General features: G+C 44.7%; 4 protein-coding genes, 24 non-coding genes and 1 pseudogene across 28 annotated transcripts; 27 read left to right on the top strand and 2 right to left on the bottom strand.

Moving 5' to 3' along the window:
• The first annotated feature begins 8,264 nt into the window (after nucleotides 1-8,264).
• On the top strand, nucleotides 8,265-9,606 carry LOC135256168 (polycystin-1-like protein 3). The gene is made up of 3 exons (XM_064338012.1): nucleotides 8,265-8,595; nucleotides 9,282-9,512; nucleotides 9,568-9,606. The coding sequence occupies exons 1-3, from the start codon at nucleotides 8,440-8,442 to the stop codon at nucleotides 9,604-9,606; spliced, it is 426 nt and encodes a 141-aa protein (XP_064194082.1). The 5' UTR covers nucleotides 8,265-8,439.
• Nucleotides 9,607-11,372: 1,766 nt separating this feature from the next.
• Nucleotides 11,373-17,722, top strand: LOC135256167 (polycystin-1-like protein 2). Its single transcript, XM_064338011.1, has 9 exons — nucleotides 11,373-11,398; nucleotides 11,877-12,023; nucleotides 12,720-12,922; nucleotides 13,500-13,681; nucleotides 13,948-14,083; nucleotides 14,503-14,704; nucleotides 15,108-15,324; nucleotides 15,680-15,764; nucleotides 15,883-17,722. Exons 1-9 carry the CDS (start codon nucleotides 11,373-11,375, stop codon nucleotides 15,927-15,929), a joined length of 1,245 nt encoding a protein of 414 aa, XP_064194081.1. The 3' UTR covers nucleotides 15,930-17,722.
• Nucleotides 17,723-22,560: 4,838 nt separating this feature from the next.
• On the bottom strand, nucleotides 22,561-31,238 carry LOC135255717 (IST1 homolog; annotated as a pseudogene).
• Nucleotides 31,239-33,716: 2,478 nt separating this feature from the next.
• trnam-cau (transfer RNA methionine (anticodon CAU)) lies at nucleotides 33,717-33,788 on the top strand. The gene has a single exon. It is a non-coding gene; the product is annotated as a tRNA-Met (tRNA).
• Nucleotides 33,789-34,420: 632 nt separating this feature from the next.
• On the top strand, nucleotides 34,421-34,492 carry trnam-cau (transfer RNA methionine (anticodon CAU)). Its single transcript has one exon. It is a non-coding gene; the product is annotated as a tRNA-Met (tRNA).
• Nucleotides 34,493-35,185: 693 nt separating this feature from the next.
• trnam-cau (transfer RNA methionine (anticodon CAU)) lies at nucleotides 35,186-35,257 on the top strand. The gene has a single exon. It is a non-coding gene; the product is annotated as a tRNA-Met (tRNA).
• A 2,335-nt stretch (nucleotides 35,258-37,592) lies between these two features.
• On the top strand, nucleotides 37,593-37,664 carry trnam-cau (transfer RNA methionine (anticodon CAU)). The gene has a single exon. It is a non-coding gene; the product is annotated as a tRNA-Met (tRNA).
• A 912-nt stretch (nucleotides 37,665-38,576) lies between these two features.
• trnam-cau (transfer RNA methionine (anticodon CAU)) lies at nucleotides 38,577-38,648 on the top strand. The gene has a single exon. It is a non-coding gene; the product is annotated as a tRNA-Met (tRNA).
• Nucleotides 38,649-39,320: 672 nt separating this feature from the next.
• On the top strand, nucleotides 39,321-39,392 carry trnam-cau (transfer RNA methionine (anticodon CAU)). Its single transcript has one exon. It is a non-coding gene; the product is annotated as a tRNA-Met (tRNA).
• A 2,389-nt stretch (nucleotides 39,393-41,781) lies between these two features.
• Nucleotides 41,782-41,853, top strand: trnam-cau (transfer RNA methionine (anticodon CAU)). The gene has a single exon. It is a non-coding gene; the product is annotated as a tRNA-Met (tRNA).
• Nucleotides 41,854-42,740: 887 nt separating this feature from the next.
• trnam-cau (transfer RNA methionine (anticodon CAU)) lies at nucleotides 42,741-42,812 on the top strand. The gene has a single exon. It is a non-coding gene; the product is annotated as a tRNA-Met (tRNA).
• A 1,791-nt stretch (nucleotides 42,813-44,603) lies between these two features.
• On the top strand, nucleotides 44,604-44,675 carry trnam-cau (transfer RNA methionine (anticodon CAU)). Its single transcript has one exon. It is a non-coding gene; the product is annotated as a tRNA-Met (tRNA).
• A 1,777-nt stretch (nucleotides 44,676-46,452) lies between these two features.
• Nucleotides 46,453-46,524, top strand: trnam-cau (transfer RNA methionine (anticodon CAU)). The gene has a single exon. It is a non-coding gene; the product is annotated as a tRNA-Met (tRNA).
• Nucleotides 46,525-46,729: 205 nt separating this feature from the next.
• trnam-cau (transfer RNA methionine (anticodon CAU)) lies at nucleotides 46,730-46,801 on the top strand. Its single transcript has one exon. It is a non-coding gene; the product is annotated as a tRNA-Met (tRNA).
• A 2,222-nt stretch (nucleotides 46,802-49,023) lies between these two features.
• On the top strand, nucleotides 49,024-49,095 carry trnam-cau (transfer RNA methionine (anticodon CAU)). Its single transcript has one exon. It is a non-coding gene; the product is annotated as a tRNA-Met (tRNA).
• A 2,362-nt stretch (nucleotides 49,096-51,457) lies between these two features.
• trnam-cau (transfer RNA methionine (anticodon CAU)) lies at nucleotides 51,458-51,529 on the top strand. The gene has a single exon. It is a non-coding gene; the product is annotated as a tRNA-Met (tRNA).
• Nucleotides 51,530-52,355: 826 nt separating this feature from the next.
• Nucleotides 52,356-52,427, top strand: trnam-cau (transfer RNA methionine (anticodon CAU)). Its single transcript has one exon. It is a non-coding gene; the product is annotated as a tRNA-Met (tRNA).
• A 210-nt stretch (nucleotides 52,428-52,637) lies between these two features.
• On the top strand, nucleotides 52,638-52,709 carry trnam-cau (transfer RNA methionine (anticodon CAU)). Its single transcript has one exon. It is a non-coding gene; the product is annotated as a tRNA-Met (tRNA).
• Nucleotides 52,710-53,336: 627 nt separating this feature from the next.
• On the top strand, nucleotides 53,337-53,408 carry trnam-cau (transfer RNA methionine (anticodon CAU)). The gene has a single exon. It is a non-coding gene; the product is annotated as a tRNA-Met (tRNA).
• An 874-nt stretch (nucleotides 53,409-54,282) lies between these two features.
• Nucleotides 54,283-54,354, top strand: trnam-cau (transfer RNA methionine (anticodon CAU)). Its single transcript has one exon. It is a non-coding gene; the product is annotated as a tRNA-Met (tRNA).
• Nucleotides 54,355-55,169: 815 nt separating this feature from the next.
• Nucleotides 55,170-55,241, top strand: trnam-cau (transfer RNA methionine (anticodon CAU)). Its single transcript has one exon. It is a non-coding gene; the product is annotated as a tRNA-Met (tRNA).
• A 208-nt stretch (nucleotides 55,242-55,449) lies between these two features.
• trnam-cau (transfer RNA methionine (anticodon CAU)) lies at nucleotides 55,450-55,521 on the top strand. The gene has a single exon. It is a non-coding gene; the product is annotated as a tRNA-Met (tRNA).
• Nucleotides 55,522-57,014: 1,493 nt separating this feature from the next.
• trnam-cau (transfer RNA methionine (anticodon CAU)) lies at nucleotides 57,015-57,086 on the top strand. The gene has a single exon. It is a non-coding gene; the product is annotated as a tRNA-Met (tRNA).
• Nucleotides 57,087-58,204: 1,118 nt separating this feature from the next.
• Nucleotides 58,205-58,276, top strand: trnam-cau (transfer RNA methionine (anticodon CAU)). Its single transcript has one exon. It is a non-coding gene; the product is annotated as a tRNA-Met (tRNA).
• Nucleotides 58,277-59,010: 734 nt separating this feature from the next.
• trnam-cau (transfer RNA methionine (anticodon CAU)) lies at nucleotides 59,011-59,082 on the top strand. The gene has a single exon. It is a non-coding gene; the product is annotated as a tRNA-Met (tRNA).
• Nucleotides 59,083-59,749: 667 nt separating this feature from the next.
• trnam-cau (transfer RNA methionine (anticodon CAU)) lies at nucleotides 59,750-59,821 on the top strand. The gene has a single exon. It is a non-coding gene; the product is annotated as a tRNA-Met (tRNA).
• Nucleotides 59,822-63,181: 3,360 nt separating this feature from the next.
• Nucleotides 63,182-66,702, top strand: LOC135255715 (GTP-binding protein RAD-like). The gene is made up of 5 exons (XM_064337246.1): nucleotides 63,182-63,347; nucleotides 63,720-64,089; nucleotides 64,598-64,671; nucleotides 64,902-65,106; nucleotides 65,565-66,702. The coding sequence occupies exons 2-5, from the start codon at nucleotides 63,732-63,734 to the stop codon at nucleotides 65,840-65,842; spliced, it is 915 nt and encodes a 304-aa protein (XP_064193316.1). The 5' UTR covers nucleotides 63,182-63,347; nucleotides 63,720-63,731; the 3' UTR covers nucleotides 65,843-66,702.
• A 1,166-nt stretch (nucleotides 66,703-67,868) lies between these two features.
• On the top strand, nucleotides 67,869-103,501 carry cdh16 (cadherin 16, KSP-cadherin). Its single transcript, XM_064337247.1, has 19 exons — nucleotides 67,869-67,907; nucleotides 69,069-69,119; nucleotides 69,576-69,674; nucleotides 73,506-73,640; nucleotides 75,217-75,346; nucleotides 78,982-79,140; nucleotides 80,701-80,897; nucleotides 84,290-84,415; nucleotides 86,677-86,827; nucleotides 87,057-87,269; nucleotides 87,724-87,812; nucleotides 88,926-88,947; nucleotides 89,684-89,841; nucleotides 93,663-93,904; nucleotides 95,331-95,461; nucleotides 95,952-96,191; nucleotides 98,683-98,799; nucleotides 101,337-101,453; nucleotides 102,716-103,501. The coding sequence occupies exons 1-19, from the start codon at nucleotides 67,884-67,886 to the stop codon at nucleotides 102,814-102,816; spliced, it is 2,502 nt and encodes an 833-aa protein (XP_064193317.1). The 5' UTR covers nucleotides 67,869-67,883; the 3' UTR covers nucleotides 102,817-103,501.
• On the bottom strand, nucleotides 79,525-79,596 carry trnae-cuc (transfer RNA glutamic acid (anticodon CUC)). The gene has a single exon. It is a non-coding gene; the product is annotated as a tRNA-Glu (tRNA).
• Nucleotides 103,502-106,241: the final 2,740 nt, after the last annotated feature.

The raw sequence follows: 106,241 nt of genomic DNA, 5'->3' as shown, positions 1-106,241 counted from the left end.
GGTCCAAGATGGTGAGTATGGTCAGTTGCCTGGGGTATAATGTGGTGGATGCTATAGTATTTTGTTATCTCCATGCAGTTGTCTTTACGGAGTTATTGCTCTGTTGAAAAGGGAACCTAAAATAGGTGGGGGTTGAGAAATAATATATTTCAGTTTTTGGTGCCTAGTGACCAGTTTCAGAGAATGTTTGGCATCCACATGCAGACTTTACTTTTACAGTATAACTTTAAAAGTTCAGTTTCAGAGATGCTGTTGATTATGACTTTGGGATTCTTGTTCGGTTTCAGTCCAGGCTTAAGCAACATTGTCTCCGAGAATGTTCGGAATATGGGCGAGCATCATTGTATATTCAAATAAACTCACTGCCATTATGAAATAAAAGTCAAAATAAGTGTCAGTCCAGTCCCTAACCTATGAAACAAATCTTCAATTACATTTTTCAAAAAACAGTGAAACAAAGAGGGTGTTTGCCTTTGTGTTTATTTTTTTATGTATTATGCTGTATGAATATTGAAATCACAAAAATCTTTTTTTTCATTCTTCTCTAAGCCAGTACATTCTACTACTGTGCAGCCTAACCTGGGCCACGCTATGGTCTACATTTTCCTTCAATTGAAATACAGTGGCCTCCAAATCTTCTCAGTTACGCCACTTCTTAAGAGAATGCGAATAGAATTGATTTACTGGAAGTGGATTGGGAAGCTTCATTTAGTTGATCTGCTAGGCAAAATAAATGTTGTTGTTTAGCTGAATATTAGCCCCAGTCATGGGAAACGTATTTTGTTAAACATGAGGCTAAAGCTGTCCTTGACGTGCCAGACTGTGGTTGATCTGCTGGCAGTACCATACGAGTTACCTATATTTTATTCATACAAGCTGCGGTTATTCAAAATTTTATGTTTGTTTCTTGATTTTTTTAACCACATGTGATTTATTTGATGAGGAATATAAAATTGTTGAGTGCAGAGCCAAAACAAGAGAAAAAAAGTGTCCCATACATTATCGAGCACACTGTGCATATGTATGAACACACCACATCTAATAAAAGATACTGCCATCAGGCTTCTCCTTAAAGCTTCAGTTAAACAGCAGTGGAATCAATTAAAGCACAGTCATTGCCTCAAGTGACTGATTTCTTGTTTCTGTGTAGCACGAAACAGATCCAAAATGGCTTTTCCTGTCCACTTGATTTTCTCCCATGCAGAAGCTCCATTTAGGACACAGTAGTTTTTGTAGTATTGGGGGCCTACATGCTACTGTTATTCTGAATTGCATGCAGTAAATGGAAGCTCATCTAACCTAAACCTCAACGTATGTGTTGTGCGACAAATGGATAGTATTGTAAAAAAAAAATAAAAAAGAAGACACCATGAAGAGAAGGGTCTGGAGCAGTAGGGCTGTGTTCATGCCACACTCAACGATAATACCGGGTACTTTGATATCATCGAGCCTAGTGGACAGGAAATTCCTCTATAGCAAACTTGTACGGTTGTGATAAAGTGATGATGATGTACTGTTGTGAGTTGTGTACACACATTTACCCACAAAATGACTGTTCCAATAAGGGAGAAACACTCTTTGTCTCATATTTGTGTCATTACAAAAAAAAAACATGAATTAACCATTACTGATAGCCACTCCCAAGGAAGACATTTGGGACGGGCTGGTGTATTTGTACCGTCAACAGGAGTTTGGGCAGACTGAGGCTGGAGAGCCTTCCATAGAGAAATTTTCATAGGATTTCCATGCTCAACCCTGTGTCTCCCTCCTGCAGCGGCCATTGAAATATCATTTGAATGAGGGTTTGCCTCTCCCAGCTTGTGTCTGCGCATCAAGCACTCGGAATAATAGAAACATTTGTGGTTGTGGGTTTGGTGGTGACTGTTGCAAATGGACACCAGAGCAAACTGTTGTGTGCTGCTAAATTGTAAACTTGTGGATTTGTTTGCATACCTCAGACACATGAAGCCTGAATTTAATAGTTGTAGATTATGTCTGTTGGCACACTATCAGAAAAAAAAGATCGTAAATGGTTCCCAGAAAGATTTTTTCCTGGATTATTATTATTAGTCTCTGTAGTTACTTTGTGCTGTGGTATAATAGTGTAATTTTGTACATCCACTAGTTAAAAAGCCTTTGCGAGGTTTGACAGTCTGAAACCATTCATAGTATTTTTAAGATAGATTGTGCAGATACCTTTGTAGTGCTATGACATCTTGTAGGTGGGTTTTTGCGCTCCTAGGTTGAGCAATTTTCAAGCAAATCAGTTATTCTGTCTAAATACAGGCTCCCAATCGAAGAGCTCAACTGACATGGAGAATCGGAGTCCAGGACACATCCTGCTGTGCACCTATGTCACCATGGATCCCGTCATTGAGCTGGTGTCCACTTCCGTCTGCAAGCTCGAACATAAGACCATCTGCACGCTTGGTAGAGTACCCACAATGCCTTTCTCTCAGGTTATAGGAAATGAAGATGAAGGCCCTGCCGGATACCCCTAGGTAGCAAGTTAAGTCCAGCTAGGGGTGCCAGGTTTTTCTATTTTCCATTGCTTTCATTGATTGTCACTGATTTAGCACTGGCCGGTGGACATGAAAATCCAGCAGAGATTTTAGTATTTTGGGAGAATATTGGATATTCACAGTTGACTACATCAGCTGAAACACTGTTCTGAAATGTAAATACAGTCCGATAAATAACCATAATTTCTTTGAATCTGCACTTATCCATGTGAGTCCTCTCCTGAATGCCGTCAGTTGTTTGTTGGCCAGGCTAGAACTCTCCATAACAACAAAGCCCCAGTTCTGTGATAGGGACACTGCTGTTGGAGTTTATGTGTGTGTGTGTGTGTGTGTGTGTGTGTGCGCGCGTGCTTTGTACTTCAAAACTGAGCTTGACACAGCGTTTAAAACATGCAGGTTTTGAAAAGTCAGTTGATGGGACAATGACCTCACAATCAGGGGTAAGTGATCCACGACAACTCAACAGAAATTTGCCTCTCAAACCATGTTTTTCTCCCAGTGCAGCCCCATGTACAGCCAGAGCTAATACATCAGATTCTCTAATATTCTCTAATAATTCTCTAGGCCAGGTGTCCCAAAACCATGGTCCTGGACTTCCATAGTGTGTGCAAATTTTTGTTTCTACTCAGAACATACATATATATATATATATGACTCACACTAAACCAGCAAACCCTGTGGCTCTCTAGGACCAGGGCTGCATAACTTTATAGTACACTGTAAAATGTCCATTGCCAATTCAACTCTAACAGTGTTAATTCAACTGAAACAGATAACATTTGTTCCCACTCAGGGTGAGACCAAATGTTACCTGTTTAATTTACACTGTTAGAGTTGCATTAACACTGGGCCATTTACTATGTAGTGGCTTTGCCATTACAATCACACTGCAATGACCCCATTGCCATATTGCAAAAAGGTTTTTAAGAACATTATAAATGAATTGCATTGAGTTTGGTGATTTGTCCAATACGATTTGTGTGGTCACTTTACCAGAAGCCACCAGTAGACCCTTCACACAAAATGTCAAAAAGATGGATAATCCCATACGTGCAAGGTAAGTTTTTTCCTGTATCCAGATTACATGAGTGCACACTAAAGTGTCCAGTGTTGATTCAACTCTAGCAGTGTTAATTCAACTCTTAACAGATGACATTTGGGCCTACATTCTGGAGTGGAGTTGACACTGTTAGAGTTGAATTAACACAGAATATTTTACTGTGTGCTCTCTACTAAATCCAGCCTGAACCTGAGTATACCACAAATGTTGTGATTACAAACCAAATGAGCAGTTCCTCTGTTGCCCCCTTTCGAAATATATGACTGACCATCTGGCTAGAGAATTAGGATAGAGAATCTGTGCCTGTCCCTTTCTCTGTCTCCCCCTTTCTCAGACTCCAATTCAGTCATGGGAAACCTGCTGACGGTGCTGAGAAGTGCCACCGCCACCCTTTCGGTATGCTTATACGAGGGTCCGCAGAAATGCCGTCCCACACCCCACTTCCGTGACTTCCCTGTTGTCTTTTTAACAAATTATTGTGCATGCGCCAAGCATCTTATCCTTCTTTCAGTGTCATTCTGTCAAGTTATACGCCAAGTCTTCCAAGATCTTAATTTTTTTTTTGTTGCAATAAGGTCAAATTTTGTATAAATGGAATGTGCATATTTTGATTGATATATGTGAATGCTATTTGTAATCATATGGCCTTGTACCATGAGCCAGTCTTATGAAGTCTAACAGATGTCTCTTTCACAGATGGCAGTTGATATATTAGAGATGGAGGAAAGGGCAGAAATCCATCTCACATTTGATAATAAGGTGAATCAAAATCATTTTTATTCTTATTTTCATGTACCATGTGTTCTTCAGTTGGGGCATAGCCCTTTTGGTTCTGGGTCAGTGTGACTCTGAATAAATGCAAACAACATTCAGTGAGAAAGTGTCATTTTTCAGAACACGGTGATCAATTTGGCACCTAGAAGCATTCTCTGAAAACATTTAATCATTTTTATCACTGTCAAAATTATATTTAGTTATTTTACTTCTGCTATTATTGACCAGTCGTAGCTAGTTAGAAATGAAATTAGGAAGCAAAGTCTATTCTCCTTTTAAAGCACTTGAATCGAATTTCAGTAGTGTTTTGCGGGACTGTTCCAAGTCATCGGCAATGGCAAGCGGAAAAGCAGTCTTCTTTGGGCGTTATTGTGTGAACATTTTCCCTTCACTAGTTACCATTGTTTTCTTTCTCCAGAGAACCATGCAAGATTTTTTTTGGGATTTACTGCATTAACCCTCCTGTTATGTTGCGGGTCAAATTGACCCTTTTTAAAGTTTGAAAATCTAGGAAAAATACTTAAAATTATTTTTTCAGTATGAAACTTCTTCTACTGGCCTTAATTAGCGTAATCAACATTTTAAATGAAAATGGTTCATTTAATGTATTTGCAACCCCCGAATGGGATGACCGGAACATTTTTGCTGTACCTAAAAATGACAGAACAGAGGTTAAAAAAAAAAGAGAAGAAGAAAAAAAAGAATCAAGTCTCACTTCCCTCCCCCAATCTCCCCCCTTCTTCACAGGTCGCATATCTCAGGGCTCTTATGAATGCCACCGTGAATATCGATCCGCAAGCGGTGAACAGCTCTCGCCAGTTTGAGCTCGTGTTCAAGTGTGCGGCCGCCATCTCGCTCATCTCCAAGTCCCAGTGCGAAGGCGAGAACGCGGAGCAGGTGCGTTTTGGGAAACGGCACCCAAAAACCCAAGCCACCTTATTGATGCACTGGGAGGTCAGGCGCACAGAAACGAGCCACCTTGCAGATACACTGGGAGGCCAGGCATCGAAAACAAGCCACCTTATAGATGCACTGGGAAGTCAGGCACCGGAAACAAGCCACCTTGTAGATGTACTGGGAGGTCAGGCATCGAAAACAAGCCGTCTTATACATACACTGGGAGGTCAGGCACGGGAAACAAGCCACCTTATAGCTACACTGGGAGGCCAGGCATCAGAAACAAGCCGTCTTATAGATATACTGGGAAGCCAGTTTAGTTTTGTAATTGCAGTTGGTTTAATACCAATTTACAACTCTGTGTCCGTTGATGGACAGACACAGATGTTGTCGCAACAGGAAGACGCATGTTCAAGGATGGCTGTTCTAGGATCAGAGCTGCTGGCATTTCTCACACCATCACACGGTAGAAATATACATCTTTTTTTGTCCTTACTTTTGTTGTTTTTTTTTTTTTGTTTTTTTTTTAATAGGTCAACATAATGACAGCTTTGATGTTAGAACTGTATGAACTCTTAAGTATGCAGCTCCTGGAGGCTGGAGGAGGACCTATCGTAATAAATCACCCAACGGCCAATATCTACTTAATCAGGTTTGTGTGTGAACTTCCAAATCTGCTATGTCTGCACCTCCCCCCATTTTATTTTTGCTCGTCAGTGTGCCATTAATCTGGAAGCCTTGGGCCTCTTTATAAATGTCATACTGAATCATATTTAGTCATATTTAGGTATGGTGAACTACAAATCAATAAGGTATTGTCAGTATGCTGAAGTATAATGCAGTAACGAATGCTTTATTAAGCTTGAATACCACATCTTCATCTGAAGGTGTTGTCTTAATTTTGTGCGTTTCAACTGGCGAAGCGGTTACTAAGGCAACTCCTCGTGACTTGCGTCTGTCTCTCCCCCACCCCCGCCACCGCCCCCGCCCCCACCCCCACCCCCACCCCAGGCTGGAGCCCAAGGAGCTTGACAATTTTGTCATCGGTGTCCCAGGAAATGACACGTACTGCCAGCTGCCTCCTTTCTCTGTGATTGAGCCCTTCGTGACGAAGCTGCCCAAGGTCAACGTGCAGGTCGGTTGTGGATTGCAAACGACATACTCCAGCTAGCCAATTGTTGCATGGCCTTGCGTGCATTTTCTTTTGGAGAACGACAGGTCCATGTCACGTTCAGCACTGTTTATACCGTATGCGATGGCAACACGGTGGAGTGTGGTGCAAGTTAATCAGGATAATGTGGTTGTTCGTTAAAACACTTTTTTGTTATAACATTAGTACTTGCGTGTGTGTGTGTTTGTGTGCGTGCGTATGTGTGCACGCGTATGGGCATTTGTGCGTTTTTTTCTCAGATGTACAGTTTTACGTTGAACCCACTGCGGGGAGAATCGAATGAGACCATCACCGACAAGGTCTGCAGTCTTTCCCTGAGGGGCGAGAAAAGACAGGAGATCAAGCTGCAAGGCCTGAACGAAATGGTTAAGGTATGATTTCCCCTGGCCTGAAAGAGCACCTAAACTCACTGTTAGGTATAATTTCCCCTGACCCAAAGGAGCACCTACACTCACTGTTAGGTATAATTTCCCCTGACCCAAAGGAGCACCTACACTCACTGTTAGGTATAATTTCCCCTGACCCGAAGGAGAACCTGCACTCACTGCTTCAGCCTGGCTCCGCTCACTGCGCTGTTCTGAACGATGCTTCCGTCGGGGCCTTCTCTATGCAAATGAGTTCGGACAGGCACAGCTGCTCTCGGCTCATGAAACTGGGATTAAACTCCCAAACTAGGCAATGCAGGCCAAATGTGAATCAAGATTCAGAAATTACATGGCCTATTTCACGCCTCAGTTGTTTTCAGAAATGTGTTTTTTGGTGGACCGTTTGGGTGGAATATTAAAAATATGAGAAAGTCTAACGGCTTCCGTGCCGGCAGTGTTATCTTGATTGACATTTATATGGCTTAGTAGTACCTCCAGAGAGGTACTCTGACATCATGGTTGGGGCAGGGCCAGAGTAGAATGCAGAAACCCATCGAGAGAGCAGCCAACCTCCTGGATGAGAGGCAAACAGAGGGGCGAAAAACAGTAAAAGAAAAGAAAAGGAAAAAAAAGTTTTTAGTCCATAACAGTTGGTACCCAGGTCTGCAAAACGTCTTTGTACTGGACATGAATTACAGGCTTTAAAAAAACAAATCACTCTGCTTTTTCACTCTCCTTTTGTCTCTGCAGATATTTATGCCACGCGAAGACGCCCTTGAGGTAGAATACCAGAACTTGACGATGGATGAAAGATCAGTGGTCACAGCCACCTTCAACGTCTCGGACCCATTGGCCGCGGTCATTTTCAAAATGGAGCCAAGCAAGAATGTGTCCATTCAGCTCCAACTGGCATACGACTACACGCCCAACGCCACCCATTTTGACTACAGCACAGTCTTGAGCAGCACAAGTAGGATACAAGCCTAGTATTTATACTGTATATTACAACAACAACAACAAAAAGTTTTAAATGAAAAACCATTTATGTTGTGTTCCTTCTGTGAATATTAGAGTGTCAGTTTGGTATTTGTTGTTTTGAGAAACCGCTAAAAAAAAAACAAATCTCAATATGCCAGCCATCCCAGCATCCCATTAGGTTCTTAAAGTAATGGTGTGCCTACAGTCCAGATGGAATCCTAACTGTGCCAGTGGCCCAGAGTCCTCAAGGGTGACATATGATTGGCTAAAGTGTTTCCAAGGAGGGAGGGCTTCGGTTGGTGTACTGAGGTCATTTCCCACCTCGCGTGGGTTGATCTGGCCCGTGCGATTTCCACCAGCTGCACCATGGCGAGTCCTCTAGCCAGGGCGGTGCCGGCATGGCAAGACTGCACGGCGAACAGAAGTGGGGGGGGCACGTCTGTGTCCTCTATGGAGGACGTGGTCGAGCGCTAGGGCGCACCCTCCTAAACTTACGGAAGAGTCTACGGCTGTGGGACGAGGCTTACAAATACGAGCAAAAAAAAAAAGTTGTTCAGGAAAAAAAAACTAAACGACAACAAAAGAAGAAGAAGAAGAAGAAGAAGTAAAAAAAAAAAAAACGTGCTGTTGGTTGTTTTTTCAGCGGGGTACCGCTGGCTGCTCACCCCGGAGATGCTGAGCTTGGGCACGGGGAACTGGACCGCCCAGCTCTTCCTCGTCAACTACACCGACGGGCGCAGGAGCATGGAGCTGAGATTCGTGTCTTTTGTCACCAAGTGCATGTTCTGGAACCAGGACAATCAAACATGGAGCACCAATGGCTGTGTGGTACGCCACCACCCATGTTACCCATACCAGAATTGGGCATTGCCCATCCTGTGATGCCTTTTTTTTTTGTTTGCTGGTTTTAGAGAGTGTATAGCTAGCTGTACCTTCTTACCCAAAGCAACAAAAAAATGTCACAATGCCATAATGTAGTCAAGAATAAATCGTATTAACATGACATTACATTCTCTTCAACAAATGGCATAAAAATGCCGATTTCTAGACATTTCAACAAGAAAGGTTATTTTTGTAACCCGTGTCTTGAAACTGTCACAGTTCTGTCATCTGCAGTTAACCAGCAGATATCCAGATTAGACATAGCCAGTGAGTTCTGTCACCTGCAGTTAATCACTAGAAATCCAGATTAAATTTAGCCTGTGAGCACACCTGAAGCACACCTCACCTCATACAGATGCTCATCAAACAAACCTTCACTGTGTAGGTGCAATTGATAATGAGTGGTAGTTCCACATGGAAAATGGAACAAAATTCAATGGGCCAAAACAAAATGGTCCAAGTAATTTTTTACTGGTTGATGATCATGACAGTTCCAACTTTTATTGTGAAACCTGTAATTTGTGAAAACGCGCGTGGGCTAGATCTTCACATAAGGCAAACAAGGTTTTCTGTTTTTTTTTTGTCTCTGTTTTAAAAGTCGCGCCCCCTTTTCCATGTTATCTTTTTCCCAGGTGGGCGTGGACTCAGAACCTCACATGACACAGTGCCTGTGTAATCACATGACCTTCTACGGGAGCTCCTTCTTCGTGATGCCCAACCAGGTGGACCTGTCCCAGACGGCCGCGCTCTTCGCCAAGGTGTCGGAGAATTACGTGGTGGTCGTCATGCTGTCGGCCTTCTTCGGCCTGTACCTGATCCTGCTCGCCTGGGCCATCTACGCAGACAAGCAGGCCTTCATAAAGGTGAGGCCCAGGCCCCTGCTCAGGATGACATCACATCCTGCTGTGATGACACGAGGAACCTGTCTTGGGCTGCACGGAAAGGGCTCCAGACTAGCATTTCTGATTGGTGGGTTATGCAGTGTTATGCACAATGTTATTGGTTTACATTCCAGCGGAGCTTGGACTGCATTACCTGCATACGCGTGCACTCACGCACATGCAGTATCTACACACACACATATATATGCACACACACACACACTCACACATACATAAGGACTCTCACAAACGCATACACACATGCACACATAATATACCTACACACATACACGTATGCTCAGACACACATGGCCACACATAAGCAAGCAGACACATACACACAAACATAAGCATGCCAACGTGCACACACACACACACACACACGCACACACATTAGCACACACACACACACACACACACACGCACACACATTAGCACACACACACACACATATGTGCACACACAATACGCATCTTGTTTCCTTTGGTCGTAGAAAAAAATGACCCTGCTGGCCGATAACCATCCCTGTGCTCAGTACTACTACCTGATCAACGTGCAGACTGGGCATCGAAGAGGAGCGGGCACCACCGCAGAGGTGACACCTTCACCCACCTGTAAAAGCACTTTCCCACCTGAGATGCACATTATACCAGAGATTACCTTCTCTAATTAATTGCGCTGTATGTGTGCCATGCTGTTACATTACATTACAGGCATTTAGCCGACCCTCTTGCCCAGTGCGACTTACACAACTTTTTCATGCCATTTGCGTTGCATCCATTTATACAGCTGGATATATACTGACACAATTAGGTTGGTTAGCTACATTGCCCAAGGATACAACGGCAGTGTCCTACACAGGTATCGAACCATGTGACCTTTAGGTTACAAGATTGGTTCCTTACTTTATTTAGAAAATATGGAAAATGTGAGCAATATTATGTCATATATGTTATCCCGATTAAGCATTTGCAAACGTTTTGTACAGATCAGTGGTGTTCCCAAAGTGTGGGGGGGGGGGGGGGGGGTTTGGGGCACATAGAGACAATGTGGTGGGGTTTGGTGTGAGGTGGGCTTAAAGGGAAAAAAGTCTGTTCGAATTCAAAAAGACCAAAACAGCAAACGATTGGGAAGCACTGGTAGAGAGCATTCTGACATCCTCAAGCCAGGCGTTGGGCAAGCATATGGTTTTCCCTGCAGGTTGAGCTAATCCTGGTGGGCTCGGACGGACAGAGCACACGTCGCCACCTCACTGACCCTCACAAGCCCGTATTTGAGAGGGGAGGAGTGGACATGTTCCTCCTGGCCACGCCCTTCCCCTTGGGGGACCTGGACAGCATCAAAGTTCGGCACGATAACACGGGGAAGAGCCCCGACTGGTGAGAGCCGGGAGTGGGAGGGAGGGGGGCTGCGCAGGCCGAAGGGTTTTGAGTCAGTTGAGATTTTGGAATTGATTCGATGATTTGGAATTGTGATTTTTGTTTTAAAACACCTCCAGAATGCTGGGTTTGCATTTGAGTTGAAATTACAGGAAGTAGAGTTTAACAGAATATGAAACACGAAATGTATACTCAGTTCATTTGGATAAATAGGCCACTCTCAGCTTTCAAAATCAACTGCCACTTATGACTCCAAAAATGCTCATACTTGAGTTCAATTCCAGCTATGGACTCATTATCCGTTATCAGTTGTTTTTCTGTATTTGTTTAAATATCTTCAACTGAACTTAACTTTACCAGTAATTCACAACTCAGTTTCGAATTGACCCCAGCCCAGAACCTCTGCAGCAGTGACTACCACTTTAATTATCATGGTGAAAACAACGGAATAGTAATTACGGAAATGTCTGCCCCTGTTAAGCTCCTGGAGTTGGCGTGTTTAAAAATGCTATTAAGTGAGCAGTGGTGCATTGTGGGGGTTTGTGCGCCAGGCTGGGGGCGATCAGCTTCCGAAACAGCGGGGTTGTGGGATTTGGGTTCACCTCCTGAAGGGGGTGTTCTGAGGTGCCCCGGTTCTCCCCACGTGAACTTTAGAGCAGGGCAGGGGCACTCTGAAAGGGTCCGGGAGGGGACCCATTGCTCGCTAGGTTTTCTTACTCTGAAGGCACTCTGAAAACAGCTTAATGAAGCACCTAGCTGGGAAGCATACAAGGTCTGTGACTTTTTAGATGCTTTCTGCTACTCTGATGTATCATACTTAGCATGCAGTATGAGGTTTTTTTTTTGTTTGTTTTGAGTTACACATTGGATGATATGTAGACCTGTGTGACCGTGGATTAGATCTTCTGCTAAGCACACAAACAGCCTGGCCGCCCTGATGTGGTGACGTTGCGTGACCTTCATCCAGGTACCTGAACAAGGTGACGGTGCTGGACATGCAGCTGAGGAAACCCTGGCACTTCCTGTGCTCCGCCTGGCTGAGCTCCACCAAGGGGGACGGCTTTATAAAGAAGACCTTCGACTCGGCCAAGAGGGAAGAGCTCACCAGCTTCAGGTGACCCCAGCCTCACAGCTCCATCTCCATTTGGCCGAACCCGCCACATTCTGGGCTCTCAGCCCTCCTGCCGCTGTTTCTTTGAACGTTAGCCAGTTTTAATTACCGTACTGGTGTTTTTTCAGACTTCTTTTTCTCTGAGAGTTCCTATTCAGTTCATTTTTTCTATTGACCTGTTTTAGTCTTCCCCTGTGTTTATTATGTTACTATGGCAATACAGCTTACAGTTCATTTTATTTTCACTTGGCATTTTCTGTATCTATACAACGCTCCTCTTTCAGTGGGTTGCCAGTGTACTAGCCTATAATTGTTAGCGCTGTGGGCTTGGAACTCAAAAGCTGCGAGTTCTACAACACCAGCTAAGGTGTTGTCCTCGTATCCGTGAGGTGCTTAACCTGAATTACTTCAGTAAATATCCAGCTGTATAAAAACACAGTGCATGAAAAGGATGCAGTCTTTGTAACTTGCTCTGGATAAGAGTATCTGCTAAATGGCCAAATATAATGTGCAATGTATAAGTATAATGTAATGCAATTAACCTTGAAGGTTCTGTATGGGACTGAATTGCTTAGATGGCTTCAGTCCTGTATGGCAGTTAGCAGGTCAGGTGGCTTATATTTTGTATGGGTGCTTAATACTTCAATCAAAGTTTGGGCTACTCCTCGCCAGCGCAGGTTTCTCTCTTTCCGCACACAGGAACCTGTTTCAGACCAGGACGTCCTCGGGTTTCCGGGACGAGCACATCTGGGTGTCTGTGGTGGACCCCCCTCGCCGAAGCCCCTTCTCCCGGGCCCAGCGCGTGTCCTGCTGCATGTGCCTCCTCCTCTGCACCATGGCCATCAACATCATGTTCTGGAACAAGCCGCAGGACCAGGAGTCTCCCGTCATCTTCAGCATCGGTGAGCGCTTCTGCTCTCGGGCCGCGTCTCAAAGCTGGGAAGCCATTTTACAGTAACCGGGGCGTTTTGGGCTTGGAAAATGGTTCAAAGTACACATGTGCAACCTGGGGTCACTCTGTTCCTTTTTTCGGGTGACCGCAAGCTGGGTCTTGAGGATTTCGCTCCAGCCGCACGTTTTTGTCTACCTGAGCCGGCTACATCCTGTATCCGTTTGACTAATTTAGCTCTCCCCCACTCCTGAGAGCGTTTGCGTCGGTATAGTAAATCAGGCAGGTCTTTCTCCATACTGATGATAACCAATGAAAAAAAAAGGGAAATTGTGATTTTTATTACACTGTTGCTCTGTGGTCTTCGGCCTTCGATGCCTTTGGTCTTTGCTTATCAGTCACGCAGTTCAAATGCGGTTTCAGCGGATGGATATCGATTCTGCTACGCATTACGGTGATCTAGCACATGAGCAGGTTTATCAGAATATGTAGGTACCAAGGAATTGGTGTAGGCTGCATTACCCCAGTAGACCCCCCCCCCCCGGGGTCTTCTTACCGCGTGCGGTAACGTTCCTTTTTCCTTGGCGCAGGCACCATGAACGTGACCTGGGAGGACATCATGATTGGGGTGGAGAGCGGCCTGCTCATGTTCCCCATCAACATCCTCATCATCAGCATCTTCCGCAGCATCAGGCCCCGCCCCCTCCCGTCAGAGAGACGCGACGACGCCCAGGACCGGCAGCGCGTCCCCACCGTAGAAACCTTCCTCAAGGTCACCGCCGTTTTTCGCTCCGGCTCTCCGTCTGGCCGAGCAGCTCCCTTAGGACTCCCCAAACCCCCGTGCGTGCGGTCTCCTGACTCCTCTCAGTCACCTTGACCCCTTTCAGCCAGGTCACTGTGTGCGCTTCCCAGGGGCTTCGCTCGATTGGCTCTCTGTTAGCGTCCCCCTTCCTCGATGGCCTAATGTGGGCTGCCCTACTCCCCCCGCATGCTGCCGCTCTGTGTGCGAAGGATGCGTCTTTGTGTCTCCTCCTCCAGGACACCGAGGCTCTGGTGACCATCCTGAGCGCCAACAGCAAGAACAGAGTGCCGCCTCTGGAGAAAAACGTGGAGACGTTCAACGACCTCTACGTCGCCCTGTCCTCGGTCCAGGGGGTCCTCCAAATCATGCAAGGTGCTGGCTGCAAAAGATCGATAAATAAGCAACAAAATGCCTCGCTGTTGTTCTGTTTTCTGGCCGTACCCATTAAAATTAATTTGACTATTCAGATGTAATATTAAATTGTTTTTCAACTTAGTTATACACACATAAAAATTAAGTTTTATAATTTAGTTGGTTTTGTGTTAAGTGGCACTTAGAAAATAAGTCATAAACAGCATATAATTTACCTATTTGGCTAGTACTGCAGGATGGGCTGGGATTGGTTATGGTTATGAACACGGCTATGACTTTTATAGCATTAAGCTCTGACCATATCTAGCTATGATCCTCTGGCATTCCTGTGACATTGGCACATTGTTTGTTGCACTTTTTGCATGGAGGTGAACCGGTGTAAGATCTGAGTCTCTTCTGACCTTCCTCTGTCCTCCAAGATCTGGGGCAGGACAACGAAGACGACCACTGGTGCCACTGCAGCCACTTCGTCCTGCACTATCTCTACCACCTGCAGAACCTCCTAAACGAGATCGGGGCCGGGGTCTTCTCCAGCCGAGAGGACTACCAGTGGCTGCAGAACACCCTGGCCCTGCTGCAGAAGAAGGCGGAGACCATGTACACCACCCTCGCGCCGCGGGGGTAAGGACCAATCACCCGCTTCCCAGAGCCTCGTCAAAGCAAGGCCACGCCAAAACACTGTGTCAACTGTTCGCTGTTGTCGCTGGAGATGTGTCCTGCCCCCCCTTTCTCTCTCTCTTTCTCTCTTTCTCTGTCTCACTCTCTCTCTCTCTCTGGCTACGGAGGAGTGTGGTTGAGGCTCTTGTGCCTCAAAATAATATACATGCAACTTACGTGAACATACAGAAATACAGTATATACACTTATATATACTAGCCTTTGGGCATACTAGTTAGCCTTTTAGCCACTAGAAGACAACATTTGCACACAGTAGTGTTTGGGTGCTGGAACAGAGGCCTCTTAGACAGACACACATTTTCAAATCAGAGGAGTGATCTCTCTGTCTCTACTGCCCCTTCCCCAGCCTCACAACAGCCCCAAAGGAAGAGAAGAAGTCCGGCTGCTGGCTGCCCTGGTGGTTTGTGTTCGTGGGCTGGCTTCTGCTGTTCTCCATCAGTGGCATCTCCACCTTCTTCACCCTGCTCTACGGCTTCGTCTACGGCAAGGAGGCCTCCACCCAGTGGGCCATCTCTCTGGCCCTGTCCCTCTTCCAGAGCATCTTCATCCTGCAGCCGCTAAAGGTGGGTGGGGGGTGCCGCCAAAAACAAAACAAAACAAAAAAGAAATCTCTATGTGCCGTAGAATAGTGGTTAAAAATAACTATGGGTTGTGGGTCGTGGCAAGACACGGAAAAGCACTTACAATCAATTTCCACATAACACAAGTAAGCGTAATTAAGGAATGGGCCTGTTTACTCATTTAGTAAGTGTTTGATTTGCTCCTTGAGTGGGTTGTTTGTTCAGTACACTTAGGATCCACTGTTCAAGCATGCAAATGCAAAAAAAATAAAATAAATAAAAATAGTCCCAGAGGTTGGTTGATTTGGCTTACCGTGTGGGCATGGTAACAATGGCATAATTCTGCTTTGCGTGGCAGGTGGTGGGCGTGGCAATCTTCTTCGCCCTGTTCCTGAAGACGGTGACGGTGGAGGAGAGCGACGAGGTCGAGGGCCTGCTGAAAGGTGGGAAGCGTTCTACCGACTGTGGATGATTCAGAGAGCTGAATCATTGTCTGATTCATTCAGTCCGGACGACTGAGATAATCCTGTAACACTGTCTTGTTCCTTGTTTTTTTTGTAGAACAACAGGAGAGGTGTAGATTGTTTTCCCAGAGGTCAAGGCCCTGAGAGACTTTATGGAAGAATGATGATGATGAAGACCCACCTACTGCCTACTAAGAGGAATTTGTAGGACTTCATGGGAATTTATGGAATTTATGCCCCCCCACCCCACCCCCCCAATCATTTTGTGATTTATAATGCCTTAATCAGCAGAGAATAGAACTACTCTGTCTGTGATTCACTGACACCAGGATGGTAAATGGTCACTACTTTTCCTCATAATATTCTGGTGAATGAGAAATAAACTAAACAAACCTGTTATAAGTTCTTTTAAAGTAGATAATGTAAAATATTAGAATTTCTTTTTTATCATAGAGATTTTTCACTCTGATATTCAGATCATGAGCTTTTTGAATAGTGTACATAATGCAATACGTGTAAATGCTGAAATGGAATACACTTTTGATATCTACTTATGTCTGCTGATGTCACGAATGTGGGAGGTTTAGTCCTCCAGCTCTACCAGATTTTCCATATCTATGGTATTCAACTTAAACATTAAAAAGCCTGCCATTTAAAAATGGCAGTTGCACAATATTTAGAATGAAGTGTGTAACATTTTAGTGAGCAGATAGGCAAAGCTAAAAACGTACTGTACGAAATTACTAGATGGGTTGGATTTGATGTTTCATGAGGGTGTGGTGGTTCATCGCTTGGTTTGAACATCGGAGAAAAAATTTGCTTAGGCAGGATTACTTCCCCACATTCCGTGTGCCATGACATTCTCTGGACTTTTAAAAATTAATGACTAACGCAGTCCGTAGGCCGCAAAAGCCTCACCATTCCCTGGGGATGCACTGAAGGCCAAATTAATTAAATGTTTGCGGGGATCCTTCGCACCCTCAGAAGTTCCACGGAGTATGCATTTTACCGTGATATTTACTGAGCGCCAGCGAAGATATTTGCATATATTAAACAAAGTGTGTTCCGAATGTGCCTCAGCCCTAATGCACGTACAATTGTGGATGCATTCAGAGAGAGATAGAGAGAGAGAGAGAGAGAGAGAGAGCACTAAATAAGGAAGTGGATTAATGCGATCGTAATGCAATGAGGCCTAATGAGGTGCGCTCACTGCTTGAGCTGTGACTGCAGGTCTTCTTACGGACATTTGACAGGAACAGGTGCAAGCTGCCACTAAGGCTGTGAGAGAGAGAGAGAGAGAGAGAGAGAGAGAGAGAGAGGCCGCTTGCAAAATAAATTGTGGCGACTGGTCGTGAGAGTGATTAGATCACTACCGTAGCTGAATGGCATTAGATTCATTAATTTCCCCTTCCTTTCACTGTGCTACCTCATCTGGTTCAAACTAGTCTCATCAATGAATGTTTGCCCATTAATTCATTCTCATGTCTTAGAATGAAACTGCTTGCTACTGTTATTGTAAAAATTAGGTGGTACAGCTGATCCTTTTTATTTAAAGTTTTAAATTGTCATTTGTTATAATTTTGTATCATTAATGTTATGATATGAATGCGTAACTATCCAGATAAAATGATTTTATTTATTTTATTTAATCATGATCGGAGCACTAGAAAAGCAACAGAAAAAAACCTGCTGTCATTCTTGTGGTGGATAAGGGGATAATAAAGTCATGAGCCATGTGAGAAAAATAATATAACCATTTCTGTGATTTAACCCTTTGCTGAACAAATAGTATGAGTATTGGCACCATATACCAAATATTTGCAGTGTTTTTTTAAGAGTCCATCACACCCTTTTTAAAACAAAATGTGGAGTAAAGACCTGCTCTTTCCTTAATGTACCACAGCGATTTATGGAAGACCTTTCAAATTACTATTGTTAAATGGACTAGATTAAATAAAATTTCATTGATTGACAGGTTATTGATTGATTTTTTTCATTCATTGTTTGGCTATGGGGGTAAAATATGTGCACCATACATACTAAACGTTTCTCAGTGACTTCCTTAGATGGCTTTTAATGAATTTATGCTTGAACCCTCGTTGAGTGTGCAAGTTTTTGTGAAAAAAAGACTTGCTGTAGTTATCAAAACAGAAGTCTGTTTTACCCCAAAATAATCATTTTCCTGCCATTTCCTTGTTCCCAAAAACCCACTCTAGTAATTGGATTATTGAAACCAGTCAACATGAACTCTGCTTGAACTTCCACAAAGAGTGGATTAAAATTGGTGCATGGTCAGTGATGGTCAGTCCCGGGCTCATTCTCAGTTTCCCGATGGCCATATCGCAGTAAAACGTCTCTTCGGCATTTGGTTACAGCGTTTGGTCACACCAAACAAATGCCGTTGCCATGACAAAACAATGTGCAGCAGTAAATCCTTACTCTCATGCAGTCAGAAGCTCGTCTAATGTTCCACAGCCCTTCCCACACTCATTTGCCTTGCCAGAGGAGGAAATTCATGAGTGTTTCTGTAGGAATGGACCAGGATGACCTTGTACTAAACATTGACTGTAATATTTAAGAGCTGCACTGTTGAATGGGGTCACTGAGCTTTCCCCTGAGGTGTATTGTCATCCTTTTTGGGAAACGCGGGTTCGAAAATAGAAAGGCGAGTAGTCACCCTCATCCCACCATCTGCGCCCCTGTCTGACCAGCGCGCCCAGAGCTACCTGGCCTTCGTCATCTTCCTCCTCGTCCCACTTGTAAACGTCAGGAACACCCTGGGGCGACTGTTTGGGTTGGCAAAGTGAGCCAAGGGTTGTGATCTCCAGGACAGCCCTGTGACGTGCTTAATCATCGTACCCACAGAACACTGTTTAATTTATTCACTCACATCCCCGTAAGCACTCTCCTCTGTGACCGTTGCTTTTACCAGTGACCGCAGAAAATAAAGTACAAAAAGTACCTAAAAAGGTACCGACGCTTGTGACTTTTGTGGTTCCCTATAGGTGCATAAAATTGTACTCTGGGCCAGCAATACATAAATCATGCATTCCTTTATTTTCATTTGTACCATAATTTATCTGTTCCTCTTAACGAACGCAAATGAACCCCCTCTGTACCTTTATTTCTGAGAGTGTAAAATTAATTTTAAAAACAGCAGGACAGCAATCATGAGCATTCAACTCTTTATATTATGTAAAATTTATATACACAGTTTATATACAATTTATATACACAGAAATAATAGTATGATGGTAATACAACGCTCGCCAATCTGCCATGTGTTCATTGGTAAATTGAACTGTCGTGTTGTGTGTCGTGAAGCACATTATCGTGGCATTCGGGATATGCAGGTTAACCCTCCTGTTCTGTTCATTTTTTAGGTACAACAAAAATGTTCCCGGGTGATATAAACATACAGGGGGTTGCAATACTGAATGAACCTTTTCATTAGATGTGGTTACACTAATAAGCCAGCAGAAGAATTTTCATACTAAAAATAATTTAGTATTTCCTGATTTTCAAACTTTCAAATGGTCAATTTGACCGCACATAACAGGAGGTTAAAGTGCACTTCCCTGGATATTGACAGTGGCTGTGGCATTGCCCGATACCCCCATGTCTCTCACTGCACCGCAGCTGTTTCCTGTCTCCTTGACGGTGCTTGATTCAGTGTGTGCGCTATCCCAGAATGCACTGGGCTTTGCGGCACTGGTGCATATCTTTGGCATCTGCCAGTGTGAGCCACGCATTGAACTTCAGCAACCTGTTTAACTACTTATTCTGACTTCCTGTGCACCTTAATGGGTTATGTCTCCATATAAAAAACACACAAGGAAAGGTCTGTCCTAACACGTGTTTCAGTCCTGTAATGAGATTTGACATCTTTTTTTTTTTTTTTTGCTCAAGTAGAAAAAACTAGCTTGTGTTAAATTACTTTTTGCTTGAGAAGTGAAATTGTCTTTTCCCCATTTTCAAATTTTGAAAGGAACCAAACTGTCTCACCTCTCTGATACCCTTTTTGGTCTAATTTAGCAAGGTATTTATTTAGTAAGGCAAAATAAATATTTCTTTTACCTTACTAAAAAACCTTACTTTTTTCTTATAAAAAATAAATATTTAAGGCTTTTTTTGTTACTGTTGTTTTGTTTTTTGTAGTGCACACCTTCATGGCTTTATCGCCAGAGACGAGTTCAGTACTGGGCAGAAAGAATTGCTTTCCAAATTGTAACTAACACACTGTCCCAAGAGCTTAATCAGTTGTGGAATCAGACGTTTCAGAGACCAGAGGTGGTGCTTGCTGGTAAAACGTGATTCTTTCTCCTCCATGACATTCCCCCAGTTGTCCTTGCCATTTTGATTGATTGATTATAGGGACAAGAGGGGCAATGATGATTCTACTCTCTCTCTCTCACATGCTTGGTTACCACATCCTATAACCATCTGTGCGCAGCCCATAAGAATACAAATAAGAATAGGAATAAGGAATTAAGTCTCGCATTGGTGGGACGTTCTACTCTTTTCACTCCTAACTCCTTTTTTGACTCTTATTTGAATTTTTCCGGTAGCATTGTTGACATTCAAATTGCTCTTGCTGTCTCTCTATGACTCACTCTTAGATGCTCCCTCTGATTCTCCCTTGCTCTCTCAGTGCTCTCTTTTTCTGATTCTCTTCCTCTGAAATGTAATATCTCTCACGCGCTCTCTCCCTTCTGTTTCTGGGAGGCCGTGAGATCTGGCTCTTTGTCCCCCCCAGCTCATCTGTTGAACTTCTGAAGGCCTGCTCAGCCCAAGGTTCCTGGGCTCTGTTTCACAAAGCAGGACTACTGAGTGAGCTGGATAACTGCGCCGACTAAAATCCAGAAGCCTCCAAAATCTGAAACGATGACAAAAGTAAAAAAAAGAGCTGTCCTGGGTTTTATTTAGTGTGGTTACTCAGCCAACTCAGTAATCCTGCTTTGTGATACAGGCCACTGGTGCTGCCAATCAGCTTATTCTCTTTCCCAATATCTCTACTTGTTCAACGCAATCATTTTTCTCAAACGTTTCATACTATCCTTGAATGCCCGCTGGATGGGGGTTTTTTTTAGGGCAGGTACTCACTCAAGTCACAGTTTTTACCAGTGTGAGTGGTAGTATTGGCCTTGTAAACCTCATGAGGCCTCATAAAATACATACACGCTGGCAGGCCACGGAGAATTAAAATTCATGAACACTTGAGAGATGTTCTTAAATGGCGATGAATAAGCAATGTGGAACCATTTTTGGAAACTGAAGGACAGAGACGAGGATGCGCTGTTGAAATGTACATCACTGCGATGCCCATTGTTTGCGTAAGGACCTGCAAACGTTGCTGATGCTTCTTACGGACCCAGTGACTCACCAAACTCCAGCCCTGTTCTCAAACCCCTGAATTTAATATCAACAATAAAAATGAATAAAATATTAACTTAATTTTATTATTAATGAAATTATCATTTTAGTTCTGGGTTTTTTTATCCTTTAATAACCCAGTCCTTTTGCACTCCTAATTGGCTCCCACAGCTGCTGCTGCAGGCAGAGGGGTCTGCTGATGTCCTGGCCGCAGCAGATCCTTCGCAGCTGCTACGGGTCGCGAAAGCGAAAAAAGCCAACCTGCTGCTCCAGAGATGAACTGAGAGGCGAGGCAAGATCCGGCAGCTATCTCTCACCGCAGGGCAGCCTGTGGGAGATGCGTGTCGGGGTGGGTGGGGGCAGTCTGTAGTAGACGTGTGTTGGGGTGGGTGGGGGCAGTCTGTGGGAGACGTGTGTTGGGGTGGGCGGGGTCAGCCTCTGCTGGATAAAGCTGGGGAGGGCAGCCCGAGGCAACTCGAGACAACGGGGCTACAAAAAATGCCTGCAGTTGGGTAATTACTCAATGCCGACCGCACAGCTATGCTCAGTGAAAATAGCGTTAAATGCGGCAGAACGTTGCAAGCTGCACACTGCCAGCACACACACACACACACACACACACACACTCATATGACTGGGCCACGGTAAGGTGGACTCCCAGGACCTTACTTGCCCGTCGGTGCCAGCGAGCTCAGCTCTGCTTTGAATCCCTTTGGCAGCCTGACCTCTAGTGGCAGAAGTGGAAATGAACAACTGGCTCTGCACAAGTCCCTTCCTTGCCCTTGCGTAACTCGGACTTTGCGTGGAGCTGGTTTTGCAGCAAAAGACACAACAAAAGGAAAAGCTTAGTTGATGCGCCAGTCTTAATGACTACTTGTATTTTTATTTTTCCATAGATTGCGTTGTTGCCGTTCTCGTTGTTAGTGTTAATCAGTTTAACCACCAGGGTCCAAGTTGAACTATGCGGTTGTTCCCTGTACTTGGACCGGTACTTCTCTCTAGGGGTTTCGTCATACTTGTTCCTGGTTATGGTTATACACTTTGTTGTACGTCGCTCTGGATAAGAGCGTCTGCCAAATGCCTGTAATGTAATGTAATGTAATGAAAAGGTCTCTGGCAGTTTCCCAATGTGCTACTGAACACAGAGCAAAACAGTCTCATTGCCAAAGTCAATACAAAGTACTTTGTTAGACGTGACATTATAAACGTAGAAAAAATACGCCTGGCAACAATGTTGCTGACTAGGACTAGGAACAGCGTGGGTCTTTTGGGTTCATCATGAATCAGTTAAAGCAGCATTACGCAGACATTTTGCCTGTTTCCAGCAAGAGGGATCAATCATCGCAATGCATCAGACGGATCCTTTTCTAATGTGTACAAATAAAGCACAGCGCATCAGAACTTCAAAAAAATGTCCTTTATTGCGATAATATTATTTCCTTTCAGGCAGAATGCTATTACATTCTAGAGGTTTTCCTTGAGTAGAAATATCAGCTGCAGTGTAATTTCCTTATTATCAAACAACAAACATCCAAAGCATTACACAAGGAAAGATAGATGTAATTTTATGAAGTGATCAAAATATGAAAATATTTCATCTGTGACGAGATGACAGTGCCTAGATTCATAACAGGAGCAGGCAGCTGATATTGATATGAGTAAAGCTATACAATGGCTATTCAGTAAGTGAATCTTACTGTTTCACACTTGCTAAAAAAGTGACTGCAAACCATTTTATCATTGTTACAAATCCCTTACCAAAAATATTGTATTTGGCATCAAACACTTCAAAAAGGTTATGCAAACATAAGAATTTAAGTGAACTTATTGACTCTAGGCCTAAGTGAAATATTAACAAAATGGACAGTACAATTCTACATCGGCGAACATTGCCTTCAGCAAAACGGTAGACTGACCAATCAGGGGTGACTGCTAAGGCAAACTCAAAGGTATTATCAAGTAGGTATATATAGAGAGGTTCCAAAACCATTTCAGATTTTATTAATTTTGTGTTAAATTTATGATGTGTGTATACTGTACAAATTTCATTCTTTTCATAACCCCCCACCCCCCCAAAAAATCAACTAGAGCTCTACTGATACACTGCACCCTAATTTTAATTAAAAAGCAAAAAATTTAATTTAAAAAGTTGAGTTTTAAACATTCAAATAGAAAAAATCCCCACCGCCCCAGAATCAGGGAAAATAAGATACTGAAAAACACACAGAAAAAAAGATTTGCTGACATCATCACACAGCACATTTGCTGACTTCAACCTTTCGCATCTTTTGGGTATATGTCCAAACAACCCAGAGACATATTTAACTACAATCTCACGCCGTTTGCTCTTCAAACAAGTTATCGTTCATCCTTCAATATCTAATGCAATCACAGCCCACCAGCCCATCATATTATAGTTTACAGTAAATCGGGCATCTAGGTCAAAACCTCATTCAAGAAAAGCCATGAGATGACTGACAGGGCACTCAGTTCTGGATAAGTCCTGGTCCACCTGAGTAGGTGTCTCAAATGATAGAGGACACGTTTCCAAGTACATGACCATTAAAGGTGAGCAAAAAAAAAGGTTAAATAAAGTACAACAAAAAGTTGTTTTCTTCCGTTTATTAATAAGTTTAAATATGCATGTCTTTCCCAAATTTCAAGCCCTTTCCTGTGACAGCCCTTCATAAGACAAATATAATGATGTGACCCCCCTATTAATAAAATGAGGGTAGAATGAGAGAAAAAAAGCCTGATGAGTCATGGTAACGGACAAAAACAAAAAGATAAGAAAAAAAACTTCAGCTGGAGCTGGAGTAAATACAGTGACCCCTTCTGGACAAACACTGACACTGCAAGACATTCTCAGGGGGGGAGGCTCCCTAAGCGGGTCAAGTGTGCTCCACAGGGCCCATATTCTATGTTAGTATTATAAGATTATTTTCTGCAAACCGTGCTAATGTGCATCCTGACTTCTGCAGTCTTTAAGCACCCAGGCATGCTAACTTTAGCCTCATGCCTATGGTAGACAGCACCGCCCGGTGCAGTAGATGCCATCAAAAAGCTCAACATAAATCCAAAGTGCTTGTATTTAAAAAAAAAACAAAAAAGAAACAACAGAAACTAAATAAAATAGAAAAACTGATTTTGGTTGCATGCTACCGTAAAAGGAGCTCTCTACAAAGGTTTGGGTATTGACAATTAAAAGTCTTAGTGTAAAAAAAACAAAAACAAATTCCTTCACTTTCAAGAGCTTAAGGGCAGTGAAGTGATTTGCTTTGTATGCAAGGTAATTTTACAGAATGTGCTCTGAACCTCCCCAGTAGACAGGAGTATCCCATGGTGTTTTTACACAAGGCAAGGTAACATTGTGGTCTGTAAGGAGTGCACAGTGACAAAATCTTCAGAGAAACAGAGTTCATATATACCAAATTCACCAGGGTTTTGTTTATCCCAACCCTTCCCGGTAACTATAGCGACGAGAGCAGAAGAGAGAGAGGCGGCGCCCGAAGGATTAAGTCTTCTTCTTCAGCTCCTCGAAGCGCTTCGACAGGTCATCGAAGTCTATGTCTTCGGAGGGGGCGGAGCCTGCGCCGAAGGAGGAAGGGGGGAGCGTGTTCGGGACGGACGGGAGCTCGGGGAGTCCGTCGTTCAGCTGGGAGGGGCCGCCGGGACCTGTGCAGAGAGGCCAGGAGCATTACACATCTCACACTAGCGTTTTACACTACAGCTACAGCACAATCGGACCTACGCAGAGAGACCAGAGCATTACACATCTCACACTAGCGTTTTACATTACAGCCACAGCACAATCGGACCTGTGCAGAGAGACCAGAGCATTACACATCTCACACTAGCGTTTTACATTACAGCCACAGCACAATCGGACCTGTGCAGAGAGACCAGAGCATTACACATCTCACACTAGCGTTTTACATTACAGCCACAGCACAATCGGACCTGTGCAGAGAGCTACAGCACAATCGGACCTGTACGGAGAGGCCAGAGCATTACACATCTCACACTAGCGTTTTACATTACAGCTACAGCACAATCGGACCTGCGCAGAGAGGCCAGAGCATTACACATCTCACACTAGCGTCTTACATTACAGCTACAGCACAATCAAGTCAAAACGCCCCGGTTTGGGTAAGGAGTTGGTCTTGTAACCTAAAGGTCGCAGGTTCGAGTCCCCCGCTAGGGCACTGCCGTTGTACCCTTGAGCAAGGTACTTAACCTGCGTTGCTTCAGCGTATATCCAGCTGTATAAATGGATGCAGTGTAAACGCTATGTAAAAAATTGTAAGTCGCCCAAAGGCTACCACAAAACTAAATGAAAATGAAAATGTAAATAAATTAAACAAAAACAAAAAGGGAAAAATCCCACAATGACAGAGAACAAGGTTTTACCTGGTCATTTGAGTGTAAACCTTTTCTTTCCTTAGAACATATTTTATGTCTATATTACGTCTTCACTATGCAACTTCAATCCAGCTACACTACATGCAAAGAGTAAGAAATGAGATTAACTCACCAAAAACCTGAGGAACAGAGGGTTTGACAGCCAGGTCATCAATCTGAAAAGAAGCAAAGCTCTTCAGGGTACAACGACATCTTTTCCTGCTAAGGATTATCTCTCAAATACTAAAAAAATATCTTTTAAAAATACACTTAGAACTTAAATAAGTCATATAAATATGCACAGCGTCTAATCAAGAGCGATGACTGACATTGGTATCATTACTACTGGAAGCAGCAATGGCAGACTGGCCAACTCTGAACGGCAGCCCATCTGTCTGTCTGTATGTCTAACCCTGACACAGTAACAGGAGCCGTAACAAACTGTCCTTCCCTGGGGTGCGAGCAGCTGTCCGCCTGTCTGGAGGAGGCAGGGGGCCGCGTGCACTTACGGACTCGTAGGTGGGGGGGCAGCTGGGCAGCTGGGGGGGCAGGCCTCCCCTGGCAGGAGGCTGAAAGTTGGAGAAGCCGTCGTAGGTGCCCATAGGGCCGCCGAAGGGTTCCTGGAGCGACAAAAAAACAGTTAAACGCTGGTCGTCCAGTAACTGCGACTGGTAATGCTTCAGAACAGGGTCTAACCTCCGACAATAATTGAAAATGATGCGTAACTGCCTTCAAATTTTAATGTAAAAAATAAAAAAGTAAATGTGTATGTAAAAAGGGGACCAGATCGAGAAAACTCCACACAAGGTTGCAATAAGATGTACTGTGGAGATGAGATGGGATTGTGTGTGTGTGTGTGTGTGTGTGTGTGTGTGTGTGTGTGCGTGTGGCGGTGAGTCAGTTTGAAATTGAGGCTACATAAAAACATTAAACTGTACATCCATTAGAAGCACATACTAACAAGACTGCATTCTGGGAGCATGAGGTACTGCGTAGTTCTTAAAGCAGGGGAATTCTTACTGCTCCTTTTGGAGTTGGGTAGTTGAAGCCGATGGGCATGGGCATAGGCATGGCACCTGGGGGGGCAGTGAAGCCCCCGCCACCGCCCCCTCCTCCGCCACCCCCCGGCTTCTTGCTGTCGTTGTTCACGTCTATGAGGTCAGCCTCCTCGCCCACGCAGGCCTCGGGCTGTGTGTAACAGACAGGCGGAGGGGATTGTCAGTGAACCGCATCCAACTGCGCCCCGCAATTAGCATTCAAGTGTCTGAACTGGGGCTGAAATTAAAACACAATCGAGCTTTGCTGGAAAGTTCTTTTTTTTTTTTTTTAATTTGAAAGTCGTACCCTAAGAAGGGTGGATTGGTCACCCGTACCACGTCAGAACAAGTTAATGTCCCGTACTAAGCAGGTGTGTAAATGCACTGGTGCACCAAACCAAACATTCTCCTGGGGTTTGATCTTCTCACAGATCAAACCATTCAGGGGACTGTTCAATGATGCTTGGTCGCACGCAGTTAGCTGGTTATCCATCGAGATCATTTCGAAGTAACCCAGGATTTCTCCAATAGCCACTACAAACGGCCCCGAGGTGTGATTTCAGCAGGAAATAAAATGGAGATGGTTGGCCGTCGGACCCCCTCACCCTGACCATGGCGTCCGGTTCATACGGAACGTTGTAGTTCTTAGCAATTTCAATGAGGTAGCGCTCCACCAGGATCTTGGGAGGGGCCTCCACGCCCAACTTGAGCATCAGCTTCAGGACAAAGGAAAAAAACATTACCAAAACGGACACAGACACACGCGCACGCACACACGCACACACATGCACACACAGACAGGCAGACAAATGTTTCCTATGGGCCTACCCTGTCGTTGACGGTTCCAATCTGGTTTGTCCTACACAGCTTGCCGTACTCCTTGCTGTACTTTGCACACAGCTGATCAGACACCTGCACATGGAAGAGACAAGCACCTCAGCGTAGGAAACTCATACACCAGCCCTGCATTTTGGAAGTCATCCATGTTGTGCAGGGTTCCAATAGTCTACACGGCAAAACTGAATGACTTTTCAAGGATGTTTACCAAAGTGGTAAAGGACTTTGTCTGTAAATGAATTCAGACTTCATTTTAAAAACCGCTGCAAAATATTTTTCAGCTTAAGATTCTAAAATTGATGTTCCTGCTTGATCGTCTTGTATTTTTCTGATGATTATCAAATAAATTCAATCAATCGTGTGGAATCAATTATTTGGAAAACAGAATACTGACATTACTGAATTCATAGCACTTTCAAAAAACACCTCTCATAAAAGTAAAAAATGTAGCAGAAAACCAGGGACCCTGGGGCACTCATCACACCCCGGGATTTCTAACGTTCAGAATCAAGCCCTTCAAGGGATTCAGGATTTAGAGACACCACTATTGGACAGTGAGGCAGTGCAGTGGCGGGAGACTACTGGAGATGCTGATAAGGGCAGGAGCCGTACTCGACATGCTTCACTGCAGGCCTCAGCCTTGCAAGAGTCCAGGGTGCGGGTTGAGCGTACAAATGTTCAGTCCAGGGTGAGTCACAACCAAGGGTCTAGTCAGGGTTGAGTATACAAAGTGTTCAGTCAGGGTTGAGTAACAAAAGGGTCCAGGCAGGGTTGAGTATACAAGGATCAGTCAGGGGAGTAACAAAGGGTCATCAGGGTTGAGTAACAACAGGATTCAGTCAGGGTTGAGTAACAAAAGGGTTCAGTCAGGGTTGAGTATGCAAAAGGGTTCAGCCAGGGTTGAGTATACAAAAGGGTTCAGTCAGGGTTGAGTAACAAAAGGGTTCAGTCAGGGTTGAGTAACAACAGGATTCAGTCAGGGTTGAGTATACAAAAGGGTTCAGTCAGGGTTGAGTATGCAAAAGGGTTCAGTCAGGGTTGAGTATACAAAAGGGTCCAGGCAGGGTTGAGTATACAAAAGTGTTCAGTCAGGGTTGAGTATGCAAAAGGGTTCAGCCAGGGTTGAGTATACAAAAGGGTTCAATCAGGGCTCAGTACCATTAATGAAATGAGCTTAGTGTGAGGCTTCCTTCACGAATCTGAATATTGCCACACCAATTACACAACAAGAACAATTTGCTCATTGGAAATCTCTGCATTCTGTTAACCTTAATCTGTGTTTTTTTTTTTTTTTTTTACAGAACACTCTCAGACACCAAAGTCGTTCAGACCAGTCTGCCTACTCGTACTCCAAATCACTTTCAGGGAAACTGACATCAGTGTGTGAGCACCATAGCTTACTGCCACATCATTATTCATTCTTTCGTGAAATTACTTCCTACCCCTCCCCCCCCCCCCCCCCCAAACTCACTTCATGGACTGGATGAGACCGAATCGGGTGAGCAGCAGGTCACAGTACAGCTCCAGGATCTCCATGGCCTCCACCAGGTAGTCCTCTCTGATGATGTGCTCCACCCGGATCCGTGCTCGCTCATCCTTACCTGAGGACAGGTAATCTGCTATCTCCTTACGAGCCTTCTGTGCTAGTTCAGCTGCGCGTGCGCGTGTGTAGGGAAGAGACAAAACACCAGAAAGTGAGTCACTCCTAACAAAGTGTCTACAGTGGACAGAACACAGTAATTACATAACATACATTTATCTGCTCTTTCTAAAGTGACATAAAAATAAATTACTAAGAGACAAAATCTATCATTACACATTTGGCAGAAACGTATTACAAGTAATTTCATTTTATAACAACCATAACAATAATAATAATAATAAAAAGATAAATTTACTGTTTTAGGCTCCAGAACAATTAATGACGCCACCTACACCTGCACCAATATCATAGGCTACACCTAACTAGGGTGCGCAGAGACTACCGGGAAAATGGAAACTCACTCTTCTTCTTCTCCAGGAGTTTTAAGCGGTTGATTACCAGTCTGAGATTGACTCGAAGTCTCTCTGCTTTGAATCCACCACCAAGCATGATGGACACTTCTCTGAAGAACACAGGACACCAAAGTCGTTAGAGGTTTCACTTTGCGGCGCAAGAAAGCAGCCACATCAGATTCGCATAAAAGGATCACGATGTTTCTAAGAACTCAATCATCGACTCAAAAAAGGTAACATAAATTATTCAGCAATTGCCGAGATAGACCGGGTCGTGGCACACTAAAATAGAAGACGCTAATATCATTCCGGAGGAAGAATTCGTGTAAGAAATGTGGACAGTGGAAATAAATTCGCTTGGCAACCTGAGATGGGAAACCGCCCACTTGCAAAAATAGATCATACCTGTGGCCAACAGACGATTACGTAAAAGAGGCAACGCAAAAGAAAAAACCCGAAGAATATATAGCTTGTGTGCTTGCACCTTTTGTTTGGAAAACCGGATTCACAAGTTTGACAAGCCTATGTTGACTAATCAAGATACAACTTCAATTCTAGGTTGCGATCCAATCCCTCCATTGACCCACGAGACCTCATCATGAGTCAGCCTTATCATGAGGTGAGACGGGTGACATCACTGTTTACAGTGAAGCATAGTAACAGAGTTAACGTTAGTAAATTGGCTAACATTCTAATGAAGTGTATAAACAGAAACTACGCGATCTTACTACACTGACTCAAATTTACCAGTTCAAAAGCACAGACAATGTTATCTAACTGACACAGTAGAAGTGTTTTGTAGTTTACGTTCCGATGCCATTGAAATTAACTGTTATCATACATAGCTAATCGTATTATACTTGATATTTATTTAGGCCAGGGCGGTTTGTACATGATCAAGTTTCTTGTTGATGTGAGCCATTTTACTTAGCAATCTATTCGACTGCTCGATATACTAAACTAACTTTAGCTACAAGTCGGCGTCAAGTGGCTTCCTGGGCTTAAGCGTGGTGTTAAACTAGTTTACTAGTTGCTACTCAACGTTGTTCACGAAAGGCTAGCCAAGCTATTATTTATTTCGCTAGCTAGTCTGCGAAAACCGTCTAGTCAAACTTGGCTAACTTAGTCTAAGTTATAACAGTCGCTTTCCTTCTGTAACTATAGCCGTTGTACCATTAGCTATAAACGCACCCTGTGAAATTGGAATAGTTTGGGTTTCTTGTTAGCTTGTTTTTGTTTAGTACTTGCTAGTTAGCAGTATCGCCACTTCAGTCTGATCTAAGGGAACGTGAAGATGGTTCCCCATGACGCCCGCTAGCCAAACATCGAATAATTATTAAACACAGTCGCTAAATGAAATGATCAGTTTTAGAAAGAACAAACTTAGTTTTGTTCGATCTGGGCAAAGTAGCATACGATTCAAAAGTGGCATGTCATAGAGCGCTCCCAAACCAGGAAGTAACCCGCTTGTTAGCAGGCGAGCTAGCACAAGCTAACCAACTTAGCTAACAGAAACAACCAAGAATCAAAATCCATATAGCCAGAGATATTCAAACTTGGTGATTTCTTGTGGAAACCGAGAAAACAGTATATTTAGGAGTCCCAATTAGTTATTGAATGGAGACGTCACGTATAAAATGCGTAACCACAAGCAACATACCTTCACGGTGTCTTTCCAGAAATAGCTCTTTGGTTGACTGAATAGTATTTACTTTTTCCCTTCCGCAAAATACGTTTGACGCAAGATAATTACGCACAGGTTGCGCCAAAGATGGTCACCGTCAAGATCTATAACTCGTTCCAGTCATAACGGGTTTCCACGCCTATCTATCTACCTATCTATCTATTTCAAGAATGTCATTCAGACTAGCGTGTCGACAATCCTTGAAAGTTCTCTTCAACAGCATTGCTGAACCAATCATTGCTTGTAAAAGCACGATTATGGTTCTTGCTGCATTTGGAATGAATTGGGATTTTGCATCAAGATCTGCAAAGATGAATGTCCACTGAAGAAATGCTGATGATTTGTGGTTGCAATGGTTATATGGAGCATTTTTGGGAATGGATGAGAGGCAATGTTAAATTTCACATATTTTTTATAAGTCATATTTTTCATAAACCTCTTTACCAGTCATAAATTCTGTGTAATATATGTGAAATTTTCTTGATTAATTACATGTATTTAAATATTTGTGGCTTTTGATGGCACAGCAATTGCAATTATTCAATATGCTGCAAGCTGTTAAATAAAACAAATACAAATAGCACAATTACTCAGAAATACAAAATCCCTCACATCCAATGTTTACAATATTTCTCAATTACACCATGAAGTCAGAGAACAGTGAGCTTTGTGATGTCACAGTGTCTGAATGCCAAAGTGTCATAATTCAGCTGAGTAGCCAATTGTCCCATACAGTTTTACATAAGAGGACTGCCATTTCAAAGACCCTCACAATTCACACAGAAAAAATGAGCCATGGAGAGGCAGTGGAGTGAGGAAGACGAGTTTGTGGCAGAGCTGAAGGAGAAGCTGTCGGTGATGGACAGTGGAGGGCTTAGAATCGCACTTGGACGAGAAGGGAAAGCATCGGAACCAATTGGGACTGCTGAAGAGGAGCAGGTAATGGGGACAGATGCAAGTGCCTGTCAGCTGCAGATACAGAATGAAAACTTGTGAGTTTTTTCATGGGTAAACACTGAACTGTGTGAGTGTTGCCACATTAGTACCAAACCAACCAGTAGTGCCTGTCAGCTTTTGAGTGCTGTGTGTGAATTCATGCATACATGATTGTATGCATGCAGTGGTTGTTGTGGTGTGTGTGTGTGTTTGGGGTGTTTTGCAGTACAATAATGCATTTTGTTTTCATCTGAAATTCACACGATCCGCTCTGAAGTCATGTATTCTTGCCTTGCTACTCTGTAAAGCGTCTTTGGGACAGTTCTCTGTAAAAGGCGCTATACAAATAAAACTGAATTGAATTATTGTGGCAGCTTAGAGTCAGTCCCTTCCCCCCACCCCCCTCCTCCCCAGACTCAGAGTCCTGATGACGAGGCTGCAGCGAGGCAGAGGCAGCTGGAAGAGGTTAAAAAACAGGGAGAGGAGCGAGAGAAAGAAGAGAGGGAGAAAGACGAGAGAAGCCTGAAGACTGCCCTGGAGGCCGTGCAGAGGAAGGAGAAAGAGTGGAGGGAGAGGGAGAGCCGGGAGCAAGACGCCAGGAAGGCAGAGATCAAGAGGAAGATCGAGGAAGAGAGGAAAAAGAGGAAGGACATCCTGAAGGCCGCCAAGGAAGCGGTGAAGGCAAAGGAGAAAGCGTGGAGGCAGAGGGAGGAGCTGGAGGGGGAGGAGAACTACGGGAGAAAGGGAGAGACGCAAAAGCAGATAGAGCAGGAGAGGAGAAACGGAAAGCACTTCCTGAAGGAGGTCAAGGCAGCGATGAGGAGGGAGGAGAGGATGAGGAAGGACTGGGAGAGGGAGAAGAAGCAGGAGGATGAGGAGCAGAGGATGAAAAGGGCAGGGAGGACAGGCAGTGAAGAGGAGCAGGAGAAGAAGAGGAAGGAGCTCTTGAAGGACGTGAAGGACACTTTGAGAAGGGAGATAAGGAGGGAGAAAACGGAGGAAGGAGAGGAGGAGGGGGCTGACATGGCTGAGATTAAGAGGCAGGAAGAGAAGGAAGGGGGAAAAAGTCACATAAATTCGGAAGGAGCAAGAGTAGAGGGAGAAGCAGAAGCACAAGAAAAAAATCAGGCCTGATGAAAAGCAGGCAGAAGGATGACAAGCAGAGAGGGAAGAGAAGAGGAATACCCAAAAGGAGAAAAGAGTACTCGGCTCAGAGAGACAAGACCACGACTCATGTCAGATTTTGGGGAGCAGACACCGTGAACACCGTTTTTGGGGTTCTGCAGGGCGATGGAAAGATGCTTGTAATGTAATCGCGTGCCGCTGAGAGCCAATCCTTCAAATAAAAGTGTAGCAACATAAAAGCTTGTTTCAATGAATCTTCTGGCGGTGACCCGTTGTAGAAACCTTGGGTGATCACAAAATGCATCAGTTCATGAGATTCTACATCACGGAAATGATACGATGACAAACAATGAACAGAAGAATGGCTGAACCTGGTTTATATATTATATATTTGCATGTTAACAAAATGCGGAGAGGGAGTGAGCGCTCATTCCTTATACATAAAATGGACATGGTTCCAAAAGTAAGGGCCAGTAAATAATAAATTTGTTTCATTACCACATCGAAGATGTTTGACTGTCAATCGTCCTTTCATTCACGCAGAGCAGAGTGGCGCAGCGGAAGCGTGCTGGGCCCATAACCCAGAGGTCGATGGATCGAAACCATCCTCTGCTAACTGCGTTTTACAAAAAAAATAGACAGAGAAACAGGCGGCACATGTGAAACTTATCAAGTAAATAAGAAACAACCAGGTAAATTTCACACTGATGAGGTGAAATTGTATGGAACTATTACAAAGTTTAGAAAAGCCAGTCCTTGTTTGATCCCTCTTACACACCCCCTTCCATACCTCACCCAACCAGCACAACCATCCACTCCTGGTCATTCATTAAGTATGCATGGGCAAGGGGAAGAGGAGTTCTTCCCCCTCTGGCAAATACATGAAATGTGGGCCTTTCTTTGTCTGAGCTTCAGATAGTCATCATAAATGGATTATTATCAGGCCATTAATATTGGTTGCTGGGGACATCTGGTGGTGGAGGATTTTGTGTAATCTGTGTCTTTCTAATAACTTTCAATAGTTTAGCAATATATATATATATATATATATATATATATACACGCATATACGTACATGTGTTTCCCCTAGTGCAACTACAGTAGAGGGTACAGGAAGGAGTGAAACTCTTTTCTCCAGTTACAGGAAGTCTGTAAGATCATTATAACAATGCGCTCACTCAACCATGCCCCTCCCCCACCACCAAGCTCAGAGTAATGACTCTCACATCCAGTAACACAGCTCATTCAGCAGAGTGGCGCAGCGGAAGCGTGCTGGGCCCATAACCCAGAGGTCGATGGATCGAAACCATCCTCTGCTAACTGCGTTTTACAAAAAAACACAAGCGAACTGGTGGCACATATGAAACAACCAGGTAAATCTTGCAGTGATAAGGTGAAACCGTGTGGAACTGTTACAAAGTTCACAAACTATCACATTATGAATGTAGGTATACATCAGAATAACATATATGGGCAAGTGTTTTCCACTAAAGAAACCCATATGACTGCTCATTTATCCACACATGAACATACCGAAGACTGCTGCAAAATGCGAAGCTGCCACTTCCAAAGTCTGGATACTGACACAGTCCCATCATTTCTGCTTGTTAGTTCTGAGGTCAAAGTTGCTTACAAGGTTTTTTCTCAGTTTCATTTGCTTTGCACTTTCACCTCTTTCGATATCTTTAAAACTACACTTTTCATAAGTATTTGTCGTCATTGTTGTGGGCACATTGATCGTTATGCACAGTACTCCTGGTCTTACGGTTCATCTGGCTTTTTTACAAACTACTGTCATGCAATATCTTGTAGAGCCAACTCTCCTAAATTTAGACCCTTTTTTGTTTGTTGCTTCTAATCTGTTTGTTTAGGTGCAAACAACTGTGCTTTCTCCACAGTACACACCGCATGGCTGTGATACAGCAAGGGGCAACACTGCTCTCTGTCGCCCGCTACAGGGAGCCTGTCCCGCCCCATCCACACAGAGTCACATCTGCATGGGCTTCCCACAGAGCAGAGTGGCGCAGCGGAAGCGTGCTGGGCCCATAACCCAGAGGTCGATGGATCGAAACCATCCTCTGCTAAGCTCTTGTTTGTTTTAATAATGACCAGGGAATGTTGCTCCTGACAAGCTCATGTTCTGGAAGCATGAAACACTGGAACACAATGTCCTGTAGACACACCTTCAGAGTTTAGATACTCTCTCCTCATTAGTCCAACTTTCTGCTGGCAAGCACAGAACTGGCCGATTCCTTGGTCTACAGAAGTCAATGTTGCTTTCCCGATTATTCTCAAGCCATCAAGTTTGTTGGTTGACACATTTCCGTTGTTAGTTTTACTAAATTTTCATATTAAAGTTTCCTTGTGTTGTTGGAAGCAGGGCTAAACACAATGTTATTACTCAATCAACGTCACAGTGTGCAAGACCGAAGTCTGCTAGTCTGGAGTGCTGACATTTGGATTCAGCCTTTGACTCAAGTGTAGAACACAAAATCGGCCACTTCTGAGCTTGTCTGTAGAAATGAGGACCAATGAGGTTTTAGTATCTTTTCTTAGGAGGTGTGTCTAAAGGACACTGTGTTACAGTAGTTTGTGCTTCCAGAATGTTGGTTCTACAGGTGCAACATACCCTTATCTTTATTAAAATAGAAAAGGGCGTAGGAGAGGATGGTTTCGATCCATCGACCTCTGGGTTATGGGCCCAGCACGCTTCCGCTGCACCACTCTGCTGGATGAGGGTTGATTCGGGATGTTGCAGTGTTGACTCTAAGCTGGGGGTTTGTGAGATAGAGTAGTTTGCGTCACAATAATGAGCCCATTCATACTTAATGAAAAACCAGGAGAGCAGGGCCGTGATACAGCAAGGGGCAACAGTGTTCTCTGTCGCCCCCTACAGGGAGCCCGTACCACCCCATCCACACAGTCACATCTGCATAGCACTCACACAGAGCAGAGTGGCGCAGCCACACCTGGTACACAGGTAATGACCCATGGGGTTCCCTCAGCAACCCTCATTCAGCAGAGTGGCGCAGCGGAAGCGTGCTGGGCCCATAACCCAGTGGTCGATGGATCGAAACCATCCTCTGCTAACTGCGTTTTACAAAAGAAAGACAAGGAAACAGGTGGCACATGAAACAACCAGGTAAATTTCACATTGATGAGGGAAAAATTGTATGGAACTATTACAAAGTTCACAAACTATCACATTAAAACTGTCGGTATACATCTGAATTATATATATGGGAGAGTGTTTTCCACTAAAGAAAATGTAACAATGACAAGGCAGTGTTGAATGTCCCATCCGTCTTACACACCTCAGCCAACTAACACAACCATCCTCTCCTGGTCATTTATGAAGTATGCATCGGCAAGGGGTAGAGGAGTTACAGGAAGTCTTCCAGATCATTATTATAATGAGGTCACTCAACCCCACCCCTCCCCCACACCGGGCTCAGAGTAATAACTCTCACATCCAGAATAACAGCTCATTCAGCAGAGTGGCGCAGCGGAAGCGTGCTGGGCCCATAACCCAGAGGTCGATGGATTGAAACCATCCTCTGCTAAGCTCTTTTCTATTTTAATAAAGAGAAGGGTATGTTGCACCTGTAGTACTCACGTTCCTGAAGCACAGACTACTATAACACTGTCCTTTGGACACACCGCTTAAGATAAGATACTAAAACCTTGTGGTCCTCATTTCTACAGACAAGTTCAGAAGTGGCCGATTCCTTGTTCTACACTTGAGTCAAAGGCTGAATCCAAATGTCAGCACTCCAGACTAGCTGACTTTGGTCTTTCACACTGTGACGTTGATTGAATAATATCATTGTGTTTAGCCCTGCTTCCAACAACATAACGCCACTTTAATATGTAAATTTAGTAAAAGTAAATTCAGTAAAACAAAGGAAATGTGTCAACCAACAAACTTAATGGCTTGAGAATAATCGGGAAAGCAACATTGACTTCTGTAAAGCAAAGAATCGGCCAGTTCTGTGCTTACCAGCAGAAATGTGTACTAATGAGGAGAGAGTATCTACAGGACATTGTGTTCCAGTGTTTCATGCTTCCGGAACGTGAGCTTGTCGCAGTGGCAACATTCTCTGGTCATTATTAAAGCCAACAAGAGCTTAGCAGAGGATGGTTTCGATCCATCGACCTCTGGGTTATGGGCCCAGCACGCGTCCGCTGCACCACTCTGCTGGATGAGGGTTTCTGGGGATGTTGCAGCGCTGATTCTAATCTGGGGGTTTGCGAGATAGAGTAGTTTGCGTCACAATAATGAGCCCATTCATACTTAATGAAAGACCAGAAGAGCAGGGCTGTGATACAGCAAGGGGCAACAGTGTTCTCTGTCGCCCCCTACAGGGAGCCCGTACCGCCCCATCCACACAGAGTCACATCTGCATAGCACTCACACAGAGCAGAGTGGCGCAGCGGAAGCGTGCTGGGCCCATAACCCAGAGGTCGATGGATCGAAACCATCCTCTGCTAACTGCTTTTCACTAAACAAAAGACAAGGAAACAGGCAGCACATGTGAAACAACCAGGTAAAGTTTGCATTGATGAAGTGAAAATGTATGGAACTACTACAGTACAGGGCCATAGAACAGCAAGGAGTGCAACTGTTTTCTCCCGTCCCTTTACAGGTAGCCCGTCCCACCCCATCCACACAGAGTCACATCTGCAGAACACTCACACAGAGCAGAGTGACGCAGCGGAAGCGTGCTGGGCCCATAACCCAGAGGTCGATGGATCGAAACCATCCTCTGCTAAGCGCTTGCTGGTTTTAGCAAAGACAATGGAATGTTATACCTGCAAATCTCATGTTTTGGAAGCATGAAATACTGCAACACAATGTCCTGTAGACATGCCTCCCAAGTTTAGATAGTCTCTCCTCATTAGTTTAAAACTAAAACCAATGAGTGTCTAATCTTAGGAGGTGTGTTTTAAGGACACTGTGTTAAAGTAGATTGTGCTTCAAGAACGAGTTCCACAGGTGCAACATACCCTTACTTTATTATTTATTAAAATAAAAAAGAGCTTAGCAGAGGATGGTTTCGATCCATCGACCTCTGGGTTATGGGCCCAGCACGCTTCCGCTGCGCCACTCTGCTCTGTGAGGGTTACCTGGGGGTGTTACAGTGTTGACTCTAAGCTGGGGGTTTGTGAGATGGAATCGTTTGCGTCACAATAATGAGCCCATTCATACTTAATGAAAGACCAGGAGAGCAGGGCCGTGATACAGCAAGGGGCAACAGTGTTCTCTGTCGCCCCCTACAGGGAGCCTCTACCGCCCCATCCACACAGTGTCACATCTGCATAGCACTCAAACAGAGCAGAGTGGTGCAGCCACACCTGGTACACAGGTAATGACCCATGGGGTTACCTAAACAACTCTCATTCAGCAGAGTGGCGCAGCGGAAGCGTGCTGGGCCCATAACCCAGAGGTCGATGGATCGAAACCATCCTCTGCTAATTGCATTTTACAAAAAAAAGACAAGGGAACAGGCGTCACATGTGAAACAACCAGGTAAATTTCACATTGATCAGGTGAAATTGTATGGAACTATCACATTATGACTGTAGGTATACATCTAAATGATATATATGGGCAAGTGTTTTCCACTCTAGAAACCCATATGACTACTCATCTATCTTCATATAAACATATAAACAGACTGCTGCAAGATGTGACGCTGCAACTTTTTAAGTCTGGATACTGACACATTGTCCATCATTTCTGCTTGCAAGTTCAAAGGTCAAAGTTGCGTGCAAGGTTTTTTTCTCAGTTTCATTTGCTTTTCACTTTCACCTCTTTCGATATCTTTAAAACTACACTTTTCATAAGTATTTATCATCATTGTTGTGGGCACATTCATCATTATGCAGATGGGTCTTACAGCCTATCTGGCATTTTTACAAACTACTGGAATGCAATGACTTGTAGAGCCAACTCTCCTAAGTTTAGACCCTTTCTTGGTTGTTGCTTCTAATCTGTTTGTTTAGGTGCGAACAACTGTGCTTTCTCCACAGTACACATTGCAGGACCGTGATACAGCAAAGGGCAACACTGCTCTCTGTCGCCCCCTACAGGGAGCCTGTCCCGCCCCATCCACACAGAGTCACATCTGCAGAGCACTCACACAGAGCAGAGTGGCGCAGCGGAAGCGTGCTGGGCCCATAACCCAGAGGTCGATGGATCGAAACCATCCTCTGCTAAGCTCTTGTTCGTTTTAATAATGACCAGGGAATGTTGCTCCTGACAAGCTCATGTTCTGGAAGCATGAAACACTGGAACACAATGTCCTGTAGACACACCTTCAGAGTTTAGATACTCTCTCCTCATTAGTCCAACTTTCTGCTGGCAAGCACAGAACTGGCCGATTTCTTGGTCTACAGAAGTCAAAGTTGCTTTCCAGGTTATTCTCAAGCCATCAAGTTTGTTGGTTGACACATTTCCGTTGTTAGTTTTACTAAATTTTCACATTAAAGTTTCCTTATGTTGTTGGAAGCAGGGCTAAACACAATGATATTATTCAATCAACGTCACAGTGTGTAAGACCGAAGTCAGCTAGTCTGGAGTGCTGACATTTGGATTCAGCCTTTGACTCAGGTGTAGAACACAAAATCGGCCACTTCTGAGCTTGTCTGTAGAAATGAGGACCAATGAGCTTTTAGTATCTTTTCTTAGGAGGTGTGTCTAAAGGACACTGTGTTACAGTAGTTTGTGCTTCCTGAATGTTGGTTCTACAGGTGCAACATACCCTTATCTTTATAAAGACAGGAAAGGGCTTAGCAGAGGATGGTTTCGATCCATCGACCACTGGGTTATGGGCCCAGCACGCTTCCGCTGCGCCACTCTGCTGGATGAAAACTGACTCGGGATGTTGCAGTGCTGACTCTAAGCTGGGGGTTTGTGAGATAGAGTAGTTTGCATCACAATAATGAGCCCATTCATACTTAATGAAAGACCAGGAGAGCAGGGCCGTGATACAGCAAGGGGCAACAGTGTTCTCTGTCGCCCCCTACAGGGAGCCCGTACCGCCCCATCCACACACGGTCACATCTGCATAGCACTCACATAGAGCAGAGTGGCGCAGCCACACCTGGTACACAGGTAATGACCCATCGGGTTACCTTAACAAACCTCATTCAGCAGAGTGGTGCAGCGGAAGCGTGCTGGGCCCATAACCCAGAGGTCGATGGATCGAAACCATCCTCTGCTAACTGCATTTTACAAAAAAATTTTTAAAAAGACAAGGAAACAGGTAGCACATGAAACAACCAGGTAAATTTCACATTGATGAGGGAAAAATTGTATGGAACTATTACAAAGTTCACAAACTATCACATTAAAACTGTCGGTATACATCTGAATTATATATATGGGAGAGTGTTTTCCACTAAAGAAAATTTAATAATGACAAGGCAGTGTTGAATGTCTGATCCGTCTTACACACCACCACCCTTCCACACCTCAGCCAACTAACACAACCATCCTCTCCTGGTCATTTATGAAGTATGCATCGGCAAGGGGTAGAGGAGTTACAGGAAGTCTTCAAGATCATTATAACAATGCGCTCACTCAACCCCACCCCTCCCCCACCACCAAACTCAGAGTAATAACTCTCACATCCACTAATGCAGCTCATTCAGCAGAGTGGCGCAGCGGAAGCGTGCTGGGCCCATAACCCAGAGGTCGATGGATCGAAACCATCCTCTGCAAAGCAGTTTTCTATTTTAATAAAGAGAAGGGTATGTTGCACCTGTAGTACTCACGTTCCTGAAGCACAGACTACTATAACAGTGTCCTTTGGACACACCGCTTAAGATAAGATACTAAAACCTCATTGGTCCTCATTTCTACAGACAAGTTCAGAAGTGGCCGATTCCTTGTTCTACACTTGAGTCAAAGGCTGAATCCAAATGTCAGCACTCCAGACTAGCTGTCTGCGGTTTTGCACACTGTGACATTGACTGAATAATATCATTGTGTTTAGCCCTGCTTCCAACAACATAGGGCCACTTTAATATGTAAATTTAGTAAAAGTAAATTTAGTAAAACAAAGGAAATGTGTCAATCAACCAACTTAATGGCTTGAGAATAACCTGGAAAGCAACTTTGACTTCTGTAGACCAAGGAATCGGCCAGTTCTGTGCTTTCCAGCAGAAAGTTGGACTAATGAGGAGAGAGTATCTAAACTCTGAAGGTGTGTCTACAGGACATTGTGTTCCAGTGTTTCATGCTTCCAGAACATGAGCTTGTCAGGGGCAACATTCCCTGGTCATTATTAAAGCCAACAAGAGCTTAGCAGAGGATGGTTTCGATCCATCGACCTCTGGGTTATGGGCCCAGCACGCTTCCGCTGCGCCACTCTGCTGGATAAAGAGTGATTCGGGATGTTGCAGTGTTGACTCTAAGTTGGGGATTTGCGAGATAGAGTAGTTTGCGTCACAATAATGAGCCCATTCATACTTAATGAAAGACCAGGAGAGCAGGGCCGTGATACAGCAAGGGGCAACAGTGTTCTCTGTCGCCCCCTACAGGGACCCCATACCGCCCCATCCACACAGAGGCCACCCACACATCTGCATGGCACTCCCACAGAGCAGAGTGGCGCAGCGGAAGCGTGCTGGGCCCATAACCCAGAGGTCGATGGATCGAAACCATCCTCTGCTAACTGCTTTACACTAAACAAAAGACAAGAAAACAGGTATCACATGTGAAACAACCAGATAGTGTTTGCATTGATGAAGTGAAAATGTATGGAACTACTACAGTACAGGGCCATAGAACAGCAAGGAGTGCAACTGTTTTCTACCGCCCCTTTACAGGTAGCCCGTCCCACCGCATCCACACAGAGTCACATCTGCAGAACACTCACACAGAGCAGAGTGACGCAGCGGAAGCGTGCTGGGCCCATAACCCAGAGGTCGATGGATCGAAACCATCCTCTGCTAAGCGCTTGCTGGTTTTAGCAAAGACAATGGAATGTTATACCTGCAAAACTCATGTTTTGGAAGCATGAAATACTGCAACACAATGTCCTGTAGACACACCATCAGAGTTTAGATACTCTCTCCTCATTAGTTTAAAACTAAAACCAATGAGTGTCTAATCTTAGGAGGTGTGGCTTAAGGACACTATGTTAAAGTAGTTTGTGCTTCAAGAATGAGTTCCACAGGTGCAACATACCCTTATCTTTATTATTTATTAAAATAAAAAAGAGCTTAGCAGAGGATGGTTTCGATCCATCGACCTCTGGGTTATGGGCACAGCACGCTTCCGCTGCGCCACTCTGCTCTGTGAGGGTTACCTGGGGATGTTACAGTGCTGACTCTAAGCTGGGGGTTTGTGAGATGGAATCGTTTGTGTCACAATAATGAGCCCATTCAGGCCGTGATACAGCAAGGGGCAACAGTGTTCTCTGTCGCCCCCTACAGGGAGCCTGTACCGCCCCATCCACACAGAGTCACATCTGCATAGCACTCACACAGAGCAGAGTGGCGCAGCCACACCTGGTACACAGGTAATGACCCATGGGGTTCCCTGAACAATCCTCATTCAGCAGAGTGGCGCAGCGGAAGCGTGCTGGGCCCATAACCCAGAGGTCGATGGATCGAAACCATCCTCTGCTAACTGTATTTTACAACAAAAAAAGACAAGGAAACAGGCGGCACATGAAACAACCAGGTAAATTTCACATTGATGAGGGAAAAATTGCATGGAACTATTACAAAGTTCACAAACTATCACATTAAAACTGTCAGTATACATCTGAACTATATATATGGGAGAGTGTTTTCCACTCCAGACTAGCTGACTTCGGTCTTGCACACTGTGACGTTGATTGAATAATATCATTGTGTTTAGCCCTGCTTCCAACAACATAGGGCCACTTTAATATGTAAATTTAGTAAAAGTAGCAAAGGAATGCAAAATGTTGTCAACCAACAAACTTGATGGCTTGAGAATAACCTGGAAAGCAACATTGACTTCTGTAGACCGAGGAATCGGCCAGTTCTGTGCTTGCCAGCAGAAAGTTGGACGAATGAGGAGAGAGTATCTAAACTCTGAAGGTGTGTCTACAGGACATTGTGTTCCAGTGTTTCATGCTTCCAGAACGTGAGCTTGTCACAGTGGCAAAATTCCCTGGTCATTATTAAAGCCAACAAGAGCTTAGCAGAGGATGGTTTCGATCCATCGACCTCTGGGTTATGGGCCCAGCACGCTTCCGCTGCGCCACTCTGCTGGATGAGGATTGACACGGGATGTTGCAGTGCTGACTCTAAGCTGGGGGTTTGTGAGATAGAGTAGTTTGCATCACAATAATGAGCCCATTCATACTTAATGAAAGACCAGAAGAGCAGGGCCGTGATACAGCAAGGGGCAACAGTGTTCTCTGTCGCCCCCTACAGGGAGCCCGTACCGCCCCATCCACACAGTCACATCTGCATGGCACTCACACAGAGCAGAGTGGCGCAGCGGAAGCGTGCTGGGCCCATAACCCAGAGGTCGATGGATCGAAACCATTCTCTGTTAACTGCTTTTCACTAAACAAAAGACAAGGAAACAGGCAGTACATGTGAAACAACCAGGTAAAGTTTGCATTGACGAAGTGAAATTGTATGGAACTACAATAGTACAGGGGCATAGAACAGCAAGGAGTGCAACTGTTTTCTGCCGCCCCTTTACAGGTAGCCCGTCCCACCCCATCCACACAGAGTCACATCTGCAGAACACTCACACAGAGCAGAGTGGCGCAGCGGAAGCGTGCTGGGCCCATAACCCAGATGTCGATGGATCGAAACCATCCTCCGCTAAGCGCTTGCTGGTTTTAGCAAAGACAATGGAATGTTATACCTGCAAAACTCATCTTTTGGAAGCATGAAATACTGCAACACAATGTCCTGTAGACACACCATCAGAGTTTAGATACTCTCTCCTCATTAGTTTAAAACTAAAACCAATGAGTGTCTAATCTTAGGAGGTGTGGCTTAAGGACACTGTGTTAAAGTAGTTTGTGCTTCAAGAACGAGTTCCACAGGTGCAACATACCCTTATCTTTATTATTTATTAAAATAAAAAAAAGCTTAGCAGAGGATGGTTTCGATCCATCGACCTCTGGGTTATGGGCCCAGCACGCTTCCCCTGCGCCACTCTGCTGAATGTGGGTTACCTGGGGATGTTACAGTGTTGACTCTAAGCTGGGGGTTTGTGAGATGGAATCATTTGTGTCACAATAATGAGCCCATTCAGGCTGTGATACAGCAAGGGGCAACAGTGTTCTCTGTCGCCCCCTACAGGGAGCCCGTACCGCCCCATCCACACAGAGTAACATCTGCAGAGCACTCACATAGAGCAGAGTGGCGCAGCCACACCTGGTTCACAGGTAATGACCCATGGGGTTCCCTTAACAACCCTCATTCAGCAGAGTGGCGCAGCGGTAGCGTGCTGGGCCCATAACCCAGAGGTCGATGGATCGAAACCATCCTCTGCTAAGCCCGTTTCAATTTTAATAAAGACAAGGGTATGTTGCACTTGTAGTACTCACGTTCCTGAAGCACAGACTATAACAGTGTCCTTTGGACACACCGCTTAAGATAAGATACTAAAACCTCATTGGTCCTCATTTCTACAGACAAGTTCAGAAGTGGCCGATTCCTTGTTCTACACTTGAGTCAAAGGCTGAATCCAAATGTCAGCACTCCAGACTAGCTGACTTCGGTCTTACACACTGTGACGTTGATTGAATAATATCATTGTGTTTAGCCCTGCTTCCAACAACATAGGGCCACTTTAATATGTAGGCTAAATTTAGTAAAAGTAAATTTAGTAAAACAAAGGAAATGTGTCAACCAACCAACTTAATGGCTTGAGAATAACCTGGAAAGCAACTTTGACTTCTGTAGACCAAGGAATCGGCCCGTTCTGTGCATTCCAGCAGAAAGTTGGACTAATGAGGAGAAAGTATCTAAACTCTGAAGGTGTGTCTACAGGACATTGTGTTCCAGTGTTTCATGCTTCCGGAACGTGAGCTTGTCACAGTGGCAACATTCCCAGGTCATTATTAAAGCCAACAAGAGCTTAGCAGAGGATGGTTTCGATCCATCGGCCTCTGGGTTATGGGCCCAGCACGCTTCCGCTGCGCCACTCTGCTGGATGAGGGTTGACTCGGGATGTTTCAGTGTTGACTCTAAGCTGGGGGTTAGTGAGATAGAGTAGTTTGCATCACAATAATGAGCCCATTCATACTTAATGAAAGACCAAGACCAAGACCAAGAGAGCAGGGCGGTGATACAGCAAGGGGCAACAATGTTCTCTGTCGCCCCCTACAGGGAGCCCGTACCGCCCCATCCACACAGAGTCACATCTGCATGGCACTCACACAGAGCAGAGTGGTGCAGCGGAAGCGTGCTGGGCCCATAACCCAGAGGTCGATGGATCGAAACCATCCTCTGCTAAGTTCTAGCCAATTTTAATAATGACAAGGGAATGTTGAGTGTCTGATCCCTCTTACACACCTCGCTCCTCATTAGTCCAAATTTCTGATGGTAAGCACAGAAGTGGCCAATTTCATGGTCTACAGAAGTCAATGTTGCTTTCCAGGTTATTCTCAAGCCATCAAGTTTGTTGGTTGACACATTTTCTTTGTTACTTTCTGCCCCACCAATAGACAATGGCAAGTACATTGCAGAATGGCAAGTACATCTCAGCCACTCCCAGAAATGCAAGTCTACACATCCCATTCTCCTGTCTGTCCGAGTGCAGAACCCAAGAAGCAAGGATGCGGTAATTATTAGGCTATTATTAGTATTGGGCTAATACTTTTTTACCCCAAACCACAGCCAAGAACTGTGGAAGTGAAAAATGTTCCCCATGGAATCCACTGAAACTTACAGGCCAGGGAACTTGAAAAACATGAATGATATTATGCATGGATAAAGCTATTCACATAGCCTTTCGCACATGTACATACTAAACACAGCTTTTGGACAGCATGTCCAACAACATAAGGAAACTTTAAGAAGTAAATCTGTCAACTTTTAGAAAAGCCAGTCCTTGTTTGATCCCACTTACACACCTCCACCCTTCCATACCTCACCCAACCAGCACAACCATCCTCTCTTGGTCATTCATTAAGTACGCATGGGCAAGGGGAAGAGGAGTTACAGGAAGTCTTCAAGATCATTATAACAATGCGCTCACTCAATCCCAGCCCTCCCCCACCACCAAACTCAGAGTAATGACTCTCACATCCAGTACCACTGCTCATTCAGCAGAGTGGCGCAGCGGAAGCGTGCTGGGCCCATAACCCAGAGGTCGATGGATCGAAACCATCCTCTGCTAACTGCTTTTCACTAAACAAAAGACAAGCAAACAGCCGGCACATGTGAAACAACCAGGTAAAGTTTGCACTGATGAAGTGAAATGATATGGAACTACTACAGTACAGGGCCATAGAACAGCAAGGAGTGCAACTGTTTTCTACTGCCCCTTTACAGCCCATCCCATCCCATCCACACAGAGTCACATCTGCATGGCGCTCACACAGAGCAGAGTGGCGCAGCGGAAGCGTGCTGGGCCCATAACCCAGAGGTCGATGGATCGAAACCATCCTCTGCTAAGCTCTTGCTGGCTTTAGCAAAGACAATGTGTCACAATAATGAGCCCATTCATACTTAATGAAAGACCAGGAGAGCAGGGCCGTGATACAGCAAGGGGCAAAACTGTTCTCTGTCGCCCCCTACAGGGAGCCCGTACCGCCCCATCCACACAGTCACATCTGCAGAGCACTCACATAGAGCAGAATGGCGCAGCCACACCTGGTACACAGGTAATGACCCATGGGGTTACTTTAATAACCCTCATTCAGCAGAGTGGCGCAGCGGAAGCGTGCTGGGCCCATAACCCAGAGGTCAATGGATCGAAACCATCCTCTGCTAAAGGCTTTTTACAAAAAAAATAGACAGAGGAACAGGCGGCACATGTGAAACTTATCAAGTAAATAAGAAACAACCAGGTAAATTTCACACTGATGAGGTGAAATTGTATGGAACTATTACAAAGTTCAGAAAAGCCAGTCCTTGTTTGATCCCTCTTACACACCCCCTTCCATACCTCACCCAACCAGCACAACCATCCACTCCTGGTCATTCATTAAGTATGCATGGGCAAGGGGAAGAGGAGTTCTTCCCCCTCTGGCAAATACATGAAATGTGGGCCTTTCTTTGTCTGAGCTTCAGATAGTCATCATAAATGGGTTATTATCAGGCCATTAACATTGGTTGCTGGGGACATCTGGTGGTGGAGGATTTTCTGTAATCTTCTTTGCCTTTCTAATAACTTTCAATAGTTTAGCAATATATATATATATATATATATATATATATATACACGCATATACGTACATGTGTTTCCCCTAGTGCAACTACAGTAGAGGGTACAGGAAGGAGTGAAACTCTTTTCTCCAATTACAGGAAGTCTTCAAGATCATTATAACAATGCGCTCACTCAACCATGCCCCTCCCCCACCACCCAGCTAAGAGTAATGACTCTCACATCCAGTAACACAGCTCATTCAGCAGAGTGGCGCAGCGGAAGCGTGCTGGGCCCATAACCCAGAGGTCGATGGATCAAAACCATCCTCTGCTAACTGCATTTTACAAAAGAAAGACAAGGAAACAGGTGGCACATGAAACAACCAGGTAAATTTCACATTGATGAGGGAAAAATTGTATGGAACTATTACAAAGTTCACAAACTATCGCATTAAAACTGTCGGTATACATCTGAATTATATATATGGGAGAGTGTTTTCAACTAAAGAAAATTTAACAATGACAAGGCAGTGTTGAATGTCTGATCCGTCTTACACACCTCCACCCTTCCACACCTCAGCCAACTAACACAACCATCCTCTCCTGGTCATTTATGAAGTATGCATCGGCAAGGGGTAGAGGAGTTACAGGAAGTCTTCAAGATCATTATTATAATGAGGTCACTCAACCCCACCCCTCCCCCACCACCCAGCACAGAGTAATGACTCTCACATCCAGTATCACTGGTCATTCAGCAGAGTGGCGCAGCGGAAGCGTGCTGGGCCCATAACCCAGAGGTCGATGGATCGAAATCATCCTCTGCTAACTGCATTTTACAAAAAAAACACACAAGCGAACTGGTGGCACATGTGAAACAATCAGGTAAATTTCGCAGTGATGAGGTGAAACCGTGTGGAACTACTACAAAGTTCACAAACTATCACATTATGAATGTAGGTAGGCTATACATCAGAATAACATATATGGGCAAGTGTTTTCCACTAAAGAAACCCATATGACTGCTCATTTATCCACAAGTGAACATACCGAAGACTGCTGCAAAATGCGAAGCTGCCACTTCCAAAGTCTGGATACTGACACATTGTCCCATCATTTCTGCTTTTTAGTTCTGAGGTCAAAGTTGCTTACAAGGTTTTTTCTCAGTTTCATTTGCTTTTCACTTTCACCTCTTTCGATATCTTTAAAACTACACTTTTCATAAGTATTTGTCATCATTGTTGTGGGCACATTCATCGTTATGCACAGTACTCCTGGTCTTACGGTTCATCTGGCTATTTTACAAACTACTGGAATGCAATGTCTTGTAGAGCCAACTCTCCTAAGTTTAGACCCTTTCTTGGTTGTTGCTTCTAATCTGTTTGTTTAGGTGCAAACAACTGTGCCTTCTCCACAGTACACATTGCAGGACCGTGATACAGCAAATGGCAACACTGCTCTCTGTCGCCCCCTACAGGGAGCCTGTCCCGCCCCATCCACAGAGAGTCACATCTGCATGGCACTCGCACAGAGCAGAGTGGCGCAGCGGAAGCGTGCTGGGCCCATAACCCAGAGGTCGATGGATCGAAACCATCCTCTGCTAAGCCCTTCTCTATTTTAATAAAGAGAAGGGTATGTTGCACCTGTAGTACTCACGTTCCTGAAGCACAGACTACTATAACAGTGTCCTTTGGACACACCGCTTAAGACAAGATACTAAAACCTCATGGTCCTCATTTCTACAGAGAAGTTCAGAAGTGGCCGATTCCTTGTTCTACACTTGAGTCAAAGGCTGAATCCAAATGTCAGCACTCCAGACTAGCTGACTTCGGTCTTGCACACTGTGACGTTGATTGAGTAATAACATTGTGTTTAGCCCTGCTTCCAACAACACAAGGAAACTTTAATATGAAAATTTAGTAAAACTAACAACGGAAATGTGTCAACCAACAAACTTGATGGCTTGAGAATAATCGGGAAAGCAACATTGACTTCTGTAGACCAAGGAATCGGCCAGTTCTGTGATTGCCAGCAGAAAGTTGGACTAATGAGGAGAGAGTATCTAAACTCTGAAGGTGTGTCTACAGGACATTGTGTTCCAGTGTTTCATGCTTCCGGAACGTGAGCTTGTCACAGTGGCAACATTCCCTGGTCATTATTAAAGCCAACAAGAGCTTAGCAGAGGATGGTTTCGATCCATCGACCTCTGGGTTATGGGCCCAGCACGCTTCCGCTGCGCCACTCTGCTGGATGAGGGTTTTTGGGGATGTTGCAGCGCTGATTCTAAGCTGGGGGTTTGCGAGATAGAGTAGTTTGCGTCACAATAATGAGCCCATTCATACTTAATGAAAGACCAGAAGAGCAGGGCCGTGATACAGCAAGGGGCAACAGTGTTCTCTGTCGCCCCCTACAGGGAGCCCGTACCGCCCCATCAACAGAGTCACATCTGCATAGCACTCACACAGAGCAGAGTGGTGCAGCGGAAGCGTGCTGGGCCCATAACCCAGAGGTCGATGGATCGAAACCATCCTCTGCTAACTGCTTTTCACTAAACAAAAGACAAGGAAACAGACAGCACCTGTGAAACAACCAGGTAAAGTTTGCATTGATGAAGTGAAAATGTGCTTCAAGAACGAGTTCCACAGGTGCAACATACCCTTATCTTTATTATTTATTAAAATAAAAAAGAGCTTAGCAGAGGATGGTTTCGATCCATCGACCTCTGGGTTATGGGCCCAGCACGCTTCCGCTGCGCCACTCTGCTGAATGGGGGTTACCTGGGGATGTTACAGTGTTGACTCTAAGCTGGGGGTTTGTGATATGGAATCATTTGTGTCACAATAATGAGCCCATTCAGGCTGTGATACAGCAAGGGGCAACAGTGTTCTCTGTCGCCCCCTACAGGGAGCCCGTACCGCCCCATCCACACAGAGTCACATCTGCATAGCACTCACACAGAGCAGAGTTACCTGCTTCACAGGTAATGACCCATGGGGTTCCCTTAAAAACCCTCATTCAGTAGAGTGGCGCAGCGGAAGCGTGCTGGGCCCATAACCCAGAGGTCGATGGATCGAAACCATCCTCTGCTAGGCTCTTTTTTATTTTAATAAAGAGAAGGGTATGTTGCACCTGTAGTACTCACGTTCCTGAAGCACAGACTACTATAACAGTGTCCTTTGGACACACCGCTTAAGATAAGATATTAAAACCTCATGGTCTTCATTTCTACAGACAAGTTCAGAAGTGGCCGATTCCTTGTTCTACACTTGAGTCAAAGGCTGAATCCAAATGTCAGCACTCCAGACTAGCTGACTTCGGTCTTACACACTGTGACGTTGATTGAATAATATCATTGTGTTTAGCCCTGCTTCCAACAACATAAGGCCACTTTAATATGTAAATTTAGTAAAAGTAAATTTAGTAAAACAAAGGAAATGTGTCAACCAACCAACTTAATGGCTTGAGAATAACCTGGAAAGCAACTTTGACTTCTGTAGACCAAGGAATCGGCCCGTTCTGTGCTTTCCAGCAGAAAGTTGGACTAATGAGGAGAAAGTATCTAAACTCTGAAGGTGTGTCTACAGGACATTGTGTTCCAGTGTTTCATGCTTCCGGAACGTGAGCTTGTCACAGTAGCAACATTCCCTGGTCATTATTAAAGCCAACAAGAAATTAGCAGAGGATGGTTTCGATCCATCGACCTCTGGGTTATGGGCCCAGCACGCTTCCGCTGCGCCACTCTGCTGAATGAAGGTTGGCTCGGGATGTTGCAGTGCTGACTCTAAGCTGGGGGTTAGTGAGATAGAGTAGTTTGCGTCACAATAATGAGCCCATTCATACTTAATGAAAGACCAGAAGAGCAGGACCATGATACAGCAAGGGGCAACAGTGTTCTCTGTCGCCCCCTACAGGGAGCCCATACCGCCCCATCCACACAGAGTCACATCTGCATCGCACTTACACAGAGCAGAGTGGCGCAGCGGAAGCGTGCTGGGCCCATAACCCAGAGGTCGATGGATCGAAACCATCCTCTGCTAAGCTCTTTTTTATTTTAATAAAGACAAGGGTATGTTGAGTGTCTGATCCCTCCTACACACCTCACCCAAACACCTCGCTCCTCATTAGTCCAAATTTCTGATGGTAAGCACAGAAGTGGCCAATTTCATGGTCTACAGAAGTCAATGTTGCTTTCCAGGTTATTCTCAAGCCATCAAGTTTGTTGGTTGACACATTTTCTTGTTACTTTCTGCCCCACCAATAGACAATGGCAAGTACATTGCAGAATGGCAAGTACATCTCAGCCACTCCCAGGAATGCAAGTCTACACATCCCATTCTCCTGTCTGTCCGAGTGCAGAACGCAAGAAGCAAGGATGCGGTAATTATTAGGCTATTATTAGTATTGGGCTAATACTTTTTTATCCCAAACCACAGCCAAGAATTGTGGAAGTGAAAAATGTTCCCCATGGAATCCACTGACACTTACAGGCCAGGGAACTTGAAAAACATGAACGATATTATGCATGGATAAAGCTATTCACATAGCCTTTCGCACATGTACATACTAAACACAGCTTTTGGACAGCATGTCCAACAACATAAGGAAACTTTAAGAAGTTAATCTGTCAGCTTTTAGAAAAGCCAGTCCTTGTTCGATCCCTCTTACACACCTCCACCCTTCCATACCTCATCCAACCAGCACAACCATCCTCTCCTGGTCATTCATTAAGTACGCATGGGCAAGGGGAAGAGGAGTTACAGGAAGTCTTCAAGATCATTATAACAATGCGCTCACTCAACCCCAGCCCTCCCCCACCACCAAACTCAGAGTAATGACTCTCACATCCAGTACCACTGCTCATTCAGCAGAGTGGCGCAGCGGAAGCGTGCTGGGCCCATAACCCAGAGGTCGATGGATCGAAACCATCCTCTGCTAACTGCTTTTCACTAAACAAAAGACAAGCAAACAGGCGGCACATGTGAAACAACCAGGTAAAGTTTGCATTGATGAAGTGAAATGATATGGAACTACTACAGTACAGGGCCATAGAACAGCAAGGAGTGCAACTGTTTTCTACTGCCCCTTTACAGCCCAGCCCATCCCATCCCATCCACACAGAGTCACATCTGCATGGCGCTCACACAGAGCAGAGTGGCGCAGCGGAAGCGTGCTGGGCCCATAACCCAGAGGTCGATGGATCGAAACCATCCTCTGCTAAGCTCTTGCTGGCTTTAGCAAAGACAATGGAATGTTATACTTGCAAAACTCATGTTTTGGAAGCATGAAATACTGCAACACAATGTCCTGTAGACATGCCTCCAAAGTTTAGATAGTCTCTCCTCGTTAGTTTAAAACTAAAACCAATGAGTGTCTAATCTTAGGAGGTGTGTCTTAAGGACACTTTGTTAAAGTAGTTTGTGCTTCAAGAACGTGAATTCCACAGGTGCAACAAACCCTTATCTTTATTAAAATAGAAAAGAGCGTAGCAGAGAACGGTTTCGATCCATCGACCTCTGGGTTATGGGCCCAGCACGCTTCCGCTGAGCCACTCTGCGGAACGAGGGTTGACTTGGGGATGTTGCAGTGTTGACTCTAAGCTGGGGGTTTGCGAGATAGAGTAGTTTGCGTCACAATAATGAGCCCATTCATACTTAATGAAAGACCAGGAGAGCGGGGCCGTGATACAGCAAGAGGCAAGAGTGTTCTCTGTCGCCCCCTACAGGGAGCCCGTACCGCCCTATCAACAGAGTCACATCTGCAGGACACTCACACAGAGCAGAGTGGCGTAGCCACACCTGGTACACAGGTTAATGACCCATGGGGTTACCTTAATAACCCTCCTTCAGCAGAGTGGCGCAGCGGAAGCGTGCTGGGCCCATAACCCAGAGGTCGATGGATCGAAACCATCCTCTGCTAAGCACTTTTCTATTTTAATAAAGAGAAGGGTATGTTGCACCTGTAGTACTCACGTTCCTGAAGCACAGACTACTATAACAGTGTCCTTTGGACACACCGCTTAAGATAAGATACTAAAATCTCATGGTCCTCATTTCTACAGACAAGTTCAGAAGTGGCCGATTGCTTGTTCTACACTTGAGTCAAAGGCTGAATCCAAATGTCAGCACTCCAGACTAGCAGACTTCGGTCTTACACACTGTGACGTTGATTGAATAATATCATTGTGTTTAGCCCTGCTTCCAACAACATAAGGCCACTTTAATATGTAAATTTAGTAAAAGTAAATTTAGTAAAACAAAGGAAATGTGTCAACCAACCAACTTAATGGCTTGAGAATAACCTGGAAAGCAACTTTGACTTCTGTAGACTAAGGAATCGGCCAGTTCTGTGCTTGCCAGCAGAAAGTTGGACTAATGAGGAGAGAGTATCTAAACTCTGAAGGTGTGTCTACAGGACATTGTGTTCCAGTGTTTCATGCTTCCAGAACATGAGCTTGTCAGGAGCAACATTCCCTGGTCATTATTAAAACGAACAAGCGCTTAGCAGAGGATGGTTTCGATCCATCGACCTCTGGGTTATGGGCCCAGCACGCTTCCGCTGCGCCACTCTGCTGGATGAAGAGTGACTCGGGATGTTTCAGTGTTGACTCTAAGCTGGGGGTTAGTGAGCGAGAATAGTTTGCATCACAATAATGAGCCCATTCATACTTAATGAAAGACCAAGAGAGCAGGGCCGTGATACAGCAAGGGGCAACAGTGTTCTCTGTCGCCCCCTACAAGGAGCCCATACCGCCCCATCCAAACAGAGTCACATCTGCATGGCACTCACACAGAGCAGAGTGGCGCAGCGGAAGCGTGCTGGGCCCATAACCCAGAGGTCGATGGATCGAAACCATCCTCTGCTAAGCTCCTGCCAATTTTAATAATGACAAGGGAATGTTGAGTGTCTGATCCCTCTTACACACTTCACCCAAACACCTCGCTCCTCATTAGTCCAAATTTCTGATGGTAAGCACAGAAGTGGCCCATTTCATGGTCTACAGAAGTCAATGTTGCTTTCCAGGTTATTCTCAAGCCATCAAGTTTGTTGGTTGACACATTTTCTTTGTTACTTTCTGCCCCACCAATAGACAATGGCAAGTACATTGCAGAATGGCAAGTACATCTCAGCCACTCCCAGAAATGCAAGTCTACACATCCCATTCTCCTGTCTGTCCAGAACCCAAGAAGCAAGGATGCGGTAATTATTAGGCTATTATTAGTATTGGGCTAATACTTTTTTATCCCAAACCACAGCCAAGAACTGTGGAAGTGAAAAATGTTCCCCATGGAATCCACTGAAACTTACAGGCCAGGGAACTTGAAAAACATGAACGATATTATGCATGGATAAAGCTATTCACATAGCCTTTCGCACATGTACATACTAAACACAGCTTTTGGACAGCATGTCCAACAACATAAGGAAACTTTAAGAAGTAAATCTGTCAGCTTTTAGAAAAGCCAGTCCTTGTTCGATCACACACCTCCACCCTTCCATACCTCACCCAACCAGCACAACCATCCTCTCCTGGTCATTCATTAAGTACGCATGGGCAAGGGGAAGAGGAGTTACAGGAAGTCTTCAAGATCATTATAACAATGCGCTCACTCAACCCCAGCCCTCCCCCACCACCAAACTCAGAGTAATAACTCTCACATCCAGTAACACAGCTCATTCAGCAGAGTGGCGCAGCGGAAGCGTGCTGGGCCCATAACCCAGAGGTCGATGGATCGAAACCATCCTCTGCTAACAGCTTTTTACAAAAGAAAGACAAGGAAACAGGCAGCACGTGTGAAACAACCCGCTAAAGTTTGCATTGACGAAGTGAAATTGTATGGAACTACTACAGTACAGGGCCATAGAACAGCAAGGAGTGCAACTGTTTTCTACTGCCCCTTTACAGGTAGCCTGTCCCACCCCATCCACACAGAGTCACATCTGCAGAGCACTCACACAGAGCAGAGTGGCGCAGCGGAAGCGTGCTGGGCCCATAACCCAGAGGTCGATGGATCGAAACCATCCTCTGCTAAGTTCTTGCTGGTTTTAGCAAAGACAATGGAATGTTATACCTGCAAAACTGCAACACAATGTCCTGTAAACATGCCTCAGAAGTTTAGATAGTCTCTCCTCATTAGTTTAAAATTAAACCAATGAGTGTCTAATCTTAGGAGGTGTGTCTTAAGGACACTATGTTAAAGTAGTTTGTGCTTCAAGAACGTGAATTCCACAGGTGCAACAAACCCTTATCTTTATTAAAATAGAAAAGAGCTTAGCAGAGGATGGTTTCGATCCATCGACCTCTGGGTTATGGGCCCAGCACGCTTCCGCTGCGCCACTCTGCTGAATGAGAGTTACCTGGGGATGTTACAGTGTTGACTCTAAGCTGGGGGTTTGCATCACAATAACAAGCTTAATGGCTCCCCACAGGTCATTACTTGTGCTGCTTACACACCTCTTAAGTCTGCATACTTGATAGCCTGAGAATAACCTGGAAAGCAACTTTGACTTTTGTTAAACAAGGAGTCAGTCACCTCTCAGCTAGTCAGTGGCCATGAGGAGCAATGGTCAGTTTCTTAACTGAAGCTCGGTATACAAACACTGGATTACAGTATTTTGTAAAAATGCCAGATGAGCTGTCAGATCAAAATTGGGATTCCTTGAGCTCATTCATGTATTACAGTCAAACCAATATCAATACTCCACCCCAAAAACCCTCAGCACAAGAGTCAACACAATTACAATTTATAAAAAATTTTTTTTGCCACAATAGCCAAAATAATGTATAAATCTTACACTGATAATGAATCACTGTTAACATTTCACTCATGAATTCCACCTTTTTCTCGTTAACAAAATGACTATCTCTGATCAGAGAGACGTAGGTAGGCCCATTCACTTCATGAAATACCTTCAATTTAAACCACAATTAGCATACAATCTAACAAGTAGTCAATATAAATTATACATGCAACACATGTTATGCAAATTTAACAAACCCCCGGAGCTGAAGTGAAACTAACCAAAGGAATTTCAATGACTCGCGAACAGCTCGTATACATCGACGATGCAATGAGCTAATACAGCGACCTCGCTAATTTACAAACTATCGCTTACAAATCTACCAAAACTATGCACTAAAACTTTAATATCACGCAATATTAATCACAATATGAAACTACAAAAATTACGAACCTTGTACCTTTATCAATCAGGAACTAAAAAATCAAAAGATCCAACATTTCGCTTTGTTTGGAAGTTTTTCCACCCTGTTTCAACTTTTTTTTCGCATCTACCCGATTACCGGGATGTTAATTTCAAATTAAAGGCCCAATAATACAACTAAAATAAGGTGTCTAATACGAAAACGCCCTTATGTGGAAACTAACAGAGAAAAAATAAACATGAAGGTACTGGATTGCTGAGTACATCAGGCCAAAAATAAGGGTGTGCTAATTTACAAAAATAAGAGGAATCGCAAAACACAGGTAATGACCCATGGGGTCCCCCTGATGACTTTCATTCAGCAGAGTGGCGCAGCGGAAGCGTGCTGGGCCCATAACCCAGAGGTCGATGGATCGAAACCATCCTCTGCTAAACCCTTTAACAACAACAACAACTGAGAAAAAAAAAAAAAAAAAAGACAGCGGAACTGTTTGCACATATATGAAATGGTCTGAACGACCAGCAGCGGGCAATATTGCTCCCCAGCAAACTGCTCCCATTAAAGCTCCTCATACTGACAAGATATTGACATAAAAAATTCATTACTGACTGTAGCCACCTGAGCACTCTAGATCCGATTTTATTTAGTAGGCTAGTTTGTCAGAGTTTGGAAAGTTTGGAGGAGAACTGTATTGTACCGTGTTTGCAAGGGTGTAACTGATATTTCAGTTGCTTTTCAGACCCACATTATAGGCAGGGCAAGATGGACACTGTTCTCTGCCGCCCCCTACAGGAAGTAACTGAGATCATTATTGTAAAGCGTTTCTGAGCCCCCTCCTCCAGAGTCACATCTGCATGTTATTCCCCCAGAGCAGAGTGGCGCAGCAGAAGCGTGCTGGGCCCATAACCCAGAGGTTGATGGATCGAAACCATCCTCTGCTAAGCTCTTTCCTGTTTTAACAAAGAGAAGGGTATGTTGCACCTGCAGTACTCATGTTCCTGAAGCACAGACTACTATAACAGTGTCCTTTGGACACACCGCTTAAGATAAGATACTAAAACCTCATGGTCCTCATTTCTACAGAGAAGTTCAGAAGTGGCCAATTCCTTGTTCTACACTTGAGTCAAAGGCTGAATCCAAATGTCAGCACTCCAGACTAGCAGACTTCGGTTTTGCACACTGTGACATTGATTGAATAATATCATTGTGTTTAGCCCTGCGTCCAACAACATAAGGCCACTTTAATATGTAAATTTAGTAAAAGTAAATTTAGTAAAACATCGACCTCTGGGTTATGGGCCCAGCACGCTTCCGCTGCGCCACTCTGCTGGATGAAGATTGACTCGGGATGTTGCAGTGTTGACTCTAAGCTGGGGGTTTGTGAGATAGAGTAGTTTGTGTCACAATAATGAGCCCATTCATACTTAATGAAAGACCAGGAGAGCAGGGCCGTGATACAGCAAGGGGCAACAGTGTTCTCTGTCGCCCCCTACAGGGAGCCCGTACCGCCCCATCCACACACAGTCACATCTGCATAGTACTCATCCAGAGCAGAGTGGCGCAGCGGAAGCGTGCTGGGCCCATAACCCAGAGGTCGATGGATCGAAACCATCCTCTGCTAAGCCATTTCCTGTTTTAGCAAAGACAAGGGAATGTCATACCTGCAAAACCCATGTTCCTGAAGCAGAAACTGCTGTAACACCGTGTCCTTTAGACACACCTCCTAAGATTATATACGAGGGGTGCTGGGAGATGTCACTATTTGTATTCGTATCTGTATTTGATCAACTAACAAAATAATTTGTATTTGTACTTGCACTCATGTAGCCCATATAAGTACTTAAATGAACAGATATAAACACACACAAATGTAAGTTCTACTATTTTTTACACAAACACAAAACACTGTAATGCAGTAATGCAGTGTCATGTAGACCCACCACCTAAGTTTAGAAAATAATTATTGCTCCTCATTTCCAATGAAAAGGGACAATACTATTCATTGAGCAGTTCTATCAAGAAAAAACATTATTTTTCTTGAATGGTCGGCAGAGGGCAGTGTTGCAGCAAACTGCTCCACTCCTCTTGCTGCCAATTCACAAGTACAAAACATACACTACTGTAGCAGTCTGAGCAGTCTGAATCAGATTTGGCTGATTCCTTGTTCTACAGAAGTTAAAGTTGCCTTCCAGGTTATTCTCAAGCCACCAAGAATGCAGATTTAAGAGGCCTATTAACAGCGCAAGAAATGGCCCACAGGGAGCCGTTGAGCTCATTATTGTAATGCAAACTACTCAATCCCCCAAACCCCCAGCTTAGAGTCAACACTGCAACATCCCAAGCCAGCACTCATTCAGCAGAGTGGCGCAGCGGAAGCGTGCTGGGCCCATAACCCAGAGGTCGATGGATCGAAACCATCCTCTGCTAAGCTGTTTTAACTAAAACAAACACAATGGAACTGGTTGCATATGTGAAATTTCTCAAATCAAAAGCAACTACTTGCAAATGAAACATGCATGAGGCAAAATCATATGGAGTTATTACAAAGATCACAAAGTGCATCATTTTATAGCATTAGGTGTGACTATGCATTCTGTACGTAGGTACTTTGCGACTGTAGTAACCAATACACCTACTCAACTGTCCTCATATACACACAGCATAATATAGGAAGGGACATTGCAGTTCATTGAGTTCATTAATGTAATGCAGTTCTATGCAGATAAATCATTCTTTTGTCTGAACGGCCAGCAGAGGGCAGTATTGCTCCACAGCACAATGGTTCCACTAACGCTCATCTGGGAACATACAGGCACTGAACATTCATTACTGACTTCAACCACCTGAGCAGCTGGAATCAGGTTTTAAATTAGGAGTTAGTCAGATTTTGGATAGTTTGGAGGAAAACTGCATTGTATTGTGTTTTCAAGGGTGTAACTGATATTAGTTTGAGCTTTTCAAACCTATATTATAAGCAAGGTAAGACGGATAACACTGTTCTCTGCTGCCCCCCTACAGGGAGTAACTGAGATCATTATTGTAAATCGCTTCTGATCTCTCCCTCCAGAGTCTCATCTGCACAAACGCCACAGAAAGCAGAGTGGCGCAGCGGAAGCGTGCTGGGCCCATAACCCAGAGGTCGATGGATCGAAACCATCCTCTGCTACACTTGTTTTACTGTCTAACAAAAAAAAAAGAAGAGAATCTAAGTTGCTTGTGTGAAGCTGCATACAATGAGCAAGGAACTAGGAAAGTCATGAAGAGAAATCTTGTTGAAACATTATGAAGACCATACACAATATAATGTGGTAACTGTAGGTGTGAATGTGTATTGCTTATACTGTGGAGCATGTATTCTGTACTGTTTTCTACTGCCCTGCCTGCAGTTAGAGAGCAAGGTTGGGCTGTATAGTCACACCCGTGAGCTCATCATCTGACCATGGATTATAGAGACAGGAATCTGCAGATAGGTGAGAGTCCTCACAGACATGCCCACCAGATATCAACACACAACCAGCAGCCACACTTCACTCTGTGCGGTACGGCAAACAGGAGTATGCTGGGTCACCCATTTCCTTCGTTACTTTCTGACAAGCTCAGAAGTACGTAGCAAAATGACCCAGCCACTCCCAGAAATGCATGTCTTTAGGTCCAAACCACACACATCCCATTCTCCAGTCCGTTAAGAAACAGGACCCAAGAAAGGATGTGCTAATTATTAGGCTAATATCATGTATTCTGCCAATACTTTCTTTTTTTTAAGCCCAAACCATATCCAAGAACTGCAAAAGAGAAAACTATTCCCCATCAAATCCACTGAAGCTTACAGGTCAGGGAACTAGAAAAGCAGGGTGATTTTCCCATGTGGTTTAAGCTATTAATGTAACCTATCGTACATGCACATGCTACACACAGCATGTGATATACTGTCCCCTTAGTCACGAGACTAAATCAATAGCATTTTCAGGTTACGTAACACCCCCACATAAATAACAGCGAATAGCAAGGTGAACCCGAAGCAAAGCAAACACCCACATGCGGAGGCCCCTCCCACATTCATGGCGTGTCGCTGGCGATCAGGTGACCATGTGATCTCAGGAATATAAATGAAGCACAATGACAGACGATTCGGCAGGCGTGGTTGATGACTCAGGCAGCGTCATAATGGTGCGTTTGTGGTCACTATCTTCTAAACAAAATACAGCACATCCTCGTACAGCACAAGTACATAGGTGGGCACGAGAGATGAACAGAGTAGAGAGCAGAACGAGCCACAGCGCCACAGCGCTCATTTAAATACCCAAAAGGGTCGTTTGCAAAAGCTGGATGCAAAAGCATTCGATTCCTCCAGAACAGGAAGCGTAAGGGCCTGCATGTATTTTCCTGGACAGCATGGGCTGTTCTGTTTCCGGGAAAAACTGTAACAAGAAAATTTGAGTGAAGGTTCATTCCACACACACACACACACACACACATATATATATATATATATATATGCATCCTATGGCTCTTCCCCAGCGCAAATCATCCACCATCTGGCCTTCACAGGAACGGTCGCACAGCGGAGCTGTTCTGGAATCGGTCTTTTTTATCGCTCGCCTGAGACAGCAATCCCAGCTGGCGACACATTCGTCCGTCTGTCCGTGCCACAGGTTGCTCCGCTGAGCGAAGAGCGATCCAAGTAACGCGCCCGAGAGCCGTCAGCAGGACAAAGCCACGGTCGGCCTACGCTCCTTGTGTAAGCAGCGTGCAGCCCTCCTGGGCAACGGCCACCCGGCTCGGCCGGTGAAGCTCAGGGTGAACATTTCACACAAGCAGACGCTGCTCTCTGCTGCCCCCTACAGGGAGCAACTGAGATCGTTATTGTAAAGAGCTTCTAATCTCTCCCTCCAGAGTCACATCTGCACGAGCCTCACACAGAGCAGAGTGGCGCAGCGGAAGCGTGCTGGGCCCATAACCCAGAGGTCAATGGATCGAAACCATCCTCTGCTACGCCTGTTTTACTGTCTAACAAAAAAAGATGAGAATATAAGTTGCTTGTGGGCTCCGCCAGTGAAGCTCAGGGTGAAAGGCCGGTTCCACGGCTGCATGTCCCTCTGTCGACCCGTGGTGCCAGCCTGCTCCCTTCCGAGAGTTGGAGGACAATCAGTGAGTGATGGACAGATGAAAGTGTGGAGAAAGAAAGGAATTGCTCACGGTCCACAAGTGCCTTGTGAAACATGGCAGAGGTGGTGTTAGTGTTTGGGCATGTATGACTGCCTTTGGGACTGGGACTTGTCTTCATTGATGATGTGACTGCCGACAGCAGCAGCAGAATGAATTCTGAATTGTACATGTATAATGTGTTATTAGGAACACCCCACACATTTTCTAAAAATCCTCTCATTATTAGATCAAATCCACGACGTGAATTTTGACCCGTGGTGCCAATCTAACCTCACAAACAAGTGAACTACCAGCTTTTCAGACAACGCCACATTTTTGGTCATGAATTCAGAAATACGCTTCATTGTGTAGCCACCAGATGACGCCATTGCTAAGCGGCTGATGCCGTCGCTTCGATGCCAGTCATGTTCGGTAAAGCGTAGTCAACCTGGTGATAATTATGGTCTTTCCTGTCAGACACAGCGTAGGACGAGCGCGAAATCGAGGGGATTGTAAGGCACTGCCTTCCAAGAGCTAACAGACATAAAACTAGTAGCCACCAATGAATAATAGCATTATGCTATATTTAAAATATGTTGTACTAATACAATGCTTGGTATAGGCTACGTATATTTCACATGCTTACAACCGTTGGGTGGTTGACTCAGGGCTATTCTCGTACCCTTTGACCCAGTGGGCAATAGGGTAGTTGTTTTAATTGATATACAGACTCAGTAAAGACGAAGACCATTTCCAAGCTTCGGTGTACTATGAGATGTAACCCTGTCCATTTAACCCAGAATTATACCCTAACAACTAGATTAGTCTCCTTGCCCCTTATGGCCATAAAATATGGCACAACCTATTTGGTGTGGGAAAAATTAACCAACTTACTGCTATTTTGATCTGTGGGGATTTGTTACCAATGTATTTATTGTGCATATATTTATAAAACCACTTTAATTCAACCTGCAAGGTAACAGAATAGCAGCCATGACAGTAGAGTTCATAATCTGCTAAATTGCTCTGCCTTTAATGATTGAAATGCAAATGTTCTTTACCAGTAGACATTCAACTGAAGCTACTATTTCATGAGACGCTGTTTGTCTTTTATTCAACATTTGCCAGGAAAGCGCTTCAACCAAAGAAAACGGTGCATTATATCAGTCCCACCTGCGGAGGAGGACGGTGAAGACCCCCCTCAGTCGCCCGTGCTCGGTTTTTTGAATCACGTCTCACGAAGCTGACGGAGAGATTCCGCTCCGCTTGCGTACCCACGCATGATGATACTACTATAAAGAGGGGCATGATTCTCCCGGGGGGGCTTACCTCGAGCTGACGTCAGTAACGTGTCTGGTACATAAATAGGGAGACGGGCTCCCCTCTTGCATTAGACCGAGCTCGCGGCGGAAAAGCAAGAGCTGTACAGCGGCAAAGAGGACTTTTCTGTCAGGAGTTTTCAAGGCATTATAAGACAAGAAGGAAACCATCTAAAGGGATTACTTCAGCGAAGACCGGATTAAAGAAAAACTCGAACTAAACCAAATGTAGGTTTGCTTGTGTGAAATGTTCATTTTGTTTGATAAATGCAGTGGTTTCTTTGCCGTCTTTTCCTGAGTAGGCTATTATCTTGCTTTTTTTCACATTCGCTGTAAGACTATTGATATGTTTAACACTGAAACCAATCAACATGATTTGCAGTAGCCTATGCCTGTGATTAGTGATGTGGCACCTCGTTTATTTAAAGCATTCATACGAACTTTAAGAAACAAACTATTGCTTATTTTGCATTGAATATATCCGGAATATACTTCTGCCACCAGACAACAAGCGTAATTAATTTACAGAGTGATATGTCACACACGTCTGTACTCGTTATGATCCACTGTTTATCAACGAATGGCTGTAACGAATTGCAGATACCTGGAATCATGACTCTGAACAAAGGGGACAAACTTCGCAACATGGACAAGAGACGAGGAAGTACGCCGTTCCCCGTCCACCTGCAGACCCTGCACAGGAGAAGCATGCCCGTTGACGATCGTGAGCTCCGTTCAACGGCGCCGACCGGAGAACTGTCCAATCTCACGCGCTGCACATCCTACACCCCCGGCGACCAGCACAGAGACGGCTGTGTGTCTGATTCGTCAGACTCCGTCATCTCTTCCGGCAGCGACGCCGAGGGGCAGGTTTACAAGGTGGTTATCCTGGGCGATCACGGTGTTGGCAAGTCCAGTCTGGCGCGGATATTCGGCGGCATAGAAGACTGTCACGATTGCGACGAACCCGGTAAGTTGCAGAATGTTGTCTGTACCTGTCAAAGTGAGAGTAGGCTACTGAAGTATTAAGTCAAGGCTTTAACTCGACCCAAAATAAATCGTTAAATAGAACGGTATTTACAAAGTGGTTTCCATCAACTGGAAGTTAAAATTAGGACGTTGCGAGAAGTAATATCGTTCTACCCAAGTAGTGGAGGCAATTCTTTAGTGTACACAGAAAGCACATTCTTTTCCAACGGATTCTAACCATATATTTTAACACCACCTATTTCTCTGACGGTATCATGGTATATTTAACCGTTGTCAGGGACAACAATGAAAAACAGTTACAAAGGTGGTACTGACAGTGTGAATGTAATGTCTGACGTAGGTGGTAGGGACTAATGCTGTCAGTTGTTCACAGGTCATATAAGTTGTGCAACAGGTGCAAGGAAGACAGACAGAATATTGATGAGTTCAGTGAGAGGGTCAATGTCACTCTGTTAAAACGTGCTCATCTCTCTATGTTCTTGTTTCAGGAAACACGTACGACAGGTCCATTGCTGTCGATGATGAAGAAGCCTCCATCCTCCTGTACGACATATGGGAACAGGTGAGCAGGTTGCTTAGTGTCTGTAGTGACTCTTAACAGATGCTAAATCTGCCTTTACAGAGAGATTATACATTGTGAATATATTGCAAAAATAAATGTAACTGCATAAATTTCTTACGGCTGAAAAATGTGGATCGGTCACTTCTGCCAGCCTCCATTATCAGACACATACTTGTATGCAGGGTTGACAGTACAACGGACTAATTAATTTCCCCCCTGCCATCCAACAGGACAACAGCCAATGGCTGAGGGATCAGAGTATGCGCATGGGTGACGCCTACATCATCGTCTACTCGGTGACGGACAAGGCCAGTTTCGAGAAGGCCTCGGAGCTGCGCATCCAGCTGCGAAGGGCCAGGCAGTCAGAGAATATTCCCATAATCCTCGTGGGCAACAAAAGCGACTTGGTGCGGTCCAGAGAGGTCTCCATGGACGGTGAGCATCCAAAACCTCTTCTTTTGTTACCTCTACCCTCCCACTGGGCAAAGGGGACGGAAACAGTCGCAGACTGATTCTGTGATGTAGTGTGTCTTGAATCTTTGATCATTATTCTATATCTGATAAATTGTACATCACCAGAAACAGCTAAATCTGTAAATGTAGACAGAGAGAGAGAGACAGAGAGCGAGAGAAAGTTGTACATGCTATGCAAAGAGCAAGGATGTTGTACTGAAACAGGAGCATTCGGTAGGAAAGGAGAGAAAGAGTTATCTAGAGGAAGGAGAGAATTAAAAAAGAACCAGAAACATTGTGTTGTAAATGCTATATAGGTATGGGGCATGCCCCCGCCAAGGCGTAACTTGGCGGCATGGCATACCTGCCATCCCAATGTGCAGCGAGAGAGATGGACACCTCTAACCTGTGCCCACTGCTGTGTCCCTCCCCACCTGTAGAGGGCAGCGCCTGCGCCGTGGTGTTCGACTGCAAGTTCATCGAGACGTCGGCCTCCCTCCACCACAACGTGCGGGAGCTGTTCGAGGGCATCGTGCGGCAGATCCGCCTGCGCCGGGACAGCAAGGAGGAGAACGCGCGGCGTCTGGCCAACAGCAAGCGCCGCGAGAGCATCGGCAAGAAGGCCAAGCGCTTCCTGGGTCGCATGGTGGCCCGGAAGAACAAGAAGATGGCCTTCAGGCAGAAGTCAAAGTCCTGTCACGACCTCTCGGTACTCTGAAGCCTCCATTTTTTTCACACACCTAGACCAGACGCTGTGTGTCACTGGCTTGAGTTTTTCCCCACACCAAATCCCGTGGACTCGTAGATTTGTTAAAAAAAATAAAAAAAAATGCATTTGCAACTTTTTAAAACTCTGAACTGAGGGGATTAGACATGAAAAAGATTTTTAAAACTGAAAGTACAGACTGATGGTGACAAATCTGCATGTAGCTTTTGAAGTTTTTAATCATTTAAAAAAAAACAAAAAAACTCTGCCTTAAGACTGCAATTGATGAATCCTACTTGTGTCTGTTGGTAGGGTTTCGTCCTGTCAGTGAGTTGACCTTGCTGCTGGACGGCCTTGTCCATGGAAGCAGTATTTTACTACTGGTATTTTGTTGTTAGCCTGTATGTTGAGGGTACAGTTACTGTATACATTAACAACGACAGCATAGCAACAGGGGGTGCTGCAATGTGTGGATTTTTAAGCGGGTGGGAAGGAAACATTACAGCAAACACTGTGTGATTTTAGCCATTGATCTGACATTTTGGAATCATATTTACTTGAAACTTAAGTACGCAGGTTCGTGCTTTGGGTGATATTGCAATGACAGTTTTAGGTGGGTTGGGGGAGGGGTGTTTTAGACAGATTACATATTCTTATATTGCCCTGGCATTAATACTCCGAAGTCTGAAAGAGTGAGTGAATGAATGAATGGATAAATGAATGAATGAATGAATGAATGAAATGGAGCAATACATTTGACTTGTGTTGTGAATTTAACATTGTTTCAGTAGGTTGAATTGCACATCAATTTACTCAACTAAACATTTTGTTATATGTTTACATTGATATTTTATAATAAAAAATATATTGCAGACCTGGCTGAGGTTCATTATTCTTAAAAAAAAATACTTTCAGAAGTGGAACCATTTCGTGGATGCAAGATGTCTCTGTTCTTTAACTCAGGCATAGTTGTTATTTCTGTACCTATAAGTATTCATTTATGGACGGGATGGAGAAGTGTGAGCCAACAAACATCGTTACAGGTGCTTAAAAGTTCAGGAGTCATTTTCAAAGTGTTAAACATTAAGCCACAGAGGTGTTCAAATTCTTGCTGCCCCAGAGTTTCTCACTCACTCTCACTCACCACCACAGGGGAACACACTGCACAAAATTTGGAGAGGTAAGAGAAAACAAAATTCATGTATTTTTCATGTTAAAGTGTACCACCGCAACAATCTGTATGGGATTGTGAATCAAAATAACTGTGAAAATAAAGAGGGAATGGAACAGAGTGAGCTTTTGTGCCAAACGTAGCGGGAGCGAAAGAAAGGTTTATTTTTTTTCCGGTTGTGGAGTAGCACCATTTATTTGCTTATGAATTTTGCAGTGACTCACATTGTTAGTCATAAATGAATGTAAATCACTTTTAATTTAGCTGATATCGGTACTGAAATGGCATGAAAGCTTGTAGCCTGTATTATGTCAATTCATTTGTGCGGGCACTCGTCCAAACCAATTTATGCAGCTGTAGCTAATGGCCTTTGACTTAAGGGGTTAAGTATAGCTTGGAGCTTCGGGTGCTTTTAGGTGTTGGTGCTTTTCCTACCCGTGAGAAAAGCTGTGGTTTTCTGTAAGCATTTTGATGTGTTTTTAAATTTGAATTACGAGGTAAGTGAACAGTGTACGGTAAAAGTAATGGAGCATACTGTGGTCTAGTTTCCCTTTGTTGACAGTTATTCATCCTTCCCTGGAATTACAGTCGCTAATGAATAACCTACTAACCGACTACATCTCACGCAATTTGTTTATAAAATGCAGTTTTATTATTTACGTTGGGTGGTTTAAACAAATGCGCACTTAATAAAATGAGACAACTACACTCACACGCTTTTATCCCGTTGCACACAACACCCCCCCACCCCCCCAACCCCCCAACCCCCCACCTTGGTTGTTTTACGTGATTTTCCTTTAATGTTGGTTGCAAGTCGCTTGTGCCACCTGAGTTTATTTTTAACTTACTTTGTGTCGTGGAAACATTCGTTCTTGCAAGTAAATGCACCAAAAGGAAGATAAAAAGGTCAGTTTCATTTACCAAGGTTTGTCTAAATAATAAACTGCTGAGTTGGCCCTTAGATTTTTATTGTTGTTCCAACAGGCTCCCTGAATGTTTATTTTAAAATGGTGACTTATTTTTGGGGAGGTGGGGAAATTCTTTATTGTTTTCCTCAGTGGTGAATGGCTGTTTAAGTGTATAATTTAGGTGCCTTAATTCTCATTATCTAGAGAACAGTATGCTTTTGAAAGCAACTAGTCTTTTTCTGGGATGCAAAGATTGCTGTGCAGTACATTTCCGATAGTGGATACGTAACAAAAATGTCGGTTTTTAGAATTAGAAGGTGAGCTTCAGGAAATAACAAAATATGATTGCCGTAGGTCAAACAGTGAGCCAGAGTGTCCTGAAATAGATGTATTACAGCTTCCTTCAGATGACTTTGTGCCTTTGGATGGCAATGAAGACAGACACTTGTCTGTCTCCAGGACTCCAGACAGCTCGGCCATTTGTCAGCGCTGCCAAAACTTTGACTTTGCCATTCCAGACAAAGACAATGCACAGGCAAAGGGCCAAGCAGTCGAAAGAAGCAGCCCATTCATCCGCTCAGTCGGTGCACAGTGGCTGTTTTTCATTCAGATTCATCAAGGCTTGTCAGGACAGTATTATGCGGATTGTTGGGGCCGCTTGATTAGGAAGATAAGGGGGCTAGTGGGTAACAGGAAGTGATCCGCCCCAGTAATTGTAACTGTAGCCTGCGCATGCCTGTGTGCCGATTAAGCAGGGGGGACTGCCACCACCAGATGCACGTAAGGCTGGCTGTATGAGCCAGGCCTGCCTGGCATAGTACTGGTAAGCGAGGCCACGCCCCGATGCCGGTAATCTCAGATCTCAGAGAAACACTGGCGGGAAAAAAATCAGGTCAGCTTTGGACAGCAGCCAGCGCTGGCAGAGGGATGTCGGACAGACGCAATTTAAAATGACATTGTGTGAAAGAGGGAGCAGGGGAACATGATGGAAGCAGCGTTTCCCCTTCCCTCTGAACGAGATGAAGGTTAAAGTTCATTCAGTGATGCCAAAGATCCATCTTCCGAGAAATCATGTTAATCAATTTAATGTACTATGTACAGCAAAGGATACTTTTTTCCCACACTGATATGCATTTAATCCTCTTTTTTGTATCAACAGGAAAGCATGTCTTTACGAGGATCTGTCTCCACTTGGATCATTGCACTGACTGTAGGTTAAGGACTGTTTACCCTAGCAGGAACTGTCAATGTCACACCTGTCAGTTTGAAACTGTTTCTTTGATGCAGTGCTTTTAAAGGGCATTTACAGTTACAGCATCACAAGTTATTTGAAATTTTCACAGGAAAAGCAAAAAAAAAATTTCTATGACATTGCATTACATTATATCCACTTATCCAGAGTGACTTGCAAAAGCGGATGAAGCCACTGTTATTCTCAGGAATAAAAGCACACAATATCATCACGACTGCACAGAAGGTCCACAGAAGGAAACTTAGAGAGAATCAGAAAATTGACCCCAAACAAAATGTTTGATATGACACACATACCACGAGCCAATTGTAGATAATTTAATTAGTTCTAATACAGTACTTTGCTAGCGCCAATGGTGGTGCCATAGGGACTTACAGTAGGCCTACCTCTCATGGCCCATTCTTTCCACTGCAGGCTGCGTTGCTTCAGATGGCGGGGACGTGTCTTGCAGAAGCGTTGAAAATCGGTGTGCCTGAGAACTACGACGGCATATTTCCCTGGTACCTGACCAAGGTAGGCCCTCCCTCCCCTTTCAGAAATGAAATTTCTCCATAAAGCTGCCTCAGACAGACACCATGGAATGTCACTCCATGTCATGCCACTACAGCAACAGAACCACTGTGGCTTGAGGCCTTGGCCAAGCAGTGTAGAGTTTTCCCGTGGGCCTCTGGAGGAAGGGGGGAATTTGGGTTGGTTGGGGGGGGGTTCTCCTTTGGGGAACATGGAATGCTGGAAAGTGTGCTGCTTTGCTAAATTAAGAGTAAAGTGTCTTCCTCTGGAAAAATGCCCTACTGTAGGAAGGGGGGTCAGTAGTGTCCAGTAGTTAAAATAAACAAGAAAGAAGTCACAGGACATTTAAGAACGCTTTGTATCCTAAACTTGCCAAGGAAATGATACCCCGAAAAGATTCAATAGTTTCATAGCCATTTCGTTTAGGATACTTGATCATACAGTGATTGCATTTGCCTCTGGCACTTCAGTGTGATCTCTTATTATTCCATCATTCAACCCTCTGTTCTAGAACGACAGCACTACACCGAGATTCTGAAAAGGCTCTTGAACATCTGTCGCATTTGGCTGACCAGGCAATTGATTTTGATCAAGAACAGCAATGTTACCCTTTTAAAAAAAAAAACTAAGACACGTCCAGCAATAAGGTCTCAATGAGCCTCGATGAGGCGATGCATCCTGTATCGCCACTGGCCAGGAGCCCCACAGTGAGGTGTGGGATTGGCTGTCGTGTTGTCTAGGGATGAAATGGCTATTGGCATCTCCACCTGAACACACACCCCTCTGGTCTGCCAGGCTCACTGCAGCACATCGGGAGGTTTCCAGTAAGGAGTAGCGATCAGCTGATCTCAGTCGCCACAGAGCAGACGGCGGCTACACATGCCTCAGAGGGCACGCGTGCTAGTACGTGCCCTCCCCAGAGTCCGCAGAGGACGTAGCAGCAACGGTTCAGTGGCACACAGATTCAAAATGGCTGTTCCAAACCGGGCATTCCGATTTGTCAGAGCAAGAAACGCGACAGCTGAAAGTACGTCGCAAAAAAATAAACATTGCACAATGTCAAAAGCAGAACGCAACAGTGTGCAGACGGCTAAAGCGACGCGGAAGCACAGAGCATACAGAGACAGGAGTCTGCATGCACGCTCGAACACGGTGTCCTCTGCTGCTTTCCCAGCGAGGAACAAGCCCAGTAAGTGGCCATCTTGGTGAATGTGACATAAACGGCAGCTCTTGACCGAAGAGCGTGTACCCGAAGTGTAGCGGCCTTGCATTTTCCTTCTACTCCCTTCTCCTTCTGAGTGCTCAAAGTGCAAGGTGAGATTCTGAAAAGGCAGAAATTCCCTGTTTTCCTTTAAGGGCTAAAATTGGAGTCCAGTCACAGTGGTCACCAATATTTCTTTTTTTTTCTTTCTTTTTTACCCATAAATCGGCACTTAAGTGACTGTCAAGCTTCTCTCCCTCCGCATTTTCCTTTGACAGTGTAATTGGTGGCCTTTGGAAGCTGTCACATGTGCCATGGGTCCCTTTTATTTTTCACATTTAAACGGAAGTGCAGCACTTGAGGTGAATATGAATGGCATTTCTGGTGGGTGGGTAATTACATGATTCACGATTCTTTATGTTTTGCATTGAAAGAACAAAATAATTGCCAACTGGTGTATGGTATGGTGTAATGTAAGGAAGGGTTTCTAAACTTCTGAGGAAGGTATAAGCTTTTCCTGCATTTTCAACTCATTATTTTCAAATTTGAATTTTTTCAGCAGAAAGATGATGTGGCAAAAGAAAATATGGCAATACAGTAATGTACAAAATATATCTCTTCAGCATGAACGTGTATATTTTGTAATGAAATAGTCTTATGCATTTGGACTGAAAAAATAGTATTATTCTATTTTCTATTCTATTTTTTTTGTGTTTTTTTTTTCCACTTTTTTAAAGGTTACATATTTAATAAAGTGGTATCGATCTAATGTAGGCGTTGATAGCGCAGTTATGACATAAGAATTGTGGGCTGGTAAAGTATGAACTCGAGGCCTACAGTTCATCCATTCAAGTCCGTTCAAAATTGGCCACAGTTCTGGCCACGATGGAGTATAATTACGAATGAATGAGGATGAGTGAGATGTGTCTGCGCATTTTTTATCGTGCCAGCTATAAGTACGATCAAAGGGCTTGCACGTAAACTCAGCTGTCAATGTGCTTTACAGCTCTCTAGCTAAGGAGCTAGGTAGGATATGCGACTATGTTATGCGATAGGTAGACCATAGTTTGCGATTAGACATAAACAGCTTACGCTTGATTCTTGACCTGGCTCCTCGTTTTCCTCCATCGTTTTAAATCTGAGATCCGATTCAGGCTGCAACATATACAGCGTACTGGTGCTGGTTGATTTACGGACGCCATGTTCGTTCACTTTTCCGGAGCGGGAGTGTGGGCAGGGCGGGCGCTCGTGTCACTCCCAATCAGTTAACCAATGAACGCAGAGCATGTTAAAAAACGTGCAACCGCCAAACCGTAACTATTATTTCAACGCGAGGGGTAAGAAACTCACTGAAATTATTTTGTAAAAATATATTGCAATATCCCCCCCCCCCCCCATAATAGTGGATCCTTAAGGATTTATGAAGTTTAAAAATTGCTCCTTTCTGCTGCTGTTAGGGAATAGGGACAGCGATTGTCTGATGGTGAATATTTAAATACTACTTTAGGCAATACCTTTTATTTTAAGCGAATGTTTAAAGAATGAGTAAGTAAGAAATAAACAACTCAAGCAGAGATTGACAGCTCCTTGGAAATGTAGGCTACAGTAGCCTATGCCTTTGTTGAGGTCAGTGATATTGTTGGCTATTTTGGGGAGAGGGGTGGTGCCGTTGAGATAAACTGTATTTTTGACATCACGAGTATTCAGATATGGGGGTATTGGCTGAGATCAGTGGTGTTGTAATATTGTTGAGATCGGTGGTATTGTTGAAATAAGTGCCATTTTTTTGGATCAAGAGTAGGCCATTGTTGAGAAAAGTGGTATTGCTGAGGTCAGCACTATTGTTAGGTTAGTGGTATTGTAAAGATAATCAGTATTTTAAAATCTGCATGTCATGTCGGCTTAAAATAAACAGGAAAATGGCTGACGATGGATGTCATAATGAATATACATCACTGTTGCCTCCCATCTGTCCAGTGTGAACATTTTAGCTACAGCTTAAATGGTTCTTCCTAATGGCGATAAATAATGATAACCTTCCTTTTAACCTAATGGAAAACACAAAAACCCACCAGACACAGTGGCCCCCTTGAGATTCAGTTTGACACCCCTGCTGTAGGAGTACTGGTCTGTACTGGCTAAGTTGGGATTCAATCCCGGACTGATGAGCCACACTCATTACATTACATTACATTACATTACATTACAGGCATTTGGCAGAGGCTCTTATCCAGAGCGACGTACAACAAAGTGTATAACCATAACCAGGAACAAGTATGACGAAACCCCTAGAGAGAAGTACCGGTCCAAGTGCAGGGAACAACCGCATAGTTCAACTTGGACCCTGAAGGTTAAACTGATTAACACTAAACAACGAGAACGGCAACAACGCAGTCTATGGAAAAAATACAAGCAGTAGTTAAGACAGTTAATGCTCTTGCCATAGAACAGTGACCCTAACCAGATGAGACATTCAGGAGCTCCAGACATCAATGTAATCCGTATTTTGTATCTGACGTATAATTGGGATGAATATAAATGGTGAAGGTCAGGAGTCTGTTTAAATTGTTTAGCCTGTATGAATGGTTCAGCCAGCGTCTTGCGTGACGTGTGCGGCTTGTTCCTTATTTCAGCTTCCTAACCTGCCAGCCGGATACAGAAACCTCACTGTGACCGGGGATGACGGGGGAATATTCGGGGTGGATTCAGGGTTCCTGTACGCATTGAAACCCCTGGACAGAGAGAAACAGCCCACCTATTCTCTACAGGTAAGCAGGTGCTTTCACATGTGGGAAGCTTTCTTCAAGCAGTGGCGTGAAAAAGTCATTTCCCCCTTCCTGATTTCCTCCATGATTGCATATTTGTCTGATTGAATGGTTTCAGATCTTTAGGCAAAATGTAATATTAGACAAAGAGAACCTGTATGCACCACTATTGCTGTGCCACAAACACATTTTCTGTGGATGTAGACTGAGACAACAGAAGCTCTCTGTTTGTTTAGAGCGGAGAAAAATAAATCGATGCATCTGCAACCTATAGTAGGTCGAAAAATAACCAGAGCAGACAAAATCCTGGTACCAGCTCTTAGCCCAGAGTAATTACGCTCTTTGATTAATGGATTAAACTCAACAGAAACACATTTACTTAGGCAAGGACATTGTGTCTGCCTGGTTTGGACAAAACAAAACAACTGTGATGGGTATTTGATTTGAGAGCTGTTTTTATGAAGGGCTTATTATGTAACAACTGCCAGTCATGTTGCTGAGTACTAACTGTACCCTGTCCAACTGCCAAACAATACACTTAAGATGTTTTAAAATGCTTCTTTGAAAATTACATTTTGTGCATAATCGGTTGTAAAATTTTCATTATTTACAGAAGATCAGTCCCCAACTTCAATTATGTTGGGAAACAGCATGGACTAAATAGTTTTCTGCAACTTTTAATTTCCCTTCTTTTTTTTTTGTTGTGGTCTTAGTGTTACAACAGGAATGCCCTAAAGTCTGAATTCTAGGAAAATCTCACCCCTGCAGTGTTATCTTGAAAGGCTACACACTAACACAACCTGTAGCACAGTTGCTGGCAGTAGCTGATTGGTCAGAAGGGTTGCACTGAGTGATGAGGTAGGGAGTACCCTGCTGATCATAGCCCCTTCCACCCAGGGTGTTGTTATGGCAAACTATGTCCCACCCTATAAGACTCCCAGCCACAAGGTGGTGCTGGTATGGTCAGGATTCATTCCAGACCTTGTGGTGCCTCTCTGCGCTGAAACATCACTATCTATCACAATGGAGGGGGGGGAGTCAGTCAGGTGCACCTACAAAAAGTGTTTTTTCTACTGATGTTCTGTTGCAATATTTTGCAATGTATTTTTAATCTCAGGATCAGTGGCCTGAGTAATCTTGTAAGTATTATGGTTTAATTTTGTCATAACAAGCTCCTTGTAATTAGCTTAGGAAGTCTTGTAATGTTACCTGAGTCACAGGCAGCTGTAAATTTTATGGATGCCAGGAAGTCCCTAATATAGCCATTCCTCCCTTGAATTCTAAATACATTAAGTGTCATTACCTCAGAACTTTATTTAGCCTTTATTGCACGCTCAGTTTACTCTAATATATTGGCAGGGAAATTCTTTGACGGTATGCAGCGTTGAAAAGAATATATTTGCCCCATGATTCCATCACCCCAGCCACCTGCTGCATTCGTAGGCTGCGCATGAGCAAGAATAGCCGTGAGCGCAGTCTGACTCACTGCGTCCCGATGACGTTGCCGGAACGTTCCAGAGTCGTTCCTGAGGGGCCGCTTAACCCTGGGAAATGAGAACCTACTTCCTGTCTCTCACAGGTGTCTTTCGCTGGTGTTGGCGTAACGCAGAGCTTCACGGTGGAGGTGTGCGTAAGCGACAAGAATGACAATGTCCCAGAATTCATTGAGGAGAGCATGCGAGGAGTGGTGCAGCTCGGGCTGCTTAAAGGTCAGTGAGATCTTCAAGCTCCTGCCACGGCTCTCTCTCTCTCTCTCTCTTATGTGATAGACTCCATGTCAAGAATATTTCATTTTCAATATATTCACCTAATCCAATAGGACACACTCAGTATTTCCTCCACGTAGGGCCTGATGATAAATGTCCAGATTCAGATTTAAATAAAACATTGTTTGAGTTCAAATGGCAAACTAGGTTATTTTTCTTAAATATTATTGAGACATAACAGTATTTCTATAAATAAAGGCTTTCAACATTTCCATAACATATTGCATGCCCTGGTGTTTTTACCGACTTGACGTAGTTCATTTCTATAACTTATTGCATGCTCTGGTATTTCTTTACAGGCTGACGTAGACAGACTGATTCATGCTTACCAAATTTGATATATCATAGTGATTGACAAAGGAATGCGCAATACGACTACAACTCGGGGCCATCCGATCCCCCCCCTCCCCCCGCCCCCCCAAGAATAACATCGGCTTTATTTTGAATGTTAGCTTTGAATAGTAGTAAGAGACTAGCTAAAAATACCGTTGAAGGACTTTGATTTTCATTTGTGGCCAAGCTTATTTATAGTGTATGGCTTTGCTTTTTCTCCAGTACGAGTAATAAAAACTCTTAGTCATTCTCTTGTTCCAGTTGCCTTCAGACTGACCCGGTCACGGTGTTGCATCACAGATGACACAAACCCAGGATTAAAGTAGTATTGCGCGCTTCGCATTTCGTTGCCATGGAGGACGGCGTGTTTGTGAAACGGAGATGGGAGTGAGCTTTCATTGATATCTCTCCGGGTGTGACTCTCGTAGAAACGGTCACCCAAAATACGAATGTCGTCAGAGTGCTGGCGTGTTCCGAGCGCATCATGATCGGGCTACGGCGAATCCGCTTTGTGGCCCCATTAACAGGCAGGATGTTTAAATTAGTCCTTCTTTGCTCGTCTATTCTGCAGCTATAATTCAGGAGCTCCCTTCTGCACTTTAACAGGATGAAATGAATCACAATAAAAACGGGACAGTGTGGGAAAGCTGATTGGTAGTGCTATTGCGAGTGGAGAAACTGGCCTCGCTGAAGGAGAGCAACCTTTATCTGAACAGGCACTCTGAAAACGGGAAGCTGTGTTCATATTACAAAAGCCAGAGAGGGGCAGAAAATGGGCTGAATTTGAAAAGAAAAATTAAGATGTTTCTAGGTGATGGTTGTGCAGACTGCAGTTAGAGACACTCAGCAGTGGTTCTTAGTAAATTAGGACGGATTATCACACCCAAGACACGCACAAACCGCTCCAGATTTTCTTGTCTCCCTAGGGCAGCACACCTTTATAATCAAAAATTTAAAAGATCAGATCCCAGTGTTTCTGGGCAGCAGCAGTATTTTTATTTTTATGTTCTATGTGTCGGTGACATGACTGTGTTTCAATGTTATATATGACGTTGTTGCTGTTGTATGGTGTTGTTTCTGTCTTTGTCCCTGTCTGTGCACCAAGAAGACAAATTTCATGTTTTTAAACATGACTAATAAAGTTAACTCTAACTCTAACCCTGGTGTGATTATGGAACATCCGTCAGACGGATGAAAAAGTAATGCAGGTTTTTAAAATAAAAAATGCTGGTTTATGAAGCATTTGTAATTTGTAAATTTGTATTTTATATTTGAACCACAGACAGAGATTATCTCATAGTATGGTGTTGGATAGTGAACCCTGGACAGTTTGTTTATTTATTTATTTATTTATTGTAACAATTGTGTTGTTTTAGACCGCACAGACAGGTGGGGGCGTTTTGCTCTGTCATTAGCTCAGCTGCGGCTTAGAGTTCAGAACGAGATTATACTCGTTTACACTCGTGCTGTCCGCCGCAGGTCACGTGGTCTCGCAGCCCCTGGGTGTTGTGTCCTCAGTACCTGCGGTTTAACGCACACCTGCAGTCGACCGTAAAGCCCAGATGGCGTCTCGCTGAAATCGCTTAGAGCGACCTCTGCTGGCAGTTAACTGAGATTTTAAGTTAAACCTGCAGCACACACGATTTAACTGAGATTTAAAGGGAGATATCTACTTTCAATATTTCAAAACGTAACCTATAGGCTTATCTTTCACCTTTGTTTCATAGATTAAGCTTCAAAAGAATATGCCTGGCTTATCCTTTAAATTCTATTAGTCCATTTATTGTGGGGGCAAATCTCACAGTTCTTTGAGGGTACAGTAATTTGCCTTCAAGGCTTATCAGAAATAGGCTTAATATTTGGGAGAATCAAACATTAGCTGCCTTAAATGGGCACATAGTCAGATAAGCATTGTCGCTGAGGTCGTCACCGCTGCTTTCGATGCCCTGGCAAGACCTAACCTATGCTGGAATGAGCATCATGTAAGCGCTGATAAGCGCTATAAGCATCAATGATGAATATGTGTAGGCCTATCGGTCCTTGTGATGCATATCAGTTCAATTTTGTGACTTCCCTTAGCAAACAGTGAAATAGTAGCCTATGCACTGTAGGAAGAAACTGACAAACAGACCAAATTTCTATTTCACCATTTGCCGAAAGACGTGAGAAAATTGAACACAGACCATTATTTTGCGACCTTCCTTTAAATCACTCCTGTTGGGCGGACCTTAAGGTCAGTTGATAGTATGGCTGGTTTAACTGTAGCCTAGCTTGACAGTTTGACAGTGGGATTGCTTAAACTTAGCATGTAGCCGTGTGCTAAACCCGTGAAAGCAGCGGGTTAGCTGGATCCGTCTTAAACCGCAGCTAATCTAGTCGGACGCTAGCTGACAGAGCAACACCCACGTGGGGCCGAAGAATTTGTTTTATGTGGGGCTCTTATCTGCGGGTTTGTGAACCTTACCAGGGGCCTGTATCACGAATCAGGATTGATGGGTTGGCTGGATACAGTGTAACTGCTCTGCGCTGGTTTAGTTCGTGTGTCTTAGGCTAAATAAATAAGAAGAAGGTCATGACTGAACTGTAGCGTTTCTGGAATTCAGAAGCAGTTGTAAGTCCAAGCACTGGCTCTCAGCTGGTTAAGATTCTGCTTCTGAACCTATCCACCCTTCAATCCACTGACTTTGAAAAAGGCAAGCGAGGGGGCGTCCATCTTGGCTCAGAAAATAAGCCCATCTTCCAACATGACAGGTTGAACTCAATGATTTAACATGAAGCGGCTCTGGGCCTGCCTCTCTGACAAATGAAGATGCCTCATTTCAATGGGAAGACGAAGGGGGGGTGATTTACGATTTCTCACATGGCAGCTTGAACTGATGTCCTTATTTTGCTTTCAATGCTCTGACCATATTTAATTTTTAAAAATACATATGCCTGAAGGGTGGCACCTCTAGAAATAGAGGCTGGTAAATACTATTCTCACTGTAGTTTTTACTGGCCGTTCAAAAGGGTTTTTGAGGGAAGAGGCTCTGGTTGGACTGTAATGCATATATAGGCCTGTTTGTGTGCTAAGCACATATAAACACTTCCAGGTACTCATTTCTAAACAATGATCGGCCTGATTAACTCATCGAGTTAAGGGTAAGGAAAGTGACTGCATGTGACCAATGGACTGTTTGCATACGTGCATACGGTCCTGCGTGTTTTCTGGTCGCTCTTGATAAAAGCGGTCATGTGCTCCTCAGGGATCCCGTTCATGAAGGTGGAGGCGCGCGACCGGGACGACCCCAATACCCTGCACGCCGAGCTGCGCTACAGTCAGCTGGACCAGACTCCCAGAATTCCCTCCAGCCAAATGTTCTTCATCGACCCACGCACCGGAGAAGTGTCGCTCACTGAAGAAGGTGAGCTCTGTCACCCCTCGCCCCTCCAGAGCCTGCCTTTGTTTTTGAGGACCAGCCCTTCAGATAATGCAGCACTAAGTAACGCAAACCAGAAGAGCCTGTGGCTCTCCAGGGCCTGGGATGCAGACCCCTGGCATAATATTACAGCCGTTTGACACTCTTATCCAGAGTGTCTTCCAATGGGAAGATTATTCAGAAATAGGGTTGGCAGACGCCCAGTTTTTCACCAGAATGTTGGGTTTCCTCATGATTCCGACAGGTCTCATTTGTGGTCACAGTTAATTGTAATGTCTAGTTTGAGTAACTGATGTTAGAAATTTAGCAGTGGTGACCCCCCAGGGTCTATGTCTGGCTGGCAACCCTATTCAGAAGCACTAAAACACATTCCCTGACCGGGAATCGAACCCGGGCCGCGGCGGTGAGAGCGCCGAATCCTAACCACTAGACCACCAGGGACTTGTCTGCATGTAATTGGCAGAATGTGGTGACATCAACCGATATTGAATTTAATAGAACCAAATGGTCATATGTGTATTGCACCAGGGATGTGTATACTGCTGCTCTTGCCAGAATATAGTGGCATTAACTCATATTGAATTTAATAGAACCAGCTGGACGTTTGTTTACAACATTCAAATTATGCTCAACAAACACTGACACACATTCCAATTTTAATGAAGTGTCAAGTGCAGTGGATTAATAACTAATAACGTGCGGTTGAATGTATTTCATCATGCTCTTTACCAGGCTAATTGGAGACAGACTGAGCGACATGTCTCCTGAATGCTAACACCGCAGACCCCCCACCCACCCACCCACCCCCCAACTACCACCCCCACCCCAGGCAGAAATCGATAGGAGAAATGACGGTCCGAGTGTAGCTGCTGCTATTTCTGTCCCTTCTGGATGTGCTGGTGCCCTTTTGGTCCTGGCAGGGGCTGAGGCACATTAAAGGCTTAAATTCACAGCAGTCCTGTAGCTGCCTCCATTGAACCTCATTTGGCAGCGAAATCTGCAAATTACTTCCTTGATTTTAATCCTGCCTCTCAGTCAGCCGTGAGCCCCGCCACCACTGATTGCCTCATTAGCCAGGATATTAATCACGCCGTTCCTGTCTTTAAGCAGTACTGTATTTGGATTTAAAGAAAAACTTGTGCCGTAGCCAAGATACTCAACTCATGTCAAGCTGTATTTTCTCCCTTATGGCAGAAAACCGTACATTGCTGTAGGTACTACTGATAAAAGGCGTCATCATATACAAATTGCCCAAATTCTGGGGTCTGAAAATTTTGATAAACTTACACTCTCAGAAAAAAAAGTGCAAAAAATGGCTGAGAAGGTACAGTTTTTGTCACTGAGGTGGTACCCTAGAGGTACATAAAATTGTACTCCTTTATTTCTGAGAGCATACATAGAATGGTCTCCTCAAAGTCACTGATCTCGCAGTACTACTCCAATATGAAGAGCACTTCACTCAGTGTAGTTCGGTTCGATTGGTCGGTTGGTTGACCGAGTGTTCAGACCACTCCCTCCAAAAGTGCGGTCCTGTGGTTGTTCCAGGGGCCTCCACGCTGGACCCGGAGATGTGCGGTCGTTACCGGCTCACCATCATAGTCAAGGACATGGCCGGGAAGCCCACCGCCTTCTACTCGACCGGGACCGTGACCGTGGAGGTGACCGGGAACACGTGGGGCTCGCCGGACCCCGTGCGTCTGCAGGAGAACCTGCCCGGCCCCTACCCAATCGCCATCTCCCAGGTGAGACCAGTCCCGGTCCAACCGCACATCTCAGGTACCGGGTACATCATAATGAACCGTGAAAAAAAAAAAAAGGACTTTTTCTCAGAACTTTTTTTTAATTGCACATGAGAACATTTGAGAAGTGTCTGAAGAAAAGGTTTTGGTAGGTGCTGAAGAGCGTACATTCATTTTCTGTTCCTGTGCTTTCGCCTTTTCGTCTGGATCGTCTTGAATGCTTCTGTCTGTGCCACAAAAGGAAGGTTATTTTTGCATAAACCCTTTAAGAAGCTTTTTTTTTTTATTAGTTCCCAGAATAATCCTTTTTTTTTTACAGTGCATGACGGCCCTTCTCACACAACAGTATCTGGAGTTCATGCACACCTGTGGGAATTACTTTGGACAGTGTATTTGCTGCATCTGGGCAGAACTCACTTTCCATCTCCCAAGCATGAACAAACGATTACAGATTACATTACTGGTGCACTGCACATCAGAAAATACTGAAATGACAAAATTGCTTGACTTTAGCCTCCTCTGCCAGATCAGTGTAACAGATGAAGTGTGTTGTGTTACATATGTTTATCAGGGTTGCAATATGCATTGAATACGATACAAAATTATGATACATTTTGAGGCTGATGTATTTCTCGGCTAGTGAAGTGGATCAAGGGTGCATTTGACACAAGGATTGTTTGTTTAGGGACAGTGTATTAACCAGGATGCCAGTGACATCTGGAAAAATCCATTACAGCTTGTTTGGAATGATGCCATGTTATGACAAATATTAACAGATACATGTAGAATGTGAGAACGGCAGAAATTGCAAGTTGTTTGTTTAACAGATGTTTGCGCTTTCCTTCTACTTTCATTATTAAACAGGACAGATTACTGTGACATTCTGACAGAGGTACCAGGAAGTGGGGAGGGGTGAGAGGGGGCAAATGCCCCCCCACCCACCCACTCACTTTTGACCCCTTCACTTTTGTTTTTAATGTCAGCAAGTCTCTAATTTAGACACATCCATCGCACAATGAGTTAATAGCTCTTACAAGGCAGATTTATTCATTATTTATCATCGATGTCCAACCAAGCACTTCCCAAGACTTTTTTTTTACATGAATGTTGAATGTTATTCCTATGAAAGCCAAAATCCCACTTTATGCATGTGTACACAACAAACACTATAACTGCATCTTTAGTTACAACACACACAAGTGGAGAAAAACATAAAATGATATAATTCCTGTGTAGCAGATATTACACCCGATGTTCAGTTTGACATGGTCTTTCAGTCACGCTCCACTGAGAATGACAGTGGCGTTGCTGCAGAATGGCAGCACAGCGCTGGTACTGCACGATCCGTGCCTATATGTCGAAAGACTACTTAAACGCCCACTCTAATGTAAACGGCCCGGTTCCATCACCCACGTTGGCGTCGGGAGTCACGGCTGTTATGAAACACAGATGCACGGATATAATTCAAGGACGCGTGCATGCATTGTGCGCCGTAACTCAATCAATCACGGTCGCATGATTGCGCTGTATAAATATTTATAACCGTCCTGTTAAACAAAAACACGCAATAATGCGTATAATTAGTGTGCGTAGCTTAGAGGATTCGCGTTTGTCAGGGTGAGTAATGCAGAAGATGTTCTTACTGGATGCTGGATATTGTTCTGGATCAGTTCAGCATAAGTGCTACATACTGTAATTCCAAAATAACCACTGCGGTACTCTGCAGTTTGCAGCTAACAGCTAATATAGCAACAGCTGTCATAACGTTGAGGCTGCTGGCTGACTGGCCAGCCAAGGTGTTAATCTTTGTGGTGGTAACAGACCTTTTGTTTGGATAAATCTCAGCTCAACAGAGACATGAAACGGTTTATAGATGAAAACCTGTGGCATTTTGGATGTGTGATCCAGTTGAAGTCTTACATGTGCTTCTCGAGCCGTATCAAAACACACGGAAGCACGCACGCAGACACACACACACACACACACACACACACAGTTTCACAGTTTAAGGAGGCAGGTTCTACAGTGTGCAGCCCCCCACTATGATGTAACCATGTGCTATCCCCAACAATAGTTAAGGTGCATGGAGCGTAACTGCCGTCTTAAAAACTTGAAAATGACCAGATTTCCCATTTTTTATGCCTTAGTTCAATGCATAGACTGTATGGTTCAGCGTAGAGCAATCGAGTCTCACTAGGGTGTACCTGGTGTGAATGTGAAAGTGCTAAGTCCCTCCTGTTCATCTAGAAGGGCATTGTCTTCTTTTTTTACTTTTCTCTGCAGTTTTTGCTAGTGATTCATTATGTATTGAAGTTTCAGGTGTTCAGGTTTCAGGTAGTTCAGGTAGAGTCTGTGATACTCCCTGTGTACCACAGCTGACTTCATCTCTTACACGCTGGTATGTTATATCTTGAGCAGTTTTCAGTGGTGGCTACATTTAATTTTTCCACATGAGGATATTAATGCATTCTCTATTAAACATTTCTCTATGCTTATCGCCACTCTGTTTTTTTGGGGGGGGTCTTATCCTGTTTGCTTATGCCCGAAGCAGCCTATTCTTAGACGACTGTTCAGCCAGATTCACTAATTGCACAAGAAAACCCCTGAACATCGTGTTCTGTTTAAACCTAAAATGTCAGAAGATGCTTCAGAACTGCCCCTGAGCCACATTTGTATTAAAGATCTGAAGTGGCTCCTCCTCGCTTAGTTGTAAACACAGGACTGCACAGAGGGCACCGAGTACTCCGGAGAGTAAAAAAAAGAAAGAAAAAAACTAAAACAGATGATGTCATCTTCTGTTTATTGCACAGTTCCGATCTTAGAATGGGCACTCAATTCTGTGACTACTGCTGCTTTATTATTCCAAGTTTCCAGTCTTGGGATGATGACTTGTGTATATAGGATATGTACAACTAGAGACCGATTTCCAAAACAGAGCTGAGTGTAAACAGTAGTCATGGTGCATGGAGCATAGCTGTCACCTTAAACATTTTGTTTTTGTTAAAATGATAAAAAAAATTCCTACAGTTATTTAAACTGTTTTATTTTCTAGGCCTTAGTTCGGTGTAGAGCAATGGAGTCTGGCTAGGGCATACCTGGTGTGAATGCTTCACGTGAAAGGGTTAAGTTCAGCCTCTGTATCTAGGAGGATATTAGCTTTTACATTTCATAGCAGTTTTTGTGAGTGATTTGTGTATGTATTGAAGCTTCAGATGTTTAATGCTAGATGTTACATGCGTCATAAGTCCTTATACAGTCAAGCCAGTTTTCACAGATCAATACTGTTCCACAGCGACATATATCTACGGGCTTGAAAGTGCACGCATCTCTCCATAATTAGGGGATTTACATTTCAAAATCATTAATGGCTTTTCGTTCTGGTGATCTGTCCCAAGGTTAAGTGGAGCGGAAGCCCAGTTGTGTACACTCTGGAAGGTGAATTCCCTGAGATGCTCTTCACCATCAGCAGAGAGGGGGTGATCTACCTCAACGCTCCCCTGGACCGGGAGACTCAGGACCAGGTGAGGGTTAACGGCTACCCGAACGCCTAACCGACATCGGTGCGGTACTTATCCAGCCCCGACCGGGTCAAGACCGTCTCTGTGCTTTTTTGCCGAGTGACTGGCTTTCCAAACTGAACCCCAATGTTCTCTCTGGGTTCTGGCTGAAGATCCTCCCACGGCTCACGCCGTTCGATTTCAGCTTAACGGTCTTCGTTTGCGAGGCGGCGTGCTCCGAACTCGACCCGTCGTTTTACAGGCGCACGTCCCGCCAACCCCGGGGTTCCGTGACCGGGCTGTTTCGGCTCCGCTGCCTCCGCGTAACGGCGTGAGTCAGAGCGCACTGCGGTCCCTCTTTTCACACGGCGGCCGCGGTTCGCCGATGGAGACGTAGCGCTCATGCACGCGTGTGTGTCTGTGTGTGTGTGTGTGTGTGTGTGTGATTGAGCGTGGGAGGCCATTGTTAGAGTGCTTTTCGTGATAGTTTGAGTGGCGGGCCGTAACGGCGGCTTTGTGAGTAGCCCGGGCGTGATTAACGATTAACAGCTCTCTCGACGAGCGCAGAGAGGAGAGAACCCGCGTCTATAAATCAATCTGCCTGCTGCTGCTGCTGCTCAGCTGATTTTTTTTTTTTTCAGTCACTTTCACGGTTCGCTGTCCCAGGGGCAGAACTAGGTGAGGAAGGAAAATAGGTCACTAATTCCAGCTTACAGAATGGGCAGTAGCCGATTTCGACGCCCATTCCTTCAGAAGAAGTTCAATGATATTGACCAAATCATCAGTAGCATTACTGATGTCTGTTAAACAGTGATGCAACGCAGGGCGTTTGCGTTCAATATGTTTGTAGTCATGTATTACATAACCAAAACATGATATCTCAACAAAAAACCTTTTCAACAAAATGCCAAGTTACTCACGCATACAAAGCACTGTCTAGAAGTCATTCATTCAAACGTGCAAAATCTCGGAGTGCCATTAAAGAATTGGTATCAAAATGCAGTTACAACAAAGTTGTAACACAACAAGTTACAACAAACAATATTGGCTATCTTGGCTCACACAAATTAAACAAGCTTTATTCCAAAGCACTGCTACCCAATGTTTCATAAATGGTTTCATATAACTTGGCCCAGTGTTTTTCCATCTTATCATCTTAAGAGGATGAGGTAATTTTGATCACTGTGTGTAACTTTGTTGTGAAATGACTCACAATAGTACCCAGCTACAGCTCCGCAGAACAAGCCTCTGGCTGGGCAAAGCCTGTAATAGTAGTTTGAGGTTTTGGGGCCTACCTTGTAGTCATGTAGCGCCATGGCGCCAGTTCCCATATGACTGGTACCAACAAGAAGCACAACAAAGATTTTGGGGCTTCATTTCAATGCTGTCTTCACTAACGTTACACTCACTCTGTCAACTTAAGTGCTGAGAGTCTGTGGTCATTGTGGTTATTTCTGTGGTTAACCCTGAAAGGTAGCAAACTCTTAGGTGCTGTATGGGTATGTGGCATGACCCGCCAAGCTGTAACTTGGCGGATGGCATACTTGCCATCCCAATTTGCGAATGCACGTAGGCTGGGGCATAGGCCTATTACACTGTGCCAGTTTCGAGCAAACTGCAAGCAAAAGGAGTACAGCTCCTGTACTGTTGTTGTATTCCTTCAACTAATTTTGCGTTGCTTTATTGTCAAAATGGGGTTAAACCCATTTCGCTAAGCTTTTGTTCCCCTTGTTGATTTGCGATACCCAATATTAGCCTCATCAAGTCGCTGTCATTGACACAGTATTGCTCAGAAATACTGCCTGCCTTGCTTGCCAGATCTGCGTCAGATGTGACAAGAGTTATTGTAAAAATCGTGCTCTGAACTGAGATAATGAATGCACAAAATCAATGGGTAATTGTCATTATTACAGTACATGAATGACAAATGGGTCACAAATGGGACAAATGGAAACTGCCTGCAACTAGTGGTGAGTCACTCATACATATCCCAGGTTGTCATCTAACGTATCTAATATAAGCCTCCAACGTGGTTAAAAAAAGCAAAGCTACAGAAACTGGCCAACACAAAATATGCAGCAGTCTGGCACTGTAGCATTCACACTATCGGGTAGTTTAATGTGAAACGGAACATAGCCTACCGGAATCTTTTAAGTGGCTGGTGTCATGGTAACAGTATTTGTTAGACCTTTTCCTGTGATTAAAAAAAATGTTTTTTTGAAATTGTCACAGTTGGACAGCGATGGTGACAGTTGGAAGGATGTTTTTTTTCTTCTCTCTGGCAGTTCCTGATAAACATCGTGGTGGAGCGGTCGGACGGAAGAGAGATCGCCAAACCCGCGGAGCTGCGTGTGATGGTGGGCGACGCCAACGACAACCGGCCCACCTTCCCCCAGCCGCAGTACCACGCCGTCATCAACGAGCTCGCCGGCAAGGGTGAGGGACAGCGACGTGCCTTATATCAGAAGAACAGGAATAAAGGAATTCCTGCCTCAGACTCTCTGGATTGTCACCTTTTTGATAAAGGGAAATTTTAAAAATACATTTGAATAAATACAAAAGGTGCCACCTGACAAAAGAGTGAAGGACAGTTACTTTAGCAAGAATTCCCACACTTTCGCGTGCTCCCTTCGTTTCTGACGGAGCGATTACGTTTGAATCCCAGGGACGGAGATTCTCACGGTCCAGGCGGCGGACAACGACGATCCGAAAACGGATAACGTGCGGATCTTCTACCGGCTGGTGGGCCTGAGTCCGGACAGCCCCCGGGCCCTGTTCCGGGTGGACAGCGATTCGGGGGTCATCTCCGTCCAGGCCGACAACATGGTGGGCGCCGCTCGCCAGTACGTACTGACCATCATCGCCGAGGACGCCAAAGGTGAGAGCGCGGAGGGGCGGGGCCAAGCATGGGAATTTGCTTGCCCTTGGCCTTCTGAAGAGTAGGTTTTTTTTGGAATGTTTTGACAAAAGCCAGTGTTCTAGAACTCCATTGCCAGTGCTGATTGTGACATCAGCATTAGAATGTTCAGCTACGAACATTCCAATCGCATGTTTGTGATCTCACACCTAAAAGTTGCTAGGAAATATGAATTGATAGCATGGCCACAGAAGCGTGCTGACATCAGCATCTGTTGCCGCATGCTGTAGTGTTCACAGAGCTTAATAATGTAAGGACATGACATTTAGAGCATGAACAGATCGTTAAGAGGTTGTGCCCCCTGTAGCATTAGTCAATATTGCTCAAAATAAAAAGGCTAAAAGTAAGCTACATAAATCCCCCCCAGAAGGGATTTACATAGTAAATTAATAGTTTTGGTGTCCTCTCTCCTCAGGTCTGAACAGCTCCTGTACTGTTGTTGTTGACATCCTGGATCAGAACAACAACCCGCCCGTTTTTTCCCAAAGCGAGGTACCCAGAATGGTGTCTGTCTGTTTTTTTGGGGTCTGGGTTGTGTTTCCATTCCCTTGCGTCAGAACGGAGGCCGGAAAGTCCAGAGCGACCTCACAGATCTGATTTGACAGGAGCCAAGTGAAACATTACCGACGGGATTAGCTTTTGAATCTCATGCTGATATAAATAGAAGGGAAACAAATGCTACAAACATTTTACTCTCCTTCTTGTTTTCCATGGTAATTTAGCAAAGCTCAGCTCTGAGAAGGGTTTATTTAAGAGTGAGAACATGTGTTGCTGACAGAACAGATTAGTGTTAGTGTTAGATGTTTCAAAAGTCGGCCAAGTAGTCCCATTGCACTGGAAGCTTCAAAACAACAATGTACTCTACAGCCCCAGGAACAAAATCTTTCATTTGAAAATATACTAAAAAACCTTCCACTGCAATTCTGGCAACCAGATACTCTTTTCTCAATCCAAGAATGTGTGAGCGTTTCTGGATTTTGTCCAAAAATGGCCTCTAGGGGGCTCCCTCCCTTGATCCGGGAGCTCAGCCCCTGCCAAGTGCAGTTCTTTCGTCAGTGCATCTGCCTAAAATACAGATCTCAGGGCTTACAGGTTTACGACTCTGAGCTGGTACAGAGGAAATATGTGCCCCCGCTGTAGTGGGGAGATGGGGCAGCAGGGGTCGAGACCCTGACCCCCCCCCATCTTCATGGTGATGAGCAACACTGAAGCTGAGGCATTAAAGTCTATGTTAAACAGGAATAACAGGCACACAAAAATACTCTCGCAGCGCAAGGAGCTTAAAAATCCCCTGCATCCTTCAGCACACGTGTGGTGGAAACACGGCGGCGTTCAGGTTATTTTTAGACCCTCCCCCTCGCCTACAGCTGGGGTGACCTTTGCTAATTGCAGCCGGCTTTTCTGTAAAGATACGCCCCGCCGCACCGCTTTCGAAACAGATGTGACACCTTCAGGTATGCCGCGCACGCGTCGCTAACACACGCAGTCGCCCCGGATCCGTCCGGAGGGCGCCTCCTTGTGAGCGATTTCGGGCGCGGCGTGTCGGCGTTAGCACGTTAGCGCATTAGCATGGTCACGGCGCGTTCCCTTACTACGCGCGCCGCCGCTGCAATTAAGCGTTTGGCGGACGAAGCGTCTGAGGCCCCGGGGTCATGTGAGCGCCCCTAAGGGACGCGTGAGAGGAGAGTGCCGAGGTCTGCCTGGGGTGAGTGGAGATGCCCCTTGTGACCCCCTCTCGAGAGGGTGGGTCTGTGGTGAGTAGAGATGCCCCTTGTGACCCCTCAGGAGGGTGGGGGAGATACAGTGACCCTAGACCCTTGGAGGAGTCATGAGTAGTGATGAAGCACCTTGGATTCAGGGGGGGGTTGTGGTGAGAGAATGTTGGACCCTCCAAGGCCTGGAGTGGGAGGTCTTGTGCCCTAGGGTGGGGCGTGGGAGTGAGGCCGGACCCATTATTCTTGAAGTAAATGCCTACCTTCGCATGACCTTGTTGAAGGATGCTTTACCAACTAGTGGTCTTTAGAACTGGAGATCATTGTGCCACTAGATAAGCACATGTCCGCCTAATTGGATGAAGCGATGAGAGCATTAATAACACTGAGATTAACAGATTTAAAGTAGCATCAACAGGGGTTTCGCTGTGCCAACTGGATGTGAACGCGTGGACTAGGTTGTTCATTTGCATAAATCCATCTGTGACTCTTTTTGAAGTCTTTAACAACTAGGATCTTTACTTTAAGCCATTTCTCACATACTCCCATTCCAATTCATCTCTGATGTTCATTTTGGGTCACTCTCTCACTGCGTTTTCCTCTCAAATGATTCTCCTGTATGGCTTTTTCAATGCTCGCGGTGGGCCCCCCCCCACCACACCTTTGTGTTGACCCTTCCGTGTGTCGGTGCCTGGGACGGAGATGAGCGGGGGAGAGACAGCTGGCTGGTGGATTACAGGCTGGAGTCTGGAAACGAGGAGGACATCTTCACTCTGGAGGCCGACCGACAGACCAACGAGGTCTCCGTGATCCTCCAGAAGGTATTTTTATTGGGTTCCTCTCGGGTCGCCCGATGGCCCATGGCGATCGTTTCAGCGCCCCCCTGACACGGATACATTTTCCTGGCTTGCTGCTGCATGCAGAAATATCATCCGCCGCTGCGCGCTAGCAAAAGCAGCGTTAATGTTCTTCAACACCGCCATTCCTGTTGACGGCGAAACAGGAGACAATAGGAAAAACAATCGCGCAGCCAAAAGGGTAATAAAGACAACGTCTGGATATAGAAGAAGCGCTCCAAAAGTGCTGAGCAGCTTAGACAGTAAAACATTTAATCTATTTAAAGTGCGGGTGTCATAAAAATAAGCTATACTAATGGATGCCATTTCCTTAAATAAACTGATCACCACCCCCTCCCCCCCCCCAATCCAACTCCTTCCCCAGGGTGTTCAGATTCCTCCTATACCCAGGTACAGTATTTTGATTCCTTACATCACACCTGTGCTAATTTACCCCACCTCCCCCCAGTCCTCACCCGGGTCCTCATACAGTACGTGTGTAAACTACATGGGGTTGTAAGACAGCCGGGGAATTCTCTAACTGCATTGATTTGTTTAGCTGGCGGCTGGTGGCCTTGTGCCATGGGACTTTGGCATCTAACTGGGCCAGCCGCGAGTGCCGCTATTTTCCGTCTCTCTCTGGGCTCGTATAACCCACATTAGGCCCCGTGGTAAAAAAAAAAAAAAAAAAAAAAAACGGTTGGCCAACTGCCCAAATGAACCCAGGGACACATGGCAGATCTGCGAAACTCATCACCTGACAGAAATCCAGTTCGGCACGCCACTGCTACTCAATTTGCGGCTCAAATCAAAAGCATTCCTGAGCTCAGATGCACTGCCACCGGAGCGAAGACTAATAATATCCACGTGCCGCACTTTAACAAGTCGCTCCGGTGGAAACAAGCAAACTGTTACGGACTTGGTTGAACTTGGAGCACCTGAAATACATTAGGCGGGTGCTGGATTCAAACAGAATCTCTGTGATTGTTACTGGAATAAAGGGGGGGGGGTGGTTGATATTTGAACAGTGACTTAGGCCTGAGTGCTCGTTCGTACCTATATTCACTGACTGCAATTACACGGATCATCCTATGGCCTAAAGAAACCCTCGCTAATGTCTGAGATGAGGATTTGGCACCCTGATGCAGAAGATATATGTCCGCTGTCGTATTACCAGCGGATTCCAGTTAGATTGATGCATTATGGAGGTTAAGATTGACTTATGATGTATTATGCCATTAATAACAGTTGTTTTAGCAGGGTTCACTGATTGATTGGTATCACAATTAAGCCAAACAGGTAAATGGACAGGGTGGCAGTGTAGTTTAATGGTAGGGAACTGGGCTTGTAGCCAAAAGGTTACAGGTTTGACTGCCAGGCCTTTTTTTTTTTTACTCTCGGGCAAAGTACTTAATCTAAATTGGTTCAGTAAAAGTGAATGTTGATGCTGCTTGTTATTTTTAATCTGAGTAAATAGTAATTAACCTTAAAGGCCTTATCATATATGGGATCAGAAGGCCCGGGAGCTAGCGTGCTGTACTGGAGCACACAGTGCCGATGAAGATTAGGATGGCGTGATGTGTACCGATATCCCATGATCCCTCACACAGTGCATCAGTGTGTGTGTGTGTGCGATGGCATCATAGCGCACAGCTAGCAGCTCGCGCTAGCGCGATCGATGCAGCGATCAATGGCGGCGGTAAACAAAGCATCGTTCGCCCTCTGATCTGGGTTAAACACTCTGACGCGCTAGCGATGATGTATGTTGAGGGAGGTGATCCTGAAAGGGTACGTGCCACTAGCACAGGAACGCCGCTTCTGATGCCGAAATTCCTCAGGGTTCGGCGCTACAACACAGCCAGTGTGTCTGGCATAGACACAGACAATGCAGCACGCGTCTGTATTAAAGGATATGCTAATGAATGTGATTAGCAATGAGTTGCGGAAGGGAAATTACCGAGACAGAAATTAGGGGACGAAGGATACTTTCTGGGGGGAGGTGGGGGGGGGCAGGAAGGGTACAGAGAGAGAGAGAGAGAGAAAGAGAAGAAAAGAAGATGGTGAGACAAGTGAAAGGGGAGGGGTGGCCGCAGACATTTTCAGAATCAGAATCAGTCGGAGAACTGATGCGCACAAGCGAGCTGTAGGTACAATGAAAGGCACGCCACTCACTCATAAGAACGGAGTGTATGTTTACTTAAAACCCATGTTTTGAGGACCCTGGCTTACATCAGATGACATAAACCTTGTTTTCCAATAAAAAATAAATGGTTCCTGTACATTGCTTCCCGGAGTTACTCAGGAATGAGATGAGATGCCTTATGAATCACATATTAGGGTAAAGTGTGACCATTCCTGGAATCTGTGAGCATTGTTTGAACACAGCTATTGAAGAAGCCATATTGTCAGCAGGTGGATTCTTTTATGATCTACTAATGGAATTGGAAAGATACAGCAAGTTGGCCTTGCGACACGCATGTGCACACACACACACACACACACACACAATACAAATAAATCCAGCTCCTTGACGGTAAACGAGTACAGATTGTATTGTTGTTGGCCTGGGCCACAGTGTACCCACCTGTATTTCGACCATAAGACCACCCTGTGAGAATCAGCCACCTCCTGGATCTGTGAGGCCCCTCCTCAGTGGCCCCTCCCTCTGTGACACCCTAGGGTCCCTTGGACTGTACTGACACAGACGTCCGAGGGAAAAAAGCAGTCTTGTTCTGAAAAAAGTAACCATTATGCATAATGAAAAGCTGTATCGAATGTTGGCGTGATGATGGACTGAATTGAACAACACGGTCAGCTTTTGCACTCACAGGCCTTTTGTGCTCAGGTTTTTAAGCAGAAAATTAAAAGCACTTTTTTTTTTTTTTTTACAGTGGCATGAAAAGCTATGGAGGGCATTGGGGAAAAAAGGCGAATGACGTGGCTCTTTTCAACGTTAATTAGATTAATTATCTCAGAGCTTCAGTGAGCTAAAATAAAGCTCCCGAGTATTCAGACTTAGGGTGGTATACAGTACACTGGTGCTAGGCTAATGGTACATGTGACACTGCCATTATGAGCATATGTATTCATCATGGCCTGAACGTGTGTATTCATTATGGGTTGGGTGTGTGTATTCATTATGGACTGGGCGTGTGTATTCATTATGGGCTGAGCATGTGTATTTATTATGGCCTGAGCGTATGTATTCATTATGGCCTGAGCGTGTGTATTCATTATGGGTTGGGTGTGTGTATTCATTATGGGCTGAGCATGTGTATTTATTATGGCCTGAGCGTATGTATTCATTATGGCCTGAGCGTATGTATTCATTATGGCCTGAGCGTATGTATTAATTATGCGCTGGGCGTGTATATTCATTATGGGCTGGGAATGTATATTCATTAAGGGCTGAGCGCGTGTTTATTCATTATGGCCTGTGCGTATGTATTCATTATGGACTGAGCATATGTATTCATTATGAGCTGGGTGTGTGTATTCATTATGGGCTGGGCATGTGTATTCATTAAGGGCTGAGCGCGTGTTTATTCATTATGGCCTGTGCGTATGTATTCATTATGGACTGAGCATATGTATTCATTATGGACTGGGCGTATGTATTCATTATGGACTGAGCATATGTATTCATTATGAGCTGGGTGTGTGTATTCATTATGGACTGGGCGTATGTATTCATTATGGACTGGGCGTATGTATTCATTATGGACTGAGCATATGTATTCATTATGAGCTGGGTGTGTGTATTCATTATGGGCTGGGCATGTGTATTCCTGGTGACCCTGGTGCAGGTGCTGGACTACGAGCACATGCGCGAGTACGCCCTGGTTCTCAGCGCCCGGAACCCCGAGGTCCTGGTCCATGGGGAATATGGTCCGGCGTCCACGGCAACAGTGTCCATTGTCATCGATGACATCAATGAGGGACCCAGCCTTCCAGAGAGCCACTACGAGGTGACCGTGAGGGAAGGGGAGGAACCGGGGCGGGTCATCGCCACAATCCGGGCATCTGACCCCGATTCGAACCCTATCAGGTGAGCTGACTGTGGGAAATGTAGTCCACAATCTATGTAAATGTAGTCCCAACTTCTCATTTGCTCAACAAATGAGACTTCACCCAGATTTACAGAACTGACACCCAGTGCCTTTTTATAAGGTGAGTGGATTCTGGAAAATGTAGTCTGCTGTCTGTCTTCAACCCGACCACTCCAATAACCATTTTCCAGGTTATTGGGAGTTCCTGTAGTCCCAATCTCATAAAATATGTGAAACACATCAGTTTCATCTTGTTTTCCTGATACGTTCAATTATTTACTCATTTCTTGATTAATTAATTTCTTAGGGATTTTCATCTATTTTTCATCCATGTTTCTTTAACAGACAACATTTGGTCCCACATTCCACAATTTTGGAAATACCTTCTGCCTTGGGCAAAGTATTCTACCAAATATAGCATGCACATATCCATTTAATCTCACCCTCAGCATTCTGAGATCAGCCGTATTATTAGTAAACATGAATAGATTCGCGAACAGTCCAGCGGCACTTTTAGCTGACGGCAGGCTAATCGGCAGGTGCGATCACACGGGATAACCTTTTTCGGATCAAGATTTTGACTTTTTTTTTTCCTCCCCCCCATCTGGTGCGAGCCATTAGTAATATCTCTGCTTCGTTTAACGCGGCGGCTGACACAAGACCCCGCGGGCGTAACACCTCCATTACCGCACGTACGGCTAACTGGCAGCGGTCACGTCGCGGTCCGCACCAATCGGGCGCTCTCGGTCCGGCGGGTCCGTGTAACGGTGTTGTACATGAACAGAAGTGTGCTCCTGGCTCCCTCCCCACCTGGTTCATCAGTACGGGGGTGAGTAATGAAAGCGTGTAATATCCGGGGCCTGGAGTGGGTGACACAGAGGCGGTTGGGCTGGCTTCGGAGCCGGGACTCGGAGCCGAAAGATTTCAGGTCTGAGCGCAAGGTGAAACCGGTAAAATATCCAGGCTTGTACTGTGCCTGTGATTTTGAATAATGAGATGCAAATCACTTTGGATCTTAAACGTGTCTGCTATGCATACGTGCAAATGTGATTAAATGCAAAAAATAAGTGCGCTAATTTGGAAATAGGAATGCGATTGAGATCCGTTGAATAAAAAATAGTCTAAAGAGAATTAACAGCGGGATTTTGACCCTTGGCTTCGCTTAGTCATCAGGTTGACGCAAAAGGTGAACCATTTGTATCTTTTGTTGGTGTCGCCACTGCTGTTTTTTCTTCCCGGGGGAGTTTTTACTTCACCCCTTGCTTTTTGAGGGTTCAGGCCTGGTTTTTTGACCAGTTTTCCTTCTGTTACTCTGTAAAGCGTCTAATGTGACAGTTCTCTGTGAAAAGAGCTAAAGAAATTGAATTTGATTTGATTCGGTGATTCGATTGACTCCTAAGTCTGTGATTCCCGATTCCCGAACAGATACTCGCTGAGAGGAGACACCAAGAAACACTTCACCATCGACAAGGACTCGGGAGAGCTGAGGACCGTGCAGTCGCTGGACAGGGAGGAGAACAGCACCTACACCATGGAGGTTATCGCCGTGGACGGGAGTAAGATGGTGGCTGGGAAACCCTACGCTCTGCTGCTCTTTTCCAGCTGCGCCACACAGGAAGTGGGACCACGGGCCCAAAGAGAGGACTTTGGAGGCACCAGAGCTGGGTTCCATACCATTTGAATTATGAGTCCGGTCAGGAAATGAATGAAATATTTAGTTCATGAACTGTCTATAGAACATTGCTGGCATTTCTTAATTCATAAATAAAAGGGAGAGGAATGGTCAGCACTGGTACTGATCATCAACTGTAAAATCGTTCCCAATCAAGACCCAGGTCATCACCTGGGCAGAAGGGGAGAGAGAGTGAGAGACAAATAGATACAGAGAGAGAGAGATGCTGGTGTATACATATAGAAGAGCAGCAGACAGTCACTGATTAAAATAGCTATAATGTTTGTAACTTCTCGAAAACACGTAGCTCTAATGTTTGTAACTTCCTGAACACGCGTTGCTATGGCGTTTGAAACGGGCGATCTGATTCGCAGAGAACTCCTCGCTGTCCGTCACGGCCGTGGTGACCGTGCACATCCTGGACGTGAACGACAACAGCCCGGTTTTGGTGGGGGACTACTCCTGGAAGTACCTGTGCACCCCGCGCTGGGAGGAGCAGGCCGTGGTGCTGGCGTCCCGGGACAGCGACGGGCCCCAGCACGGCGGCAGGCTCAACTTCTCCCTCAGGAGCGACGCCACCGTGCGCCGAAACTGGAAGCTCACGCCCATCAACGGTGCGTCTGTGGTAGCGCCGTTACCGTGGTGATAACCCAGGAGAGCTAGTTTTGCTTTTATATAGACATATGTATATATATATATATATATATATATATATCTCACATATATCTCATATATATATCTCGCACAGTGAGATTCATGATTTTTGGGATGAAGACACATTTCTTTCTTGATTTGGTAGCGTCTCCCAGGGTTACGACAGTTGGTGGGGGTTCAGACAGTGCGGATCGCCATCTCATTGTTCTCTAGCAGCCCCCCTGCTGGCTAATCAGGCCTCTGCAAGTCCGCTTGTGGAGCTGCACATGAATCGCCTTCGTGTGATTCACCTCAGTGAGTCGCTGGCGGTGTGATACATGGTGCTTGGCATCGTGAGCTTCGGAGGAGAGCGTGTACTCGTCTGCTCTCTCCTGAATCAATAGTAATTGAGTCCTGATACACGACTGGGCATTCCAAATTTGGAGAAAAAAATGAGTCCTTAATAGTATTTTTTTTTTTGTGTGAAAATCATTAACATATTCATCTGTTTCATGAATGAATCTCAGGGGCAGAGCCCGCTGCTGGCATAAATGCTCTGTGTGGTCGTTTAGGACCACAACCATCCGTCGGCCGTCACAAATCAGGTTTAAGATTTTTTAAATTATGTTTTAATTGTGCAGTACTTGCACCGGTTCCCCGGTCCGCAGTTGCTGCCCCCCCGCCCCCCGCCCCCTGAAATCCTATAGTCGGCCCTCCTCAGGGGGTTTGTGCCCTTGCAGCAACATTTTTTATTAAAACACTAAATACACTCACACACTTCCTAAGATTAGCATCTAAGCGTCGTGAAATAATCGTTGTCTGCGGCCCTTTCTCGTTGAGAACATGGTGTTTTGTTTTCCTCTGCGTCTGAGGCAGACCGGCGAGGCGGCGCGCTTCACCCCGAGCCGCACGTCCTCTCCCGAAGGAGGGATGACGCGAAGCCTGCCTCACGTCCTGCCTGACGTTGACATCACAGACTAAAACGGAGCCCGCGTGCCCCCCGAGGGCAGCCGCTGTCTCCTCCGTCGGCTCGCTCTGTACATTTCAGACATTTCAGACCTCAGTTTCGGGTCCGCGCTCACAGTGACGAGGTTCGTGGAAATGATTGGACGGTTAAGAAAAGGAAATCGTCTCCTGCCGTTTCAGACGGCTCCTAGCGCTCCCTCACCCTCACTTTCGATAAAACCAGTCCGAGCAAGAAATAATGCTGGTAATGCGGATAATAGCCCACTTCCTCTCCCTGTAAGTTCTGGTAATAAGTCAACCCGATACCATCGGACTGGTTGACTTCGCTCTTGTGACGGAGGCCGGTGTTCTATTGATTCGCTCAGAGATAATTGCGGAAGCGCGGGTCCCCCCCACCCCCCCATCCCTCCTCGTCCCCCATAGCGCTTTCGTTTTCCCTTCAGTCTGAGCGATGCGATGGCTGGGGGTTCGAAGGCCTCCCCTCCCCCCCCACCACCGATGTGACTATTCCTTAAAATACAGCTGCAGGAAGAAGACATCCCGTCTCTCCCTTTCACACTGTACAGTCATTCAACCTCCCCCCCTCCCCTCCTCCCCGTCTCTCTCAATGCCAGTACCTAGAGCAATGAAAGAGGGGTAAAAATAATGTGACGTCGTCTGACGTCCGCGCCGTCTCTGGGTAGCTGACACACACTGTCCTGTGCTTCTCTGCGGCGCATCAGAGAACAGGAGTACATCCCCCCCCCCCCCCCACCCATTTCTTTCGTAACAGCTTTTTAACCTGGTCCAGTAATGGGACAATGGTGCATGGAGGAGGCCGCTCGCAGCGCGTGCTCTCTTTCACCCAAGCGGTGTGATCGTGGATCGTCCTCCAGGACGCGGTAGCGCCTGTGCTCACTTCATTGGACGCTGATCCTGGAGTGCCCGCAGCATGCTGACAGTGTCCGGCCCCGTGTTCCCGCTGATAATCGCCCTTTCGCTGTGTTCAGTTATAAAGGCTCTATTTTTCCTTTCCGCACGTAAGGACAGTCGAGGTTGTCGCTGACAGAACAGCGCACAAAAGGACACTGGTTGCGCAACACTCTCTTCAGAAACTTTTCGGCCTTCATGAAAGATATGTGCTCTGGATTGCCTTTTGAGAGGAGATTTTTGCTACAAGATGCCTGCCACCTAGTTATCCAAGGTCTCCGAATGTAGTTCACTGAGTCCAGTTACATTTCATCTCCCACGCTGCCATTTTGTGAAGAGTGCCAGCAATCACACCACAACAATGGCAGCTCCTGTATGTGTCCCCTTTATTTATCTGTATTTTCTTATTTCAAGATGAATGGTTGGTCTGGATTTGTGATTTTCCTGTCATGCAGGGTTTTAAAATTTTTTTTTAAAGAAGTGGATTTATTTTTGTCTGTCCTATTATTTTATTATAAATAAATTAATAAAAAATTTATAAAAAATTAATTAAAAATGTGAGCTGATTTAATCAATAAGATGACTTTCTGTCCCCAGATACCCACACTAACCTTTCCCTCAACACTCCGCACCTGCCCCCGGATGTCTACATGATTCCCTTCACCATCTCGGACAGCAGCTCGCCCCCCAGGAGCACCTTCATCAACCTGCCAGGTGAGAGAGAGGCCACGCCCATTTAAAGGGGAGTGCTTCATCCTTTCAGTGCATTCACTGCTTTACGCTTAATACCGCTCAGTAAGAGGCATATCCACCTAAACTGCAAGCTACTCGCACAACTGATTCGTTTTGCGTGAAATTATTCGGAGAAGTTATTTTATTTCTTCAGTGTAGCAGCCGGAAACTGCACAGGTGCAGCAGGGGTTTCCGATTCTGGAGTCCGTCAAGAAGTCTCAGGGGTCTTCAACGAAATGAAATTTCAGATTTTCCAATATTACACACCTTAGACAGCATTCTGATTAATGTGGTTATTAAATATTTATATGTTATAAATAGTTTGATTTATATTGATCAGTAATATAATTATGTCACATTTTATAAATGCTTCCATATAGAATAGCACTTCCTAGCAGTCTGTGGTGGCTTTTAGATGAAGTGGCCTACAGTTGACTATGTCCAGTTTAAAAAATCAGCAGTTAATTTCACTGGGAATCTTAATGACTTATTTACATTTTTTCCAAACTACGCTGGAGACTGGAATGGAATTCTAATCAGTATGCACTCATAACATGTTAAATTGATAACTGTTCTGTCAGCCAAGGAAATTTGTGTTATAAGAAGGAAAATTAATGATCGGTTGATGTGTCTCTTAACCGCCTAGCTTGTCCTCAGAAGTCAGTGCTAATTATCTCATATTATCAACCACCTGGTGTATATAGTGTACATTTGGTTGGTACATTAAAAACACTCCACTGTCTGTGCGCTTGTGAAGGCTGACTCTTAGCCAGCTACAAGGGCACTTCAAGCGCTGAGTCATTGTGATGTGATGATTCATCCGCTCGGTCTGGTGTTGAAACGCTGCAGCTCATTAGATTGTCGGGAAATTGAAATTTGTTTTTCTTCATGTGCCTTGAGAATAAATTATTTTTCTCTGCAATGTGCTAGAACCACAGAGGCCCTCCTTATTGGTCGTATATACACGCGCACCATTATACCACTCTAAAGATATTTTTTTGTTCCTCTTGAACAGGGCTGTCCAACCATCTTCCTGGAGATCTATCATCCTGTAGGTTCACTCCAACCCAAACAAAGTACACCTCATTCAACTTCTAGAGATCTCATTGAGCTGCTTAGTAGTAGAATCAGACGTGCAAAATTAGGGTTAAAATGAAACCTACAGGATGGTAGATCTCCAGGAACAGGATTGGTCTGCCCTGCTCTAGAATTATAATTCATTAGCCTTGAAGGCAATATTTATGTCTCGGTGATGAACACCACTATTTTAGCAGTGGAAAGTCCAGGGGTCAGAAAGGAGAAGTCCTGCCATGTGTTTTTTCCATCCATGAACTCAGCCAGCTGATTTCACTGGTTGATTTGACAACCTGGCTGAAGAATTGTGCAAGCAAATGCACGTGATTGGACCAAAATACTGGGGCAGGCTTTTACTTTCTAGACGTGGATTTTCCACCTCTGCGAGCAGTTTATTCTACTGTAGCACAGCGGTGTCAAACTGAATTCCATTGGGGCCGCCATGTCTGCAGGTTTTTGTGGTTTCCTTTCAGTCAGCTGCCAATTAAGGCTTTCGAGAACAAGGTGTGTGGATTCCTTAGCCAATCAATGGCTTAAATTATCCACTTGTGCTGAGAACAGCCCGAAAATCAGCAGACGCTCTGGCGCCCCAGGACCCCCGTGTTCTAGCAGAAGTTTTCATGTTTAATGAAGATGTCACGAGGAGTGTGCCTTCTGCCTTACAGCTTCGGCTCAGCTGAACTCAAAGTTTATTTGCTCAATTTCAATTTAAAATTTGAACTCAGACTGTGCTTTGCCCCACTGTGTTGGCCAAGATGGCGGACAGACACAAGGCTTCCTTATATAAGGTGATGAGAATAGGGATAATGGTAAATTGGTTACAGGCAGGGTTCACATTGCACTCTGGCTTTCAGGGGTGTCTGTGAGATTTCGGACCGGGGCTCAGGTGTTTTTCAGGGGAACTCAGGCAATCTTAGTGGTTAAGAAATGGTATGACCCCCTATTGGGGTGTTTGAGATTGTCATACACTTTTTACTTCAGACATGGCTGGGGAAACACATCAGTATTCCATCCATCCATTATGTACACCCACTTATTCCTGGTCAGGGTCGCAGGAGGTGCTGGAGCCTATCCCAGCATGCATTGGGCGAGAGGCAGGAATAAACCCTGTACAAGTTGCCTGTCCATGGCAGGACACACACAGCATTCACTCACACACTCATACCTAGGGGCAATTTAGTTAACCTAACCTAACGTAACCTGCCTGTCTTTGGACTGTCGGAGGAAACCGGATTCGAGTCCCAATTAAGGGGGTCAGACCCCCCTCCCCTCCTGTAATTCGCATCCTAGTCACAGGGCCAACGGGGGCGTCTCAGCCGTTCTCCCGATCGTTACCGTCATTGTTGTTGTTGTTGTTGTCCTTGTTGCCGCCACTGTGATGCGTCTGCCCGGAAACGCTGGTGCCTGAGGCTGTGCCCTTGTTTTTTGTCTGAACCCGGTGCCAGTGACCGTCTGCCCCTGCAACGTGAGGGGTAACTGCAGGACCGCCGCCAAGCAGCTGCAGGGCATGCCCACTGTGGAGTCCACTCTCGGGATCTTGCTGGGCACCCTGGGGGTCATCGGTAAGTGCTGGGGATCAACTTCCTGGGCATAGAAGGAGTCCTTAGCTATGATGGCATCCTGTTAGGCCCATGTTATCAATCAGAGCTGGATGCTAGCAGCATATAGCTGGGGCGACATAGCTCAGGAGGTAAGACCGATTGTCTGGCAGTCGGAGGGTTGCCGGTTCAAACCCCGCCCTGGGCATGTCGAAGTGTCCTTGAGCAAGACACCTAACCCCTAACTGCTCTGGCGAATGAGAGGCATCAATTGTAAAGCGCTTTGGATAAAAGCGCTATATAAATGCAGTCCATTTACTATATAAATATATATATCAACGAACAACTATCAAATAAATCCAATCTATATACTTTTAAAAACCCATTAAAATAGTGTCATTGGTTTCATGGCTTCAGGCACCTGGGGCACTTCAGGTTTCACTGCTGAGGAGATAATAACAAAGATAACCATTCACAGCTACAGGGCTACAGAAGCTGCTTTCCACCTTGTTTCCGATATGACCTATTTTTTTTTCTTTTATTAGTAAAGAAAGAAATCATTGGTGGGCAGCCCGAGAACACAAAAAAATGTAATTAGTGCTGCATTGATTGGATTAATTACAGCTCCAGCGAACTCGTGGAGTGCAGGTCTATCAAATCAAGCAGTTTGGTCTGAACTCCCTGTGACCGTGTTACTGTTTTTGGTCTCGTTCTGTGTTCATGACCTTAATGTTGCCGTTGAAAGTTCTGGTCAGGCTGCCTGTGATTTGATTACGCCACCCTCTCGCAAGCACGTTTGAACCGCACACCTGAAAAGTCAGTCACGCAGTTTCTCTGAAACAAGTTATCGGTTATAATTGGGATTAATGGCTGCCCTTTTCAGACTGATTGAGTCTTTGAGTGTTATTGTTCCCACCAGGAAGTGAGGTTGTTTTTTTAACTCACTGCTTGCTTTTTAGGGGTCTGGCTGGATTTTTTTGTCCAGTTTTCCTTATTTACTCTGTAAAGTGTGTTAGTGACAGTTCTTTGTCAAAAGTACTGTACAAATAAAATTGATTTGATTTGATTTGGTTTGTCAAATAGACAACTGTAATAGATCTACTCCATTATCATTAACAGACATTGCATCGCACTAGGGTAATGTTTTGGCAGAGAGTGCATCTGAACAAAAACAAATCAGTCTTCATTGCATTTTCACTAGCACAATCTGGTCACCATTTCTGATTTAAATGTAATCACTCATGATTCTGGATCACTTTTTACTCATTTGCGGTATTATTTTTCAGCCATTATTCTGACAGTCGTCTTTGTGAGGCTGTCCTACCAAAATCCAAGACCAAAGAGCAAAACCAGCCAGGAGAAATTACCTTTGAAAGCTTCCGCCTAACCTTCTCCGCTCTGTATTTTGTACTGGATTAAGACATGCATTTGATAACACCGCCTCAGAAATCTGTTTATAAACCCTTACAGAACATGTCTTATTTGACGGGGCTGTATGTGGCTGTATGGTCTCGCCAATGTACTCAAACAAGTGGCCATCTTTGTTTTCCCACCAGGAAGTTTGTAAGGGTCTGCATGGCATGGTTAAAATGTCAAAATGTTAGGAATGTAGTTCAGACATTTACTGTGAGCATTAACCCAAAGCTGTAGACCACATTTTCTCCACTGTGAATTTAAGTCTTGCTCAATAGCATTGCACTTGCATGAATTTCTCATTTCAGATGTATGCATCAGAGAAATAGAACACATTTGTGGATGATACGTTTATGTGAAGGACTGTGATGATATGGTAGAGAAAGGCTTTATTGTCAAACTGTTTTTGTGCTTTAATTTTCCTGTGCTTTTCATTATAGTTTTGTATAGCTTTCAACATAATGTTAACTGAATTCTTTTAGAATTGTAAGTAGACTCAAAATCATATATCCATACTGTAATATCACTATGTTGTTGAACAGAGTAGTGGCTAAACTATTTGATATGTGGCTTGTTTCTTCTGTTTTTTTCTGTCCATAATATTTATGTCATAGAGGTGTTCTGTTCAAATCTATAATAAATCAAATTTTAAAAAAGAATTTGAAAAAAAATGTGTTCAGTCAAGCTTTGTGTGTTCAGACAGAAATACAAATGCTTTTTAAAGAGGAGAGTGGCTTTGCTTTGTTCGGGTTGAACTGTAATTTATTTCAAATGCAATCACAATGCTTTTAAACCTTTTTTATTTAAAGATTACTGTAATCATTTCTTTATCTGCAAACAAGAGAACCACCTGCCATTAAAGCCAGGCCCAAATCAAATTTAGCATTGCCCACCTGTTCAGCAGATGACTGGAAGTCTAACAAATGGTCTATATTGGTATATGTTTCCATAAATAGAGCTTCTCCCTGATGCCTGTGAATGATTCCTGGCCGCTAAAAATAGACGGTTAACTCCAGGTGTGCATTATCGTGTTTACCCATGTGTGCTGTCCACCGTTTCGCTAATCAAAGGCCCTTGGTTGGTTGCACAGTGGGGTGAGCGTTTGTCCTCGGTCATTTGTCAGCGCTATCTGGACGTTCGTACAATGGCCCCCTCGCCAGGCCTCCCCGTGCAGGTCAGCAGATGGGCCGTTTGGTTTCCCGGGATTCGGGCATTAGCCCCACGCCGAAGCAGGAAAGCTGCACCAGAGCCCCTGCTGGTTGTTCACATGTTCCTGGGCTCCAATAAAAATAGTAAAATAAAATAAATAAACAAAATGAATAAATACATTTATTTTTTTTAAATAATAAAACGCATCGCTTCTCTAAATGTGGCCTCAGGGTTCGGAAAATTGGCAGTGTTGCTATGGCAGGTTCGCACCGAACAAGAACAAAAACAAAAAAGAAAACACTATTAAAGTTCTATTTATGAAACGGAGTGTGACTCGGTTTTACTTCTGCTCTTGAAAACGGGCGTATCATTCCGTATCGAACGGCCGATCTGCATTACTGGAACTTTAGTCGGCTCACGCCACGTCCGGTGGAGTGGAAAATGTCCCAAACTAGCGCAGCAGGAAAACCCCTGTCGAGGGGCCCGCGCGATTGGGCGACGTCAGGGTCGGGCCCCGCAGCTACCGGGAGGGAGCCGGCGGGCGCCTCTAAATTTAGCAGCTTTGCCCGTATTTCCACCCTCTCTGTCTTCAAACGGTCCAGCTGGCCACAGAGTCAGACGTGGAGGAAAGGACAGATTTGGCACTGTTGTCTCTCATTGGGGAAATGAGTGATACTGTAATACCCGCCCATATGTCTTCTCTCCATTCCAGCACCATTGACATTGCAATAGATGAAATACACCCCGCCCCCTCCTTAATTACGTGTATGAGTGACCAATCATAATCATCTGTTGACGTGTGCTTTGGATTAATTGCGTAAATGCCTTCATTTGTGAAGGCAAATGACCATATCCATGATTGAGGATTTAATTAATGAGCAATGGGCAAGGCTATAGTGAGCCTCTGTTCTCAACATGTGAGTAACCCAAAGGCGTATCCCTAGAGACTCACGGCACATAGAGGCACATATCAAAAGCAACAGATCTGAGATTGTGCGTCGTCTTTTTTATCCTTTACTCTGCCAGGAAAACCGCATTAAGATTGACATCTCAAGGGACACCTGACTAATACTTCAGTCATAATGACAGTATTACAATGCCAAGACACATAAACAGGTGACTAGAACGGCTTCAGTACTGCATGTCCTATGTTTTTATCACTGTTCTTTCAAGCCATCTAAGCACACTTGGTCTCGCTTTTTGTTTGTGTGTCACTGTCATTGTAATTAGGATGAAGCATGATGTGTGTGTGTGTGTGTGTTTGGGTGTATGTGTGTGTTCCGGTACGTCTTTTCCTGCCAAAGGAGAGTCCAAGACGATCTAATAAACAAAGAGTAACAACTTCCCACTACGGTGGATATCTGTACAAGCAAGTATACATTTATGAATGACGAAAACACATACAGGCACATTCATGTGATTATAATAGGGTCTCGTGCTTGGAAAATGTTTTAAATTCTAGCTGTAAAATTTGATGTTGTTGATACATGGGGCGACGTAGCTCAGGAGGTAAGACCGATTGTCTGGCAGTCGGAGGGTTGCCGGTTCAAACCCCACCCTGGGCGTGTCGAAGTGTCCTTGAGCAAGACACCTAACCCCTCACTGCTCTGGCGAATGAGAGGCATCAATTGTAAAGCGCTTTGGATAAAAGCGCTATATAAATGCAGTCCATTTACCATGATAATAAATGATTTCATGTCCAGTGTGCACAAGAGCCAGGGTAAGGGGGCACTAAGAAAGAGAGAGAGATGCTGAAACAGGGTGAGTCCCCTCCCGTCCTGTCTTCATCAGATATTCACACAGACCTGTCTCTAAACACATTTAATCTCTCCGAAAAGGGCTCTAGCAATTTTCCGCCTTGATTAATTTAATAGGCTTTGGCTCCTTAGTCCTTCACCGCTGCCCTCTCTTGCCAGCGCTGGTTTACAGTGGGGGAGATTGAAAATGCCAGTGTGAAGGTTACGACGGAAATTGGAGGAGCCATCTTGTGAGAGCAAACCTGTAATTGCCGCGTTCTGATGCAAGTCAAGCGCTCGCATGTGTCCTGGGTTCTGAAGAGGGACGAGCGTGAAATCCAATTTGGGTTCCGATTTGCATCTTCTCCGAACAGAGAGTTTCCAAAGGGGGACGTAGACTCTGTCTGTTCTTCTGAAGGGGACGCAGACTGTACCTGTTTTTACGAAGGGGACATAGAGCTGTGCCTGTTATTCCAAAAGGGGACATATACTCAGCCTGTTTTTCCAAAAGGGA

This window comes from Anguilla rostrata, chromosome 5, assembly GCF_018555375.3.
Source record: "Anguilla rostrata isolate EN2019 chromosome 5, ASM1855537v3, whole genome shotgun sequence".
Classification (NCBI taxonomy): domain Eukaryota; kingdom Metazoa; phylum Chordata; class Actinopteri; order Anguilliformes; family Anguillidae; genus Anguilla; species Anguilla rostrata.
Note: the sequence above shows the minus strand (reverse complement) of the source record. Positions and strands in the feature narration are given on the sequence as shown.

What these genes read in the sequence shown, in the direction of transcription:
- cdh16 (XM_064337247.1), top strand. Translation starts at nt 67,884, where the DNA reads ATGCACCAAAAGGAAGATAAAAAG. An exon ending in TTCCCTGGTACCTGACCAAG is followed by an intron (nt 69,675 to 73,505) that starts GTAGGCCCTCCC and finishes TCCTTATTTCAG; the next exon opens with CTTCCTAACCTGCCAGCCGG. An exon ending in CACCTTCATCAACCTGCCAG is followed by an intron (nt 98,800 to 101,336) that starts GTGAGAGAGAGG and finishes ACCCGGTGCCAG; the next exon opens with TGACCGTCTGCCCCTGCAAC.
- LOC135256168 (XM_064338012.1), top strand. Translation starts at nt 8,440, where the DNA reads ATGCTGAGCTTGGGCACGGGGAACTGGACCGCCCAGCTCTTCCTCGTC. An exon ending in GGAGCACCAATGGCTGTGTG is followed by an intron (nt 8,596 to 9,281) that starts GTACGCCACCAC and finishes TCTTTTTCCCAG; the next exon opens with GTGGGCGTGGACTCAGAACC. An exon ending in ACAAGCAGGCCTTCATAAAG is followed by an intron (nt 9,513 to 9,567) that starts GTGAGGCCCAGG and finishes TGATGACACGAG; the next exon opens with GAACCTGTCTTGGGCTGCAC.
- LOC135256167 (XM_064338011.1), top strand. Translation starts at nt 11,373, where the DNA reads ATGTCTGCCCCTGTTAAGCTCCTGGA. An exon ending in GAAGAGCTCACCAGCTTCAG is followed by an intron (nt 12,024 to 12,719) that starts GTGACCCCAGCC and finishes TTCCGCACACAG; the next exon opens with GAACCTGTTTCAGACCAGGA. An exon ending in CCGTAGAAACCTTCCTCAAG is followed by an intron (nt 13,682 to 13,947) that starts GTCACCGCCGTT and finishes CTCCTCCTCCAG; the next exon opens with GACACCGAGGCTCTGGTGAC.
- LOC135255715 (XM_064337246.1), top strand. Translation starts at nt 63,732, where the DNA reads ATGACTCTGAACAAAGGGGACAAACTTCGCAACATGGACAAGAGACGA. An exon ending in TCACGATTGCGACGAACCCG is followed by an intron (nt 64,090 to 64,597) that starts GTAAGTTGCAGA and finishes TTCTTGTTTCAG; the next exon opens with GAAACACGTACGACAGGTCC. An exon ending in CAGAGAGGTCTCCATGGACG is followed by an intron (nt 65,107 to 65,564) that starts GTGAGCATCCAA and finishes CCCCACCTGTAG; the next exon opens with AGGGCAGCGCCTGCGCCGTG.